Raw genomic sequence first — 144,179 nt, forward strand, 5'->3', positions numbered from 1 at the left:
AGATTGCATGGTTGGTATAGATGGAAACCATCAGAAGGAGGAAGGTAACTAGTGAACTAAAACAATTTTCCATAGCATTAAATGGTTGCTCAACTAAATTAAACTTCAATATACTTCAATGAGGGTCCTATGACGTGTTAATAGGCACAAAATGGTTAGAAAAATATGGAATTGTAATAAATTGTTTAGAGAAAATAATTAGTTTTGTAAATCAAGAAGGACAGTCACAATAAATGAAAGGCATAGAAAGACCAATTTTAGTGAGACAAGTTTCAACATTATAGCTAAAAAGGGGTGCTAGGAAAGATTTTTAAGTACTTGTTTTTCAAATTGAATAAAATATCTAGGAAACAAGAAGTAAAAAATTAGAAGAATTTCCAATTATTAGAGAATTTAAATATGTATTTCCAGAAGAGATCCTAGGTCTACCTCCCGGTAGAGACATAGATTTATCCATTTACTTAGTGCAAGGAGCCACCCCAGTGTGTATAGAACCCTACCAAATGAGTGATCCTGAAGTCCTAGAATTGAAAATGCAGGTAAAATATTTACCCAATAAAGGATATATTGGACCTCATGTTTCACCATGGGGGGCTCTAATTCTACTTGTAAAAAATAAGTATGGTACATTTAGAATGTGTATATACTATCGATAATTAAAAAAATAGACCATTAAAAATAAATACCCATTGCCTCGTATTGATGACATGTTCAATTACGTAAGAGGGACAACCATATTATAAAAAATTGATCTAAGGACTCGGTATCACCAGTTGAGAATAAAGGATGAAGACATTCATAAGAGAACATTTTGAACCAAATATGCTCACTACAAATTTGTAGTGTTACCATTTGGCCTTACCAATGCACAAACAACATTTATTTGTTTGATGAACAATGCTCTTAGTAAGTACCTTGATAAATTCGTGTTGGTGTTTATAAATGACATTTTGGTGTATTCCAAAAATGAAAAAGAGGATAAGGAACACTTCATAATGGTGCTACAAGCTTTAAGAGAACATCATTTATCTGCTAAGTTTAGTAAGTGTAAATTTTACAAGCACAAAATATAATATTTGGGCCATGCTATTTCAAAGGAGTCAATATTTGTTGACCCTAAAAACGTTAGGGACATTTTGAACTAACCCATACATAAGTATGCGTTAGATTTCTAGTCATTCATGGGGATTACAAGATATTATAGAAGATTCATTAAAGGTTTCTCAAAACTTGCCTATCTTATTAGCTTATTACAAAAGAAAGGAATGAAATTTGAGTGGACAAGCAAGTGTCGAGAGAGTTTTGACAAACTAAATCATTTTTTAAGAGTGGCCATTATTCTGAGAATTACAAGTACTAAAAAGGAATTTGTGGTAAGCACAAATGCTTGTTTGGAGGGTTTAGGAGGAGTTTTGATGCAAGAGTTTTGTAGTGGCTTGTGAATTGAGAAAACTAAAACCACATAAAAAGAACTATGCAATGTTTAATATAGAGTTATTTGCGGTAATACATGCTGTAAAAATTTGGAGACACTACTTGTTAGGTAAAAAGTTCACAATTGTGATCCATCACATTAGTTTAAAATATTTTTTTAGCCAATCAGATCTTAATTCTAGACAAGCTAGGTGTCTAAATTTTCTCAGTGAATTTGAATTTGATATAAAACATATTAAAGGTAAATAGAGAAGACTAGTAGATGCTTTAAGTAGACATGCAAATGTTGTCATGCAAATTTATGTTAGTAGTATCACTACAAATTTTACTGTGAATATGAGAAATCAAATACAGGAAGATCACAATTATCTGCAAATTCTACAGAAATTGAAACATGGTGAAGTTTCAGGTTATATTGGAAATTTAGAAAATTTGTTAATCTACAGAAGTGGACCTTATGGTCCCAAAGAAATTTCTCTAGAACAGATGATATTAGATGAATATCATAAGGAACCATATGTTGGAAACCTCAAATATCAAAATATGATAACAACATTAAGAAGGGAGTTTTCTTAGTTGGGCATGAAAAATGAAGTAGCAAAACATTTGTCTAAATGTTTAAAATGTCTGCAAGTGAAGGTAGAACACCAACACCCTTTTGGACCATCAAACCCACTACCCATTCCTGAACAAAAATGGGAAGTGATCACAATACACATTACTATAGGTCTGCAAAAATAAGATGATAACGTTACTCCATCATGGTGGTTGTGGATGCTTTAAGTAAGGAAACACACTTTATATCTATGAAGCCTACATATGGAACCCAAATTGGAAACATTTTTACGAAGGATATCTTTCAATTTCATGGAATACAAAAAATGGTGGTATTTGACAGAGATGCTAAATTCACATCTAAATTTTGGAAGGATTTTTTTGGAGGGATAGGGACTCAACTTAAATTTAGCACCATTTATGACCCCAAAACTGATGGAAAAATGTAGAGAACTAATCATATTCTAGAGGACATATTAATTATGCATGTCATAGACAGACCTGCCAAATGGGAATATTTCCTACACTTGCAGAATTTTCCTACAACACAACTATCAACCCTCAATAAAGATGAGTAATTTTTAATATTTTTATGGTATAAAATGTTTTACACCTCTTAGATGGAGTCAACTAGAAGATAGGGTAATTTTAGGATCATGTGCATTATAAGAAATTGAGTAGATGGTTTGAAGAATTAGATAAAATATGAAAATTGCACGGGATAAACATAAAACATATGTTGATAAAAAGAGAATAAGGAATTTAAGGTTGGAGAACATGAATATATAAGAGATAAACCAAGGAAAATCACGATGAGGATGGGAACCTATGCCAAACTAGCACCACGGTTTTGTGTACCATTTCAAATTTTAGATAGGGTTGGACCAATAGCATATCCGCTGCCATTGCCTAGCCATATAAAAGTACACAATGTTTTTCATATATCTTTGATAAAAAAATATTTCCACGTTAATTCTCGTATAATTGATTGGAAATTGATATAGATGAAACCATACTAATATTTCCAGGCAAAACCACTTCACATAGTAGATCAGAGAGAGATCTAGCTCCAGAATGGAGCCATCACTCAGCCTAAAGTGCATTGGAAGCACTTTACACCTGAGGAGGCCACCTGGGAGATGGAGAGAACAATTCCAGGAGCCTTTTCCAGCACTATTCTAGAAAGAAGGGAATTGTACATTGAACACCAAGGACAATGTTGAAACAAAAGAGAGGAAGATGTAATACGCCTTTTTTATCCTATTTTTAGATAAGATTATTTTTAAACCAAATGACTAGGAAAGCAATGATCAAAGTTATTATTATGCAATTAGTATATCTTTTGTTAATAAATTAAATGTTTCAAATTACTTGTGAAAGAAGCGCTAGAGTTAGAATATTCTTGCTAGCTTGGAAAGAGTTAACAGTGGTTAAGTTTAGGATAATATTCCCCTAAGAATCTCCTAAATATCCCTACGAGGAAATAGACATGATTTAATATGATGGGAGAGAGAGATCTATTAAATCCCTTAGATGGACAAATATATTAATATTGGGTGAAATAGAGAAACGTAGGAGAGAAAGGAAGGCTTTAAGGAAAAAGGAAAAGTACCCTTTTTTTTTTAAATACTAGGAAAGTGCGTTGGTAGACCAAGAAAGAGGTACACTACTAAAAATATGCTAGGGGAAAGAAAAAACTTATAAGTAAATAGATATGGAATAAATACGGGTTGTTGATTCTAGTCGGAAGCATATCTTAGCTCAAGGGAAAAATTGTGGATTTAATTCATGGTCGAGAGCATCGTGCTCAATTCCCAAGTAATTTTTTCCAAGCAGTAATTCTCGTTAGGATTCATATATTTTTATTTTGAATACATGGTAATTTTAATATCGGATGTTTGTGTTGAATTTTGGACGATAAAGGATTGTTTTGTTAAACTCTAAGATACTGCATTAGCCATAAAATGGGCTAATTAGTATTTTTTAGGAAACTGAAATTCTTCTACATGAGTTGTGTATTAATATTTAAGGATCATATTTTTGATATGTAAATATATGCACATACATTCTAAAGTATTAGAAATCCGTGAGAATACTTTAGGAAGAATATGCATATTAAAGGATGTAACTTAGATATACTTCGATGAAAGTTTAACTATTTTCTTTACGACAAGGTGAAGTACCCATATTAATATTGAAACTTATCCTTAATATATACTTGTATATAACAAACCCATATTTTTTTCACTTTATGTTTACATTGAAAATATTTTTATACTTTCACAAAAAGGGGAGGGGTTAATATAAAGTCTAGGAAATATGTATAGTATAAAGGTTCTTAAGAGAGATATCTAGCTAGGAAAATAATTTTTATAGGGGACGATGAGGGATTTCAACTTTGGTCAAAAATCATACTATGCTTGTACACTATAAGTCCTCAGAAGGGAAAATAAATTTGAAAATTCCATAACTGGAATGCACTCAATTTGTGACAAACATTGGAGGAAATTAAAGAGATTCAAACTATTGAAAGGAATTTCTATCAAATTAACAATCATATGGCTATGTCTTTGCATGCATAAAACTGTAATCTACTAACTAAAATTATGTTGAAAAGGAGTAATATATCATGTTGATATCTATATGTGGGATTAGAATAGTAATCTCAACGAAAATCAAACAAGAAAAATATGCACGATACCCAACAACAAACTCTTAATAATGTTGAAGGAAAGCCAATAGATCATACCCATTCCATTCCATCAAGAAACTCGTAAGAGATTATGCGAATTGCATATTAGAGATTATGAGTTAAATATTATTAAGCTACTAAATCCATTATTAGATCCTAGAAGTTATAAATAAAGGGTCCCTTTAAGTGATGGTTATAATATAAAACAATAATCGTTCAAGATGCAACGATAAATACACATTAAACACAAGTATGAAAACCTTTCTATAGTGTATGTTTCTATAAGCATTGGAATAATTTGGTTTGGAACAAAATCCTCTAGTAAATAATGTTACACATTGCCTCAGGAATTGCACAGACTAGAGGCCAAGCTATCCTAGTTTTCGCCTAGAAGTGGTAATCAACCACATAAATGTAAACAAAAAATGATGAAGGGAAAACGAGTGGCCACACTATCAATAAACCAATTAAGAGGGTAATTCTTTTTCCAATTGTAGCTTAGAACGAAAATAATCCTTGGCTAAACCATTTGCAATCATACATAAGAGGGATAGATAGTGTTACATGAAATAGTCAAATAGGGAACAAACAGTAGGGAAAAACCCTCTAGTTTAATTATGACCCCATACAGGAAATTAAATAATAAAAAAGTTAACCATTCCAACAACATAAACTATTTTAGAAAATAAAATAAAACATTGTAATCTAAGTGCTAAAAAAATTTCCCTTGAGGGTTTCCAACTCAGGAAATATATTTATGACACATCACCCCATAACGGGCTCTAGTGCTATGTCCCAAAATTTATACATAATTGAGATTATCTTTGAATAATGATATGAAAGAATATCAGAGGTCACCTAATTAGGGTACATGCCAACAGGGCAATGGATTCCGTTAATCCATTTTTCTTAGGAGAAACGCTAAGGTAAATTCCCTACACTGAATAACTAGGAACATAAATTGGAATTCCATCAATCACTACACCATAATTGAATAGTAAGTAAAGCCCATGAGGAGTATGTTGAAGACCGGCCTGTAAGCATAATGGATAGGGAATAGAAGTGGAAGAATGCCTTGATTTTATGAATCCAATCTGTCATAGAAATAATATACCTGTAGCCAATGATTCGAACATGGTATTGAGTCCAAGAAATTTTTGGGTATAATAACACAGCATAACTTAAAAACCTTTACAAAACAATGATCTTATAGATGTAGTTTTGAAGAGTCTTTGCGTTCTGTTCATGCAGATTTCATATGACACCATTAGTGTGGAGAGAATGGACCAACTTATAGTGCCATAAAGATAATGGTAAGCTATAGGAAAATAAAAGAAAAATATGTGGTAAATGAATATACTCCACAAGGGTTGAACACCCATGAGACAAACTCATAAGTTGTTGATCAAACTTGTTAGGGCCTCATAACCCTTTGGGAAAAAAATTAATGAAACCCTTAAATAAATTAACTGAATCTCCATTAAACTAAGGATCAACTACAAAAACAAGTCTACCAAACCCTGCATTGTGAAAAAATGGCACCCTAATCCCATGAAACCAATGTAATAGGAGCGTCGAGTACACAGTTAATGAGGTAACTAGCATAACCTAAATTTCTAGCAAGGAACTTCATAATAAGGGAAAACCTATTTGACATGTAGGAAAATGTTGAGTTAGAAATGCTCAAAGGAATTAGAAATATGAATAACTTGGGGATGCACTAGGCCTGACAACACCCTAATACAATATAAGAAGGATGTTAAACTAAACAAATGAAGACATAATATTTTGAGCTATTACCAAGAGACAAAGCAACAACAAATCAATTTAAACTCTTACCAAGCATGTTGTTGGGGATTAACCCTAAATCAAGGACGAGATATACCTACCACCAAAACCTTGATGGAATCAAAGCTTCTGGTATACTAGAAATTTTCATGTCAGTGTTCCATAGGAATGACACCACCCCAAATTAGTGAAAACCCAAATGACAAAGAAAGAAACTCAAATTGTAGGATTAGGGTTGGAGGAAGGCATATCCACCCTTGGATTTTTGAAACACAATCTCCACCATCTAGTCTGCCAGAGTACTAACTATGACATGGAAATCATTTATACTATGACGATGTGGCTACCTTTGGTTTGATCACAAAACTGAATGACCTCACCATTTAACCCTTAAGTTCCATATATGTTCCATGGCAGAGGGAGTCAGGTAATAAAAATTCAATCACATGCATATTTTACCAAAGGTTGGGAAATACCACCTTCTAGAACATTCAGTACTTATGCACTAATGCATAACATCGTATAGATATAAACCAAAAAATTTATAATTTCATTTATGCACTTCAAGATTAATATAGGTCATGGATTTTGGGTTGACTTCCTTAGTCTCAGTGTTGTTGGAGTCGAAGTAGGGAAATATTTAAATAAGAGAACACTTTTAAAAAAATGCACAACCATAAGGTTTTGAATACACAAACCATGAGCATTTTAAAGGGAAAAACCATACGAGAGAAGATTTAAATTAGAAAATAAAAATAAAAAGTTGTCAAATCCACGTTTGTGACAACAAAGGTGAAAGCATTTGGACCCAATAATAATAAGTCCACATTTATTCGCACTATTGTATTTGATATGCATGTTTTCTATTACTTCTTTAATGTTTATTCAATTTTTGTTTTAATTCTTATCACTTAGTATAAATAATTGGTATTAGTATTATTGTTAATTTCATTTCATTTTATGTTAATTGATGTTCTATGCAAAGCTATCATTGCAGGGCTGAACATATTCCAATCAGAATTGTATATTGGACCTGAGGTTACACTCGTACATTTATTGATAACTACTTATTATTAAATCACAATCTGTTCTTCTATAAATTCTTATTTTGGTATAAGAACTACTTCGTTAATACAATAACAAATGTAATATCGAATCCATTTGTTAATAATTGAATTTAAGTATATTCATGCAATGTTTTAAAAACTACGTATTGGAATCATATTTGTTGCATATATGTCTGAATTCCTGAAAATTATATGAATTTTTTCAATAATTGGTTAGAACATATTAACCTAATTGCAATCTTTCCTCCTTTTATATCTTAGTGTTGGGAAGAACAAGGAATATTCCTTTTCTTAATCAAGATAGAATAGATTTCATTTTCTACTTGGATGGTAGATTAGAATTGCATCCACATTTAAGAAGGTATTGTGGAAGTCTTCTTTCATAGGAAAAAAATTCCATGTGGCTTAGTTGAGCCCTCATTTCACCTAGCAAAAAAGACGACCTCTTGCAAGCAAGGTATGAGAACCCAAGTGTTTTCCCTTTTCTTGCTGATGAGAACAAGGAATACACAGAAGGAAAGTGTTTTTCCTTTTCTTGCTGATGAGAAACATGTCGGTATCTGAAAATAAGACTAAAAGAGCACGCGGCTGATATAAAAAATGAGAGATCCCGTACATCAGCCCTTGCAGAACACTCATCCAAAACCAAACATCATGTGTGTTTGGAGGACGCTAAGATAATTGCAAGAGAGGATAATTATCATAAAAGAAAAATCAGAGAGGCCATTGAAATTATGAAATTTCCTCACAACCTCAACAGGGACAATGGGAGTCAAATCAGTGGAAATTGACTTCCCCTAATCAGACAAATAAACCCCTCCAGGCCTTTGGAAACATAATAGCAAGGGTTTTCATATTAATATTAATAGAATTAATAAATAAATAAATAAATAAATAAATTATAATTAAAAATTAAAATTAAAATAAAAATTAAAAATTAAAACAAAAATAAAAATTTTAATTAAATTTAATTAGATTAATTGAATAGAAATTGATTAATTTAATTTTATTTAATTCAATTTAATTTTAATTTAATTAATTATATTAATTAAATTAATTTTAATTAATTCTTAATAAAAATATAAAAATAAAATTACTCAAATAATTAATAATAAACAAAATTAACATTTCATTAATAAATAAAATAAAGATTATAAATAAATTAATTAATTAATTAAATAAATAAAAATATAGCAATAGAGAGAATTATAAATTAATTACTTGATTAATTCTAATTAAATTTAATTAGATTAATTAAATCAAAATTAATTAATTTAATTATTTAATTATATCAATTAAAAATAAAAATTAACTAAAATAATTAATAATAACCAAAGATTAACATTTGATTAATAAATAAATAAATAAAATAAAGGATAAAAATTAATTAATTGGTTAATTAGAAAATTGGGACTAAATAGGATTAACAATGAAAAATGGTAAATAACAATAAATAAAATAAAATAGAATTATAGAATTAATTAAATAAAATTTAAATTAATTAATTAAATAAAATCAATAGAAAGAACTATAATTTAAAATTATTTATGAATTAAGTATATCAATTAAAATATATTTTTAGGTTCTAGGTAAAACAATGGGAATAATTAAAACTAAATAAATAATTAATTAAAATTAAATTTTTTATAAAACTATTATAAAAATAAAATAATAATAAATAAAAATAAATTAAAAAATCATATATATAAATGTCGGCTTCTTTATAAGAATTAGGGTTCTAGGTTTATTTATACCCAGGTCGAAAGACTCTTCTCTCAATTAGCTTTCATTCATATTCTATCTAATTGTCTTGATGATGGACCCACTTTGGGGTTTGAAACGTCAACAGAATGAACACGAAACTGTGGATAATCCGGATCATGCCACTGCAAGCAATACCATATTTTAGCAAGAAAATGGTAGTGTTAGACTTACATTCCTATATATAGAATACTTTAGATCAGATTAACATTTTAATAGCTCATCATAACCATCTCAAATAGGTAAGGACCTAATTGAGGCCCTCACCACATGATCTCTCCAATATTGATTATAGTCAATTTTTGCCATCAACAAGTAGACAAATGATATTCATAAATTTAGGGGACATAAGCATTGGAAGCAATATGTCTATCAATCCAATTGCAAATTTGTGAATGCCTTATGACATTGCTAAAGATGAAGTAGATTTCATAGGAAAATTTACTATTCCAATTGGTTCTCAACATTATCTAATTGTTAGAAATCCTATAGTTTTTTATGCAAAAATGATTGCAATTCACAAAATATTCCAAGTGGAGATAGATAAATTCTTAATTTTTGAAATGTGCCATATTTTATAGAATCATATATCGAATTCCATGAGGTCTTGGAGAGATGGTGATTGAGTGTGATGTTAAGACACTCCTAGATCTTAAGTAACTAGTTCAATTTGTTGGATAATTGGAAGTATCTGGATGGCTAGTGGTTGTGATAGTGTTGGAATTGATATCAACCAGGATCATCATGGTGATTGGGAGTCCAAGAGGAATTCCATGGTATTTGTAGGCTTCTGGTAGAGAATCATGATAGTAGTAAGCTAATTGAAAAGGCATAAAATGATGACTTCTATGGTGATTGGTAGTCGAGGCTGAGGAGGAATCCTATGATAGCAATAGACTTCATGTAGAGAATCATCACAGTAGCAGGCTTACTGGAGAAGCCATAAAATGATGACTATGATGGTTGAGATTTCAGGATTCCAGGCCCAAGAAGAAGAGTCAAGGAGAAAATAAGGGTTAAGAGATTGCAGCCAGTTTATAGGTAATAGGTAGGACATGGGCTCAAATCCTACATAGGACTCTCTCCATTGGAAAGTTCTCTTAAAGAGGCTCTCAAACAGTTTGTAGAAGTCTAAAAATGGACTCCTTGATCAATGTTTATGGTATACTAAAGTTTAGGTACTTGAAGTCCTAAGCAGGTTGAAATATCAGAGGTCAACACATCGGAGCATTCTATATCAGAGGTCATAACACATCGCGATCCGATATTGGAACTCTAGAGCATAGGGCCATTGTAGCATTGGAATACCATAGATCATAGAATATTGGGACCTCGGAGCATGTCATATTAGGATATCAGAGGTTGGAGGCCATCAAAATATAGGAGTTCATCGACATATTAGATTTCCAAGCACACCAGAATATCTAAACTTCTTAACATTCATATTTTGAGAAGTTATGCTATTCATTGTTGCTGATATTGTTAAAGGATGGAGGGATGCTGACAAGAATTGAAAAAGGACCTTGTTGAAAAACCAAGGCTAATTGGGACTCTTTATCACTCCTCCTGTAGGACACATGGCAGCATGTCATTGGCTTCAAGAAGTTAAAGTGGAAACTGACATCAACATGACATGACACTATGGTGGACACATTGCTTCTTGTTGTGGAAATTTTAGTGTCCCAATGGGGCAAATCAGAGTGACATGTATGACATCTCAGGAATCACCACGTGTAGAAGTGGATTCAACATATCAAAGGTCAGTATATTGGTGGATGAAGACACTGTAACTCCTGTGCAAATGGCGTTTAAAAATTTGTGATAAAAGGGGGCTCTAATATTACCTTAAACATGGTCATATGGAGCTCAAACAAAACAAGGGCCAAATAGATGGAGCTAAGATGAAATTGGAACTTTTCAAAAGTTACGTTACAAAGGGGCTCTGATATAATGCTAATATGATGGTCATGGGCCTAGTCCTAGGAGAAGGAAAATGCTCGAGGAGCTAAGCACCAAGGGGGCTAAGGATATCGGGGTTGTGCAATATCGTAACATTTAGTTTGTTTAAGTTATGATATGATGAGGCTCTTATGAAATAGTATAGTGATTTTAATGGATGAATGATTCGACAGCTAAATATTAAATGCATATCAATGGAGTTAGTTTATGGAGTTAGCTAGATCTACAGAAGGATATGAGAGACGAAATTCAGGATAACGGTTAACACAAAAGAACTGAATAAATGGAGAAAGCTTTTGGTTGCTTCGAATGCATGACTGCTAGATTTAAATGACGAATAGGGTGGCCATTCCTGAGTGTTTTCAAGCTTTGTGTAGTAATAAATGAGCATGTGAGTCATGGTAGAGTGTGTAATCAGCCTAAGATTAAATTATTAGTATGGAGGATTACATAGTGAATCAATAAAGAACTCGAAATCCCATTTCTGTGTTTAATGCTATGAAAAAGTTCAACCAGCAGATGCAACAACAACAGGAGGAACCATACTATGGTATACTTAGAAAGTATGGACATAGGAAGGAGACACCACATTCTGTAGAGTGCATTAGATGATCAAATCCATCGATTTCCAAAAAGAAAAATGGGGAGAAGATGATATTGTTGAAGTGCATAGAAGTGAGAGCTGAGTGAGAGTGTAGAGGACTAACCAACAAGAGTAGAGAGAATGTTGTGAGACATGCAGTGAGTGAAGATTGATTGTTGTGAGAAGAACAACGAGACTAGAGAGAGTGTTGTGAGACAAGTAGCGAGTGCAGATTTATTATTGTGAGAAGAACATCGAGAGCAGAGAGAGTTTTTTGAGACAAGTAGCAAGTGCAAAATCATTGTTATGAGAAGAACAACGAGAGAAAATCTTGTGTGAGAGAAGGTAGAGTGTTGACGATATGTTTCTTTGAGAAACATTCATAAAGAAGTTGTATGTAATAAATGGAGTTTGTGGAACAACAGTGGACCATGGGTAAAAGTTATTTATGCAACTAACCTGATTGCTATTTTACTCATAATTATATATGCCTTTGTTTTCAGTTTCAAAAATGTATGAATAATATAATAGTTTAAAGAGTAGGTTAGTGCCTACATTTAGAAGAGGTTGGTGCCTCTTAGAAAGTTGGTGCTTGCTAACCTAAGGGGATCGGTGCCTCCTGTGAGTGGATTCTGAAAAACAAACTGATGTAATTAAGTAGGTGTTTAAATCACATCATAAACAAACAACAAATTCGTGGTTTTTTCCGCTGGGTTTGGACGTAAAAACAACGATGTCAAAATGTGTATGTTGCTCATGTGATTGGTTGTATGAACATATGAATGCTTGAACTTATTTTTTACTTTATTTATGAATAAATTCTCTCATAAGTAATAAAAATAAAAAGGACTAAAAGCATAATCAGGAAAAATATTAAAGAATCTCACTATTGTTCATTTACCCCCACCACTCTCAGTAATTCCTTATTCCAACAATTGGTACAAGAGCATCATTCCTTTAGTAATAGTCTAACCACTCAAAGGTAGATATATAAGGAATTATGTCTAGGTAAGAGAGTGAAGAGGCTTATTCAAGTGAAATTCCAGTCCTTGATGGGATAAGATATGCCTTTTGGAAACTAAGGATGGAAGCATATCTTATGTCCCTAGGAGTAGATGCTTAGAATTCAATGCTAGTAGACTACAATGTCCTTGATATTCCTCCCACTGATGCAGATGGTGAAATATTATATGGAAATGATGCTAAAGCAAATAATTCCATTCTCTTTGGTCTTAGCCATTCATAACTTGTAAATTTTATGCACTATAAGTCTAATAATGAAGTGTGGATAAAGATTAATCAACATCATGAAGGAGGTGACAATGTCAAGCAGGAGAAACTTCAAACCTTTAGAATGAGATTTGGGAGCTTGAGAATGAGTGAAGATGAAATCATAGCAGAATAATTCCTCAGAGTCGATGACATAGCCAATATGATTTGAGGGCTTGGTGAAGAGATCAAATAATAGATGATTCTTCAAAAAACCTTAAGGTATCTCTAAATGAGATTTAATGCCAAAGTCTTATCTATTGAAGAAATGACGACTTTAAATGATCTTAAGATGGACCAACTACATGGTAATCTCATGACCTAGGCGATGAGAGTAGGAATAGAGAAGTCTAAACCTAAGGACGAAGCATTCAAAATATCCAAAGGGGCCAAGGAACACAAACATCAGTAATATTTCTCTAGTTGTGAATATGATCAAGAGTTGGCTCAATCCAGGAAACTGAACTGTGGCTCAGGAAAATATAAAGGGAAGTTGCCCTTTAAATTTTTTGTCTGTGAAAGAGTTAGACATTTTTCATCTAAATTCCCTTAGAAAGAAAAGGATGAAAAGGAATATGATAAGAAACTTGGAAACAAGTCCCAAAAACATCAAAAGAAAGAGTTCTATAAGAGAACTAGGTTCTACTCCAAAGAGGATAGGTCAGCACCAGAATCAGACAATGGAAACTCTTCCGAGGACGATTTAGATAAGTATTTACTTATGGATTTTGGATCAGACTCCAAGAAACAAATTATTATGGACTCTTAAGAGGAAGAATAAGAAGAAGGAATAGTGGACGTTGAAGGGGAACTCATCAATATTCTTGTTGAGTTAAAGAAAGTAAGGAAAAATAATAAGCAACTGAAGGAACAGTTACAGTGTGTTAAGGAATGTATGTGTAACTCTAATAATGAGGAGATTTCCTATAAAAATGAAAATATTGAAGAAGCTATGAAGAGCAAAGATAGTTTAGTACTTCTACTACAATAAAAATAAGTAACATGTGAGAAACTAGAAGAAGAGAACAAGAATTTAAAACAAGAGCTACTCAACTTAAGGAAGAAAACAATCTCAAAGACATGAAAAGTTGATATTATGTCTTTAAAAGTTAAACAAGAAGAACCTAAACAAAAGGAAGACATTCTTCAAGACTTGATCCATGAATGGGAATAGCCAAAGGCCCTCAATAATCAAAACAGGTCTGGGATACTCAAAAACAAAAGAATCTTCTATCGATAAGATAAAATTTAGGTCCGCAAGATTCAAAGAACTATACAAATATGAAATAAAGCATCATTAAGAATCAATGTAGACAAAAGAGAAGGAGGGAAAAGAGGAGATCACCAATGGATAACAAATCAATCAGCTAGACAAGAAAGCTACCTTAATGCACAATCTCATAAGACTTCCAACAATAGGCATGCCTATTCATTTTCTGGTCATTGTTATAAGTGTCATATGTTTGGAAATAAATTTTTTGATTGTAGAAGGATCAAAGTTGAAAGAGATGAAAATCCTATATATAATATGTATCATAATTTTAGATCTCAAAAATCTTCTCTCAAAGAACGAAACTTTTTCTCTCCCTTGTTAAGCAAAATAGAATGCTTCAAATGTAGTAATTTTGGGCACAAAGCAAGTCAGTGTAGAAGCATGTTTATATACCTATCTAAGTCCAAAAATGCTAGACAATCAAATATCCAAAATGATAAGGGGAGCTAGAATTGAAATACTAAAAAGAGCATGCAGTGTGGACTGGCTCTATCAGCCCATAATCAAGGGAACAAATTGTATATGGATAGTGGTTGTTCCAAGCATATGAATGGAGATAAAAGAAAATTTGTGTCGCTAAAAGAAAAGGATAGAAGAAATAATTTCACTTTTGGAAACAATGCTCCAGTAAGGATCAAGGGTAAAGGTGCAGCCAATCTTGATCAAAACAAAAAAGCACAAAATGTGCTTTATGTGGAAGGTCTCAAGAACAATCTTCATTGTGTCAGCTAAATGTGTGATAATGGTTATGACGTGACCTTTCAATCCAAAGAATGTGAGATCCACACCATGAAGAATGGAAAGTTAGGGTACGGAAGAAATCAGAACCCACAATAATGTATATGTGTCTGGTGATTCTATGATTAACTGTTATTTAAGAAAAATGAATGAATCATGGTTGTCGCACAGGACGATTTGGAATATGAATTTTGATAGCTTGATAAAAGTTAGCAAGATTGGAGATGTCAGAGGATTACCAAGACTTTCAAGGCCTAATAACTCAATCCGCAAGTCATGTCAATTTGGAAAGTAGACTAGGACTCATTTCAAGTCAAAAGAGTTGTCCTCATCTAGACCACTGGATCTCATCCACAAAGATATTGTAGCCTGATTAAAGAAAAAAGCCCAAAATTAGAAAGGTATTTCATGCTATTCATCGATTATTTTACCAGGGCCACTTGGATTGTGCTCTTAAAAGAAAAGTCAAAAGAATTTAAGAATTTTAAAAATTTTATAGCCCAAGTAGAAAATGAGAAATACATAAAGATAAAATTATTAAGATCAAATAGGTGAGGAGAGTACACTTCAAGAGATTTTTAAGAACTCTCTGAAGATAACATCATCAGGAGGCAGTACTTAGTGGTTAGAACTCCACATCAAAATAGAGTAGTAGAGAGAAATAATAGAACAATCCAAGAAATGGCTAGAGAAATGTTGGATGAAGTAGATGTGCCTCACATCTTCTGGGGAGAAGCAACACAAGCAATAGTTTATCTATCAAACAGATCTCATCTCAGACCTAATAGTAATAAAATTCCTTGTGAGTTGTCGAAAGCAAGACCTGCATTTGTTAAACACCTCAAGGTGTTTCGGAGAAAGTTCTTCATCAAAAGGAATGATACGAGTCCTTGAAACTTTAACTCTCGTGCTAATGAGGGTATATTGGTTGGGTACTCTACTCGAAGTAAAGGACAAAAAGTATTGAGGATTTCATTGAAGTGATAGTAGATGAAATAACTTTACAACCTGAGTCCTCTAAAGAAAATATGAACTTAGATGATGAAGGAAATCCCAATATGAGGTCTGTAGATCTAGAAGAAACATATTTAGATAGTGAAGGTGGGGAAGTAGGCACAGGTCCAAGGCCAAACACCAGGGAAAATTTTAAGAACCACCCTAAATTTATATTTATAATAAATGGGCAAATCCCCATGATACATAGGAAAAATGGGAGGCGATTTTATCAGTAATATAATATGTATATATATATATATATATATATATATATATATATATATATATATATTATATATATATATATATATATATATATATATATATATATATATATATATATATATATATATATATATATATTTTGGTGAATCTCTCAACATATTATATTATCTTATAAATTCATGGGAAATCTTTCACTGAATTATAAAATCTTGTAAGATCTTTGAAAATCTTTCACTGAATAATAAAATATTGTGAAGTCTTGGCGAATGTTTTGTTAAAGTATGAAACCATATATGATAATAATAAAACATATTCATTAAATTGTAATATACTAACATACATTTTTGGGAAAAAGAAACATAATTTTCACTTCCTACAAACAATGTTGCAAGTTTTAGTTGCCAGGTTTGTCATGGTAGGAGAGATTAATGTTTTCTCTACCACTTTTGTCAAGCTACCACTTTTGCCAAGTTATCAAATTTCTTTCTTATTCCATAGACTCCAACTGCGAGATAAAGAAAAACCACATCAAGTTTGTTTACCCCAACATGCCCACAAGTAGCAAGCCCTAACCATATAATATAATGAAGTAGTAGGTACCCCAAAGGCCTGAAGGGGATCTAATGGAAAGAAGTGACCGTTGTCAGAAGCCTTTCAATCAATATATAAATATATAAGTGTAGATTTATTATTATTTTAATTTGAAATCTTCAATTAAATAATAAAATTTAATTACGTCTCTCTCAATCTAAATTTCATATTAGCATAATTCACTACCTTCATACCATTTTTAACAGCGTTGTAACATGTGGATTAATTTCCTTTTTGGTGCACAATATCTGCCTTTTAGGACAATATGGTGAAGTGACCCAACCCCTACAGATCATTACGACAAACTAAGAATAGCAGAGAAGATGAAAGGCTTTATCTCTCTTTCGCTATGGTGATCTGGAAAGAGTTAAGATTTCATTCTTTTGAATTTTTTTTTTGTTAAATCAGAAAAACCAATATTAATGGGGATATCGGTATTTTTTACTAAATTTTGTTAAGTGACTAAATGTAGCTTTAACCATTCACCTTAAGATTTTTTTTACAATGTAATTTCCTAAGTCTATTTAATATCTTCATTAGCATAAAAACACAACGAATATCCATCTTAACTCCACATCTACCACTCTTAGAGGGATGAAATCTATTTATCCCTCCCAGCTCTTGGTAGACCCAGAATTAAGATGGATCTAAGCTGATAGAATTTCCCCTTTAAACAATCTATGCTCACATGAATACCATGGTATTACCATGGGTCAATACCATGGGTTATCATAAACTTGGAGCTTAAAAACTACTATTAGTAATTTATAAAAATTAATAAAATTAATAATTGATTTTATTTTCTTATTTTTATTTTAGCCAAGTTAAAATGTTTAAGTGACAACAAATTACAAGATCCATTTTAACTCTTGATCTACCAAGCCCCGAGAGGAATCAAATATTTTTTCACTCTATGTTGGTTTGCATATCACAATATTTGATCTATAGTAAAGATGGATCTATGCTAGTTTAATTCCCCCCTTTAAATAGGTTGCATTCCATGTGAATACCATGGGTCAATACCATGTGCCATATTTATTTTTATTAATACTAATATTAGGGTTATAATTTTTTTTGCATGGTATTAATAGTAATTTGGTCCATGGTATTTGGCCCATAGGCTTCACCTAAATATAACACATTTTTTGAGTGTTCGTAAATATAAGGTGGCTTATGGAGTAAATATAAAAAATGTTTTATTTATTTACCATACCTCTCATTTATTTATATTTTTATTAATTTACCATACCTTTTTTGTAAATATGGTATTTGGCCCATGGGATTTAATTAAATAAAACCTCTTTTTTGAGCCTTCTTAAATAGAAAGAGGGTTATGGATTAAATATAGAAAGAGGTTTTATTTATTTACCATACCTCCACTTTATTTATATTTTTATTTGTTTACACCGCTTGCGTGTTCATAAATATAAGGTGACAAATGTAGTAATATAAAAAATGTTTTATTTATTTACCACATCTCTCGTTTATTTATATTTTTATTAATTTACCATACCTCTTTTATAAATATGGTATTTGGCCCATAGGATTCACTTAAATGAAACCTCGTTTTTGAGCCTTCTTAAATAGAAAGAGGGTTATGGACTAAATATAAAAGACGGTTTTATTTATTTACCATACCTCTAGTTCATTTATATTTTTATTTATTTACGATACCTTTGGAGTAAGTATAAAAAGAGCTTTTATTTATTTACCATACCTCCACTATATTTATATTTTTATTTATAACTATCATAAATACATTTTCTTGAAAATGAGGGCGAATGGAAGATTGTAACTCCTAATTTCAAAGGCTAAATCTAATTTTTTTACCCTCTCCCTTAAAATAAGGTGGGCTAACCTCCATACCTAATTTTTTTATAAAATAAATTTGAGGCGATTTGTAACAATGTACTATGATACAAAATATTCGCCCAATAAAAATATAAAACCCCTTAATTTAGCCCAAGGGCGAAAATTTGCCCCTAAAATTTTCCATGCCAAAGACACATTCTAGGTATGTATAGAAATAACATTCGAAGAGTCAGATACTTGGAGATCAAACACATGGTGCTCAAACCAGGAGTAATCTTTTTCGCAATACAAGTTGTGCAAGTCTAGCTCTATTGTCACAGATTGAACCCAAGAATCTCAGCCAAGTAAGTGAGGACAAGTTATGGGTGAATGTTATGAATGAAGAACTTGAGAGATTGAAAAGAATGAAACTTGGGAGCTTGTTCCAAGGCCTAAAGAGAAAAATTTTATTAGAACCAATTGACTTTTAAGAATTAAGCTTAATTTCTAGGGTCATGTAATGAGGAACAAAGCTCGATTTTTTTGCAAAAGGTATGCCCAAATATAAAAGGAAGATTTCGATGAAACGTTTGCACTAGTAGGGAGAATGGAAGTTATTAGAATCTTTCTTTCTCTTGCATACCATAAAAACATGAAGGTATATCATATGGATGTAAAGTTTTCATTTATCAATGCATATATGGAAGAAGAATTTTATGTTGAGCAGCAACAAGGATTTATATTCACTACAGATGAAGGGTTTGTATGCAAATTGAAAAAGGTCCTATATGGGCTAAAACACACTCCCAAATATTGGTACAAAAGGATGGATAAATACCTTCAGCAATAAGGCTTTAAGAAATGTATAGTCGATAACAATTTATACATAAAGTCTGAAGGCTACCATCTACTATTTGTAGTAGTGTATGTGGATGGTATAATATTTGGCAGTGACATGGAACAATTGGGGCATCAATTCGCAAAAAGAATGCAAATAGATTTTGAAATGTCCATGATCGGAGACTTTTACTTCTTTCTAGTTTTTCAAATCTCTCAGTCTCCACAAGGAGTGTTTATATCCCAATCCAAATATCTCGAGGAAAATCTAAAGAATTTTTGGCTGGAAGATTGCAAGTCAGTGAGCACACCTATAGCTACACGCTATAAATTGTGCAAAGAAGATGAGACACCACTGGAAAATCAGGTTGAATAAGATCCATGATAGGAAGCTTGTAGTATCTTACAACTTGAAGGCCAGACATCATGAAGTTGTGGTTCTTGTGGCCATATTTAAGGCCTCCCCCCATGAAATTCATTTTGTTGTTGTCAAAATGATTTTCACATGTATTCAAGGAATAACAGAATATGGATTGTGGTATGCTAAGAGAAAATAATATAAGTTGAAGGCCTACACTGATGTTGATTGGACTGGTAGTCTTAGTGATAATAAAATCCCCTCTAATGCAGCTTTCTTCTTGGGGAAATACTTGGTGTCATGGGTCAGCAAGAAATAAGCCTCTATTTCTTTATCGATTACTAAAGAAGAGTATATTATTTTTGCTACCTGTTTCACACAAATTTTATGGATGAAATTACTTTAAAATATATTTAGGTGGAGTAGAATGATCCTATTCCAATTATTTGTGATAACAAAAGTGCCATCAAGATCTCCAAAAATCTAGCCATGTATTTAAAGACAAAGCATATTCCTATAAAATTCCATTTCTTAAGGGAGCAAGTTGCAGGAAATGTGGTCAGAATTGAATACATGGCAACTAAAGATCAAGATGCAAATATCTTTACAATTCACTGGCAACATAACCCTTTGAACATCTTATGAAAAAGATAGGAGATGTGAATCCTCCTTCCAAAAGACTTAATTTTGGTAGGTGTTGGCAACTACTCAGCATGTGGGATCAATGGAACAGTAGGTTGCAATAGTTTAGGGGGATTATTCAAGAAGTATTCATTTCCATTGATTCCAAAGGGGAAAAATATTACTGTGGGATCATAGAATACCATGCCTAGCCTAAGGGGGAGCTTAATCGAAGAAGACCATGCCTAGCTTTAGGGGGAGCTTATGGTTTTTCCATGAATGCCAAAGGAGGAGATTGTTGGATAATTGGAAGTATTTGGATGGTTAGTGGATTTGATAGTGTTGGCATTGATGTCAACTGAGATTAACATGGTGAATAGGATTCCAGGAGGAGACCCATGGTAGCTACAAGTTTCTGGTAGATAATCCTCATAATAACGGGATTATTGAAAATCCATAAAATGATGACTACTACGGTGATTGGTAGTTGAGATTGAGGAGGAATCCTACGGTCATTGTAGCATTCATGTAGAGAATCACCACAGTATCAGTCTTACTGGAGAAGCTATGAAACGATGACTATGATGTTTGGGAGTTCAAGATTCCAAGCCCAAGAAAAAGAGTTAAGGAGAAAATAATCGAAGAGTTTGTATCCATTTTATAGGTAGAATATGGGCTCAAAGCCTACCTTTGACCCTCTCGATTGGAAATTTCTCTGAAATAGTTTTCCAATGGTGTGTGGAAGTCAAAAATGAGCTCCTGGATCAAAATTGATGGTCCGAAGTTCAGGGACTTGAAGTCTTGAGAGGGTTGAAATATAAGAGGTTGTCACATTGAAGCATGCTATATCAAAGGTCAAAAAAGAGGAAGGATGAATATAGGAGGTCATAGCACATCGACATCAAATACCAGAACCCTAGAGAATAGGGCCATGGGAGAATCAGAATATCAGAGATCAGAGAATATTTGGCCATCAGCATATCGGAGGTCATCGGAATATCAAAGGTCAGAGCATATTCGAATATGTGAACTTATTAAAATCTACATTTTGAGAAGTTACAATATTTAGTGATGTTGATATTGTTAAAGAGTCGAGGGATGTTAAGTAGAAATAACAAATGAGCTTGTTGAAAAACCAAATCTAATTAGGACTCTTTCTCTCTCCTTTGGTAGGATGGATGCTATCATGTCATTAGATTCGATAAGTTGAAATGGAATGTGAAGTCAGCATGACATGAAAATATGGTGGACACATGGCGTCCTACCTTGGCACTTTTGGTGGCCCAATGGGGTAAATCAGAGAGACACATGTCACCTCTCAGGAGTCGCCATGTGTAGAAGTGATGTAAACATACTAGAGTTTAGTATATCATAGGATGAGGACAACGTAACTCCTTTGCAAATGGAATTTGAAAAGTTATGATAAATGGGGGCTCTGATATTACCTGGCACATGGTTGTATGGACCTCAAAGGAACCAAGGGTTAGAAAGAGGGAGCGAAGATGAAATTAGAACTTTAAGAAGTTATGATACAAAGGGGCTAAAATATAAAGCTAAGTCGAAGGTCATGGGCCCAGTCCTATGAGAAGGAAAATGCTTTGGGAGCTAAGCATTAAAGGGACTACGGATTTCAGGATTATGCAATATTGTAACATTTAGTTTGTTTATGTTATGAGATGATGTGGTTTCAATGAAATAGTATAGTGATTTTAATGGATGAATGAGTTTCCAACTGAATATTAAATGCAGATTGATGGAGTTAGCTAGATCTATAGAAGGTGCTAAGACATGGAAACAAGGACAATAGTTAACAGAGAATACTTGAAGAAATGGAGAAACCATTCAACCACTTTGCATGCACGACTTGTAGATTTAAATGAGGAACATAGTGGCCATTCCTAATTGTTGTCAAGCCTTGTGGAGCAATAAATAAGCATGGGAGTCATGGTAGAGTGTCCAAGCCACCCGAGATTAAATTCTAAGTATTGAGGATTACACAGTGAATTAGTGAAGATCCCATAAGCCCATTCCTGTGTTTAATGCTATGAAACATTTCAATCAGCAGATGCAACAACAATATGAGGAACCATACTGAGGTACACTCAGGAATTATGGACACATGCAGGAGAGACAACATTGTGGAGAGTGCATTAGACGATTAAAACCATCAATTTCGAATTGGAAAAGTGAGGAGAAGAGCATATTTTTGAAGTGCATAGGAGTGACCGTTGAGTGAAAGTAGAGAGGATTGAGAAACAAGAGTAGAGATAATGGTGTGAGACAAGCCGTGAGTGTAGAGTGGTTGAAATTAGAAGAACATTGAGAAAAAAGAGTGTCGTGAGACAAGCAATGAGTGTAGAGTGATTGTTGTGAGAAGAATAGTGAGAGCAAAGAGAATGAGATTAGAAAAGAAGCGAGTGCAAAGTGATTTATGTGACAAGTATAGCGAGAGAAAGGCTTATGCGAGAGAAGGTAGAGTGCTAAGGATATGTTGTTGTGAGAAGTAGTCATAGAGAAGTTATATGTAACCAAGCGAGTTTGTGGAAGAGAAGTGGACTGTGGGTAAATTTTTTTTATGCAACCAATGTGCTTGGTATTTTATTCATAATTGTATATGCCTATGTTTTCACTTTGAAAATTTTACAAGATATTAGAACAATGGAAAGAGAAGTTTGGTGCCTATATTCAAAAGAGGTTGGTGCATCTTGGCAAGTCGGTGCTTGCTAACCTAAGGGGATTGGTGCCTCCTATGAGTGGGCGCTCATAAAAAAACTGATGTAATTATCCAGCTTCTTAAATTACATCATAAAAAAACAAAAAAATGGTGGGGTTTTTCCCCTACGTTTCCACATGAAAACACCAATGTCAAAACCTGTATATTTCTCATGTGATTGGTTATATGAACATATGAATGCTTAATATTTTTATTTACTTTATTTATGAATAAATTCTCTCGTAATTGACAGGAAATAAAAAGGACTGAAGGTATATTCAGGAAAAAGGTTAAAGAATCTCACTATTAATTATTTACCCTCTCTCCCTTTATTAATTCCTTATTCCATCAAAATTCCCCTCCTTATTTGGGAATTATTCTTGGACATGACCATGATGTAGCCTCACTGTTGTAGTAATTACAACAACAACAAAAAAAAACATATCCTAAAATCTAACTTTTTAGAAGGAATGAAGGACCTAGCTGTAAAAGGTCTAGGATGAAAAATGTTTCAATAGTTTCGGTTGACTGTATAACATGGATCTTGGTGAGAAAAATCATGTTCCAAGAACAACTACCCAGGTTGAATAAAGGTTAATATAATTTGTAAATCCTATTTTCCAATCCTCACGTGCTTGTGGTGGGAAACATGAATATAGTGAAAAAACAATTAGCATTCCACAAGATATTTCTATAACTACATGAAATATTTCATGATGTGTTAAATATGCTATCTTCCTAATTGTAAGGACATATGGTTCCCAATAAAAATATTATGAATTTTTTTTCAAATGATAATTGGTGGTAGAAATATTGCATTTCAAAATAGAAATGGATAAATATTATCCAAATATTCAAATTGACATGGAATTAATTACTACTCTTCATCAAAGACAAACAAATGTGTTAATTAGGCTTAAATTTGTTTCTTATAATAGACAAGAACAAGGTAACAGTGTTGATATTATCCAAAGGCTGACCAAATACCATTTACACTCTCATTCTACATATTGTGTGGCTTTACTATCCCATGAATGGAGAGATGTGGAAGACTTTACAACATTGAAAACTTTAATTATTTACCTATTCCTGAAATTTATAAGCCTAATATCGGTTCCTATCCAATAAATGAATATAATATGGAAATGGTCACGCATTAAGTTTCCCATATTGTGTTAGGTCCTTATAGTAGTAGTGTAGCCCCATATTGTTATTTTTGTGCCCAAAAAATACCCACTAATATTACTTTTGAGCCCTTTATTAGTGTCATGTAGGCCCTAATTATACCCTTTAGACTCCTTTATATACCAAGGAGGTCTTATCATTTGAATCATCAAATAATTATTTATTTATTTGATGCAAAAGGAGGTTTCCCCTTTTAAGAGGTTTATTTCTAAGTCATTGATCTATCCTTTATTATGTTTTATCGTATGGTTATATAGCATTTGGTATCAAAGCTTTGAATCATAGGGTTTCGCTACTTGAAACAGGTCATAGTCGAATCTTCAATATAACCTTATTTTTTGCAAAGATTCAGTAGTTGAAATTTAGATCACATGGACGTGAAATATCAATTAGCATCCTATAAAAATTTTAGACCTTGGCTTACTATATTTTTAGAGATATGTTCCAAGTAATCTACGGTTTTTTCATGCTCCAGAATTTAGTCTAAAGCAGGTTTTTTGGGGGAAATCATGATATCATTCTCTTCAAGAATTGGATTTGAATTTCATAAAGAATGACATAATTTCCATGGATTATTTTTTTTTAAATAATTTTCATTGCCAAAGGTTCAAACAATGACATGTGGAATATCATACAACTTCACTCGACTGAATGAGTCAATAATCAGGTCATCATGAGAGATTTGGCATATTAAATTCGTCTTGAAGAATCCAATCTTGGTCTAAATGGTGTTATTAGAAGGAAGAAACAAATGTATAGCTTAGGGCACAATATCAAATCATGGGAGGAAAAAAATTGTAAAAAGACAATAGTTACAATTTTAGCCCATCAATAAGCTCAAATCGAGCTTTTAAAAGGTGTGTACTTTTAAATTTGCATACTATTTCTTTAAAACATCCATTTCAAGTGATTCAAAGGGCATAGTAAATAATATATATCATTGTAGGGTTTTTGAATGCCTCCCAAAAAAAAAAGACCGCTACACCAATTATGCCCTTAGAAACATCTACTAAGACAAATGAAGTAGAGGAAGAAATGCAACATGATATACCAAAATTACAAGAAGAAGTGCAACAATTTTCACAATCATCAGGAGAAACCAAAAATGAATGGGAAGCTAAGAGGCATGGTCTATAAGAAAAAATCAAAGGTTATAAAGGGGGCATGGAAGCTTTAAAAGTAACCATGGAAGGTTAGAAGGAAAATTTAACAAAGTTGCTACAATAAAGGCTTCCAAGTTGTGACAAGGTAGTCCTTGAAACTGATGATGAGAATAAATATGAAAGTGAATCACGATTTTAGAGACTCTAATTTTTGGCTGAAGACCAACTGTATTCTAAATATTTATATGAGGAATTTTTATTGCTATCAATCCCAGAACATGGATACAACAGATGGGGCAGTTCTTTGACCTACATGATGTGCAACACACACAAAAGGTACGCATTGCATCTTGATATTCAGAACTGTTATAGATATTTTTGTGCCTTACAGCATTGAGCATGAAATGTCCATAATCCAAGGGATCCAAAGTCCCTAAAAGAGTTGTTCCTGCCCCTAAAGGAACAAGGTCAACCAATGACAGCTTCTCCCAGAAGTTCTCCACCAAAAACAACTCAAAAACAGTCAATTCAGGATCAATTAGAGGCTCCACTAGCTGCCTGCGTTGAAATGCAGAGGCTACACTGGCTAGGTGCACTGCAACGCAGGTGGAAGCACTACCAGGGTGCGCTGAGTGAGAAATGACAAATGGAAAGCTCATTCAACGAGGTGGAAAGACCCTGGAAGCTTCCAGAATCTTCTCCAATGACACTTGCCTCAATGAATTCGACTAGTGATGAGTAAGAGGCTCTCAACCTCCAAGTGGAAGCAAGAACTGACAGAGAGAAGCCACAAGTCAAAATATAAGCTGACTCATCCTCTCTGCTTACATCTATATATGGATCTCTCACCCAGAGGTTCAAGAAGGCTGGAATTTTGTACTTTGCAGAGAATTGTTGTTGGTTTGAGATTGAGATTAGTACATTGGGTGATTTATGCTTTGTTGGAGGAGAGGAAGGGATTCCTTTGCTGGGAGGTAGATGCTGGATCGGAACTCACTTGGTTGTATCTCCTCTTGGACTTTCTTATTTTGTCAATAAACTATTTGAGTTTCTCCTACATGCTGTGTACCAATGATGTTTTGTTATGCTTACATGTTTAGTTCAATCTGATCCTGAGCTTTTTATGAATGTATATTTGTATCTTCGTGTAGTTTCTCTCTCTTGTGATCTTGCAGGAATTCGGTGAAGCTGGGCCGGTGAGGGAGCTGGGAGTTGGGAGCTACTGAAGAGAGCAGCAATTGGATCAACAAACTAGCGAAAGACACAGGTTAGTTAGATCCCTTCTCCTCATTTACATTTCATAAAGAAAAATACTCAAATAAGTTTCCTTGTTTGTTGCTAAGGCACTATCACACCTTAGAGTGGGATAGGGGCATTCTGAATTAGATACTTTTCCCAACAACAAATTGGCGACTCCACTGGGGAACGTATCTTGTTAGTCTATTTGTGTTTCTATTGTTGTTCTTCTCATAAACTAAGGAGTACCGAATCGAAATGCATTTTCCATTTTCAAATGCAAAGTAGAGATCTGCCACTCTAGTCCACTCACTGGGCCTATTTTTATGATATGAACAGTTGATCCACAAGTGCTCTAACAGCCCTTTGTGATAGATCTTAGTCCTCCTTTAAATCATCCTCCTAATTGTACCTAATTGATAGCTCTTATCCGGCCAAAAACTGTAGATTAAACTGCAAACCGTGACCCAGAACCCAGAGACAATTCTCGTTTCTGCTTCAGCGCAGACTCTGTGAAGAGGTTCTGCATTTCAACGCAGGTCCCGTGAAGGATACCCGCGCTGAAGTTCAGTTTCTTTGTGCTGAGGGTGCGCTGATCAGCCCTTGCCTTGTGCAGCTGTGGTTCCCTGCTTCCTTTTGCTCAGTTTTATCTCTATTTTTGCAGCCTGTTATCAGTCAGTGTACCTATCTGAAACCCCTTTTCTTTGCCTCAATTCCGCCTCAGTTGTATAAAGAAACTGTATTTGTTCTTTGTGTATTTGTTACATCATTTGCAATTTCCCATTACAAAAGTAAACTAGTCATACTGTCGCCCTTAGATCTAGACCTGTCGTAAGTGTCATTTTGATCTTAGGACTGAGTTTGTTTGCTGTTCACAGTTGATTATGCTTTTACTTTTGTCTTTTGGTTTGAATTTATGCATTTCTAGTGTCGAAACAAGTGTTTACTTCAAAATCATAAAGTGTCGTAATCGTCTTTTTGTTTTCAAAAAGAAACTTGTTTATGTTTTCACTTGAAATCAAATTCAAATTTGTACAACAACTTTCTTTTTAGGCATCAATATTAAGAAAGCGAAAACAAATACATGCATTTGTTCATTTGCATATTGATAGTTTGTATGGTTTGATTTAGGGAAAAGTGCATTACAGTGTGCTCTATGCTCTTTGAGAAAAGTTTGTGTCTTCCTTTTCCCCTTGTAGCTAGGATTTTCATTGTTGAAAAGATATAAAAGCTTGCTTATCATTTTTAGACTGCATTTAGGAATTGTATCATACATCTTGTGTTGATCCAAAAATGCAAACTTCTATGAAAGATCAACCTTAAATAAATTGAATGAACTTAACAACGCTTTGTAACTTAACGCACAACATAGAGGTCTAGGCTAGAGACGTGTTCCGGCGTCGTAAAACCTGGTGACTGTCGATCTCGCTGATGGTTGGGTGATTCCTCCTGAGAGACGATAGTGCTAGTATGGATTGTGCTCCCACGTACCGTCGAGTATATATTAGGAGACCCCTATAGGAATAAAACCTTTATCCATAGGAAGCCGTGTCGGCCGCCCTACTGATCGCAATGCACTGAACACAGCATTCGGGAAGATTGACCGCCCGTACCTTAAAAAGTATTCTGCGGTTTTGCGAAAAGTTTGGCACACCCTCTACCTAGAACTCCATAGCAGTTCCTTTTGGCCTTTTTCAGACTCTATAACGGAAAAAGTCCATCCGAGCATTTGTCACTTCGGGCTCGTTAAAACATCGAAGGAGACTAGAGTCATCTTTAGCTTTTTCTCGACTCTTTAAAATTGAAAAAGCAAGTTGTGTCTAAGCATCGTTAAAATTTATTTGAAACGGAATAATCACCCTCCTTCCTGCGTTGATCTTTAGGTTGAGAAAATGGAGCCTACCAACCAAGGAATTCCCCTTGGTGGAAATCCTAGTCCCTTCTCCTCTTGGGGAGATGTTGGTGCGCCCCATATGGCCACATTGTCGCTTCCAGGATTGACAATTGGCTTGCCGGTCTGGCTCTTCTCAACCAATGTCGTTCAGAACACCACTATTCCTGAACAGTCGAATCAATAGTTAGACCAGTCCAGAGTTACCCACTAGCCTTCTCCTTCGTCTCCTCCTTCCTCTTCGCTTGACGGGACTGGTAAAACAAAAAACCAAGTTCCTAAGGAGAAGAAGGAAAAGAAGAAGAAAGAGAAGAAGAAGAAGGAGCCAAAAGCGACTGGGGGCAAACGGGTGGCATCTAACGAAAATCCACACACAGCACTGACTAGGCCTAAATAGCCATGTGTCATATGCAAGGGAGACCACTTTCACCGAGATTGTCCCTGCATCCCTCGGATACTAAGGGACTGGTCTCCCCGTTTGCACAATCCGGTGGCATCAACCTCTGATAGCCATGTTGAATGCATACCGTCAACTAGCGAAAGTGAAGTCCTTGGACAAAAAGGGAGAGCTAGATCCCCCTGTAGACTGTGCGAAGGCAATCATGCCATCCACTGTTGTCCCTTCTTAGACGAAGCGAAAACAGTTTTGGATGATCGTCTGGTTTCACCGTTACGACTTCCTCCTGGATATAAAAAACTCTTGTCGAGTCCTTCGTTAGTTGAAAATCCAGCTGGCCCGCTCAAGTGGTCAGCTGAAGTGCTGGTCATTGAAGATGAACCAGCTGAATCCATACCCGACGAAAGTCAAAAGGTCGAGGCGGCAGTTGACCCGGTCTTGCCTTCAGAGGATTTATCTTCGAATGATACAGTCACCGAAGAGGATAAAGATGACACCATCCAAATTCTCTTCATCAACACAGACTCCGATGAACACGAGGGAAATCCCCCCATTCCTTTATCGCAGGAAGGAAGTTCGTCAGAGCGATACCCAGCCGTCTACTCGGTCCCACCACCAAGCAACCTAGTTGTCTCCTTCGATTGGAACCAACTAGGCAGACCCCGTTTGCCAGCAAGCATACCATTCAGAATTATCGTCCAAATATACAGAATGGTCATGGCTGGCACCATCATTGATGAGGGGGCATCTGTGAGTATCCTTTCCTCTATTGCTTGGAAAGCACTTGGTTCGCCAGCGCTTTTGCTTGAAATGAGAAATCTGACATGCTTTGATAAAGGAACCAGTCGACCTTTAGGGATCCTCCCCAATGTGCCTATCACATTGAAAGGGAAGACCATTCAGATGAACGTGATGGTCGTTCAATGACCCTTGGATTATAACCTACTCCTTGGACGAGACTATATATATTGCATGGGAGCCAACGTCTCCTCACTCTTTAGAGTAATGTGTTTTTCGCACGAAGGAAGAGTGGTCAAGCTCGTGGACCAGCTTTCATTTCCCGGATCACGCATCGCAAATAGTCATATAGCTTCCCTAAATGGTCTCTTCATGCAAGAAATGTCTCAACCCACGGTTCGTCCTCCCGATGAGCGCGAGTGATTCGGAAGGATATGACTGGAACCCAGGGGGCATGCGTCCTGGTCTGCTTCGGCAGGAAAACTTTGGGTATAGGGTAGGTTTCCGCGGGAGAATATGACTAGTCTGTACCCCGTCTGTCTTGGAAGAGGGGTTATTCTAGAATAAGATTCTCTTGTCAAACTTATGTGTTTGGCACTCATTGTCACTCACCTTTGTCTATGTCGGTAGAAATCGCCGAAGAAATGTTTTGTTTGCTGCGCAAATGAGACAATCTTTGGTAACCTGAAAGAGGTAGGCCTTTCCTGGTAGAACAAATGTTTTATCTGCAAATTGAGAGGTAACCTTGAAATCATACTTTATACCTTGGGGCATGCAAACCTTTTGGAGTGCAAGCAAAGAGCGATTATTTATCTGTTTTTTGGGTTAGTCGTTTCCTAACTTGCATAAAGAAAGGATTCCGGAGCAAAGCTTTGTAAGGCGCAAGCTCCATAAAAATGGCATCTTACATGAGACATTCTTATCATATGACTGGATAATCGAGCAGTTTTAGCACATAGTTCATGCTCGTTAAAAAATAAACATAAGACCGAGCAGTGTTTTTCCGCGTTTAAGCTCGTTAAAAAATGAACTACCCTCCAGTAAATAACCACCGTGAATGTAACATTATCAGCCATTAAAGCCTTGGTCGTGTTTGCACCGTCACCTCCACTTTTCTATTGGCCGATCGTTCACCTCCATATTGATTGTTTACCCATTTTGAGGAACAACTGCGAAGAGTGATTTCACTAGCCATCCTTATGACACTGCCGTGATTGGAAAATTCCAACCCTTCCCTGGAATCAACTACTACCTGTTTTATCACTTGTTCCTCAAAAGATGAGTCTTCTTTAAGCTCTTTTCATCTGACTCGTAAAATATGAAAAGATTGCCGAGTTTTGGCCTCCCAGCTCGTTAAAGCAACAAAAAGATCGAGTGCTTGTTTTGTTCGGCTCGTTAAAACTATCAAGAATCCATCCCTTCTGTATTGTTTTATATTTTTTCGGACTTAAGGGATTAGATGACGAAAAAGGACTTTTGGAGTTGACTTTACGTACCTTTTCAGACTCTCTAAAAATGAAAAGGACCGAGTTATCTTTGTCGTTATACTGGTTAAAAACATTAAATAGCGACAAACTTGTCTTTAGACGAGAACGAGTTTCACTATCGCTAGGCTCGTTAAAACATAGCGATGGGTTTGCCCGAAGGGCAAATTATAGAACAAGCATATGTTATCCTCCTCAAGCTTGACAAAAATAAAGAGGTACTGGTCAGCAATGACTGGGGAAAAATTGGGAAGAAACTCAAAGAACCTTTATTGGTAGCAAGTCGCTCTTGAACATGACACTTCCACTCCGTGCCTGAGTCGGGTTGGGTTGTTTCATTCACCGGTCACATCGCCATGGTCTCGCCATACCATCCATCTTTGGGGTAAATGCTACAAATCCATCACATAAGTGTCGCCGATATGTTCAAGAGAAGTCATCCAGAGAGGTCAACCGTGTCCCATCCACTACCATACATTATCCTTCATTCTTTCATGACCACCACCCTAAACCATATATCATCAGATCGTTTTCACCTCCATCAAAATCATTTGCTCCGTTCCGTGTCACTAATGTGGGATACATCAAGGCCCTCCTTTGACGGATCGCTTCTTGTCGACATCAGCTCATTATCCAAGAAGTTGATCTAGGAACAACCCCTTCAGTACTTTGAAACTTGCATGCCTCAATGGGAAGTTTCTCACTTCCGGCGACAGGTATACATCAATGACCTTCGACCGAAATATTTTTCGTGGTGTTCGATGCCAAGTCCTTTATTCACACCACGTGAATTGTACTACAGGTCATTATCATTATCGGTGATTCCTCTCGTGCTTGTTGACGGTTTACATCATTGACTGGTAATCAAGCGATGTCTTTCCATGTTCGACTTCAGAACATTTCTCACATGGATCGACTTGTACTTAGAGTGAAGATCGGATGAGATTGAAGACCCCAGATCTAGTTTCATCCATCCAGGCTGTGATATATATTCAAGAAAAATAAATACATTGACATGTACAGCATTGCAGCAGATAATCATCCTACCAAAAGGATGATGATTTCATCAAAATCATCAGTCTACCATCAGACGATTGTCTGTCCTATGTACATCAAAATGAATTTATAAAGCTGAGCATGGGAATGCCCACCTCAGCTAGATCATGAAAACAGTATGAAAAATAATTTATTGTATTGTATCTTATTACAGGTCTCCTCCCAGCATTGGAAGAACTTCGGATCCTCCTAATAAAGCATTTCACCCGATAAACAGCCTCATACTTTAGGGGGCAACTGTTATAGACATTTTTGTGCCTTACAGAATTAAGCATGAAATGTCCATAATCCAAGGGATCCAAAGTCCCTAAAAGAGTTGTTCCTGCCCCTAAAGGAACAAGGTCAACCAATGATAGCTTCTCCCAGAATTTCTCCACCAAAAACAACTCAAAAACAGTCAATTCAGGATCAATTCAGAGGCTCCACTAGCTGCCTGCGTTGAAATGCAGAGGCTACACTGGCTAGGTGCACTGCAACGTAGGTGGAAGCACTACCAGGGTGCGCTGAGCGGGAAATGACAAATGGCAAGCTCATTCAATGAGGTGGAAAGACCCTAGACGCTTCTAGAATCTTCTCCAATGACACTTGCCTCAATGAATTTGACTAGTGATGAGTAAGAGGCTCTCAACCTCCAAGTGGAAGCAAGAACTAACAAAGAGAAGCCACAAGTCAAAACATAAGCCGACTCATCCTCTCTGCTTACATCTATATATGGATCTCTCACCCAGAGGTTCAAGAAGGCTGGAATTTTGTACTTTGTAGAGAATTGCTATTGGTTTGAGATTGAGATTAGTACATTGGGTGATTTATGCTTTGTTGGAGGAGAGGAAGGGATTCCTTTGCTGGGAGGTAGATGCTGGATCGGAACTCACTTGGTTGTATCTCCTCTTGGACTTTCTTATTATGTCAATAAACTATTTGAGTTTCTCCTACATGTTGTGTACCAATGATGTTTTGTTATGCTTACATGTTTAGTTCAATCTGATCCTGAGATTTTTATGAATGTATATCTGTATCTTCATGTAGTTTCTCTCTCTTGTGATCTTGCAGGAATTCGGTGAAGCTGGGCCGGTGAGGGAGATGGGAGCTGGGAGCTACTGAAGAGAGGAGCAATTGGATCAACAAACTAGCGAAAGACACAGGTTAGTTAGATCCCTTCTCCTCATTTACATTTCCTAAAGAAGAATACTCAAATAAGTTTCCTTGTTTGTTGCTAAGGCACTATCACACCTTAGAGTGGGATAGGGGCATTCTGAATTAGATACTTTTCCCAACAACAAGAACCCAATCAATTTGTGTGGTATCAATGGCTTTTATTTTTAAATCACTTGTCACTTGGACAATTTTTATAAAGGAATTTTTAGCACGTTACGAGGATACAAAGAGCAATACCTTGTTTAGTCAATTCATAAATATCAAACAAAAGGGTTCAATTCTGGAGCACTTTAAGGACTTCCAAAGAGTGAATATCAATATAAATAATATTCTAGAGGATCATATGACTGATGTATTCCTATGGAATTTAAAAGATAACATCCAATATGAGGTTCACCTTTGCGGACCTAAGTCATTGGAAAATGCATTCAGGGTGGAAATAAAAGTTGAAACAAAAAATATGGCAACAATTAGGTATACCACTCACAATAGTGAAGAGGGAATTTTTGTTGCTCCTAGCCTCCCACAACCTACAAGGTTCAAAACAGAACAATTGAAGGAAAAAATAGAAAAAGGGCTTTGGTATACTTGTGATATAAAGAACACTAAACGTCATAAGTGTGCTGTGAAGAAAATATTTTACATATATTATGAAGAGGAGTAATAAAAGAAATAACAAATACTAAAAGAAGAAGATATACACCAGGAACTAACCCTAAGGGTTGAAGAAAATTAAATGATTATAACCATATATTTTAATACATTGGTGGTAACTACCACTCCTCAAACTCTGAAGACAAAATGATATATCAATAATAAAAAGTTAATAGTGTTGATTGATTCTGATGGTACCCATAATTCTGTTCATTGTAAGATAGACAAGGATTTGAATTTATTTCTATATCTAGCACCAGAGTGCCAAGTGATGGTTTGAAATGGAGGAATGATAAATTGCTTAGGGAACTACCATAATATCTATTTAGCCATGGGGGAATACTTTTTGAATAGTCCAATGGTTTCCATTCCAATGTGTGGTGCTGATGTTGTGTTAGGAGTCCAATCGTTACTATTCTTAGGGATGATATCTTTCAATTTTCAAGAACATTTCTTGAAATTTTCTAGCAAGGAAATAGAAATGAATTAATAGGTATCACAGGGAAACTTGGGAAGATAATCAAATCTAATGGCATGAAAAAACTATTTAAGAAGGAATAATGATGGGTAATTGCACAATTATGCTCACTACATGTTCAAACATCTGAGTCATACATTTCTCTAGATCTCCAAATAGTCCTCGACAATCATTCAATATTATTTGAGACTCCTAAAGTTATCCCACCTATTCGAAACCGTGATCATCCTATTCAATTGATTCAGGAAGTGTTCCTCCAAACAGCAGACCTTATAGATACCAATATGCCCAGAAAAGTCAAATTGAACATATGGTTTCAGAATTGCTAGAGGAAAGTATAATTTGTCCTATCTAAAGTTCTTTCTATTATCTAGTAGTATTAGTGCACAAGAAGGATGGATAATGGCATATGTGTTAGGATTATAGAGAGCTCAATAAGATTGTTTATAAAGATAAATTTCCCATTCTTGTCATTGATGAGTTGTTGGATCAACTACATGCAGAAATTTACTTCACCAAGTTGGATCGTTTCTCATGATATCATCAAATTATAATCAAGATAGAAGACATTTTGAAAACAATGTTTAGAAATTATGAACGTAATTATAATTTTTTGTTCATCGCTTTTTTGCTTACTATTGCACCTTCTAGATTTCAAGGTTTCATGAATTCCATTTCCAAACCCTTCCTTACAAAATTTGTGTTCATATTTTTTTATGATATAATAATATACAAAAAGTCTTGGAAAGATCAAGTTCTACATGTTAACATGGTTCTAAAAATATCGGGGGAGAAACAATTGTATGTAAAACCATCTAAGTGTTTATTTAGAGTTCAAGAATTGGAATATTTGGGTTATATTTTATGTCAGGATGATGTTAAAGTATTATACACTAACAAAATTAAAGCCATAAAGGAATGGAAAATCCCCACAACCTTAAGACATATTTTAGCATTTCATGAGTTGATAGGATATTATCACAAGTTTGTTAAAAATTATTGGAAACTAACACCACCACTAATGATCTAGGTCTGGGGGTGACAAAGGAACCTTCCAAGGCCTTTTACTTTTGTGATGTGTTAAATTCCATTTTTAAAAGAACATAAATGAATACATCTACATGTTGTAAAGAAGAGGAATATGACATTCATCAACACATGAAAACATAAGAAATTTATAACAGAGTTCGTCGAGGAGGGACTACATCTCCCAGCCCCGGTGTCAAGATGGTGTAGCCCACTGCACTAAGTTCCGTCAATAGTGATGATGTACATAAGAGGTGACATCACTATCATACAAGGAAAATGCCCTCACACAAGAGTGGCTCCAAGAGATGTTCTGCTGCAGGAACTCTCTATCAAAAATGACTCCTATCAGTATGACATAAACTCATGCATGATGATAATGAGCATCCCACCAACATGGCATAAAAGGGATCTCAATGAAAACATACATGGCAACAACATGAGTATCCCATCAACATGAAGACAAAGGGATCTCAAATAAAACATGACGAATCATGACAAAAAGTACATCCCACAAATGATTCTACATCACATCAAACAACAATCATGAAAAAAAGTAAGAGACAAGATCCCACATCAAAAATCAAACAGGGATCTGTGCAGCAAAATGCATAGAAAAAAGAAGTACCTGAACATAATGAATATACCTCACATCCAGGGTCCATCTGAAGAAAAGAATGTCAAGCTGTTGAAGCTGTTTGTACCATTGATCTCGCGACGTCGAATCTCAGGAATGACTGCTCGCACATGAATTCTGATACCTGCATTCCACTTAGAAAAGTGGACAAAAAATGGAATGCACAAATGAGAATCTAAACACACCATTATATTTTTGGCATCAAATAGTGCAAAATCAACTATCAAATTTTTGAATTATGAGAAAATGAAAATCTAGGGCTTAAGGAATCTTCTAGATTCCACCTAGATTCCTCAAAGATCCCCTCCTCCGTGTCCTCTTCAAATCTACTTCTCAGATCAAGAAACTGACTATGCCATCAGGTTTTTGCTATTGAGAGGTGTAAGATTGACATAAAGTTTTTCCAACTTCGACACTACAAAAATTTCACCCTCTTGGAAATTTTGCTCAATCATGGTTCCACCTGCAAATAAATTAATTAAAAAAATTCTTCCTTGATTTCCGTGCACGCTCCAGGTTCCTCCATGCTTGGGCACATTTATGAAATGAAGGTTTTATATAATTTTACTAGTGGATTAAACAAGGAATAGGTCGTTGGCCTAATGGTAAAAAACAAGAATGAAAAGCATGGGGTCGGGGGATCAAATCCCATCCATGCAAAACCCTACGTGTTAACCATAACTCTCCTTTTTAAATAGAGGTGCAATTACGTTTCATTACATGGTATTTCAAGTCCATATTAAATGCCACGTTAATTGTTGGTACGTTTGTGGTTTGGTGTATGGTGGTTGTACATGGGGCCGCCCAGTGGGGATCGGCCCACATGGGCTGGGCGGGTTCAATCCCCACCAGCCTCACACTAACAAATGACATATTAAACGTTGTTGTGTTGGGGCATGGTCCAGGTCCACCGGAGGTGGCCCGCCCACCCCATTAATGATTTTGGCATAACATATATGGTGAAGTGTGGGGTTGTGGGGGTGATGGCCCACCACCTCCTATATATTTTTTATTTTTTATTTTTTTTAATAGTAATAAGGCCTTTTCGAAAATTCTAAAAGTTGACCTAAGGAGTCAAATTAAACAAGCGATAAATTCACTTGGAATCTGGCCAGATTTGGCCAGATTCCATCCGACAAAAAACTTCCATATTGTGTCTCCTTTAAGCCTGCCCAGTGAGCAAAAGTCAACCAAAACTTTGACTGGCTCGTTCTTCCTCATCCGGACTCGGATTGATGAACCGTTCACACCACCATGATCACAATGACGAGATCTTTAACATGGGCTTGGTTCGAGCATAATCCAAACACTTTTATTTTTGACCCTTCCTAAGTCCTCCTAGACTTCTGCATGTGTCTAGAGCTGTCTGGATTAATCCTCCCCACTGAAGAGCTTTTGGTCCTCCAAAAGGATGAAAAATAACCTGCTACTTCTTTGTACCTTCTTTGCATCACAAGCATCGCAAAAGGCCTCGCTTCCTTCTCCTTCAGCTTTGTTCTTCGGAGCCTTAACTGATGAACTGACGTCTGCAACCTTTGCAACCTATAGTACATTGCTTTGCAAATTACATGCTTGAATTTCATGACCATCTAATGATCCAAGCATCCCATACTTGCCACGAGTTTATAACACATACTTGGTGGTCAAGTTTTCATCAAGATGGACACAATACCCCAGCTACAAAATCAAGGCCATCATATCATTGTTGCTTCAAAAAGTGATGGTAAACGCATCATCACTGCAACACATGATTTACAAATATAAGGCCAAACACTATTTTTGGTTTTGACAAGTGATGGAAACACAACATCACTTTCATAGTTTACCAGACATCATTATTGCTGAACAAGTGATGGAAAACACATCATCACTTTTACATTTTGAAATGCAACAAATGATTTACAAAAGCACGACCATGAGATGCTAACATATGTAGAAACCATTTTTCACTTATCAAGGTGAATGGGTTGCCTCCTTGTGGTGCATTCGATGTTCGAACAACTCCTTCGCCTAGTTCATGCACCGACACTTTGCCTTTATGGTGTTGCTCTGGACAGAGCCTCCAACATGTGGCTCTTTGATGGCCATTTCTATCGCAATGACTGCAATGCATCTTCTTCCTCTAGATCTACTTAACATGTTTCTTTGACTGTTGTTTAGAGGGTCTTTCAGGCCTCTTCCTTTTGTGTGCTTCCATTCTTTTCCAACACTTAGAAAATGTATGGTTATGTAATCCACAAAAGGTACATGTTTTTTGATTCCATGTTTTATGCTCATAATTAAAAACATGATTATAATTGCAATGAACATTCGAATGTCGAGATTGCTTATACCTTTCCTTGTCGCCTCTGGTGTAAGTATGGCGATGAGAGCTTGCCTCGGCTCTTTCCCTGCAATGGGTACTGCCATGGGATGATGTGGATGTTTTCCCATCATTCTCTTTCCTCAATGATTTCAACCATGTCTCGGAAGAATCTAACACCTTCGTGCATTCTCCCTCGGTGTATCTCGAGCCTGCAAATTGAGGTCTATGCACAACCTCCAATGGTTGAGTTATGCCTTGGTTATTAACACCAAGTTCTTTTTCCTCCTTGTGCCTCATCCTGGTAAAGAGCCTCATGTTTTTCCCTGTAATTGGGATCTCCAAACCTCCAAAAGAAATCATACTATGTGAAGACAAAACTTAAAGGAAACCAACACCCTTTACCTCCTCTGTCAATTTGGAAAGAACTGATGAGGGCTTCTCATCATCTGTTGTTGGTGGTTCGCTAGCTATCTCGGTGCATTCCCCAACCTCTTTTCTCACATACCTTGGTCCTGCTTGACGACATAATTCTTCTACTTTGATGGGGTTGACCATGCCTTAGCCATTAATGCCCAAGACTTTTCCATCATACCCTATTTCTTCAACAGTTTGTAACCAATTCCTATGGTATGATTTTCAAAAACAGTGAAATCATCATCAAGAAACATACATGAATTCAGAGAACTACTTTTTACCTCACATGGGTCACGTTGCAGCTTTTCCAAGGCCTTGTCCTTAGCTTGTAGCTATTGTAGCAAACTATGTTTTTCCTCCTTCTCTTAATGTAGAAGCAACTTCAATTCAGAATTCTCTGTTTGAAGATTTTGGTTGTTGCGCTTTAGTTCTTCCAGGCCTCTTCCATGGCTTGCAATTGAGGCTGCAATCACTCCTTTTCCTCTGTCTCTTTTTGTAGAGTCTCATACATTATTTCCACTCTTTTGGAAATTTTGAGCATGGTCTCGTACCTCGCTTCTTCATCCTCTGTCGCTGCATGTTCCATTGTTCACGCTTGCAATTCACATCCACGCAAAGACCTCTCTGATACCACTTGATCCAGGTATGGGTGTGACAAACAACCCTTCCAAGACCTTTTACATCCATGATGTGTTAAATTGAATTTTTAAAACAACATAAATGAATACATCTGCATGTTGTAAAGAAGAGGAACATGACATTCATCAACACATGAAAACATAAGCTATTGATAATGGAGTTTGTCGAAGAGGGACTATGTCTCTGGGCCGCGGAGTCAAGATGGTGTAGGGCACTACATTAAGTGCTGTCAATAATGATGATGTACATAAGAGGTGACGTCGTTATCATACAAGGAAAATTCCCTCACACACGAGTGGCTCCAAGAGATGTTCTGCTACAGGAACTCTTAGTCAAAAAGGACTCCTATCAGTATGACATAAACTCGTGCATGACGATACTGATCATCGCACCAACATGGCATAAAATGGATCTCAATGCAAACGTACATGGCGACAACATGAGTATCCCATAAACATTACGACAAAGTGATCTCAAATAAAACATGATGAGTCATGACAACGATTACATCCCACAAATGATTCAAGATCACATCATACAAGAATCGTGAAAACAAGTAAGAGACAAGATCCCACATCAAACATCAAACAGGGATTTATGCAGCATAATGCGTAGCAAATAGAAGTACCTAAACGCACTGCATATACCTCACATCTAGTGGCCATCTGAAGAAAAGGATGTCAAGTTGTTGAAGTTTTTCATACCATCAATTTCGCGGCGTCGAATCTCAGGAATTATTACTCGCACATGAATGCTGACACTTGCATTCCACTTAGAAAAGTGGCCAAAAAATATAATGAGAAAATGGAGAATCTAAACACACCATCAGATTTGTGGTGTTGAATAGTGCAAAATCAACTGAAAATTTTTTGAATTCTGAGAAAATGAAAATCTGGAGCTCAAGAAATATTTTAGATTCCCCTAGATTCCTCAGAGATTCCCTCATTTGGGTCCTCTACAAATCTACTGCTCAGATTAGGAAGTTGACTGCGCCATCAAGTTCATGTCACTGAGAGGTGTAAGATGGACATAAAGTTTGTCCAATTTGTACACTGCAAAGATTTCACCCTCTTGGAAATTTTGCTCAATCATGGTTCCACCTCCAAATAAATTTATTAAAAAAATTCTGCCTCGATTTTGTGCATGCTCCTGGTTCCTCCATGCCTTAGCGCACTGATGAAATGAAGGTTTTATATAATTTTACTGGCAAATTAAACAAGGAAATGGTCCGTGGCCTAATGGTAAAAAATAGGAATGAAAAGCATGGGGTCGGGGGATCAAGTCCTACCCATGCCAAACCTGGTGCGTTAACCATAACTCTCATTTTTAAATAGAGGCATGGTTATGTTTTGTTACATTGTGTGTGGAGTCCGTATTAAATGGTGCGTTAATTGTTGGTATGTTTGAGGTTTGGTGTATGGTGGTTGTACATGGGGCCGCCCGGTGGGGGACAACCCATGTGGCCTAGGCGGGTTCAATCCCTGACGACGTCACACTAACGAATGACATATTAAACATTGGTGTGTTGGGGTGTGCATCGGGTCCACCAGAGGTGGCCAGCCCACCCCATTAATGATTTTGAAATAACGTATGTGGTGAGGTGTGGGGTGGTGAGGGTCGTGGCCCACCACCTCCTATATATATATATTTTTTATTTTTTTTAATAGTAATAATGCCCTTTCGAAAATTCCAAAATTTGATCGAGGGAGTCAAATTAAACAAGCAACAAATTTCACTAGAATCTGGCCAGAGTTGGCAAAATTCCGTCTAGTGGAAAACTTCCAAATTGTGTCTCCATTAAGCCTGTCGAGTTAGAAAAAGTCAACCAAAGCTTTGACTAGCTTGCTCTTCCTCATCCAAACTCGGATTGACAAACCGTTCACACAACCACCATCAGGATGATGAGATCTTTAACATGAACTTGGTTCGAGCATAATCCAAACACTTTGACTTTTGACCCTTTCTGAGTGCTCCTAGACTTCTGCGTGTGTCTGGAGCCACCTGGATCAACTAACAACATTACTGGAATTTTTTTGGACTCCAGAAGAGGCTAAGACCTTTGAACATCTTAAAGAGACAATGTGTTGAACTTTGCTCTTATCCACACCAGACTTTAGAAAAACCATTATTGGGGAATGTGATGCATCATTAAATGGAATTGGTGTTGTTTTAATGCAATAAGGATGGCTCATTTCTTTTGAAAGTTGTCCAATCAAGGAAAAGCATTTACACAAACCTATTTATGAGATAGAAATGTTGGAAATACTAGATGCTATGAACAAGTGACACCATTACCTAATGGGAAGACAATTTAAGGTAAAAATGTATCATGATGTTCTTAAATACTTCTTGCAACAAAGATTATATTCATAAGAGAAGTTAAAATGGGTCACAAAGATGTTTGGTTATGACTTTGAAATCATCTACCAAAAAGGGAAGAAAAATGTTGTTGTTAATCCATTCTCAAAAAGGGATGAGGATGTGAAAGCATTTCTTTGTATCATTTCTATTATCTAAACCGATTGGTTAGATGAAGAAAGGTATGAATGGAATAATTAAGAAGAGATGTGGACACTAATTCAAACATTTCAGAAAAATCCCAATGCATCTCATACATTTATTTGAAAAATGATTCACTGTGGCACAATGATCGCTTATACCTATGTATGTAATCCCAACTGAAACAAAAAGTTCTTTTGGAATTACACACGTCTACTATAGGTGGGAACTCAAGGTTTTTAAAAACTTACCACAAGGTAAAGAAGGAATTTATTGGGTTGGCCTTATATCTAATATCCAAAATTTTGTTGCAGAATGTTTGGTTTTCCAACAAAAAAAAGTAGACACAATTAAGACCTGGGGTATTTTACAACTATTAGCCATTCCATGTTAATGTAGGGAGGAGGTATCAATGGATTTTATCACAGGTTTACTAAAGTCTAATAGAAAAGGTGTCATCATGGCGGTAGTTGATAGACTTACCAAGTATGCACACTTTTGTGCAATATCTCGTCTCTTCAAAATCATTACAATCACTACTGCATTTGTGGAGACTGTTCAAAATGTACATGGAAACTCAAAGGTTATTGTAAGTGATAGAGATCCCATTCTCACTAGAATTTTTTGGAAAAAATTATTTTATTGTCTTATTACTCAACTAGATCATACCTCATCTGATCAGCCTTAATTTGATGGGAAAACTGACATAATGAAAAAATCTTTCGAAATATATCTTTGTTTCTTGTATCTGATTAAAAAAACCAATGGGTCAAATGGTTAGCTCTAGAAAATTGGTGGTATAACACTTCCTTCCATACCATAGTAAAAATACCCCATCTATGGTGCTTTATGGATATCATTCATCTTCCATGACATCATCTTTAAGAAATAACTCTAGGGTTCAACTAGTGGAAGATCACATCAAACATCAACAAAAAGTTCTCGAACTCTTAAAGGACAACCTCACTCTAGCGTAGAATCAAATAAAGCAACTGGAAGATCAATATCACCGTGAAGGAAGTTTTGATGTGGGTGATTGGGTACTTTTATGGTTGTAACCATCAAAACAAATGTCCATAAATCAGGCTAAGAAGGATAATAAATTATCACCCAACTAATATAGCCCTTGCAAGGTGTTCCAAAATATTGGTACTATGGCATAAAAATTAGAGTTTCCTACATATTCGGCAGTGCACCTAGTTCTCCATGTTTCATGTTTAAAGAAAGTTATAGGTAGCAAGCTCCCACTTCAAACTATATTGCCAAAATTTGATGATGAAGGAAAAATCATACTGGAGCTTGAAGAAATCATGGAAACAAGAATCCGATAGCTATGGAATCGATCAATTTTAGAGTATCTAATTAAGTGGAATAACTTACCTGATGAATATTCCACATGGAAGGATGAGTATTTCATATAGAATCATCCAAATCTACTCAAAAATTTAGTACAACACTTTTTTGAAGGAGCAGAGAATTTTAGGTCCTTATAACATTAGTGTAGCGCCATATTGTTATTGTTGTTCCCGATAGAAACCCACTATTATTATTGTTGAGCCCCCACATTATTGTTTTTATGTAGCCCCTAGTTGTATTTTGACCATTTAGACTCATGTATATGCCAACAAGGTCTTTTAATTTGAACCATCCAATAATTATTCATTTATGTCATGTAAAACAAGGTTTCCCCTCAAAAAGGCTTATGTTCAAGTCGTTGATCTATCTTTTGTTTTGTTTAGTGATCTGATTACATAACATATTGCTACCCACTAGTAATTTTCATTGGCTACAACATGTATTTGTAACATTCAACTCCATGAATATCAATTGCATCTTCTTGAATACTTTTATTGAAGATTTGGAAGCCACCCTCACAATTGATACTTATTATTAAGAATCATATTATCACAATTAGCCACAAATATGCTATAGTATTTATAAATAATAATATACATGATAACCCACCTACAATAATTTAACACTTACGTCAACAACTCTTTGGTTCATAATAATTTTGGTGAGGCGTTTATGCATATTGGTTCTTCCCTTCGAGCTACAAGGGCTTATTTGATAAGGTATCTTACTCGATTTACTGGCATGATTACTCAACTGGGTTGTCCAACATTTTTTCTTATTCTAAGTGTAGCTAACACAAAGTGGATAGACATACATAGCCTTATGTTGTGTGATTCACATTCTCATCCTTTAAATGAAAATTAGTTAAAATTTGAGAATTTTATATAATATCCCTACATTGTTTCCATGTTTATGAACCATAGATTCAATATCTTGTAGGAGGAATTCATCCAAAAACATATTAATGATAAAGAACGTTAGTACATATTTGTGATGTTGTGTTTATTTTATAGACGTTTGGTTTTATTTCATCTCGTTCTATTTGTGCCATGTATGTTAGCTATACCATTTTTTCCTTTGGAATGGGTGAAAATATAGAGTTTTAAAAACATCCATATTTTCATATGATTATAAGCTACTTCTAACATGGAAATATTAGATTGGTTAAACCCTTTAGAACTTCATGTCACAAAGACGTTCTTTAATTGATATCTAATATCATGGAGTCCATGTGACAATAATTACTACAACATAATGCTTCCTCAAAGCATAAATGATAATTGCTACAAACTGAATAGTGAACAAATTGTTTCTTCCAGTCCTGAAAAGGATTATGAAAAATATAGTTGAGTTGATTTTAAAGACACACAAAGTGTAGTGTATATTGTTGTTAGCACATAGTGGAGGCTATTCTCAAATAGAGTTCCAAAATGAATAAATATTGTCTATATATTATCAAGAGTGAAACAAATATGGGCCAACCTGAAATCACTATAGGCTAAATTCACATAAGGTTTATATTCTTAGAATGTGGAATTTTAATGTTGATTATTAGACTATGGTTTCTTGGCATGGAATCTTGAAATGGAATGATTAGAATGCCTCCAATGTAGAAAATAGGTTAGACAGTTATCAAGATATGTTGACTATAATTTCAAGTTATATTGGCTCTAAGGACCTTTCTCTATCTTCATATACAATGTTCCTCACAAAAATAGTTGTTGACAATGAAATTATAGCACAAGAAACATTTTGTATGTCACTAAAGATACCTTTTATTGTTTCTAGTCATAAAAAATATCCCTTCAATGTTGGATGAAAGCTTTTAAAGAAGTTATTAAAGAAAATTGAACAATTTTCATCTCACAATAGTTTTTTTTGACCTATATAATAAGAGACCTTATGTTATTAAACATCTTTCTATCATAGTGACAACAATATCTTGGACCTTTGATAACCAATGTAGGAAAGATCCATAGAAGCATAGAGATGCCCATGCCATTGTTTGAGCTAAACATTATTTTTATTATATTTCTAGTGAGGCATTAAATGAATATGTAACTTAATGGGACTTAACTGCTTCTGTGCAAACCGCTTCATAGCATTACGTAAGGTACTATGGGTTTAGTTGAAATAGTGATTGAAATTGGAGAAATTTCTTATATAGACCATGGCATATTGAACAAGCAACTTCGTCATCCGATAATATTGAAGAATATGATGATTCTCATGAAATATAAAATGATGTGAAAGAATATTTTAAAGAATTGAATATTTTCTCTCACCTAATTCTTCCAAATAACATCAATTTTTTCTACCTTCACATCCTTCTTCGAAGGGACTTTGATATATTCTTTAATTGTGAGAAAACAATAGCTTTGAATGATGTTGTAGAATGGTCTACTTAATTTTAAAGAAATTTCCATTGATGTGGTGATATTTCTTACCTTTCTCATAGCACATTTACATCTCTATCTTCATTGGAATAAACACAACAACATTCTTTTGAGATCCTTTCACAACATTAAGTTTAGTAAGTTGAGTATGGGGATACAATCTCCCACTACAAAGGAAATCATTAAAAAAAATATTTTCAAAAACTCTTAAGTTATAAGAAATGGAGAAGCTACTAACAATGGTTACGATATTCTAATTCCACACTTTACATCATATGGAAATGAGTTTATTCAAATTATCTATTTATTTATTCCCAACAAATAATTTGGTCTCTAGTGGAATAAGTAAATGATGAAATTATTAAATTATCCAATTGTATGATGTGCTTCTGGGCATATAGCATTGATAGAAATTATTTGTTGTTGACAATCATCAACTACAACATGATGTCTTGTTATTCCTTGACAAATGTTATGTTCTCATGTAAGTTGTGGGTTGAAGTTGTCTTGCTTAATTGTACACTTTGTAACCTTAAGAATATATTCTGTATTCCTAATTCTAAGGTTCATATACTTCTAATGTTCATACTTGTACCTTTTCATAAGTACACTGGTGTTTGAGTTGACACAAGTAATACAAAAATTATGCCAATATCACCAATGATAAGAATAAATAATAAATGAATTTCATTGAACATTGGATGGCCCCTACTATCCAAAAATTAAATTAGCAGACTTTGGAATGGGAAAAAACTAATATTTGGAATAAATAACAACAGGGGTAATTATTCACATCCATCTAGAAAATCAAATCAATTGAATTTCTACACATTTCATCACCATTTTATTTTCCTGATTATGGCAAGATGGAAAACAATGTAGATGTTCTAATCAGTAACAACGGACTGTACTGATTAAAGTCCCTATCACTATAAAAAATATATGTTAATATTTTCAACCCTAAATGGAATCCAAAGTTTCGTTAAATTTTATTGTCGTTTTAATTTTCTAGTGTTGTAATAGTGATTTCATAACTTGTATAACTTCTTCATATCCATATTACTTTTTGACAAAATAATAATCATTAGGGGAATTTTGTGATAAAAATGTGTCTAAAAAAGTACTAACAAAATTTACTTTAAAAGAGCCGACATGATTGAAAATGATGACACCATACCTAAGGGAAAAAATTTCTAAGGGAAAATAAGAAAACTATTTTTTTTAAATTCTATTTTCAACTTATCTCATTATACATTTACTCAAATGTCAAGTGAAGAAACTTTTTGGATACATAATTGAATTCCACATCCAATGAGTACCCACTCATCATACTTTTGAGTAAACCCACATCACGAAAAATTAAAAATACATCAAAAAAATGTTTTAAATCTTGTTGTGTTGAATATAATTTTCTGATGTATTTTCAGTTTTTTCGATATGGGTCTATTAAGAAGTGTGCAGAGTGGGTACTTGTTGGATGTGAAATTTAATTCTACATCCAGTGGGTGTCTTCACAAGTGTAACACCCTCCTCCCACACTTACCCAAGCTAACTAGCCCACCTTGAAAATATGAGACGAAGAGTTACATATGATGTGATTCAACTCCCCAAGTGCAGTTAAGGAGGTGGAATCAACAAACCAAAACCAAATCGACCTTCCCTTAGAGCTATTGCCCCCCGAGGGGCTAACCAACCACTCTAGCTGCCCAACCCCTAGGTTAACTTGATTTTTAACTGAATTGACCCCCAGTCGCTCCCATGACAAACCCTCCATGTAACGGTAACCCTCTACTCACTCCTAAAACAAGGCCTTCATGCGACTACTAACTTTTTCACTCAGTCCTATGCCATCAACTATGAGATTTAAGCAACTTTTTCAGGCTAGTCTTTAGACCACTATCTAAAACTTCTTAAAACTTGCACAAATGATAAAACACATAGGGATAAAGCCATTCACACAAACTTAGACAAGAACTTGACCTAACCAAGCCTATCCATGACAAAAATTTCATCAAAGATATCACGAACATGTAGTCTATAAGTCATAATTACATATGTGATCATAGAGGTCTCATAAATCTCCACGAATCATCAATAAGGTCTGATGCCCTCTAACAATAGTTTCATTATCATCTATTAGGTCATTCATTCATTAACATTTCATTTGATAACCAAAACATGATGAGATCCATAAATCAATTTTTTCATAAACCTTTCTTATAACCAGCGTATAACTAGATAAATATCAATGGTAGAACAAGCATTAAAGAAACAAATTAACAAGTACATTTACACATAATACACAAGAGGAAAAGATCTTGTATTAACATATGAAAATCCAACCAAGTCTGTGACTTCCATGTACCACTTGACCATAAATTAAGTTGAACCAAATATTTCTTTCAACCAATCACCCCCATGCCATATTACAAGCATGAATATGGGACTAACAACAAAATTTTACCATGCTTCTCAGGCTTTATCACATATCCCAATTGAACTAGTCATGTATTTCGAAGACCATAGAAAGTACCTATACAACTAGGCTTTACTGTATATTTTGCCCTATAGCAGTCAAGGATTCCTAGGCCCAAAAAAGAAACACACACTACTAGTATTTAACTCAATCCCACCATTACTTATATCGGGATCACTAGGCCCTAAACAATCATCGATCCCTACAGATCTCTCCACCTAAACTGTGAGGAATTTTCCCATCTATACCCGCAGGCTTTAGCACATATCCCACCTTTATCGGTCCAGGGATTTCTAGGCCTTTGGTAATTTTCTTGAGACCACCTCACCCATTTTCAAAACCAGCCAAAAATCCATCTCAACCAAATGAGATAACGCCATCACACCATGGTTATTGAGAAATGGCAACACAAGGCTAAAACCCGTTGTCACACTTGGAAAAACCCATGCTAGTGACAAAAATAAAACTAGATACACACACGCATATACCATGCATGCCAAAAATAGAAAGAAAAATATACATGAAACTCGATACCTACAAGTAATCATACTATAGCTACTTCATCCAAATCCTTCATTTTTTATCTTTTCTTTCCTTTCTGCACTACTAGAGTGCTCCAAGAATGCTATATGTGTCCAAGAGAGAGAGAGAGAGAGAGAGAGAGATTATACAGAGAGCTACAAGATAAAACTAACAAAAGCTTGTGAACTAATCCTCAAAATCCTTTTTATAAACATGAGACTTCTATTTTCTTCAATTTCCATTATTTTTCCTTCGTTTTCCACCTCACATGCAACCTACGACCTTTCATCTTCCTTCTCTCCTAATTTCCATTATTTTGATAAATAAAATTCCAATTAATGCCTCTTTCCTTTTCAAAGCCTTTGTCATTTCCTTTTCGAATTTCCCCCTTAGCCAGAATAAATCAAACGATCAACTGCTAGGATGTATTTCCCAAAATTTAGCTTGCAATACATCTCTCGTGACTTTGGTCTTATTTTTCCTTTATTAACTTTATTACATGGATTTTTAACCTAGGGTTGTTAGAGACCCTCCCATTTAGGGGAATGCCATCCTCAATATTCAATTCCATCTACAACTAGAAAATCCATTGAAAACTAAAACATAATCTCATGGAGCTTTAGAACTTATCTCGATGCAATATTTATAATGATCAACCCAATGAAAAGAAATGCCAACGTGAAAAACATAAAAACATGACACACATAAAGCTTATTGGATCTATATAACAAAGCTCATTCTGGTATTTACAATGACAACCATACACAAATATGTACATATACCAAAACTCATTTTCCTTCACCAATAAGTAATGAAGGATACATAGCATGCATCTGATCAACAATCTCCCATGTAGCTTCATTAGGCCCAAATTTCTTCCTCTGCAACTTCACCTACTGAATTGCTCGGTTCCTAAGCGGGAGCATATTTTTATATAAAATGCACTGAGGTTCTCGATGGAATTCTCCTTCTCTATCCACCCACAATATAGACCAATCAATAAGATAACCAAAATCCTCTACATATCTTTTAAGCAATGAAACATGGAAAACATAATGTAATTTCATTGTCAGAAGCAATGCAAGTTTGTAGGCCATTGGTCGAATCCTATCAACATTCTCGAAAGGCATGCAATAATGAGGTGCCAGATTCGCACATGACCCAATCCTCAAGGAGATGTTCTTAGGCTTGATGCACAGGTACACATGTTCCCCAACATGAAACTCCTTAAATGCCCTGTGTTGATTTTCATAACTCTTCTATCTATCATGTGGTCCCATTAGATTCTTTTTTATAACAAACATTTCCTATTCCATGTCTACCAACATGTCTAACCCTATCAATAACTTGTTCACTGGATCACTCCAACTAATAGGAGCATTACAACTCCACCAATATAGTTCCTCAAACAGACTCATCCTCAATGACTCTTGATACACATTATTATAAGAAAACTCAACTAATGGAAGATACTCTTCCCACTTTTGTTGTTGATGTATGGTGTACATCCTCAACATATCCTCTAGTATTCTATTGAACCTCTTTGTCTGTCCATATATCTGTGGATAATAAGTTGTGTTGAAGGCCAATTACGTACCCAATCCTTCAAATAACTATTTCCAAAACCTGGAAGTGAACTTGGTATATTTATCTGATACAATGCTCTTCATAACACCATGCAATCCCATTATATATCTGATGAACCTTTGTGCTACATCACTAGCTGAATATGTAGACATCACCAAAATGAAGTATGCTACCTTTTTTAACTTGTCCACCACAACCATGATGGAATCATTCTCTCTAGATGTCCTCAACAAACCTGTGATGAAATCCATATAAATGACCTCCCATTTCCACTATGGAATTGAAATCAGTTCTATTAAACCACCCAAATGCTTACACTCTGCTTTTTCTTGTTGAAAATCTAAACATCTAATTACAAACTCTTCCACTTCCTTCTTCATATTCAATCAATATTATAACACCTTCACCACTCTCATTTTCTTATGATATCTTATATGTCCTGAATATGACTTCACATAAAATTCCCTCAATATAAGCTTCTTGAGCTCAATGTTGTCTCGAAAATAGATCCTATTCCTAAATTTGATCAAACCATCTATCTTGAGATGATAATCCAGATCCTGATCTCCTATACCCTGTTTTTGTAGCTTCTACCTAATATCCCTATACATTTCATCATGTTGTCCTACTTGTAAGATCTGATCCTTTAATTTTTTCGCATAAGAACTCATATATGTTATATGATTATCCTGCAATATTATTCTAAGAACATTTGCAACCATGTTTTCTTTCGCTTTGATGTACCTAATCTCGAAGTCAGACTCATTGATTGTGCCTAACCATTTATATTTGTTGGCATTCCTATTTGGTTGGTCAAATAGGTATCTCAAGTTACTATGATCACTCATGAAGATGAACCACCTACCAAGAAGATAGTGTCTCCACATCTTCAAAGAATGGATGATTGTGGCCAAATAAAGGTCATGTCTTAGATAGTTCTACTTGTGCTCATTCAGTTTCCTTGATTCATAACATACCACCTCCCCCTCCTGCATGAGGACTCCACCAAGTCCTATTTTACAAGCATTTGTGCACACCATGAACTCTTTATCTAGATCTGTAATCCTTAGAACTGGACTATTTGTCAACAATTGTTTCAACTGCTCAAAACTTGTTGCACTTTCCTCTTTCCATTCAAATTTCTTCTGTTTTCACTTGTAATGATTTGATAGGATATGAAATTCATGAGAAGTTCCTAATGAACCTCCTATAGTAGCTTGCTAAACCCATAAATTGCCTAACCTCATCCCCATTCCTAGGAGTTTCGCATTCCATGATAACTCTTATTTTTTTCGGATCCACTATTATGCCTTCCTTGGAAACAACATGCCCTAAGTAACGTACATCTCTCTGAAAGAAATTACATTTTCTAATCTTGGTATACAACTGATGCTCTCTTAGAAATATCAATACTACTACTAAGTGTTCGACATGCTCTTCCTCATTCTTAGAATATATCAATATATCGTCAATGAAAACAATAACAAACTTTTACAGATAAGGATGCAACACGCTATTCATCAAGCAAATACAAGTAGATGGAGAATTAGTTAAACCCAATGGATCTACAACAAACTCATAATGCCCATACTTGGTTGAGAAAGAATTCTTGTAGATATCCTCTTCTTTGATGTGTACCTTATTGTATCTTGATCTAGGATCAATCTTCAGGAACACTCCTTCTCCCTTCAAATGGTCAAACAAATCATCAATCCATGGCAACAAATACCCATTTTTTATGGTTACCTTTTTCAACTTCCTGTAATCAATGCATAAACTAAGTGTACCATCCTTTTTCTTTACAAACAATACTAGTTCACCCCAAGGGGATACACTTGGCCTAATGTATTCCTTTTCAAGAATTTCCTTCATATGCAACTTCAATTCCCCAATCTCTATATTTCTCATCCTATAAGGTGCCTTTTATGTTGGTGCTACCCTTGGTACGAACTCAATAGAAAATCCCACTTCCTTGTGAGGTAGAAAATTTGAAATCTTTGCAGGAAATGCATCCTCAAACTATTGTAAAATAGAGAACTGCTGCAATACCTCTGCATCCTCAACATCCTTATCTTTATCCTTAGAGATATGAACTATAAACAACACAGACCCTTTCCTACCACTGTGTTTTGCCTGCATAGTTGTAACTATTCTGACTGATATAGCCTTCTTCTTACCCTTCAATATTATTTGTTCTCCATTTTCATCCAAGTACTCAATAGCCTGGTCATAAAATTCTACTTTGGTCCTATTAAGGTACAACCAATCCATACCCAAAAGCATAATATATGATCCCAAGGAAAGTACATTTAGATGTGTTGATGTAGTCATACCATTAAAATAAAATGAAACAACTCTTACACGGTGACAAACTCTCTTCTTCACACTTGTATCCAGCTACCCTAACCAAGACTTAGTATGTACTTCTTTAGTCAAAACACACTTATCCACCAGGTCAGGGTGACCATAATTATAATTAGATCCAGGGTTAATCAAAATAGAAATAACTTGATCAAAATGCTTACGATCCATCTCGATAATAGATTTCTAATGGTTCACCTACCTATTGTCCAATGCTGCATAGATATGAGGAATTCTTTTCCCAACATCCCTAACTATCTGTGCCTCCTGAGAACTATAGATCTGTGGCTTACCACCTTGATTCTATAGACAATATTTTTTAAGATGCTCCTCACCACATGTCCCACATTGCAATTGTCTCCTACCATCACCTCTATTCTATTGTTCGCCATGTTGAGGTCCGTTCAACTTCTTGTAAGGTGAAACATTCTCTTTCTTACCTACATCCTACGGTCTTTTCCTTTTCAACTGTCATTTACCTTTTTCATTATCTTTCCCTTTCCAACCTTGCTGAGATTTTGTCTTGTGCTTTGATTTCTCATAACATTATTTCAAATTTCTAATGAATGCTTCAAGTGATCGAGGATCATCACAGTCAATATTATCTCTAAACTCTAATGGAAATCCTAACAAATCTATGAACCTTGGCTTTATCATCCTTAATATAGAGTACATACCTCAATAATTCCAAGAACTTAGTCATATACTCCTCATATGTCATCGATCCCATCTTTATCTCATAAAATTCCTTCGCTTTACTATCATAATAACTTTCTAACAAGTACTTCTTCCTCAAAAGTCTCTTGAATTCATGCCAACTCAATTCATCTTTCCTGATGTCTCTAACCCACTTCACATCTTCCCACCAAATGTGTGATTTCCCTTTGAGGCTGAAGATATCTATTATGGCCTTCATATTCACTATGTAATCATGTAGCTCAAAGAACATCTTAATCCTGAGTAACCATGCCTTTGAATCTTCCGGCTTCTTCAAATCTCCATCAAATGTAGGTTTCTTGGATTTATTAAACTCATATTGTAAACATCCCCTGTCACCCCTCCTCGAAGGATGATAGCGGTTATGACAATGGTACCTGTCGGAACCCAAAATAGAATAGAACCTGTGTCCATCACCTCTCCTATTAAGTGCATCCAAGAACTCCCATCTCTAATTGTGTCATCCATATATGACCTATTCCCACTATCAGATCTATTTCCATATGCTCCATTAGTTTTGTCCTCTTGTGCATGACTAGTCCTAAGCAATTCCTGTCTCCACAAATATGACAAACTCTAAAGGATAACTGCATTAACCTCTACTGGTTTCTCTCATTCATGAATGATTTTCTCATTATCTACTTTGCAACTCATTATTTTTTCCTTCAAACTTGTCAAAGTGTCTGCTATGTTGGGGGAGTGCCCATCACCATGTTGCTCAGCTAACCTATAGGGAGAATCTTGTGACTGTAATCTACCATCTTGCTAGTCATCTTTGATCTTCTTCTTTTTTCTTGCAAGCATAACATGTCAACTAAACCAACATTTAAACATGATCAACATACCTCATATAGCTCATGGGAGGATATCTTGAATGTAAGATAAAAAAAATTAGCATGATACAAGTACATATATTTATAATGAAATAAACATACCACACATACCAACATAATGTATGAGAACACCAATTGCATACAATGACCCCATACATGACAATCATAACCATAACACTACATGTGTAACAAACACATAGACACTAAAATGCATAACAAACACATATACAGCTGACATGTATGCATAACAAACACATCCCATCATAAACCTTCAGAAGACAACATAACTTCAACAATATTCACCACCATGCATAGATAACAACATATATACACCCTACATGCATGCATGACAAACACAGTCCACCCATCCAGTCCAAGGTGATGAGGGTCATCATTACGTAACTATATGGACCTTAATACACCTCTAAGATTACTAAAATAAACTCTCCTCATAATTCCTTACATGATTTAATTAAATGTTTCTTAATGAGATGAGTAAAAGTAAGATGTTATGTCTATTGGGCTAATGTGCATTGATTATGGGTTTTTGGGAACAAATCATGACAATTTTAGCTAATATTGGTGCAAGAACTTGAATGAGACAAGAAGGAGAGATTATAGGAGATGGATCTTCCTCATTAAATCTTCACTCATTCAAATATCCCTCAAATAAAATCACACTAGCTTGGAGTTGTAAGCAACCGAGTCATGGAGATCATGGGCAGCCGAGCCAGTGGCAGTCAGGAACTAGTTCATCTTGAGTTTGGGAGCCAAGCCTCCTTAGATTTAAGGAAGTTGTTGGAGACTCCAGTTGTATAAATACGGAGGCCTAGAGCCTTATTAGGATTCATATTTCTTATGTAAGAGCACTAAGTATTTTCGAGTAAAAGGATTGTGGAAAAACATTGTTATGTAATTTTCATTATTATAATGAGAATGACCATTTTCTTGATCCAGTACTGAGTTGACTCAGAGGGCTGAAGCTCTTGGGTTAGGGCCCAAACATAGCAGTAGAGGTTACTCTTATTGTACCTATATTCTTAGGTTATTTCATAGATTAATTGTTGAATTGATTTTGGCATTATTCCATTGCAAGTAGTAGTGAATTTGATTAGTTTGCTTCCACTTGTGCATAGCTTTAGCAGTAGCTTTAGAGACATAAAGGAATATGAAAAAGGCTGATAGAAGGTGGATTTGGCATCATTCCTCCCTTCAGGGACCATGGTTTGAGGGAAAACTCCTATTTAGTCCCAAAAAGACAGAATTTTGATTTCTTATGGAATTTATGGCTTTCCAACTAATTAGACCAGCACCTTTTCAGTTTTCAAGAATAGGTTTCAGTTGTTCTTTTTGATATCTCCAGCTTTTTTTCAGATCTCATGGTGTTTCATAATATTTTGTAAGTATTTCCATGCATGAAGTAGGCAACTAAATAATGGAATTATGTTTTCTTATGTTGATTGGAAATCTTTCTTGTTTGACATGATCCATGGGTAAATGTGAGTGATGTATGTATTGTAGGAGTTTCAATAGTGTAGGAAGATCTCATGTTAGCAGCCCCAGCCTAACCTCATTCATCCATGATCACCAACAACCACTAAGTCCATCAACCAATTCATCATTTCCTAAGAACAACTTTCAAAGTTTGTTGAGAAAATCCAACCATCTTACAATCTTTGGTTTGAGCTCTGAGGGAGTCCTAGCCATGCCCTTGCCTTATTTTTTCCATAATTCACCTTCCCTAAGCCTTATACCACCTTACAAACCCCTCCTTGTGCTTTAGGCCAGATCCTATAGGAATACAAGGGATCCTGTAGGAGCACTAGGACATCCTATAGGAATATAGGGGATCCTATAGGATCATTAGGACATCCTATAGGAGCATTAGGGCATCATTTAGGATGACCTGTAGTGGCCTCGTTTGAGGCTGATTTGAAGAAAATACATCTAGAAAGTTAGTAGAAGACCCATGTTTGACTCCTAAGTTATCTGACCCTTCACAACCATCTCTAACCCACCTGCCATACCACCAAGAAGATTTAGCATTGACATTTTCACAAAAAAAAGGACAAAAGAGAAACAAGAGTTATTGTGTTCCTTCATATGCACAACAGTAAAGTGTTGATTATCTCATATCGCATGCCTAGGATAGTAAGGATTACACACATGTTAGCTTAGAATTCTTCTGAAGAAAGATATCTTCACAAATAGTTCAATGAGTGGTGTGTTTAAATAATTTATTTTAGTATTCCATTATTGCAGTAGACAATGTTTCAATTCTCTCAATTAGGGTAACATTCCCCTTTCTTCATTTATAATAAAACTTCTTCTAAATCAATAGAAGGATAGTTTGAGAAACCCTAGTGGTCTATCGCCAGCACAGCAATGACCAAGAGTGGATCCATTGCATATGCTTGTGTATACTTCACTGTCATGCCCAAGTTTGTACGAACCTTGGGATGATAAAGTAAGGTTGGTAGCCCTAGCAATTGCAACATTCCTGCTCCAATACTGGTGCTCATCACTTTTTGGTGTCGTTGGTTGGGAGGTGTCTGAGTAGATGTGATCTCTTCTTTATTTCTTCCATTTATCATCTCTTTCATTCCGCTACTGGCTTCATTTCTACAAAAGTAGTCATAAGATTGGTTTTCTTTCCTTTCCATTCTGCAAGTAAGATTTCGTTTAGTAGTTAGTTCCATTCAGTTTTTTATTTCAATTCACCAATTAGTCTTAAATATCGAAAAAAAAAACAAAACAAAAACACTTCTTTCATGCCTCGTAGGAATAGGGACAACTTAGGAAAATTCCTGCCAAATACCCCAACCACTTCAAATAGCCAACCTTCCCTCTTCTTCGGTGGTTGTGAATTGGAGGACCATTAAGTGAGCGACCATAAATTTTTGAAGAGCGTATAGTTGGAGAAGAAGAAGGAGAATCCATTCTAACTAACATAATGGCTAAAAATAGAAATGATAGAGGAGATAAAGAAAGAATTGAGGGTGCTTTTCCCATGACGGAAACCAATGGGGATGCCAAGATGAAAAACATAAGCCCCTCTGCTCTTCCTAACTTCCATGACCTAACCTTGAAAGATTCAGATACTTTCTTGTTTGAGTTTGCTTTCATATGCAAAACTTATGATTACACCACTGATGATCAGAAGTTGAAATTATTCCCATCCACTCTAAGGGATGAAGCTTTGCACTGGTTCATGGGTTTACCTGGGGATAACATCGCCACCTGGGCTCAGATGCATCAAGCCTTCAATAGAAAGTATCGGGACTACTGTACTTCCAAAGACAGTAAAGAGGAAATTTTCAGAATGACCTTAGGGCATGATGAGTCCTTAGAAGATTATGAAGAAAGATTCCAACTTAGCTAAAAAATGGTCAAGTGCACACTTGATCCTGAGTCACTAAAGCTAGTCCTAGTTAGGGGGGTCAAGCAAGATCTTCTAGATACCCAAAACCTGTTGACGAGAGGGGACATCTACCAGCTACCCTATGAAGCTATTAGGATTGTCTTAAAGAACCATTGTAGGGAATCTAGAAAAATGGGTAGGGATAGTCAACCAATGGCCAACTCATCCTCTTCCAACACATCCATAAAAAGTGAAATTGGAAATTTGCTGGAACATTTCAAGAGAAAAATGCTATAAACCCTTGTTGCACAGATGGACATTATGCATATCAAGAGAAAGTAGGAGGAAGTCAAGAGAGCATTACCCATCTTCTACCCCAGGTGCACAAGGAGGCACCCTACAAATGAATGTCCATTAAACCTTATAGAAATATTGTTGGTTTGTGAAGAAAATCACTCCACATACAAGTGCCCTGCTCTACCTGGACTAAAAGTTGTGTATCATGGAACTGAAGGGGTGATAGAACAACGCTGCTACATAAATCAAAGGACGCCTCATGGGCCTCGAACGTACCAACAAGGCATGCAAGGGTCATCCTATGCACATGAGAACCCTAACCAAAACACGTCCATTCCCTCTTGGGGCCCCCCTTCTCATCCCTCCTGGTCTACACCTTCTCCTTGTTATTTTGCACCCTAATACAATTCCCAGCCAACCAACCATCCATTTCAGCCTTATACTCCTCCACAGCCTCAGTGGAATGCACCACCCTAAGGGTGGATGCCACCATACCACAATGCTCCAGCTTTCTTGCCTTCACGTCCTACTCAACCACAACTTTTACACCCTCTTCCACCTAAACAACCTCATATGTCTGCCAGCCAAATCTGAACCAAAACAACATAAAGGCCCAACAAGTATACAGTGGAGAGACATCCTACCCTCATTATGTTGTGAAAATTCAGGAAATCAACATCAGTTCTAGGAGAGTACTCCCAGACATCCAACATCCATCTCCACCAAGGGAGAGTGAGGTGGAAGGAGAGGAAAGTATACCTAGAGTGAATCCTCCACCCTTTCCTGAAAGATTAACTCATCCAGTCTAACTTACCCCAGAAGAGAATGAACTTCTCGGTGAATTTAAAAATCTGTGTGTCAAAATTACACTTCTCCAAGTCATTAAGGATGTACCTATTTACAAAAAACTAATTAAATTTAAGTGTTTCAAACATCCTGGGAGAAGAAAAAGAGACACCCCTACCATTAATGTCATTGGACAACTTTCCGACTTAATACTGGGGCAACTAATTTGTCCAAAGTATTTAGTCCCTGGAAGCCGTGTAGTAGATGTGCACATCAATGACACCATTTTCGCACACACCTTGATTGATCTTGGGTCTACCATTAATGTAATGACTAAGGACACCATGCTCAAGCTAAATCTCCAGGGTTCATTAAGAAAGACCACAACAGTCTTACATATTGCATATCATTCCACAGTGGCCCCTGAGGGGATTGTTGATGATGTGATGGTCTCCATTTACTCCTGGGAGTACCCAGTTGACTTGCTAGTTCTCCAGACTAAGGCCAAGCTTAATGGTTATCCTCTCATACTTGGGAGGCCTTGGTTAGCCACTATCGATGCCTACATCAACTACAGGGCTGGAAACATGACTATCAAAAATGGGCATCTATCCAAGCAATTGATATTTTACCCTCCGGCTTAGCCATATTTAGAACACTAGTTACCTTTATGGCTGGAAGAGCAAGAAGAAGATGAATTTTACTTAGCCCAAATCTATTCCCTAGAAACTGCCATGGGAGGACGACATCCTGTTGAAGATTATTTGATTGAACACATCCTCCAAAATCCAACTCTAACACCTTGTCCTTGGAGGAAGTTGTAAAGGAAGCCAAGAGAAACCATCATATTAATCTATTATTAGCTGATTCAAACCCTACTCGTGTCAAGACAATAAAATTTTGCCTTAAAAGAACTTTGAAAATCAACCCCTCTCTTTCTATACACCAAGACAAAGAGTTGTGCAACATGCTATGGGAACATTTGGATGCCTCTACTTGTAGTTACAAATAAATGAAGGGAGTGCACCCCTTAGTGTGTACTCAGCACATCTATATCAAAGAGGGTTGTAAACTAGTCTGAAAACCCCAAAGGAGAATGAATCGAGCTCTCAATGATATAGTGAAATAATAATTAAAAAAGATGTTGGATGCAAGATTCATTTACCCTATCTCGGACAGTGAGTGGGTTTCTATTTTTTTGTTGGTTCGAAAGAAAGATGGGAAGTGGAGGATTTATGTTGATTATAGAGAATTAAACAAAGCAACAAATTATGAACATTTCCCTCTACCTTATATTGATCAAGTGTTAGATGGCCTGGCAGGGAAAAAGTTATTCTCTTTCTTAGATGGGTTCAACGGATAGAATCAAATCTAGATGAGCCCAGAGGACCAAGATGAAACCACCTTCACCTTTCCATGGGGTACTTTCAGTTATAGGGTCCTTCTTTTTGGCCTATGCAATTCCTCTGCCACTTTCCAGAGGGTAGTCCTAAGTATATTTTCTCAGCTAGTCCATGATGCAGTGAAAATTTAGATGGATGACTTTACACCGTATGGGCATGACTTCCAGGAGGCTCTCTCCAACTTGGGTAAGGTGCTAAAAAAATGCATCAAAATGTACCAAAAAATGTGATTTTTTTATGACTGCAGGGACTATTGTAGATCACTCAATATCCGAGAAAGGACTACAGGTAGACCCAAATAAGATAGCCATAATCCAAAAGGTCCCATCTCCACAAAAAAAGAGAGATGTCAAAAGCTTTCTAGGTTTAGTTGGATATTATAGGATATTGATAAAAGACTTTAGCAAGTTAGCTTCTCCCTTATTTAGGTTATTGGCCAAGAACTCAGAATTGTATGGTCAGAAAATTATCAAGAAGACTTGGACACCGTAAAGGACAAGTTGACTATTGCACCTATTCTCTGAGGCCCAAATTGGGCTCGTCCTTTCCATATACATGCCGATGCCTCTCAAAAAGCCATAGGAGCAGCTCTAGGCCAGCCAGATGAAAAGCTACCTTGTGCCATTTACTTCATCAATAAGAATATGTCAAAAGCCAAGGTAAGCTACACAGTGACTAACAAAGAGCTCCTTGTTTTTGTGCATTCATTGAATAAATTTATCCATTACGTTACTGGTGACCAAAAATTTGTACATACTAACCAGGCTGCAACTAAATACTTGATGAATAAACCATAGGTAAATTCCTGAATTATTAGATGGTTACTTTTATTGCAATAGTTTGATTTAACTATTATTGATAAGCCTGACAAGGAGAATGTTGTTGCATATTTTTTATCTAGATTGAATTTTCCTACAGGGGAGGAAGGAATGGTTGATGATAAGTTACCAGATGAACACTTATTCGCCATTTCAGTTCTCTCTCCATGGTTTTCTGACATAGAAAATTACTTGGTGTCTGCAGAGTTTCCACCAAATTTGTCCTCCAAGGAAAAGAGAAACATTGTAAGGAAGAGTTCCCCATTCACTTGGATTGGGGGAAACCTCTTAAAACTATGCTCGGATCAAATTATGAGAAGATGTGTCAGGGAGGAGGAAGTCTTTGACATCCTTCTGACCTGTCATGATGGGCCTTGTGGAGGTCACTTTGTAGCCAAAAGAACAACATTCAAGGTACTACAAGCTGGTTATTACTGGCCCAATTTTTACCAAGATCTTAGGAGGTATACTAGTCAGTGTGATCAATGCCAAAGGATGGGTAAACCTACCCCAAGGGATGAAATGCTTTTCAAGCCTTAAGTGACTTTCGAGCTCTTTGATAAGTAGGGCATGTATTTCATTCAACCCATTGGCCCTCTTGATGAGCGCCAATATTGCAGCAAGGATGATGCAACTCGTGGGCTACCATCTTTACTTTATCAACCCAGGTTTCGTACAAACTTGGAGGTGACAGTGTTGTATAGACAAGTAAAAGTGATGGTTATGCTTGTTTTCACTATTTAGCTGGCAAGAGAGCACTAGGAATTCAAGCCAGATTTATATGGAGTTAGAAGAAGCTCGGCTCTTTGATGGCAGAAAGGTAAATCTACTCTAAGAGAGAGCTACTCTACTGCAATAATGGAGAAGGTCAACATGTAATGATAAATCACACCATTTCCTAATTAAACGCTAAGAAATTATGCTTGGAAAAAATGCTAAATCAACATGAACCAAATTCTACTATCTAAGTTATAGAAGTAAGAAGCATCAAACAACACTAATGTGCAGTCAAAGAGACTGAACTAAATCTATTTTTACCTTTCTTGTCTTTTTATGCAAAATCAAGTATGAAAACTAATTGCTTTTGTTGATGTGGCAGGTGAATTAAGGATGTTTGAGGATGGATGGAAAGGTTATGAGATGGTTGGATGGTGTGGAAGACCCTTGGGAGGCTTTTGGTGACTTCCTAGAGGATTTCCATCAATTTTCAATCAAAACAGGCCATTTCAGCAAAACCTACCAGATGTACTAGAAACCTACACGATCCCCTGTAAACCTACATGATATAGCCGAGAGAAAAATGTGAGTTGTTGGAGGTGATGGAAGGCCTAGGAAAGGTGTGTGATGGGTGGAATTGAGTGGGAGAAGGTCTAGGATCACTCAGAAGTCAACATCAAAGATAGTAGATGGCTGGATTCGCTCAACGTGCTTGGCAGAATTTCTATGAAAAATGTTGAAAACTAGTGAAGGTGATGGTGAAAACAAGGGATGGCTAAGGTGGATGAAGTGGAAGTTGGCTACTGGCTATGAAGTCATAGACTCCTCCTAAAGCACCTGCTCTGCAAAACATGTATATCTTCGAAAAAGGTATGCAAGCAAGAAACATTTTCATAAACTAGAAAAGAAAAAATAATAAATTAATTGCCTACACTATGCATTAGGAAAGTTGCTGAAAGGAATGAAAGAATGGATGAGATATACTGTAGAAATGAAGATGAAAAAAATGACAATGGAATCCTACCTTGAAAAACTGACCAAATACTAATTTAAAAACTGCAAACTCCAAAGCTCATAAAAGAACTAGAAATCCTTGTTTTTGGGAGTGCTTAAGGGTCCCTTCCTTAAGTCATGATCCCAGAGGGAAGAAGTGAGGCCTAGAAACCTACTAACAACCTTATGTTGATCCTCTTATCCCTACTAACCTACTACTAAAGTAATGAACAAATGGAAGAAAAATAAGAAACAACCAATCTAATCTACACTACTTGTAATGGAAATGCATCTAAAAAGAAAATTAACAATGAAGCTACGAAACTACACTAAACATGCATATACAAGAAAGAGGAGCCTTGACTGCTGGGGTTGGGCCCAAACCAAGAGCTTCACCCCTCTAAGTTAACTCAGTGCTGGCTCAAGACAAAACTCATTCTTATTACCAAAACATCAAATTACATCATTAGAACTTTCACAAGTCTATAAGTCGAAAATAGCTTAGATTTTTACAATAAGAATCTGAATCCTAATGAGGCTCTAGGCCTCTCTACTTATACAACTAAAGTCCCCAATGACTTCCTTAAAATCTATAGGCTTGGCTCCCAAACTCGACATAAACTAGCTCTTTATCTCTCACTTGCTCGGCTACCTTCTAATCATCATGGCTTGGCTGCTTGCACTCAAAGCTGGTGTGATGGATGGAGGAATATTTGAATGGGGGATAAGTGAATGAGGAGTATTTTTCTCCCACAATCTCTCTCCCTTGTCCCATTTGAATTTTAACCTTATTATTTGCAAAAATTCCTTGATTTTCTCCTTCAATCCTGCATTCAATGCATATTAGTCCACTAGGCATAATATCCAACTCTAGCTCATCTCATAAACAAAAACATGTAGTAAGTTGTGAGAGAAGTTGGCGACTAAGCTATGAGGTGAATTAAGGCCCATATAATTACCCAATGATGAGGCTCATCATCACCCCACTACTGAATGTGTTGCTCATCCTTTGAGAAACTTAATCAATATCCATATCCTTCATAGCTCTAGTGGCCTCCCTAACATACCATGCCTCTATTGTGGTCTCCTCTTCTCGTTCATCGAAGTCTGCTTTCCTTTCTACCTCCTCCCACTGCCTCTTTTTTTATTCTTCCTTCCTTCCTTCTAGCATTCCTAAGAGTAGTGGTGGACTGAGTTTCAGGCCAATCCAATTGACTTTCAGCCTTTGCATAGGTTCCTTGTACATGGGTGTCATATTTAGTGCCTCTCTCAATCTTTGTGGGGAGTGGTACTCTCTTATCTTTAAGTTGTATGGAAATGTGTTACGTCTCCTTAGGCAAGCATGTACACTATCATCCCCTAATAGCTTGAACATGTTCTCGAAATTTGAAATTACTTTCTCTTGGGAATAACGATATCTAGGTGCAAGTTGACAATCATTTGAAATCAAATGTTGGGTACTGATGAGGGCCATGGGATTTTATTGTTCAGCTCTGATCATAAAAGGTTCAGTTTGTTCTCTTTCTAATATCTTCTTCATCTCTACGGCCCTTATCTCCTCATGGTTCATCCATGATGCCAAAGCCATCAATTGTAAATCTCTTAGCTTAGGATTAGGGTCCCATACATTCATGTCTATTAGGGCCATGTTGTACAAATAAAACCTAGCCATCTTCGCCCTATATTCTAGTGTGCTATGATCATAAAAGTTAATGAACTGCCTGTAGCCCTAAAATGGCATGGTGCTTCTTTGTGCTAGGGTCTTGATTTGGAACTGCAACCACTATTCCTTAAGGTATAGGGCATAGGATTTAGTTGGCATCCTACACTAGTTTGCTTCCATAGAGATACTAGCCATAGCTGTCAATTGATTTTCTCTTTCCAACAATTGTCCTCTCAACCATGCATTTTCTGTCTCTAGTTGATTTTTCATTATGGCATCTTTGTGTCTCAATCCATTTAGCTCTCTGCCCATCTCCTTGAGTTTTTCCTCCATGTGCCCAATTTCTTCCACCCCCTTTGGTTTGGTGATCTGCATCCATTGGTGAGTTCTAGACCTCTCCTTCTCAAGCTCGAAGAACAATAGGATAGAAAATTTCTGAGGTATGACCCTACCTCCTTCAATAAACCTACAGTACGATTCTAGGTTAGGTTGTGGGTTGAGCTCTTTTGTCTCTAGGTCCTCTTCTTTAGTTTCTTGCTACTCCCCTACCTCACTTTCCAATATTTGTGCCTCCTGTAGGTTCATAAAAGTATCTTGTAGGACTACTTCTGCCTCCTATAGGTTCTATTGTGTATCCTGTAGGATTTCCTTTCCCTTGGAGGAGGTTGATCTAGTCATAGGCCTTCCCACATAGGTGATAGGAGACTTAGGGGAAGGCATTTTCTCCTTTTTATTAGGGGATTCTTCAATCACAATAGGAATTTTGGTCAGTGTTTTAGGTTTCCCATGTCTTATTCTTGTGCTTTTCCTTGTCTTGAAATATAAGGGGGTCTGCTTTTGTATTTTTCCTTTTTGCTTAACGGGGATGCTAAGAGTAGTGAAGATAGCCACAGACTCTCTCTCAATGGGTTCTAGAGACACCCTAGGTGACTCCTCCTTGTTTTTTGTCCCCTCTTTTCCATTTTCCTTCTTCACCTATGTCCTTCCTTTCTTATTCCTCTTGTAGATCTTCAACATCTTTATCAGTTTTGTCCTTAACATCCTCCTCTATTTCCTCATCATTCTCTTTCTCCTCTTCTTCTCCATTTTCCTCATTTTCTTCTATTTCATCTCCTTCTTCATCCACCTTACCTTCATCTCCTTCTGTTGCTTCCTCTTCCTAATTTACTTCTTCTTCCTCTGCTTCAGTCTCTTCCTCTTCCTCTTCATTGGTAGTAGGACTAACATCATATGTGAGAGCTTTGATGTCATCCTCTACCAACATGTCTCTGAAAACTGACCATGTTATAGGAATTTTGAGGTTTTGTACTGCATATTCTATAACGATCCTAATTAACCCATGGTGAGCTAACTGTTGGGAATTTCTGTCCTGCACTTTGATGTTGAGTCTATTAGTGATTGAAACAAGAAGTATGGTATGATAAGACTTTGGTGAAGGGGTGTTTCTTCTCCAAATCTCAATTCCTCAAGAAGCCTAAAATGATAGCCATAGACCACACTATACCTACGCTTACATGAAATTTATTTGATCAATTGGTAGATTACCTCATTCTAGGGATATGGCAGACTTACCCCCCTTACTCCATTTTTGTCCTCAGTGGGTTCCTCACCTTCTAAAAGGATTTCCTTTTAGTAACCTGGCTATCTCCTTTTTCTTCTTTCCTCCATGGTATTCCTAGCGGAAGTGTGGTGACTCTGCTAATGAGCACAAGGGTGAATTCTATGGAGAGGCCTCTTACCACAACAATGGCATGGATTCTGGTGAGTGGAATGAGGGAGAAAGCAAAATCTTGGGCCACCTCATCATCATACCCTTTGAATTTTTCAAAAAACCCCATCTAATTATGTCTTGTGAATATTTCAAGCACTTGGGGGTGTTGTTGGATTCTCACAGTGTTAATGGGGTCCCTCCTATTGAACCCTCCTGTCATCTTGGTTGGTGAAGTTTGAGGAGATGAGAGGGTTGAGAAAATTTTCAAATGCAAAATGAAAACTGAAATGACTGTGTGTGTATTTCCTTTACAGGACAGCTAAATTCAATCAAACTTAGAGTATTTCTGGTTCAATTACTTGTAAATAGGGATGTAATTACAGAGCCTACCTATTCATAGTGTTTTCAGTGGGAAAATCTCATGTTTTCCCCTCTAAAAGTCCTCTCAGCCAATCTTGTAGACAATATCTTTGTATCCAGTAGGAATTCCTGTGCAATCCTGTAGGAATTCTTATGTAGCAAAACAAAGGAGTTTTTCTTTTGGTAGGTTGCCTGGGTATGAGAGCGACCTGTGAGAGTGAGGTTCGAGGAAGTGAATGCACGAATGCATGGGAATGATGATTATTTCCTCTTATGGTCATTCAGTGTTAGGTGGTGTGCTGGCAGCAAAGGTACATCTCAATTTTGGGACCATTGGTCCCCACTACCACCTCATCACTCCCCACTCCTCGTAATCAGCTCCCACCTTATGCATCCATAGGTTTAACTGCTTTTGTCCTTCTCCTTCGCTATTTTTGAGTGGACCACTGCCACGTGTGAGAGAACATCATGTTTTGTCTTTGTTGACTAGGTGAAGATGGCCAGGTTAACTAGCCACCTTTTTGCTTATAAACCAACTTACTCGTAACTTTTAATTTTTTTTAACTACATGATGCATATGAGAGAGTGAGTGGGATACTTACTTGTGGTGCCAATACTTTGCTGCAGTTGTTGAAGACTGGAGGTGCTTGCTGTGTGTATGGTTCCATGCTATTCTTCTTCGCTTCTTGTTGGTTTCTGATGATTCCTTTGTTTGTGCAAGTCCCTGTTGTTGAATATGGTGGTGGTGTTGCTGCTTTGGAACTCCTTCTACTCTTGGATCATCATGATGGAGGCTTCCTGATGTTATGATTTGTATTATGTGGGATAGGCTGCTACAGGATTTCCTGCAGGATGTCCTATAGCTGCTTCTCCCCCAGAACTCTTAATCATACACTTTTCTGAGATGGTGACATGGATGGAGAGAAAGACTAGGAGTGTGGAGAACAAGGAATATTTAGGTGATGTTCTCCATTCCTCCCTATTTCCCTTATTTTTGAAGACTGATTTTTTTTTTTTGAAACTAAATTTGTTTTTAAGGGTGAGTGCAGGGGTGATGGTGGTGGACAAGATATGTTGATGGAATGATTAACAGAGTATATTATATTAGAATAGCAAGTCATTTATTTTCCTTAGGACAACCTCCTGTAGGATTTCTCGATCACTGTAATTCCTACAGGATCATCCTGTAGGTTTTCAAGGGATCCTGTAGAAAACACAGTCCCATTGTAAACTGAAGTAAAGGAGTGGAAAAACAATGACAGAAATGGTGGAGGAATGAATGGAAATCAGTATTAAAATAAAAATCTGAGTGACATGGATCTCTTTATGATCCTCCTCTACTCATTGACCGTCCTTCTTGATGACCTGAAAATGCAAATTTCTTGATTTTTTTTCTGAAAACCACTAGGCTGCCTCTAAGAGGTTTTCACCCTAGTTGTTCACCTAGGGTGCTTCAAGAGAGGTTTTCACCTAGGGATCTTTCTTTATCTTTTATTATTATTATTATGACACCACTAGGCTTCCCCAAGAGGTTTTCAACCCAATGGTGGGACTCAAGCACCTCATGGAGGTTTTCACCTGAGTCCTTATTTTTCTTTTTTCTTTTCTCAGTGATTTGATGAGGGAGGAGCTGAAACTTGCTCCACTATTATCACTATTTTATTGATATCATCAATAAACTCTTGTTTTGATAAAGGTATCTTGTAAATTTTCAATCAATTTCCATTAACAAGTAAAGCGATGGCCTCTTCATCTATGGTTCTGATCTGCACTAAACAATTATCATGGCATGTTTTTACAACATAAGGTCCTAGCCATCTTGTCCTTAACTTGTCTTTGAAGTCTTTATACCTGGAATCATATAACAATGCCCAATTGCGTTCCTAAAATTGCTTATCCTTGATGTTTTTATCATGCCAAATCTTCCGCTGAATTTGAACTACCTGTTTATGTAGGAGGGCCTCCATTCTGAATTCATCCAAACCATTCAACTGGAACAATCTCTCTTTTTTTGCACTGATGAGATCTAAATGTAGTTGGACTACCATCCTTAATGTGTTATACTCAAACTCAATGGACAGCAAGGTTGTTTTCCCATAGACCAGCTCATAGGGTGTGAATCCAGTGGTGGGCTTCCATGTGGTATTATAGGCCCAGATGGCCTCAACTAGTCTATCTTCCAAATCCTTCCTATTTCTGCTTAACACTTTTGTCAAAATTCCCTCTAGCGATCTGTTGGTCACCTCCACTTGCCCATTATCTAGGGGATGATAGGGAGTGTAGGTTTGATTCTTGATATTATGCTAGCTGAGCAAGTCTTCAATCATGTTGGAGGTAAACTAGCTACTTAGGTCTATGACCAGCTCTCTAGGTTACCCAAATTTGTAGAATACATTCTCCCTTAGGAACTCAACCACCTTCTCGTCTGTTGTTGCCTTAATTGCCTTGGTTTCAGCTCACTTAGTCAAATAGTCAGTGCACACAATGATGTATTATTTTTTCTTGGAAGGAGGGTCAATAGGCCCAATGAATTCCATGCCCCACTTGTCAAATGGCTCGAAAGTCACTTGAGGCTGTAGAGGCATATCATATGTTGGAGTAGGCCTTCTCATCCTTTGGCACCGATCACACTCACTAGTATATCTTTTCACATCCTAATGAAGAGTTAGCCAATAACAGACTACTTGTAACACTTTGAATGATGTCCTCTTTGTTGCAAAGTGACCTCCACAAGGCCCATCATGACAAGTGAAAAGGATGTCAAAGACTTCCTCCTCCTTGACACACCTTCTCAAGATTTGATATGGGCCAAGTTTTAAGAGATTGACCGCAATCCAGGTGAAGGGGGTGCTCTTCCTTACTATCTTGCTCATTTCTTTGGAGGACAAGTTTGATGAGAACTGTGCTGATACCAAATAGTTTGCTATATTAGCAAAACATGGAGAGAGAACAGAAATAGAAAATAAGTGCTCATTCGATAACTGGTCATCAACCATTCCTTTGTCACTTGCACGAAAATTTACTCTAGACAAAGAGACTGCAACAACATTTTCCTTACCAAGCTTATCAACAATGGTTAGGTCAAACTGTTGTAATAAAAGTAACCATCTTATAATCCGAGCATTCACATCTGGTTTGTTTATTAAATATTTGATTGCAGCATGATCAATATGCACAAATGTTTGATAAAATATAATATAATGCCTGAATTTTTTCAATGAATGCACAACAGCCAGGAGTTCCTTTTTGGTCACTCTGTAATTTAGTTCAGCCTTCGACAGATTCTTACTTATAAAATAGTTAGAATAAGGGAATTTTTCATCTATCTGACCTAGGGCTGCTACTATGGCTTTGTGTGAGGCATCAACATGAATATGAAAGGGGAGGTCCAAATATGGGCCTTGGAGAATTTGTGCAGAGGTTAACTTGTCCTTTACAATGTCTGAGGCCTCTTGACAACTTTTTGACTAGACAAACTCAATGTCCTTGGCCAAAAAACCAAATAAAGCAGAGGCCAACTTGTTGAAGTCCTTTATGAACATTCAATAGTATTGAGCTAACCCTAGGAAAATTCGGACATCCCTCTGCTTTTTAGGAGATGGGACCCTTTGAATGATATTTATTTTGTTTGGTTCCACCTGTAGTCCTTGTTGAGATATTGAATGACCTAGCATGATCCCTACAGTCATCCAGAATTCACATTTTTCGGGACTAAGAGACAGGTTCATTTCAATGCACTTGTGTATTACTTTACCTAGGTTAGATAGATCTTCTTGAAAATCATAGCCATAAGGTGTAAAATCATCCATACAAATTTCCACTGCATCATGGACTAATTCGGCGAAAATACTCAGGACTGCTCTCTGGAAAGTGGCAGGAGCATTGCATAGGCCAAAAGGAAGGACCCTATAGGAAAGAGTACCCAAAGGACAAGTGAAGATAGTTTCATCCTTGTCTTCTGGGCTGATCTAGATTTGGTTGTACCCATTGAATCCATTCAGGAAAGAGAAAAACATTTTCCCTGCCAAGCCATCTACCACTTGGTCGATGAAGGGTAGAGAAAAATGGTCCTTCTTTGTGGCTTTGTTCAACTCCCTCTATTCGAAACAAATTCTCCACTTACCATTTTTATTTGGAAATAACACCAAAGGAGAGGCCCACTCACTGTCAGCTATAGGGTAAATGAATCCTATATCTAGCAGTTTTTACAATTCTTCTTTGACTATATCTTTAAGAGCTAGATTCATCTTCCTTTGGGGTTTTCAAACCGGTTTGCAACCTTCTTTGATGTATATGTGGTAAGTACACACTGAGGGGTGTACTCCTTTCATTTCTTTGTAACTCCAAGTGAAGGCTTCTAGATTTTCCTATAGCATGTTGTGTAACTTCTCTTCTTGGAGAGCAGAAAGAGATGGATTGATTTTCAAGGTTCTCTCTAGGAAAAATTCTATGGTTTTGACAGAATGGGTTGGAAACAGCGAAGCATAAGTCAATTGGATAATTTTTCTGAGTTTCCCTTATTGCATCTTCTAAGGGAAATGAAATGGAATTTGGACTTCGGAGTAGGTGTTCAATCAAATCATCCTCATCCCTATGTCCTCCTCCCATAATTGTTTCTAAAGTATAAAGTTGGGTGGAATAAACTTCATGTTCTTTCTCCTCCTCCTACAATAAAGGTAAATCATGCTCTAGAGAAGGTTGAGTAGGAAGGTATAGGACTATTTTCTTGGACATATGCCCATTCTTGATGGTCATATTCCAAGCTCTACAGCGAATGTAAGCATTGACACTGGCCAACCATGGTCTCCCAAGGATGACAGGGTAACCAGTAAGCTTAGCCTTAGGGTGGAGAACTAGGAAATATGTGGGGTACTCTGAAGAGTCAATGGAGATCATCACATCCTCCAAAATCCCCTTAGGGGTTACTGTGGAGCAGTCCGCAAGTTGCAGAACTATTGTGGTCTTCCTCAATAACCTTGGAGGTTGAGATTGAGCATGGTGTCCTTGGTCATCACATTAATGACAATCCCAAGATCAATAAAAGTGTGCGGGACAATGGTTGCATTGATGTGCACATCTACTACAGGGCTTCTAGGGTCCAAATATTTTGGATAGACCCGCCCCAGCATTAAGTCGAACAGTTATCCAACGACATTAATGGTAGGGGCATCCCTTCTTCGCCTCCCTAGATGCTTGAAGCACTTCTCCTTAATCAACTTATTGTAAATAGGAACATATTTTATCTCTTGGAGAAGTAGAATACTTACACATAGATTTTTCAATTATCCCAGAAGTTCAGTCTCTTCTGGGGTAGGTTGGAGTGGTTGGGCTAATCTCTTAGTAAAGGGTGGATTCACTTTAAGGTTGCTTTCCTCTCTTTCTTCCTCAACCTCCCTAGGTGGAGGTGGAGGTTGGTTATTTGGGATAATTCTCCCAGATCTTAGGTTAATCTCCTAGATTTCCACAAAATATGCTTGATAGAATGTCTCTCCACTATATACTTGTTGAGCCTGCCTATTATTCGGGTTCAAATTTGGCTGGGTAGGTATCTAGGGTTTCTTGGGTGGAGCAGAGTGTAGCAGTTGTGGTTGGGAAGGTGGTGGAGGCAATAGAGTTGGAGCATTGTTGTATTGTGGTTTCCACCCCTTGGGCAGTGCATTCCATTGAGGTTGTGGCGGAGCATAAGGTTGAAATGACTGGATGGTTGGCTAGGATTGATACTAAGATGCAAAGGACCAAGGAGTGGGTGTAGACCAGGAAGGATGATTAGGGGGTCCCCAAGAAGGCATGGTTGTTGTTTGTTTGGCATTGTAATATGCATGGAGTGACCATTGCATGCCCTACTGGTATGGTCTAGGCCCATGAAGTCTCCTTTGGTTTATGTAGCAGATCTTCTCAGTGACCCCTTCAGCTCCTTTATATACAACGTTGAGTCCAGGCAAAGAAGGGCACTTGTCTAAGGAGTGGCTTTCTTCACAGACTGAGCAAATTTCATTAGAATTCATTCCTAGGATGCCTCCTGGTGCATATAGGACAAAAAATGGACAACGCTCTCTCTACCTCCTCCTGCTTCCTCTTAATTTGCATGGTGTGCATTTGCAAGGCAAGGGTTTGCAACATCTCACTTTTGAAATCTTCCAGTATGTTTCGAATTTCACCCTTGATGGATGAGTTGGGAGATGATGTATTGACCATAGGTTGACTACCCCTACCCTTTTTCCTAGCTCTCATAGAATGGTTTCTCAAGACAATGTTGATATCCTCATAGGGTAATTGGTAGATATCGCCTCTTGCTAACAAATGTAGGGTATCCAAAAGATCTTCCCTTACTCCCCTAAGCAGGACCAACTTTAGTGACTCAAGGTCAAATGTGCACCTGGCCCTTTTGTAACTAAGTTGGAATCTTTCTTCGTAATCCTCTAGGGATTCATCATTGCCTGTGGTCATCCTGAAAATTTCCTCTTTAGTATCCTTTGAATGAAAGTAGTCCCGATATTTGTTGTTAAAGGGTTGTCGCATCTAAGCCCAAGTTGTGATGCTATCTCTAGGTAAATGCATGAACCAGCACAATGTTGCATCCTTGAGGGTAGATGGAAATAGTTTTAACTTCTATTCATCATCTGTATAGTCATAGGTTCGGCATATAACAAGAAACTCAAATAGGAAAGTGTCAGGGTCCTCTATGGTCAGGCCACGGAAATGAGGTAGGGCAGAGGGGCTTATATTTGTCATCGTAGTTTCCCCATTGGTTTCCCTGATGGGGAAGGTACACTCAAATCTCTCTCCATTCCCTCTGGCATTTGTATTTTTAGCCATTGGTTTAGTAGGAATGGGTTCCTCTTCTTATTCTTCCCCTGTAGGTTCTTCAAATATGTCAGGTTTCTCACCTAAGGGTTCCTGCAGTTCATAGTCACCGAAGAAGAGGGAAGGTTGGTTGTTTGATGTAGTGGGGTTGTTTGGCAAAAATTTCCCTAAGCTGTCCCTATTCCTACGAGGCATGAAAGGAAATGTTTTTGGTTTGGCTTTGTATTTTTTCAAACTTGGAAAGTACTTTGCAGAATTGAAATTGTTGATTGAATGAAAATTACTAACGGAATGAAAAAGCTACTTGCTGAATTGAAATTTTTCTTGAAAAATGGAAAGGAAAGCATAAAATGAAAAATGGAAGAAAGGAAACAACTAGATTACTTTTGCATAAATAAATTAATGGCAAAATATTGAAGACAAGAAATAGAAGAAAAGAAAGCAGTAATCAGATTTTACACAGACACCTCCCCAGCACGGCGCTAAAAAGTGACGAGGGCAAGTATTGCAGCAAGGATGTTGCAACTCTTGAGCTTCCAACTTTAATTTGTCAACCCGGGGTTCATACAAACTTGGAGGTGACAGTGTTGTATACACAAGTAAAAGTCATGGTTATGCCTATTGTCACTATTCAGGTGGCGAGAGACCACTGGGGTTTTAGGCCATACTTCTAAGGAGTTAGAAGAAGCTTCATTCTTTGATGGAAGAATGGTAAATCTACTCTAAGAGAGAGCTATTCTACTGCAATAATGGAGAAGGTCGACATGTAATTCTAAATCACACCATTTCCTAATTAACTGCTAAGAAACTATGCTTGGCAAAAATGCTAAATCAACATGGACCAAATGCTACTATATAATTTATAGAAGTAAGAAGCATCAAACATGACAAATGTGTAATAAAAGAGACTGAACTAAATCTCTTTTTACCCTTTTTTTTTTCTTTTTATGCAAAATCAAGTATGCAAACTAATTTCTTTTGTTGATGTGGCAAGTGAATTAAGGATGTTTGAGGATGACTAGAAGGATTATGAGATTGTTGGATGGTGTGGAAGACCCTTGGCAGGCTTCTGGTGGCTTCCTAGAGTTTTTCCATCAATTCGGCCTCAAAATAGGCCATTTTAGGAAAACCTTCAAGATGTAGTAGAATCCTACAGGATCCCCTGTAAAGCTACAAGATATAGCCGAGACAAAAATGTGAGGTGTTGGAGGTGATGGAAGTCCTAGGAAAGGTGTGTGATGGGTGGAATTGAGTGGGAGAAGTTCTAGGATCACTTAAAAGTCAACATCAAAGATAGTATATGGTTGGATTCTCTCAATGTGCTTGGAAGAATTTCTATGAAAAATGATGAAAACTAGTGAAGGTGATGGTGAAAAAAAGGGATGGCTAAGGTGGATGGAGTTCAAGGTTGCTATTGGATATGAATTCTTAGTCTCCTCCTAAAGCACCTTCTTTGCATAAAAAATGTATATCTTCCAAAAATCTATGCAAACAAGAAACATTTTCATAAACTAGAAAAGAAGAATTAATGAATTAACTGCCTACACTATGCATTAGGAAATTTGCTGAAAGGAATGAAAGCATGGCTGATATCTACTGCATAAATGAAGATGAAAAATATGACAATGGAATCCTACCTTTCAAAACTAACCAAATATTAATTTAAAGGCAACAAACTCCAAAGCTCATAAAAGAACTAGAAATCTATGTTTCTCGGGATGCTTAAGGGTCCCTTCCTTAATTCATATTCCCATAGGGAGGTAGTGAGTTCGAGACACCTGCTGAAAACCTTATCGTGATCCTTTTATTCCTGCTAACCTGCTACTGAGATAAGGAACAAATGGAAGCAAACTAATAAACAACCAATCTAATCTACACTACTTGTAATGGAAATGCATCTAAAAAGAAAATTAACAATGAAGCTATGAAACTACACTAAACATACATATACAAGAAAGAGGAGCCTTAGCTGTTGGGGTTGGGACATAACCAAAGAGCTTCAAACCCCTAAGTTAACTCAGTGTTGGCTCAAAACAAAACTCATTCTTATTACCAAAACATCAAATTATATCAATAGAACTTTCACAAGTCTACAACTGGAAAATAGATTATAGTTTTAAAATAAATATTTGAATCCTAATGAGGCTCTAGGACTCTCTACATATACAAATGAAGTCTCGAATGACTTCCTTAAAATCATGGAGGCTCGACTTCCGAACTTGAGATAAACTAGCTCTTTCTCTCTCAGTTGCTCGGCTGCCTTCTAATCCTCATCGCTTGGCTGCTTGCACTTCAAGCTGGTGTGATGGATGGAGGAATATTCGAATGGGGGATAAGTCAATGAGGAGGATTTTTCTCCTACAATGCCTCTCCCTTGTCACATTCATGTTTTAACCTTAGTATTTACAAAAATCCCTTGATTTTCTACTTTGATCCTGCATTCAATGCATATTAGTCCACTAGGGATAATATCCAACTCTAACTCATCTCATAAACAAAATATTATAAAAAACATGTAATAAGTTGTGAGAAAAGCTGGTTTGACTAAGATAGGACGTAAGTTAAGGCCCATATAATTACCCAATGATGAGGCTCATCACCTCCATCCGAGCAAAACTAATACATCATTGTGTGCACTACCTATTTAGCCAAGTGGGCTAAAGCCAAGGCCATCAAAGCAAAAACAAAAGAAAAAGTGGCTGAATTATTAAGGGAAACTATATTTTATAAGTTTGGGTAACCTAGAGAATTGGTCACTAATCAAGGCAGTCAATTTACATCTCACATGATTGAGAATTTGCTAAGCCAGCATAAGAAGAAGCACAGAACCTTCACTCCTTACCACCCACAAGCTAATGGGCAAGTGCAAGTAAACAACAGATCGTTGGAAGGCATTCTGACCAAGGTGAATAGTAGCAGCAGAAAGGATTTGGAATATATATTAGTCGAGGCCACTTGGGCATACAATACAACTTGGAATACCACCACTGGATTCATTCCTCATGAGCTGGTCTATAGGAAGAAAGCCCTGTTGTCCATTGAGTTTGAATACAACACGTTAACAATGGAAAAACAATTGGATCTAGATCTCACCAGGGCACAACAAGAAATATTGTTTTAGATGAATGGGATAGATGAATCTAGGATGCAAACCGTCCTGCACATAGAGGTGACTCAAGTTCAAAGGAAAATTTGGGATGACAAGAATATATAGGACAAGCAGTTTCAAGGCGGTGATTGGGCTTTGTTGTATGATTCCAGGTACAAGGATTTTAAAGGAAAGTTAAGGACTAGATGGTTAGGGCCTTATGTCATAGAAAAGTGTCATGATAATGGTTCAGTACAGATAAGAACCATTGATGCATAGGTTATCCCTTTACTCATCAATGGGTAGAGATTAAAGGTATATAAGAACCCCTTTTCGAAACAAAAATTCATCAATGGCATTAGAAAGACAATGATGGTGGTGGAGCAAGTCTCATATTCCACCTCATAAAGTTCCTAAAAATAAAAAAAATGAGACTGGTGAAAACCTCCATGAGGCACCTAAGCCCCACTGTTGGGCTCAAAACCTCTTGAGGCAACGCAATGGTGTTGAAAAAAAAGAAGGAAGAAAAAATAACAAGTAAAAAGTAAATAAAAATTATATATATAAAGATCTCTGGGTGAAAACCTCTTTTGAGGCACCCACGATAGGAAACTAGGATGAAAACCTCCTTGGAGGCAGACTAGTTGTTTTGTTAAAAAGGAGAAAAAATGAAAAATAGAAAAAGAAAGGTAAAAAAATTTTGGAAATGTTGTTTGCAAGTCAGAAAAAGGATAATAAGCTTAGCTTGAGAGGAACATAAGGGCCTGCAAAATCCATATTTCAGTCCCTCCATCTCATATTCTTCATTATTTCATCCATTTTTCCATTCATGAACTCCTCGAGCTTAGTTTGCACAGGCTCTATGTTTTCTACAGGATTCCCTGTAATCCTACAAGACTCCCTATAAATCTATAGGAATTTCCTGTAGGAATTACAATGGCCTTGAAATCCCATGAAAAGTTATCTTAGAGAAAGGGGATTACAAGCCTGTTTCTGAAAAAATAAACATTCACTCGACCACATTATCTCCATGCCTTCCATCACCATATTACCCTTGCATCCATCCAATAAGTCAATTTAGAAAAATAAAATATATATACAGTTTTCAAAAAGGAAAAAATAGAAATAGAAAAGGAAGAGAAGGAGGATAGAGGGACAATACTTGATGACCACAACTCTCACCTGCCATTCACTACAACCCTTCTCTACTCATGTCAATGACCCTCATCCACCAGAAGTGAGAAAAAGTATGAAAGTTTAGGGGAGAGGCAGCTACAGGACATCCTGTAGGTTTCCTGTAGGAAATCCTGTAGCAGCCTATCCCACAAAGGAAAATTCTCAGGGTTGCATCCATCTTTAGCACAAAGATTCCAAGGTTGAGGAAGCTCCTCCAGAGCTCAGCAACAGGAGCAAGATCACCACATCACTCTCCAATATCCTCACATCAAAAGAAACAAGCATTAAAAGAGTTCAATAAAAAGAAGGATATGGAGCAAATACAAAACACAAGAAATCATTCTTCAGCATGCATCATCATCAAAGCATCTTACCCATAGGTATGTCATCTTACTCATGCTATCTCGTTAGTATGATATGATCAAAACTGTAGGCTTATGTAAGCATTGGTTTTATAAGCAAAGGTGGATAGTTAACTTGACCACCTTCGGCCAGTCAAAGAGGAGAAAATAGTTAGATCACTCCACACGTGGCAACAGTCAAATCAAAAGAAAAAGGAGATAAGGACAAAAATTAATAAGTTACGGAGCAATGAAGTGGGAGATGATTATGAGGTAAGGTGGGATGATTGACTAATAGTGTGACCAACGGTCCAAAAGGAGGCGCTCATACTTATATAGCCAACACACCATCCCACATGATGATTCATATAAGGAAATAAAACATTGATTCCCATCCAAAGATATGATTAGAAACCTCGAGAATTCATTGAAAAGAGGTTTATCTCAGCCTTCCTTAAGTAGCACCTATAAGAGATAGTTAATATTTTGTAGCGGAAGAGACCTATAGGATCCTACAGGAAAAACTACAGGAGCCTACAAGAAAACCTACAGGATACAGAGCAGTCAATATATAGTATTATCGGTGGGCACCAAAAGGAGGATAAATCAAAGGTTTCGTCAACAGAATGAAACAATTAAGGTAGGAGTTATATCTTCCATGTTTTCCTGTTAAAAAGAATAAAATCATCATTTGATTAAGGAAATTATAGTCTAGGAGAATTTTATTGTAGAGTTAACACTCCATCTTCTCTCACCCACCAGAATTCATGATTTATATTCATCCAAGCCTCCACAATTACCAGGGAAAAATGATAGGAGGTTTTAACAAGAGAGAACCCACAAACACAGTAAGGATCCACCAACATCCTCCTCTAGTAGAAATTTTCACAAGGCACCAATGGATGGACTTCTTTGAGGGGATGAGAGGATACAATGATGAGGTGGCCATATGCTTTGCTCTCTCCCTCATACCCCTCACTAGGACCCATGCCACTTCTTTGGTGAAAGGCTTATCAGTAGAAATCACCCCTAAAGTTATAAGCATAATCACTACACTCCCTTTAGGGTTACCTTGGAGAAAAGAAGATAAGGGTAACATCACCCTTGCAAAGGAGAAATTTGTTTTGGAAGGGGTGGAGCCAATGGAAGACAAAAGTGGGGTTAGAAGAGGAAGCATTCCATACCCTTGGAATGAATTTAATTACCACCTCATTAAATACATATCATGTGAAGGGAGATATAGTGTGGTGTATGGATACCACTTCAGACTCCTCCAAGAACTAAGATTTTGAGTAGACACACCTCCTCAAAATAGATTAAGTAAACCCTATTTTCTTCTTCAATCAATGATAGACATGAGCATCAAAGTGCAGGATGGAAACCATCAACAACTAGCCCATCATGGGTTGATAAAACTCATCCTAGAAGATTCTCTATAGAACCTAAGACTCCATATTACATAGACAACCTTCGGAGACATGAAGGAAGGAGGGGCAATTCAAACTCTTGAATATGACAAAAGCCCCACTGCTAGTGAGACGGAAGAAGATAGAGAAGAAGAAAATGAAGAGGAAACAGAAGAAGAAAATGAAGAAGAAACAAAAGAGGGAAAAGAGGAAAAAAGGAGGAGGAGAATGAAGAAGAGACAACATAAGAAACAAAAGAAGAGATAGATGAGCAGAGTGAGGAACTAGAGGAAGAAGACAAAAGGAAAGATAAGAATGAGAAGGAGAATGGAAAAGAGGAAATAGAACAAAAGGAAGAACATAGGCCTACATTTCAAGGAAAATAAGGGTAAGAATCCTCGAGGCTCTCTCCAGAACCCACTGAGAAAGAGGCAGTAGCTGCTCTTACTACCTTAATTACACTTATCAAGTCAAAAGGGAAGAGGCAGAGGAAAACTCCATTGTACTTCAGAAAATGGAGGAGCACAAGAATTAGGTAGGGAAGACCTCAAACACCCCCAAAAATGCCTATTGTCATTGAAGAGTCACCAAAGGGCAAGGAAAAGGTAGCTCCTCTAGAGAAAAATCAAGAAGAAAGATCATTATGACAAACCTCTCCCAAATGTCCCATCACTTATGTTAGGAGGCCTGTCACAAGGTTAGCATCATCGTAGGGAAAAGGTCTCATATAGGAGACATAGGCAGACCTACAGGAAGAAGAGGCTATCCTACAGGAAACCCTAGCAAACCTACATGATTTATAGAAAAGAGACCAAGAAGGTATCACAACACAAGGAATAAAGGAAGAAGACCAAGAACTGATGGAACCTAGTCCACAACCCAACCTCAGATCTTACTATAGATTCATTGAAGGAGGTAGGGTAATCGCAAAATTTTTTTCCATTCCCTTATTCTTTGAGCATAGAGAGAGGGCAAGGACTCATAGGTGGATGCAAATTTCCAAGTCAGAAGGAGTGTAGGATGGAGGCCACATGGAGGAAAAATTGAAAGAGATGGGCAGAGAACTGAGCAGCATAAGGGACAGAGAGGCAATGATGAAATCTCAATTAGAAGGAGTGAATGCATGGCTAAGAAGACAACTACAAGGAAGGGAAAGCCAGTTGGAAACTATGGCCAGTTTATCCTTGGAGGGAATCTAGTGCAGGATGCCATCAAAGTCTTATGCCTTGTATCTCAAGTAATAATGGCTAGAATTACAAATCAAGGCTTTAGCTCAGAGAGGTGTTATTCCCTTCCAGTACTATAGACAATTCATTGATCTCTGTGATCAAAGCACCTTTGAATATAGAGAAAAAATGTCTGAGTTTTACCTACACAACTTGGCCTTGACAGATTTGAATGTGTGGGACCTAAATTCAAAACTAGGAGACTTACAATTGATGGCCTTAACATCATGTATGAATCATGAGGAGGCAAGAGCTACATAGATGAAAAAGGTAATGACAAGAGAAGAGACATAACGCCTCGTGATCAGAGCTAAATAATCTAATCCAATGGTTGTCATCAGCACCCACAATATCATTGCAAATGATCCTAAGCTTGCACCTAGCTACCTTGCTGCATAAGAACAAGATGTCACACACTTTGAAGACATTTTCATATTGCTAGGAGATGGCAAAATGTAAGCTTGACAAAGGAGATGGAATACCTTGGGTGACAGCCTAAGAATAAGATAACACCATTCTCCTTAGAGAATGAGAAAGGCACTAAATAGAACACCCATGGACAAGCATGCTCTAAAAAGACTGGAAGTCAATTGGATTGGCTTGAGACTTGGTCCACCAATGCTTTTAAGAATGTTGGAAGGGAGGAGAGAAGAATAAGAAAGAAAGCAGTGGGAAGAAATAGAGAGGAAGGCTGGATTTTATTCACATGAACAGGAAACTACAGTAGAAGCATGGGATGTCATGGAGGCCACCAGAGAAATAAAGGACATGGATATAGATTAAGTTGCTCAGACGATGAGCAACACTTTCAGTTGAGGGGGTGATGATGATCCTCATCATTGGGTAACTATGTGGACCTTAATACACCTCTAAGCTTACTACAATCAATTCTCCTCATAATTCCTTACATGTTTTAATTATATTTTGCTTAATGAGATGAGTAAAGTAAAATGCTATGTCTATTGAGCTAATGTACATTGATCACAAGTTTTTTCGAGAAAATCATGGAACTTTTGGATAGTTAAGGTGCAAGAACTCGAATGGGACAAGAAGGAGATATTATAGGAGATGGATCTTCCTCATTAAATCCTCACTCATTCAAATATCCCTCAAATCAAACCACACTAGCTCGGAGTTGCAAGCAGTTGAATCCTGGAGATTATGGGCAACCGAACCAATGGCAGTTAAGAACCAATTCATCTTGCGTTTCGGAGCCAAGACTCCCTGGATTTAAGGAAGTTGTTGGTTACTCCATTTGTATAAATAAGGAAGCCTAGAGACTCATTAGGATTCAGATTTTTAATGTAAGAGCACTAAGTATTTTCGAGTAAAAGTATTGTAGAAAAACACTGTAATGTAATTTTTGTTATGATAATTAGAATGAACATTTCCTTGATCCAGCACTGAGTTGACTCAGAGGGCTGAAGCTATTGGGTTAGGGCCTAACCCTAGAGGTAGAGGTTTCTCTTATTGTACTTGTATACTTAGGTTATTTCATAGATTAATTGTTGAATTGATTTTGGCATTATTCCCTTGCAAGTACTAGTGAATTTGATTAGTTTTCTTCCATTTGTGCATAGTTTTAGTAGTATCTTTAGAGGGATAAAGGAATACCAAAAAGGCTCATAGCATGTGGATTTGGCCTCATTCCTCCCTTTAGGGACCACGGTTTGAGGAAAAAAACTCCTATTCAGCCCCAAAAAGACAAAATTCTGATTTCTTATGGAATTTAGGTTTTTCTGCTAATTAGACCAACACCTTTTCAATTTTCAAGGATAGGCTTCAATTGTTCTTTCTAGTATCTTCACCTTTTTATTATATCTTATGGTGTTGCACAATATTCTTCAATTATTTCCATGCATGAACTAAGAAACTGAATAATGGAATTATGTTTTCTTATGTTGATTGGAAATCATGCTTGTTTGACATGATTCATGGAAAAATGCCAATGATGTATGTATTACAGGAGTTTCAATAGTGTATGAAGATCTCATGTCAGAAGCCCTAGCCTAACCTCATTCATCCATGATCACCAACAACCAGTAATTCCATCAACTGATTTATGATTTCCTAAGAACAACTTTCTAGGTTTATTCAGCAAATCCAACCATCTCACAAACTTTGGTTTGAGCTCTGAGGAATTCCTAGCCACACCCTTGCCTTATTTCTTCCATAATTCTCCTTCCCTAATCCTTATACCACCTTCCAAACCCCTCCTTCTACTTTCAGTCAAATCTTGTAGGAATACAGGAGATCCTATAAGAGCATTAAGACATCTTGTAGGACAACCTGTAGTGGCTTGTTTTGAGGCCGATTTGAGGAAAATGCATCTAGAAAGCTAGTAGAAGAATCCTCTTTGCCTCCTAAGCTATCTGACCCTTCACAACCATCTCTAACCCACCTGCCATACCACTAAGAAGATTTATAATTCACATTTTGATGAAAAAAAGGACAAAAAGGAAAAAAGAACTATTGTGTTAATTCATATGCACAACAATAAAGTGTTGATTATCTCATATTGCATGCCTAGGATAGTTAGGATTACACACATGTTAGTTTATAATTATTTTGAAGCAATATCTCTTCACAAATATTTAGATGAGTGGTGTGTTTAAAGCATTTATTTCAGTCTTTCATTACTGCAGTAGACAATGTTTCAATTCTCTCAATTAGGGTAAAATTCCCCTTTCTTCATTGGTAATCAAACTTCCTGTAAATCAATAGAAGGTTGGTTTAAGAAACCCTGATGGTCTATCGCCAACTGAGTAGTGACAAAGAGTGGACCCATTGAATATTCTTGTGTATACAACACTGTCACCTCCAAGTCTGTACAAACCCTGGGTTGATAAAGTGATGTTGGTAGCCCCAAGAGTTGTAGTAGTCTTGCTGCAATACTGGTGCTAGTCACAAGGGTTGAACCATTCTATATTACTACCGTGCGACACCCTCCTCCCACATATACCCAAGGTAACTAGTCCATGAGGGAAAATATGATGAAGAGTTACATAATATGTGATTCAACTCCCCAAGTTTAATTAAGGAAGTCGAATCGAAAAACCAAAACAAAACTCACCTTCGTCAAGAGCTACAAGGCGTCCAAGGGCTAACCAACCACTCCAAGTGCCCAACCCCTGAGTTCACTTTCTTCTTAACTGAAATAACCACTAGTCGGTCCCATAACACACCCCCCATGTGATTGTAACCCTCCATTCACTCTGACAACAAGACCTCCATAAAATTGCAAACTTTTTCACTCATTCCTACACTAGCAATTGTGAGTTTTATGCCACTTTTTCAGGATAGTCTCTAGACCACTGCTCAGAACTTCATGAATCTCTTAAGAATGAAAAGTGACCCAGGAACAAAGCCTTTGACATAAAAATTAGAAAATAACTTGACCTAACCACGCGTCTCCATGATATAAATTTCATCAAACACATCATGAACGCGTAGTCTGTAAGTCATAATTACATATTTGATCATGGGGACCTCATACTTATTTGGGAATCATAAATAGGGTTTGACGCCCTCTCATAATCACTGCATTATAATATAATATGTCATTCGTTCATTAACATTTCATTTACTATCTGAAACATGATGAGAGCCATAACTAAAGTATGTCATAAACCATGCTTATAACTAGCATATGACTAGATAAATATCAATGATAGAATAACCATTAAAGCCACATAATAACAAGTACATTTACAAATAATACACAAGAGGAAAAGATCTTTGATTAACATATGCAAATCCATCCAAGTAACGAACTTCCAGTGCCATGTACCACCCAACCATAGATTGGGCTGAACCAAATATTCCTTTTAGCCAATCACCCCCGTGTCATATTGCAAGCTTGAATGTGAGACTCACAACCAAAAAAGACCATGCTTCTGAGGTTGTACCACATATCCCATCATAATTGGTCAAAGAGTTCTAGGCCTAGAGAAAGAACCTATGCAACCAAGATTTATCATATATCCCACTATATATCGGTCAAAGTTTCCTAGGCCCAAATAGGAAACATACATTTTTAGGCTTTACCACAATCCCATTATTACCAGTATAGGGATATCTACGTCTTAAACAAGCATGGATGCCTCTAAATATCTCCACCTAAACTGTGATGAATTTTCTTGTCTCCACCCTTAGGAGTTACCACATATCCTACCATTATCATGCAAGGGATTTATAGGCCTTCGGTAATTTTCCTGAGACGACCTCACTCAGCTTTGAAAAAATATGGAAATCTAGCTCAACCAAATAAGAGAACCCGATCACACTATGTCTTCTAGAAATTCCAAGGCAAGGCCGAAAACCATTATCACGCCTAGAAAAACCCATGCAAATGACAACAAGAGAACTAGATACACACATCTATATACCATGCATGTCAAAACTAGCAAGGAAATCATACATGCAACTTAGTATCTATAAGTAGTCCTCCTATAACAGCATGATCCAAGTCCTACTTTCTTGATATTCTCTTTCCTTTCCGAAATATTAGATTGCTCCAAGATTTCTCCAAGTGTTTAAGAGTGAAAGAGAGAAAGAGAGAGAGAATAAAGGGAGAGCTCCAAGATAAGACTCACAAAAAGTTGTGAACTGATCATCATAATCCTTTTTATCAATGAGGATTCTATTTTCTTCAATTTCTATTATTTTTCCTTCATTTTCATCCTCACATGCATCCTATGACCTTTCACCTTCTTTTTCTTCTATTTTCCATTATTATCATAAATAAAATTTCAATTAATGTCTCCTTCCTTTTAAAATCATTTTTCATTTTTTTTGGCAATTTCCTCCTTAGCTATAACAAACAAAATGAACACCCGCTATGATGTTTTTCCCAACATTCACCTTGGAATGTGTCCCATGACCTTGGTATTATTTTGCCTTTATTAACTTTATTAGATACATTTTTAAGTTTGGGTTATTACAACGACATTTGAGTAAACCTATAAGGAAATAAGCCAAAAAATACAATAGAAAAGTAGTTTACTTTCTTTTTCTTTAAAAACTCATCGCTGTTACTTTATTATTTTAACTATTATTTTATTATTTTGCCTTGAAAATCCCATTTTATACGTGAAAATTCCCTATTATACATCATTTATCATTATGATAAATTTGTCTATTTTAATGAGTGCATTGTACCTTTATTAACAAATAACCACTAGCATTTAAAATTGCATTGTACCTCTATTAACAAGTAGCCACTAGCATTTAAAATCACATTAAATAGTACACACAATATGCCATTATTACATGTAAGACGTATTTTGTGATATAACTAGGTCTAGATGTGTCTAAAATGCGAACAATCAATCTTCTTCATGTAGTTTTTACACACTTCAGATTTTCAATTCAAAAAAGTTGAAAATTTTCATTTTTTGATAATGCATTTAGTTGCTACATAATTTATAAGGTAGGAATGATCAATATTTATTCACGCAGATGGCTTTTTCCTTCTAATATTGATATTTAAAAAAAAATTAAATGATTTCTTTTCTTTGTAAGTATTTTTATTTAACATATAGTTATCAATAATGGAGATATTTCAAATTTTACGTTTGGTTATTTATGAAATCGCTGCGCAAAAAGAATTGCCTACTTAGAAAAAACCAAAAAACTTTAACACATCTATTTGAAGAGACATTCTGGTTTTTATTTAAGATGAAGTCAATTATCTACATTTTCACTAGAGGAAAGTAGGTAGAAAACTCATGTTGGAATGGTTTTAAATAAAAGGGGTCATGAATTTAAAATTTATGTAAATGTTGTTGTATGTGTCATTAATTTGGTCGCATTTTAGAAAAGGTCACGTCATGTCTTCCATATGAGATTATTGCAATTGTTTGTTTTTAGAAAATTAGATTTTATGTAGTTAAAATAAAAAACATTGAGATGAAAAATTCAACTTTGTTACGATATAATTATAATCGTGTTATAGTTCAATCGTGAATGCAATTGATATTACTACGGTTGTGTTACAATTTTGATTCCTATTGTTATGTTACAATTTCATTATGAATGCAATACATGTTACTATGGTTATGTTACAATTTTTATTACTAAGGTTATGCTATAATTTATTATGAATTCAATTCATATTACTATGGTTGTGTTTTTATTAATTTCCATGATTATTAAAAATATTTTAGGAATGTTTCTTCTATTTTAGTTACATCATTATATTATTTTTTTATTTTAGATTGATATTTAGATTATTATTATTATTATTTATTTGTTTTTATTAAGTTGTGTTTTTTAATTTAATTCTAGTTGTGTTGCACTTTTTTTTTTTTTTTAGATTTCAATTATGAATTATTTTCCTGTATACAATCTATGTTAAAGAAAATCTCAACAAGAAAATCAATTTATAAGGTAAATTATGGGAATTCAAGGAACTAATGAGAGTTCCTTTGACAATTTGTCAAGAGTAGGTTGGTATTTCCAAAGACTTCCCCTCATGCTTGATATTTAATCCAACAAGATTTTTCCTCTACAAACCTTCAATTAAACATAAGTCGCATATAGATCTAGCAAATAAGCAAGCATAGAAAAACTCTAGAAATTTATTAGAAGATAGCTAGAGATTTCTACACCTAGAACATATTCCTAAATCAATTACCAATGCAAGATAGTTTTACATCAACAAATCTACAAGAGCATATATAAATAACATAAGTCGAAACATGAACAAAGTAAATTATAACAATAGTAAGTCAATCATCCTACTCAAATGGAACAATACTCTTGAATGAACCCCAAAGTCTTTTATTGCAATTGAGAAGAAGTGTACATAAGAAAAGAACTTCCCCAAGAAGAATAGTTTGTAAAAATTGATCAAAATGAGAGCCTGTTACATAGATATATTGTAGAAAATTCAAATGTAACAACCAAGTGAAAAGGGGCCATGGAGAACATCCAAAGAAAGAAATCGAATTACAAGTGTGGATGAGGCATGCCATGTTTATAACCTTCACCAAATTTAATTCCATGTGTGGCATCAAAATCTCCTCAAACAAAATCAAATCCTCCTAAGTGGTCATACAAGCAAATCCAAATGTGAATTAATGAAGGAGATAACCATGTCAAACTCCATGCTCAAATCATGTGATTCTGGAAATTAGATTTTACGTAATTAAAACATGAATTACATTCGTTGAAATTAAAACATGAATCGGTTGTAATTAAAACATGAATTACATGAATCAACATTGGTTTGCTTTATGCCTTTAGGACGTTAACTATAGATTGTATCCATTTCCTACAATGAGAAATGTTAGGGAGTGGAAGGGAAAAAAAGGAACTATTATTTGATGTCTTTTTTATACCCATTAATTTAATATTATTAACATTAAAGGTAATGAAGAAAAGTACTAAAACATTTTTATTACCATGTTTTATAAAATAATTTTTCAATTTCATATAATATGTAAATGTGGAGTTGAGTGGGGTCGGGAGAGCGGAGACTTCTCAGGTTTCGATCGTAAGATCTCTTACCATCATGCATCCTCTTTTCGTCAAGGGTTTGGATGGCAGAACCAAACGCATGCGGGCTTATGCATCTCATCTCGTGGCTTCAGATCAGAGGGACAGGCTTTCTGATCGGATCAAAATACCCTCGCAGTTTTTGAGGCTCGCCTCGGACATTCGCCAGACCGACGACGACGGCCCTCAGGTTGATGGCAGCGACAACCGGTACCCACAGTTTCATCTCTGTCTCCATTTGAGAGGGGGAAAAGGGGGTTTCAGCCCTATTCAGAGGAGCGCCGCCACCAAGGCTGGCCAGAAGAAGACCAGAAATGCTGATGCCCGCGCCGATAGGAGAGGAAGGAGGCTCGGCCTCGTGAACGCTAAGAAAGGAGCTGTAGTTTTTCACACAGATCCGGGAAATGTAACCAAAGAAGGGGGCCTGAATGCAACAGATCTGCCCGCTCTCACAACAGTTTGGACCAAATCCTGTAGATCTGAGAAGGATCACACTGACGTGGAAACGGAAATCAAAGAAGGGGGCCTGCTTGTAGCAGATCTACCCCCTCCCACAATAGATCGGGCCAAATATCGCAGATCCGGGATGGATCTATCTGATATGTCCAGTTCCAGGCAGAAGATAGGTGGAAATCCACCAGATCCAGAAACCAAATCCGTAAAACGGGACCTGGATAAGGTAGATTCAGCGGATCTGAAGCAAATCTTTATTCGAACAACAGAAGGCAGACATGTATGTGTGCAGATCTGGAAATGGACGAGTGTATTGGATCTAAAAAAAGAGATCCAGGACAAACTGAGAATTCCAGTTGCATTACAAAATCTATTATTTTCAGGGCTCTGTTTACAGGATCAACACATACTCCAGCACTACAGGGTTGCAAAGGACTCAACCATTATTCTCAATCTGAGATTGCGAGGTGGATCCAAGGCAGCTTCATCAAAATCTACAGGTACCTACCGTGATGCAGCCAAAGGGAAAGAACCTCTAAAGGGGAAAGAACCTACAGCTGTTAATGAAACCCCAGGGCAGTATATCGTGGATCAAATGCCGGAAAGCCCCTCTATCTCCTTGGACATACCAGAGGTAAATTACATTTTATCAGATCTACAAAAACATGCAGTTATTTGTAGATTCAACGGTTTTTGGCCTAGAACCGATGCATTATACCAATGGATCCATACAGCTTGGACAAAAATCTGCCAAATTCACCTATGTTCTAAGGGTTTCTTCATAGTAATTTTCCATTCCGAATAAGAAAAGGAAAAAATTCTCAACCGAGGGCCATGGTTCTGGGGCAGTGCTGGACTTTTTGTTACTCCATGGTTCCCGAATTTTGACGCCAACACTATGGTGGTATCAAGGATGCCAGTATGGGTTAGGCTCCATAACCTCCCATTACATTTCTGGCATTCCAAGGCCTTAATAGCTATTGGAAATACTCTCGGGAAAATGTTAAAGATTGATGTAGAGAGACATATAAAGGGAATTTTTACCTTTGCCAGAATATGCGTCGAGGTAGATCTCAGCCAAGGATTACCTGAAAGTATAACTCTGAACTTTAATAATTCACAGTGGAAACAAATTCTGGACTATGAGAATACAACCTTCAGATGCAGGGGATGTCAACAAACAAGTCATTTGTACAATGCATGTAAAAATCTCAACAAGAGCAAGACCCAACAAAGGAAGCCTAAAGGATGGCAGAATATAGACGATGTTGTAAAGAAGAGAGATACTGAAAAGAAAGAACACAATACAGCTGAGGAGAAAGCCCGGGATAATAAGGAAAAAGAGATTACTGAAGAAAAGGAGGAAGATCCTCAGCAGGAAATAAGCGGAAATAAACGTAGTCACAGTCTTGAAGGATCAGATTCAGATAAAGAACAACAAATGAATCCAGAGGAAAACCAGCTAACTATTATTGATTCCATGCACAACACAGATGGTTGGCGAAAAGTGGAGAAAAAGAAGGGTCGAAAGACTTAGGTTAGCTGGTCTTTGTTTATCTGGAAAGCTTTTTTCTTTTATGTTTGTAGTCAAAAAGGTTGAAAATTGATACTATTTACAAGAAGTATCAGAAATGCTTACAGCATATGTAATGTAACTTTTTATTTTTCTTAATAAAAAGTTCACTTTTTTCTTCGGAAAAAAATATGTAAATGTGCATAACATATTGAACCTTTATTACTCTTTGAATGTCTTTTTGTTTCATTTAATTCAAATTAACTTCTTGAATTATTAATTTGTAATAAAATATATTGATATTTTACTCTTTAATGTCCCTATGTCCCTTTATCTGTCAATACTATCATATTATCATTTTCATTCATGTTGAGGAATTTCCTATCCCTCCATGAATGTCACAATGTTACATCACTAAGGAGAAACATAACACTTCCTTATAAGCTAGCCAATATGAATATCAAAATGCATCATCATGAACTAAGGACATCCTACTCAGACATTAGCCTTAAGGAATGTCACTTGAACATAACCAAATGCAATATTGTGACAAACATATCCTAAGGTCACATTTGAAAAACAAAATCACAAACATAACATTATGATGCAATCAACATAATGCAACATCAAAATGTGATGAACATATATTGATGTCATATTCAAAGACAATGCTTCACCAACATAGTGTTATGATACAATCTAACATATGCTAATCTCACATATTGATGAAAATTTCCCACCATCATAATGGGATGAACATACCTTGATGTTGCAATGTGATGTACATATCTAAATATCACAATGTGATGAACATAGCCTAATATTGTAATAAGATGAACATAGCTTGACATCATAGTTTGAAAAACATAATCCAATGTCATATTCCTACAAACATTACTCACGAAAACAATTCAATAAGCATATCCCTTGTCATAATGTGATACACAAATCCACACATCCTAAAGTGTTGAACACACCTATACATCATAATGTGATAACTATAACCTAATGTTGTACTATGTTCAACAAAAAATTGTTGTCATAATGTGGTGACCATAACTCATAATTGAAATGTGACAAACATAATTTTATGTCACAAAATGTCAAAAAAAATCCAACATAATAATATATTGAACATAACCCAGTGTTAAAAGGTGACAAAAGTTAATTAGAAGTCACAATTAAACATAATCGTTAACCATTATTGCATTATGATGCAACCATGGTAAAGAATTATCAACCATGGTATGTTCACATGGTATATCAAGGTAAATCATATTCAACTATAAGATTTTATGGATAACCATAGTCAAACACGATCAAATATAATTTACATGATCAAACATGGTAAAAAAATATGAAGCACAGTCAACATTATCGAATGTGATCAAGTATATTTATTTATGCTCATTATTCGTCAAAAATAATCAACCATGGTCGTACATAGTCAACTATGGTTAGCCATGGTTAACATGGTCTTACATATTTTGCCACAGTCTACCTCGATCAAGCATAATAAATCATGATCAACCATAGGAAACTTTGGGCAGCCATGGTCACCCATGGTCAATCATGGTTGATCATGGTTAACATGGAAAGGATGGCTAATCATGGTCTATCATAGTCAACTGTACATAAATGTGAAGAACCATGGTCAACCATGGTCATCCATAGTGGACAATAGTCATCCATACTAAGTGCTCATCAACCATAGTCAACCATGGTGAAATGTGTGATACATTGTCATACATATTATACATGGTAAATCTTAATCAACATGGTTAAATGTGGTCCCACATATTAAAAAATGGTTTGGGTTGGTGTTTGGTCAATTCAATGTCCTTGAATTGTCAATCATAAATTGTCAACCAGGGTGCATAGACTAATGAAGTAGAGGTGCACAATATGTTCTTAGAAGTTATTCATTAGGTCATTATGTATTTGTTAAGATATAAACTTAATATGGAGGTGGTGTTTGTCAATTATATTAGTGTCAAAATTCTTAGGGATGTTGATTAAGTTTCCTAGGAATTAATCTCTATCCAATTAGTTTGTAGATGATGTGAGAGTGGTTCTACTTGTATTAGATTGTTTTGGGATTTTTGATCTTGAATCTTTACGCTGGAAATTCTAATTCTCTAAGTGAAAGAAGAAACTTATTCTATCAGCTATGAAGAAATACTATCTGAACTCAATTGTTTAGGAGGGAACTTCTCACTATTTTACTTATTCAATTTTCTCTCAAACAAAATAACCCAAGCAACATCTATATGGTGAATTGAACACACTTAGATTATGCAAGATAATAAGAAAAGGAAAGCACCATGATGTACCAGGTATAAAGAAAATTAAATAATAGACTAAAATAGGTATACAGAAAATTAAAGTTCTTATGCAAATAAAAATTTGCTGGTGAGATCATTATGCTCCATTGTCATACAAAACAGAGCAATTGAAGAATTAAAGGAAATCATATTGTAATTTATTAAAACCTACCACTATTTGTAGGGGCCCTCCAAATAGTAGTTCAAATCTTCCAATCAACACAACACTTGTACAAAAAAACCAATTCTATTCACACGGAATTCACAAACTATTCACAATTATATCATTCAGTGAGCACACAAATCATAGTGTGGCCATACGTTTTATAGCAGGTCTCTTGGCATAACTGTCTAAATAATTCAAGCCTAATATCTCTATCCTATCTAAACTTATATCACTAAACCGCCATTTCTCTATTCCGGAAGCAAAAAAATAAGGTTTCAATTGATCTTGGGTTTTGTTCTTCATTAATCCGGCAGTTGACTTGGAGCTTGACCGTGATCTCCTATGCTTCTCTTAGCAAACAGTTTCGAGGGAATAGGAAGGGATCCATGAGGGAGCCATCCTCTATGCATCCGCACCTTTCGTTGCTAACCTGGAAATCTACAACCTTGCGAAAAATGGAGACAACTACAAAAACCTGGATTAGCTACGGAAATAGACTGATTCGGTAGCCAATTGAAACTTTAACAAAACAAGAGGGTATAATGTTAAAAATTAAAAAGAAGACATATAATTACATACCTTCATCAAAACATGGTAGATATGGCTTTATTTAGATGGTAAATATATAGGGAAAGGAGAGGATAATTAGGAAAAAAAAGATGTCATGGTAGGAAAATCTTCAGACTCTACATTCCCTGGAACTGGAGATGTTGTATGTCCTCATACATTTCTTCCTTGTCATTCGCTTGTGCCTCTTGTTTATCATATCCATGTTTCATTTCTTTCTTCTTTTGGGCATAGATCGACATTCTAGGATTCCTCATTTGAATCTTTTACTTTAAACTGATAATTTCTCTCTGCATAATTCTGTTTTCTTTCTTCAGCTTCTTGTTTTTCTTATACCACAAGATTAGATTAAGGATCAAATTGTCACTCTTTGCAATCTGTATCTCACTCTGTGTCTTCAATGCTCGATTTTCATTTTATAGAGACCGATTTAGCATTTCTAATTCAAAGATCTCCTGCTTCAAGATGTTTTAGGATGATTGTTCATTTACCTGGTTGGTTCCTTCTCGAGGGCTCTAAATTGTTTCCTTTGTTGTTGTCTCCTTCCTTTCCACTGACTCTATATAGTCATACGTTTTTTATTGAGTAGGGTCAATACCCAGACTATGCATTGGGCTTATGGTTCTTGGTGATGAACTTGGTGACCTTGTTGGTGAATTTCCAGGGTTTTCAATTGGCTCATCCCCTATTGGCTCATCCTCTGTTGGCTTGTTCTCCATTGGCTCAATCTTTGCTGCAATATTCTCTGTTGGCTGACCTTCAGTTGGCTCCTTTTCATTTGGCTCATTTTACTAAAGATTAATATATTCTATAGTTTTTGAGGTTTTTTGTGGAATCATGCTCAACCTCATGCTCCTCCTCAACCATGGGGCTTGTATTTTCTGCACTTTCCTCTTTTTATTCTCTGAATTTTCTTCTAGAGGAGAGGTCTTAGTTTGTGAGAATTCTTCTTTACCCGGGTTGGCTTTCTTTCTTCTTGGATTTCCCCTCTTCATTCTCTGCAAAATATTTACTATAGGCAGCTCTTCTTCTGTTACTTCTATTTGAGTTTGAGGTGCCCATTCCTTTATCATTAATATGGTTCTCCTCCTCCCTCTAAGGGCCCTGCTACTACTTGCTTTTTTGGGGGATTTTTCTTCAAAGTGGTTCATTACTAGGAAACTCTCCCAGTTATTCCCTATACTTCAGGGATGAAATTCGACCAATATTTTTACCAGGCCATGATGATACATGTTGTTTTCTATGCATTGAATATTCTTCTTAACATTTGTATACATTTTCTTGAGGTTATTTAGGAGGAAATAAGGTAGATTCATCTGATGATTCTCAAGGAAGTGCATCATCATTCTAACATGATAAAAATACATTTTCCCAAACCGACCCTCACAAGTGATAAACTTCTGAATTACAAGTAATAAGTTTCTCCATTTGTTTTTAAGAGCAGTGTTTGGAATACCTTTTTTGTAGACCGTAGTGTCCATGTTCAAATTTTTTAGGAAGACCTTCCAGTCCTCGCTGTCAATCCCTATTTTTTTAAACCATTTTTCTCCATTTCTTGGCAGCTCTGTAGCCTCGGCGATCATAAACTCTGTTACTATGAGCTTTATGTTCCTAATTTCTGCCTCAATTTCATCGAATGAGCAAACAAATTTCTTGGTTACTTCCTTTGGAAGCTATTAAATTTTTCAATGAACTATAACCATTATCTTCTTTGCAGCAGCTCCCTAGTTTGTCGGTACCTCTCGAGGAATTACTTTCCTGCTGGCTCAATTCTAACAATTATCCCCATGCCAAAGGATGCTTTGCCTCAAAGATTCGCTACCTTGACAGGAAAATGGGACTGGTAGGGTTTGCTAGCTAGCGGAAAGATGGAGTGACTGCGAAAGTTCATAGGAGTGTAAGAATAGGGAAGAATGGATGGGTTATCATAAGGATTATGGGAATGAATCCAACCATTAGGTGCATCCAAACTTATGATTTGGTAATTAATTTGACAGATTTGGCATAAGGTCGTGACATGACTTTTAAAGTGTTGGCATATGATATTTTGTTAGGCGGCCATTACCCTAAAGTTATAATGATTGCAGTTTAGTACTATATCTTCTTAGTCATACATGCTATATAACATTCCCTATTGTTAAATTAAAGCAGGACGTACCTTTAGTTTTCTTTTGTTAACCTTATTTTTTGTCCTTTGATCTCTTGCAAGTGCCTTGCTATCAATTGTCCTTTAATCCAAATCACCAAGTATCTTTGTAGACTTCAAAATTATTAGGTTCCAGAAACTTGTTTTAGTTGCAGAAACTTGTCCAAGCCGCGGAAAGTTGTTCAAGCTACGAAAAGTTGTTGATTTTGCAACTTAAGAGAAAGAGGGCTTTAGTACATGAACTTTATTGTTTTTCTTTTCTTTTGAAAAGAAAATATGAAGTGCCAACAAATTGGTTTTCCCTTTAAATTTTCTGTATAAACATGCCAAAAACATGTTGGTTTTCATGTTTATACAAAATTTTATCTGATTTTATTCTTCATATTATATATATATATATATATATATATATATATATATATATGTATGTATAATAAATAACTTATATGTATATATATGCATATATATATATATATATATCTATATCTATATATATACATATAAGTTATTTATTATACATATATATATATATATATATATATATATATATATATATATATGTATGTATGTATGTATGTATAATAAATAACTTATATGTATATATATGCATCTATATATATATATATATATATATATATATATATATATATATATATATATATATATATATATAGATGCGTATATATACATATAAGTTATTTATTATACATACAGATATATATATATATATATATATATATATATATATATATATATATATATATATATATATATATATATATATATATATATATATATATATATATATATTCTCTTTTTTTTTATTGAAGAACAAATTGAATGAAATTTTCTAAGGTGGAAAAGAAGAAGAATTCTTCTTGACCATCTTTAGTTCGAAATTGTCTTGAAACATTTTAACAAATTCCTCTTTTGTTAATGGTTTTTGCTAAAGCTTGAGTCGATTTCCATTTGCTAATAGAGGAGTTTTCTCTTTGTTAACAGTCTTCATTCTAACTGCACCATTGTCAAAGACATTCTCAACCTTAGAAGGTCCAAGCCAATGCGTTTGGAATTTCTCTTCAAATATTTTTAATTTTGAAACAAAGAGCAATGCCCAATCTCCCAGAATTAACTTCCTTTCTTTAATGTACTTATCATGCCATCTTGACCTCTGTTATTGCACTAAGATAGTCCTCTGAAAGGCCTCTTGTCTAATTTCATCGAGCTCATTTAATTCTGTCATCCTTTGCTTCTAGGCTTCTGACAAGTCAAGATCTAACTGAACTATTATCTTATAGGTCTAGACCTAGAACTCTATTGGAAGTAAAACTTGCTTCCCATAAACAAGTTCATAGGGAGTATGCCTTGTAGTATTCCTCCGTGTAGTCCTATAGGCCCATAAGGCTTCTGGAATCTTTTTTACCCAGTCTTTCCTATGCAGATGTACAGTCTTTGTAAGGATAGCCTTGATCACCTTATTTTTGGACTCAACTTGTCCATTGGCTTGTGGATGGTATGGAGTTGACTTCTGATGTTTTATCCTGTATTGGTCCACAAGCTTTCGTAGTAAATTGGATGTGAATTGTGTCCCGTGTGAATTGTGAACACCAAAATGAGTAAAAACATCCTCAAAAAGAAATGAAACTATAGTATTTTCAGTAGAAAAGGAAGTGCTTTAGCTTCTACCCATTTAGTGACATAATCAATACATACCAGAATATACTTCTTTTGCTTTAAACGTGGGCTGATTGGTCCAACAAAATCCAGCGCCCATTTTTCAAATGGTTCGATAAGTACCTGTGGTTGTAGCAGCATTTCATTTGAAATAGTAGATTTTCCCATTCTCTAACAATTCTCACATGTTTTAACATATTCCTTGGTGTCCCTGAAAATGGAAGGCTAATAATATTTTAAAAGAGGGATTTTTTAAGTAGTTCTCTTTTCAGAAAAATTTCCTCCACATGGCTCATCGTGACAAGCTTTTATTATCTCTAGTATTTCGTCCTCCCAAACACATCTTCTGATGATGAGGTTTAGTCTTGTCTTGTATAATTCCTCATTTATCCATGAATAGGACATGCTATTGTGGACTATTTTTCTTTTTTCTATAGGGCATAAATGAAATGGAATTTTTCATGTGGCCAAATACTTCGCAATATCTACATACCTAGGTGATTTAGTAGATACTACGAAAAGGTATTCATTAGGAAATTTATCTTCCACGGGTTGATCATTGTTTTCATTTTGTATTCTAGCTAGAAAATCATCAATTGTGTTCTATTTCCCAGGCCTACCTAGAATGGTTATCTCGAATTCTTGTAAAAGTAGGATCCATCTAGTTATTATTCCATTAGTGATTGGTTTATTCATTAGGTATCGAATTGTAGAATGGTCTGTGTGGACAAAAGTTTCATAACCAGTTATATAATGTCTAAAAATTTTATTAATGGCATGGATTATAGCTAAGAACTCTTTTTCAGTTATAGTATAATTTAACTTCGTAGGAGTTAAATTTTTACTAGTATAATAAATAGCATAAGGGGTCAGATCTTTTTGTCCTAAAATAGCTCTAAAGGCTGAATCTAAAGCACCTGTTGAGATCTAGAAAGGCAATTTCGAGTTAGGTCCTTTTAATATGGGTGCTTCATAAATTCTCCTTTTCAAGGTTTCAAAGCCAACTTGACATTCAGAATCCCAACTGAATTCACAGTCTTTAGTGAGTAATTTAAAGAGCCGGGATGCAGTTTTTGTGAAGTTATCTATAAATCTTCTATAATATCCAGTAAAAGTGAGAAAACTCCTGGCATCCTTTTAACAACTTGGCACTGATAACTTAGAAATGACTTCCACCTTAGATGAGTCTACCTTAATTCCATCTCCAGAAATATGGTGACCTAAAACAATTCCCTCGTTAAACATCATGAAAAAAATTTCATGACTTAATGAGAGATTTTTTTCTTAACACCTTCTTAAGTCTTTTTCCAAATCTTCTAGTGCTTCATTGAAAGAATCCCCATAGACTGTGAAATTGTCCATGTACACTTCCACACAATCATGGATAATGTTAGAGAAAATGTCGAGGGTTTCCCTTTGGAATGTTGATGCAGCATTACATAACCCAAAGGGAAGTACCCGGTAAGCATCAGTTCCCCATGGACAAGTGAATGTGGTTTCATATTGATCTTTAGGAGCTACCTGAATTAGGTTATATCCACTGAACCCATCCAAGAAGGAAAAATATTTTTTCCCTGCTAAAGTATCTATGACCGGGTTTATGAAAGGTAATGCAAAGTTCTCTTTTGATGCTTCTTTGTTTAATTACCTGTAATCGATGCATACACTCCATGTTCCATTATTTTTAGGGATGATTACTAGGGGTGAATCCCACTGACTGTCAGATATTGGATAGATGAAATTTACATTTAATAATTTTTACAATTCTTCCTTAACAATTTATTTTAGATTTATGTTCATTCTTTGTTGAGGTTGTCCAACTGGTCTTGAATTTTGTTCAATGTAGATATTATGTATGCAAGTTTTAGGATCAATCCCTATCATGTTAGTTTATTCCCATGCAAAAGCAGAATAATGTTTCTGTAAAATTTCTATCAATTGTTTCTTTTGGATGTCTTCCAAGTTTTCATTGACATTGAAGATTTTTCCTAGAAATATTTTTATCGAGGAATTCCCAAATTTTTCCATGGAAAAGAATGATACTGGTTTATATGAGAGATATTCATTTCTACTATGCTCATAATGTGAGCAAGGTTCATTATTTCCTAGTAAATTTAAAAGATGGTCTTCCTCTTTCGCTTGTTTAGTGACCAAAATAGGTTGTATATCTTCTCCAACTTCTATCCATTCTTCATTTTCTGTATCTATTGTTGTTCTTGCAAGGGGGTATCATGTAAATTTATTTGTAGAATTTCCATCTAAGATAAACATATCCCCTCATCTACAACTGATAAAAGCGTCAGCTGTAGCCAACCAAGGCCTTCCTAGAATTAACGTATGTCCTCCTAGATTGTTGTTGGGTGTTAAGACCATGAAATCAACAGGATATTCCCAAGAATCTAAAGATACACAAACATCTTCTAACACACCATATGGTTTAATAACAGATCTATCTACTAATTGCAATAAGGTTGGTGTGTATTGAAGGTTATGAAGCCTAAGTGTGTCCATAACTTATTTTCTCATTATGTTTATGACTACTTCTAGATCAATTAGTGTGTTTGGTATTTCAGTTCCATTAATGTGAATTTTTACAATGGGGCTTCCTGGGTCTAAATATTTTTGAATTTTCATTTTCCCATCATAATGTCTATAATTTTTCCGACTAACTGAATAATTTATATATCTTTTCTTCTTCTCCTTTATCGTTGTGTACTTAATTCCTTAATTATTTTTGCAAAAAATTGGTATTTATTTTATGGATTGTAATAAAGGAATCTTAGTACAAACATTTCTCAATTCATCCATCATATCGTAATCAGGCAATATAATTTGTTTCTCTACTACTTCATCAATTTTCAACCTTTCTGGGAAAGGTGGTTTAACTAATATCGAGGGTTGTTCTATGATAGGAGAATCTATTGGAATTTCTTCTGTTTGTTTATTTTCTTTTTGATGGAGAAAAGTCTCCCCTTCTTCTAATTGATTTTTATGTTTTTGAAGATTAGATTTTCTTTTTTGAACGACAACAGGAGGGTTTTTTGGTAATACTCTTCCAGACCTTAATTGGACATTGTTTAGGTCTATTGGGGTTATTACTTAAGTTTGAGGATTCTAGCCCTCCATGTTGTACACTGGTTGCTGTGGAATCTTATTATTAGGATTTCGAAGTGGTTGAGGTGGTAGTCGATTTGATTTTTGTGGAAATGGTAGGGAAAGTTGCGGGGTTTGATTCTAAACTGGTACTTGTGGAAATTGATTAGCTTGAGGAATTTGATTAGACGGGGGTAATAATTGTGGTGGAATGTAATATGGTGAGTATTGTTGATATTGAGCATAGGGTCCATAAGGATTTTTCCATCCTTGATTCCAAGGTTATGACTGTGGTAGAGCCCAAGGCTCTCAGGCTGAATCCTAATTACTTTGTGAATACTGGGCAAATTGTTGTGGTCTAAATCCTTGTGATTGATTTGGCTGGGGGTTTGGCCCTGGTCTTTTGGATATAAAGTGGAGAGGGTCTATCGGTTCTGAAATTCCTTCATCATTGAATATAACCTTAAGACCTAGTAAGGATGGACATTCCTTTATATCATGATTATCTGCACATATGACATAGGCTTCTATGGCTTTTGAGTCTAAGGAACACTCTCTTAAAGCATGTTTCTTCTAACATTTGGGATAGAATATGCATAATGCAACATTTTTAGAATTTTTCTTGTTTTGTATTTTAAGGGTGTCTATTTGTTCACTTAGGCTCCCTAAAATATCTGTTTTGAAGGTGTCAAGCAAATTTCATATTTCTTCCCTACTAATTGTCCCAACTACAGACTTGTTTACTCTCGAGAAGGGAGCATCTCTAGGACTCTTTCCAACTCGTGCTTTACCCCTTGAAATATGTACACATAAATCATAAATATCTGCAAATGGTAGTTGGGAAATATGTCCTTTTCCAGTTAGGTTAAGGAGAACTATCCATTCATCTTTAACGACTCCGAGTAAAAGATATTTTAAGGTTTCTTCATCCAAAGTATCCATTTATTCTCTTTTAACATTATAAACAAACCTTTCTACCAAGTCTTCAAGATTTTCATCTTCTTTTTGTTTCATTTTGAATACTTCATCTTTAAGGTTACTAGGCATCCAATAATCTCTCTATTTGCCTAAGAAAGCCTCTTTCATTTGTCCCCATGTTTTTATAGAATGCACTGCTAGACTCATGAACCATTTTAATGCTAATTCTTTTAATGTGGGAGGGAACAATTTAACTTTTGAGGATTATGCAGATAGTCATATGATCTGCATAATACTTCAAATTCAAAGAGAAATGTTTCTAGATCTTCGTTTCTTTTCCCGTGGAAAGTAAGAAGAATTGAGGGTGATATATTTTTCATTACGAAGGTTGTATCTTCATCAATAATAGTGAATACTAAACGATCTTGATTTCCTCTACCTCTACCCCCTCCTCTACCTCTACCTCTTCCTCTTCCTTTACCTCCAACCCTATCTCCTTCGTCATGGACATTTTGTACTCCTCCTTCCCCTTCTTCAGCCGTGGTATATTCTTTAGAGCTAATATAATGTTCTTCTAATCTTTCTGATTCCTCTATCAATGGTTGTTTAGAATAAGTTTCCAATTTCTCTTCTTCACTAGGAACTTCTAATTCTTCTCCCAAAATTTGTTCACCAATGGGGGATAGCAAGATTACTCTTGTAGTTAGGGATGTATGATTTTCTTCAATTATAGCTTCAGTAGAAGAAATACGTGAAGTTATGGATTGAATTTCTGATCTTGAGACTTCAAGAAGTCTTTGTCAACCTCTAAATGGAATTTGGGTTTGAGTAGGTGGTGTGGAATCTCGAAATCATGGTGAGGTGAGTGGTTCTGTGGGAATTAAACTTCTTCCTCATCTTAAAAATCTACCCCTATAGTCTCTATCCCTATGCATGTCATGTTTTAAATTAATGATGTTTTCTTTTTACTTCTAATTGTACTTCCCAGGCAGTGGCACCAAAATGTTTGGTCAATTCGATGTCCTTGAATTTTCAATCATAAATTGTCAGCTAGGGTGCATAGACTAATGAAGTACAAGTGCACAATATGTGCTTAGAAGTTATTCATTAGGTCGTTATGTATTTGTTAACATCTAAAATTAAGATGGAGGTGGTGTTTGTCAATTATATTAGTGTCGTAATTCATAGGGATGTTGATTAAGCTTCCTAGGAATTAATCTCTATCCAATTAGTTTGTAGATAATTTGACAGTGGTTCTACTTGTATTATATTGTTTTGGGATTTTTGATCTTGAATATTTATGTTGCGGCTTCTAATTCTCTAAGTGAAAAAATAAACTTATTCTATCAGCTTTGAATAAATATTGTTTGAACTCAATTGTTTAGGAGAGCACTTCTCACTCTTTTACTTATTCAATTTTCGCTCAAACAAAATAACCCAAGCAACATCTATATGGTGAGTTGAACACACTTTGATTATGCTAGATAATAAGCAAAGGAAAGGACCATGTTGTACCAAGTATAAAGAAATTTAAATAACATACTAAACTAGGGATAAAGCAAATTAAATTCCTTATGCAAATAACAATTCGCTGGCGAGATTATTATGTTGCATTGTCACACGAAATAGATCAATCGAAAAATTAAAGGAAAGCATATTGTAATTAATTAAAACTTGCCACAGTTTGTAGGGACCCTACACATAGCAGTTCAAAGCTTGCAATCAACACAACACTTGCACAGAAAAACCAATTCTATTCACACAAAATTCACAAATTGTTCACAATTATATCATTCAATGCGGCCCTAAGTTTTATAGTAGGTCCCTTGGCATAACTGTATGAATAATTCAAGCCTAATATCTCTGTCCTATCTAAACTTATATCACTAAAGCATCGTTTTGTTATTCCAAAAGAAAAATGATAAGGTTTCAATCGATCTCAGGTTTTGTTCTTCATTAATCTGACAGTTGACTTGGAGTTTGACCGTGATCTCCTGGGCTTCTCTTAGCAAACAGTTTCGGGGGGATAGGAAGGGATCCATGAGGGAGCCATCCTCTATCCATCCACACATTTCACTACTGACCTAGAACTTTGGAACCTTGCGAACAATGGAGATAGTTACAGAAACCTGGATTAGCTGTGGAAACAGACTGATTCGGTAGCCAATTGAAACTTTAACTAAACAATAGGGTATAAAGTTAAATATGAACAAGAAGACATATTATTTCATACCTTCTTCAAAACCTGGTAGATATGGCTTTACTTAGATGGTAAATATATAGTGAAAGGAGAGGATCATTACTCAACAAGGTGTTGGTCACTTTAATTGTTTATTAATAAAACAGTCGAGTGCCACATAAATTATCAACCTGGGAAAGTCTGATTATTCCAAAAGTGACTACATACTGTATGTACTCAATCTTAATGGTATTAAAAGCTGTAGTATAAACAGTCTACTATCTATTAAATCCCTACTATGTGTTACAACAGTTATAGTAGTTACAGCCTATTGCAGAAAATGAAGTAAGAACAAATAACGTAAAGGAAACAAATCTGCAAAAGGAAGTGATGGCTGTCCTGCAACAAAGGATCAGGACCCTATCCTCAGAGTAAGGACTTTCAGCACCTGCCTCTGTTGTCCAGTTCACCAATACACTCTGTAAATCCTAATCACCAGTGAGGCACTCATATGCAACATCAATGAGTTAAGAAGGAAAGAAGAGTTTCAGCAAAAGTAAATATCATTAGAAGCAGTACTTGTGATATAAACAGAAATCACACACACACCACACAACAGAGAGAAATTGGGTGAATCTTGTGATGAAGGTTGGCCTTGTCCTTCTCACAAGATTCCCCAGAACGCAGGAATTAAGATAAAATACTCAGAACATAATTGTATTCATCTGCCAATAAACCATATTACAACAAGAGATTCAGTCTCATCTCTTCACTACAGTTTTCGTGTTACAGCTTGTTCCCCTCCTTTCCATACCTCTCTATAATGTAGATGTCTCCTCTTTATAGAGGAGACATCTATTACAAAATATTTTCATACATTCTGATTCAACCCTTTTGTACCAAAAATAGGAAAGTCAGTTCTTGATAACAAAATATTGTTACAGTCATGTGGATCATGATCATTATGACCAATATAGTAATCGGTCAGACTCCTTTGCTGATGCAGATTTATTACACAAATCTCAACTGTTCCTCAAAGTGCGGGTGTTGTTCATGCTGTTTCGGCTTCGAGGTTCATGTTGTTCTTGTTGTTTCAGCTTCACGGTTTTCGTTGTTTCCGCTGTTTCAGCAACTGCAAAATGTGATCCTGCTAGTTAGGTAGTTTTAGCAATTTGTCAGCACTTTAATCAACTTCAGGGAACAATTATAAAGATAGCATGATTACATGTTGAATAATTAAAGATATAGCAATGAGGAAAGTTACTCTATACCTTTTGGAGTGATTAAGCCAAAACACTAGCAAAGGATTTCAACTAAGGGTTGAAGAGTGTAACATAATGGAAAAATACACAGTCAAAAATAGACAATATGGGAACCTAACATCCCCCCAACTGAAAATGTTGCATGTCCGCATGCAACGTCTACTCTGAATCGGAATCAAAATACTGGGCTGAACAGTGTAGATTGCTTATGTAGTAAGTGTAGAAGGTGTTGTCAACCATGTCTCTGAACCCTTGGACATTCTGGATTCTTTTCCATGCTGCCAATTCTTCCTTTTTAGTCAATGTAAATTGAGCCTTGTATTGTTCTCCAGGAATCCATAAGAGAGGGAAATGAAAATGGTAACCAATCCACCATTCAGCACATTGTCTCATACATTTTACATAATCCGGTATCCGTAAGATTGCTGCCTGAAGGTTGAGGGGAATGTAGGGATGATATTCCCGTCTTTCTTTGGGACAGTGTTCCCAGAATAATTCATTTGCTTTTATGGCCAGAGGTCCTTTAGTTTTGACATAATGTTGGTAGTCTTCCAAGACTGTTGCTTGCAGATTCCTAATGTGATCGGTCATCCCTGGTTCTCGTAGATTCTGTTGATGTTCCATAAGGAAGATGGCTGCATTCTGTGGTTCCGGACGAATCCAGAGAAGACAGTTCTCCTCATTGTGTTTTGCAGACATGAAAGCATTCTGCCAAGTAAGCTGGTTGGCCAAAAAGGAAATAAAAGCTCTTATTTGAATATCACCACAAATAGGAAGTAAATTAATTTTTCTATCTTCAGGCATAGCCTCATTGTGAAGATAGAGTTCACACAGCAAATTCTGGTCATTGTTTGGTGCTTTTGCAAAAGTTTCAATGAATTGTTGTGGTGTAGAGACCTGGTGTGGTCTTCCATCCTTAATTGCTTTTAATTGGAGGAATGCTAAGTGTTCTCTAAAGAATACAGAATAATTAAAAGAAGGCTTTCTTGTAGCCAGTAAGCGCTGGACCAAATCGAAGATAGGGGACAATCTGGCTTTTAATTGCTTATTTTCCTTGTGATGTGCACAAGACTGTTCCATTGCTTCCCAATTCCTATAGGCATAGTTAAGCCATAATGACTTTTGTTGTTGAGATGCCTTTCCTTGGGAGAGCTCGTATTCTCCTTTCCATGTGTTGCTTAATTCTTGAAAACTGGAAGTCTGTGCATGAGCATTGCTAACACAGGGAGGTTCAATTTGTATACGCACAGTTGTAAAAGATTTTGATTCTGGTTTCTGCTCATCAATAACTTGGGTAGGCCAGGGTGGTTCTGCTTCTTCTTCTGAAATTATTGAAGACCCTGCTGGTTCTTGTGTAACAGCAGGGTATTCCTTTTTGAATATAATAGGGCTGGCTCCAGTCAATGGGACTGCAATTATCTTATATCCTACTTGAGTATAGATATCCCCACATTCACTGCACATGTATTCACTGTATTGCTCTTTCTCTACACTCTTTCCAGCTTGAGATGCTACCTGAGCTAACATGTATAGATTGATTTCTTTTTTATAGGCTTCCCTAACCATTGCTAACTTTTTTTGATAGGCCTTAATTTCTGATTTTAAGAACTCATTTTCTTCTTGTAGGGAGGCTAGAGTAATCGGGGCTTCTATAGTTAAAGATTCCAAAGGAGAAGAGAATATATGTTCAACATTAACTTCATCATATGCATCCCCAACATGTGGTTCTTGTGTTTCACCTATTGGGTCAGTTTATGTATCAGTTTCACCTAGGGCATCTTCTTCTTGCTCCCCAACAGGTGGTTCTTGTGTGGCACCTATTGGGTCAGTGGTTGGTTCTTGTGTTTCAGCCACATGCAGGTCGTCTTCGTTTTGCTCCCCAACAGGTGGTTCTTGTGTGGCACCTATTGGGTCAGTGGTTGGTTCTTGTGTAACAGCCACATGCAGGTCGTCTTCTTTTTGCTCCCCAACAGGTGGTTCTTGTGTGGCACCTATTGGGTCAATGGCTGGTTCTTGTGTAACAACCACATGCAGGTCGTCTTCTTTTTGCTCCCCAACAGGTGGTTCTTGTGTGGCACCTATTGGGTCAGTGGCTGGTTCTTGTGTAATAGCCAGATGCCCTATATCATCTTGGATGTCTAGTTTGAATTTGTCGACAGCTGGTTCTTGTGGAGCAGCTGCCTCTGTTGAGAAAACTGATGTCACAAAATCATGAACACTCTGTATTTCGGCATCTAAGGGTGAAGGAGGTGAAGGTTTAGGGCTATGCAGAATACGGGGATTTAAAATGATAGGAGGGACATTTGGAATAACGGCCTCGGTTGCTGCAAACAACCTTGTTCATTGCCGAGGTAGGGAACCAGGAGAGACAGTAGTTTTCCTCTTGCGAGGACTTTTACTCAGGGTAAGGGAATCATCAGAAATAGTAGCTGCCTTAACTGAGGCCCTGGTTCTTCTTTTTAGCGGGGTTGTAGTTTTCTGTTGCTTTTTCCTCTTAAGGAAAGTGATGAGGGTATCCTCGTCTAAATCATCGGTAGGGATATGAACTATGGGGGTGGACGGTTCGGCTTCATCATGGGGTGAGGACTGTTGCAGATTTTCAGTGCTTAATTGGGGTGTTCCTGCTGCTGGTTGCTGAGTTTCAGCATCTTGCTGGGAATTTTCTTCATTTTGCTGAGGATTTTCCTTAGCTTGCTGGGGAGGGTTAATGAGGGGAGGTGGATTATGCAGGGCGAAGCCTCTATTTATCAGGATTTGGACCAAACGATGGTGTGTGAGGCAGAGGAGTTGGCGCCTTGCGTTCACAGTGTTTTAGACATCCAAGTAGATAATAGGGCACATTTACTACATGACCATGCCGCAAATGATTTAATAAAACAAAGTCATGCTGGTAGACTACCTCATAACGGCCCTCGCAAGTGAAGTAATGCTTGACGAATTCTCCAACCTTTGGCCAAGGAAGTGGTAGTGATCGAAGTGCAACACCCCTGCCTTTGGCTTCCACCTGCTCCCCAGGTAACAGGAAATCTTGCTGTGCATTGAGGATAAGATTCTTCCTACTGAACCAGCAAATACCGTTGGCTGGAAGCCCCGAAACTTGCACTACGTCTTCTTCTGTTACTGGGATTCTCACCCCTTGGACAATAGAGTACCCCTCCCTCAAATTGCATGGAAATTCCAGAACCTGCAGCAAATCAAATTCCGGAAGTCTTCTGAAATAGTCCACCCATCCTGCTTGTAGGAAGATTTGGTATGCGTCTGGGTAAAGTTCCAGTAATGCCGTTGAGCCTAGTTCATGTCTAACAGCATCTCCTCCCATGGTTACTGTTTTAGGCAGAATACAAAGTGCAGAGCCGAGTTGCCGAGGTCGAAACAGAGCAGAACGTTGCAAAATGAAATTATGACGTGGTAAGGTATAAACAAGGTGGATTAGACACAACCGCGAGGAATAGGGATGGCGGTGATCGGCGTGTTATGTAATGATTACAATATTTCAATAATCCCCCTTGAACTGCGACTGAATGATATGGTTGGCAGTACGACGCTTTTAGCGGTCATGTCAACTATCTCCTCATTAACTACAATTTAATATTCACACATAACATGCATACCTTTACAATTACCTTTGGTTGTTGCGCCGAAAAGTGTTATCTTGTCCTTAATAGGTCAATGATCATTATCGAAAAGGGTTTGTAAGGTGTGAGGGTTTTTATACACGAGGTTTTTATTATTCCCGAGAGGCAGTAGTGAAGAGATATTATTGACAGGATAAATGGCTGATTCCTTTGAATGAAAAATGATATGTTTCTATTGAAATAACAATTCATTCTCGGGAGTAAAAATGGGGATATTTAGGAAAATAGAAAAGATTGGTATTTAAGCAGTGGGATTTGGTGTTTCGACACTAGGAAATGGTGTATCGGCAACGGGAAATGGTGTATTGGCAACGGGAAATGGTGTTTCAGCAATGGAAAATGGTGTATCGGCAACGGGAAATGGTGTTTCAGCAACGGGAAATGGTGTATCAGCAATGGGAAATGGTGTATCGGCAACGGGAAATGGTTTTTCAGCAACGGGAAATGGTGTATCGGCAACGGTAAATGGTGGAGGGAGTGAATTATGATCTGAAATGACATGGCAATGCTTTTCCAATCTGCATATTAATTCTTCCTATATTAGAATTTTTCTTTTCAACCACCATCCAAAGCTAAGATCTGCAAGATAATTAATTATAACATGGCAACCCTTGACAGGGATTATTAGTTAGGAAATCTAATCTAAAAATAAATACATAAGCAGGAAATTAAGTGCATTAAGGAATAGTTGATTCCCCCAAAAAGGCATAGTGTATGTCTGTCATGCAAGTAGCTTTGAAATCCTCTTTAGAAACAGGCCGTTGATACAAATGGAGTTGATACCCATTCACTAATAATCGTGTTCTACTATCATCAATTGTTAGGAGTCTGACTGTTCCATTTGGAAAAACAGCATCTACTTCATAAGGTCCTAGCCACCTTGTTCTTAATTTACCTTGAAAATTTTCAAAACGGGAGTCATACAGTAAGGCCCAATTACCTTTTTGGAACTGCTTGTGCTTAATAGTTCTGTCATGCCACCTAGTTCTTTGCTGTTGTATCATGGTTGTTTGATGGATGGCATCCAACCTCTTTTCATCCAATTCCTGAAGTTGCTGCAACCTAGTTGTCTGTGCATTAGTCAAATCAAGGTTAGCAGCTAAAGCAGTCCTTAAGGTTTTGATTTCAAATTCCACAGGAAAAACAACACTTTTACCATAAACTAATTCATAAGGTGAAAAACTCGTAGTGTTCCTCCAAGTAGTTCTGCCAGCCCATAATGCTTCAAGAAACCTTTGAAACCAGTCCCTTCTATTCTCCTTGACTTTCTTTGTTAAAATGGCTTCTATGGCTTTATTTGTACTTTCCACTTGCCCATTTTCCAGGGGGTGATAAGGTGTAGTCATTTTATGCTTAATGTGATATTTCTGGAGTGTATCTTTGAAACCATGAGAATTAAAAGGAGGTCCTCCATCTGTAACTAGCTCTTTAGGCAAACCAAACCTAACAAAGATTTCTTCAAATAGAAAAGTTAACACTGATTCTTCATTAGCTTTGGTGAGTTCCTTAGCTTCTACCCACTTATTCATATAATCTGTGCAAACCAGTATATAAACTCTTTGATTGGATGGAGGATTGATGGGACCTATAAAATCTAGTGCCCACCTTTCAAAAGGTTCAAGTATTACCTGGGGATTAAGTGGCATTTCATCCCTGTGATTAAGCTAGCCCATTCTCTGACAGCTATCGCAAGCCCTAACATATTTCTTTGCATCCTTGAAAAGTGAGGGCCAATAGTAACCCATTCTGAGAACTTTGTGTGATGTTCTTTTGTCCGCAAAATTCCCTCCACAAGGGCCATCGTGGCAAGCCTTCAATATATCATAAACTTCATCTTCTCTGATGCATCTTCGAATTTCCTGATCGAGTCCTGTGTGAAAGAGACACCCACTTATCCAGCTGTACCTAGCACTTTGCTGAACGATCTTTCTTTTCTCTCTGTGCGATAGGTGTGATGGTAGTTTCCCTGCAACTAAGTAATTGGCAATGTTTGGATACCAAGGTGAGAGAGAAGATACTGCAAATAAATATTCATCAGGAAAAGAATCATCCACTGGAATATTTTCATCAGTTTTTAACCGAGAAAGAAAATCAGCAACTACATTTTCTTTACCTGGTTGATCTACAACTGTGATATCAAATTCTTGTAATAATAATAACCATCTGGTAACTCAAGCATTTGTAACTAATTTGTTCATTAAATATTTAATGGCTGAGTGATCAGTATGCACAAAAGTAGTGTAACCGGTAATACAATGTTGAAACTTATTAATAGCATAAATAACTGCTAAGAATTCTTTCTCCGTGATTGTATAATTAAGTTCAGCAGGGGTCATATTTTTACTAATAAAATAGATAGCATGGGGAAGATTGTTTTCTTCTTGACCCAAGACAGCTCCAATTGCAGTATCTGAAGCATCAGAGGATATATGAAAGGGGAGTGCCCAGTCAGGTCCTCTTAAAATGGGAGCTGTAGACAATTGATGTTTAAGTTCATTAAATGCTTTTTGACAACCATCAGTCCACTTAAATTCAGCATTTTTCATAAGTAACACAAACAAAGGAGAAGCTATTTTAGAAAAATCCTTGATAAATCTTCTATAATATCTAGCATGTCCTAAAAAACTTCTTACATCAGTTTGTGTTTTAGGGATAGGCAGAGTCTGAATTACTTGTACTTTAGCTGGATCAACTTGAATTCCTAGGAATGAGATGAAGTGTCCCAAAACAATACCTTGATTCATCATCATATGGCATTTTTCAGTACTTAAAGCAAGATGCGCTTCTATACATCGTTTAAGTACTTTTTCAAGGTTTTGTAAAGCATCTTCAAAAGTCACACCATAAGGAGTAAAGTCATCCATAAATATTTCTAAGGAATCATTAAGCATATCAGAAAAAATTCCTATCACCGCTCTTTGAAATGTTACTGGGGCATTACATAGTCCAAATGGAAGAACTTTATAGGCAAACGTCCCCCATGGACTAGTAAAAGTGGTCTTGTCCTGATCTTGGGGTGCAATCTTGATCTGATTATATCCAATAAATCCATCCAAAAAGGAAAAGAATCTCTTACCTACCAAATTATATAGTACCTGATCAATAAATGGTAGGGGAAAATGATCTTTCTGAGTAGCCTTATTTAGAGCTCTGTAATCCACACACACTCTCCATTTTCCATTTTTCTTAGGTACTATTACTAATGGTGAAACCCATTCACTATCAGATATAGGATATATAAATCCTGCATTCAACAGTTTTTGAAGTTCATCCTTCACAATTTCCCTTAAATTGGGATTCATTCGTCGTTGGGGTTGACAGACTGGGCGGGATCCTTTTTTAATATAAATATGATGAGTACATAATTAAGGAGAAATTCCCTTCATATCTGTGTAATCCCGTGCGAATTCTTGTTTATTCTTGTGGAGTAACTTTATTAACTGTTGTGTTTCAGCATCTATTAGGTTAGTGTTTATATTTAATGTTTTTCCAGGCTCGATTTCGACTGTTATACTTTTGGAGGAGGTGTCAGCTGATGTCTGAGATAAGTCTTCAGTTCTAATATTTTGCTTTGATTGAGATTCCAAGATTGTAGTCAAGTGATCGTGTATTTCAGAGTTAACCGAAGAAGGTTCAGAAATAAAACTACTAATTATTTCATCTTCGATTGAATCTTTAAAAGTTAGGGCTTGTCCGACAGTCAAGATGGGTTGAGTCTCATCATCCTCATAATCTAACCACATAGAGTTATCATTATTAATCATAGGTGTAGCATGAGGGTACAGAGTAAGCAGTTTGGTTTCACATCCATTAGAAATTGTCATTGAACCTGACCTACAGCTGATGAAGGCATCTGCTCTAGCCAGCCAAGGTCTCCCTAAAATCAACGAATGACCCCCCAACTTTGTTTTGGTCTGTAACACCACAAAATGAGCTGGGTAGTTCCAAGATTCGACTAAAATTATCAGGTCTTCAATGACTCCTTCAGGTTTGATTGTGGAGCGGTCAGCTAGCTCTAGAATGGTTGGGGCTTCCCTAATTACATCCTTTAACTGTAATAACTGTGCAGTTTCAAGTGTCATGATGTTTATTGCAGCACCCAGATCTACTAGAACTCTAGAAACAAAATTTTTTCCCACATGTACTGTGACCGTACAATGACTAGGGTCACCATATTTCACAGGAGGGTTTTTTTCTGACATTAGAGCAGCTAAATCACCCATCACATGAACTATGAGGGGGTCCTGAGCTTTTCTTCTAGGTTTCTTAATACAAATATCTCTAACAGTTCTAGCATAAATCGGTACATCTCTTAGTGCTTGTAAGAGTGGAATTTTAACATATAAATTCCGTAGTTCTCCTAACATATTAAAAGTAGGTGGCTCAAGTGTTTTGGTAAGAGCCAAACGTTCAGGGAATGGTGGCTCTGATGCTTCAACAATCTTTTTAGAGGATGTTTCAATTGTTTCAACATTGTTATTAGAGGATGATCCAACTGTTTCAGCATTAGATGACTTTTCTTTTCTGATTTCTTCTTTATCAGAATCGGAAGTAATGTCATCAATAATGGTTTCAACTATTCTTCCAGAACGTAAATGAATGCCATTACATTGCATAGGGGAAACCAATTGGTTTTGAACATCAATTACCTGCAGAGCTTTATTATTATTCGGGTTGGGGTTAGGTTGTACAGGTAGCTGGGGTCTCATTGTCTGATTATTTGGTGGAGCATTTGGTGGAGCATTTGATGGTAAGGAGAGAGATTGCTGATACTGAGGTAATTGGTTTGGAAATGGGACCTGTGGAGCTGTCCAATTTGGGTTCTATTGATTAAAATAGGGTTGTTGTAGAGCCCAGGGATTCCACATTGTAGGATCAAAAAAGGAGGATTCGCTTGCTGCATGGGTGGGAAATTCATTTGATTAAAGTGTGGGTATTGCATTTGATTGAAGGGTGGGTAATTTGTTTGAAAAGGAGGATGATTATTCCAACGATTAAACGACATGTTAGAATTCGTACCTTGTCCTCATGGTTGCCATTTCCTTCTTTGTGTGAGGATATACACTGCTTCAGCTTCTTCTTCAGTTGGTTGCAGTGCTGCTTTTATTCCTGGCAAAGAAGGGCATTGTTGAGTCTCATGGTCCTTTTCACAAATAGTGCAGATTGGTACCTTGTCCAGGGGGCATTCCCTTAGTGGGTGTTTTTCCCTGCATTTAGAGCAGAAAATAGCCAGAGCAGCTTCTGTTTCTGCCTGCTTCTTTTTAACTTGCAAGGTATCAATTTGTGAAGCAAAAGAGCTTAACATTTCAGTTTTAAATTCTTCAAGTAAGTTACCTATTTCAGCCCATGTTGCTCCTCCACTTGCTGATTTCTGGACTCGAGTATGTACTGTCTTTGCTCTTTGGTCTGCTTGTTGCTCCTCTCGAACATCTTTTACAGAGATTGACAATCTCATTATAGGATTACTTAGATATGTATCCTTTTCCAAGCATATTCAACATATCTAGACAATCATCTCGTACCCCTTTTAGCAATATTGACTTGAGAATATCCTTACTCATATCAGGATGATCAGATCGCTGTTAGTTATACTGTAGCCTTTCCACGAAGTCCTTCATACTTTCTTCCTCCTTCTGAGTCATCTTGAATAATTCCTCCTTTATTTCTCTTGTTCGACAATAATCTTGGTATTTAGCCAAAAATTTCTCCTTCATCTAGTCCCATGTTGTAATCACATGAGCTCCCAAGCTCATGAACCATCTTAATGCGTTCCCTTTTAATGTAGCTAGAAACAACTTCAATTTCTGAGAAGCATTAACATAGTCATAGCTTCTACACAATTTATCAAATTCAAAAAGAAATTCATCAGGATCTTCTGTGGATAACCCATGGAAATTGGGTAATGCTGAAAGTGGGATATTCTTCATAGGAGTTGCTCCTCTGGGAAGATATCCAATAGGGAAGTCCAGGGTGGAGACATAATTTTCTCCCCTTCCCTCTATTCTGCAACCTCCACCAAAAAGTCCTTCATTGTTATCCTCCATCGATTGTTTTCCTGATGCCCTTGCCTGGTCTTCGGAGTTTTCTGTTGGAATTTCAATGTCCTGCACTGGTTCCTCCACCTTAATTTCCTCTATTGGTTCTTCTACTGGTCGTTTGTCTTCTTCCACCGGTTCCTCAGTATATTCTGATGGTTCTATAACCTTCTCTGGTCCCACTACTTCCTCTGTCTGATAGTCTGTCTGGGAAGAGTGTTGGGTCTGTGGCCTTCGAGAGCTTAACCTCTGAGATGTCTCAGCTTTTGAAATAATATCATCAATAAAAGTTTTTCTTCCTCCTCCTTTGCCTTTGCCGCCTGAATGGTTAACCTTCTTGCGTCCTCTCATGCATCCTGCATTTCTAAAGAAAAATTGTTAATACCCTTAAAATCTTCTGCCATCTTCCCCGGCAACGGTGCCAAAATGTTGGTCACTTTAATTGTTTATTAATAAAACAGTCGAGTGCCACATAAATTATCAACCTGGGAAAGTCTGATTATTCCAAAGGTGACTACGTACTGTATGTACTCAATCTTAATGGTATTAAAAGCTATAGTATAAACAGTCTACTATCTATTAAATCCCTACTCTGTGTTACAGCAGTTACAGTAGTTACAGCCTATTGCAGAAAATGAAGTAAGAACAAATAACGTAAAGGAAACAAATCTACAAAAGGAAGTGATGGCTGTCCTGCAATAAAGGATCAGGACCCTATCCTCAGAGTAAGGACTGTCAGCACCTACCTCTGTTGTCGAGTAAACCAATACACTCTGTAAATCCTAATCACCGGTGAGGCACTCATATGAAACATCAATCAATTAAAAAGGAAAACAGAGTTTCAGCAAAAGTAAATATCATTAGAAGTAGTACTCGTGATATAAATAGAAATCACACACACACCACACAACAGAAAGAAAATGGGTGAAGCTTGTAATGAAGGTGGGCCCTGTCCTTCTCACAAGATTCCCCAGAACGCAGGAATTAAGATAAAATACTCAGAACAGAATTGTATTCATCTACCAATAAACCATATTACAACAAGAGATTTAGTCTCATCTCTTCACTACAGTTTCTGTGTTACAGCTTGTTTCCCTCCTTTTTGTCCCTCTCTCTAATGTAGATGTCTCCTCTTTATAGAGGAGACATCTATTACAGAAGATTTTCATATATTCTGATTCAACCCTTTTGTACCAAAAATAGGAAAGTCAGTTCTTGATAACAAAATATTGTTACAGTCATGTGGATCATGATCATTGCGACCAATATAGTAATCGGTCAGACTCCTTTGCCGATGCAGATTTGTTACGCAAATCGCAACTGTTCCTCAAAGCGCGCGTGATGTTCATGCTGTTTCAGCTTCGAGGTTCATGCTGTTCTTTCTATTTCAGCTTCATGGTTTGCACTGTTTCCGCTGTTTCAGCAACCGTAAAATGTGATCCTGCCAGTTAGCCAGTTTCAACAATTGGTCAACACTTTAATCAACTTCAAGGAACAATTATAAAGATAGCATGATTACGTGTTGAATAATTAAACATATAGCAATGAGGAAAGTTCCTCTGTACCTTTTGGAGTGATTAAGCCAAAACACTAGCAAAGGCTTTCAACTAAGGGTTGAAGAGGGTAATATAATGGAAAAATATACAGTCAAAAATAGGCAATATGGGAACCTAACACAAGGATGTCATGGTGGGACAATCTTTGGACTCTATAGTTAATCAAGCATAATCAAGATAATTATTTATATCCAATTATGGTCAATCACAACCACCCATGATTAACGCAATCTTTCATAGTCTACCATGGTTAACCCTAATCAACCATACATAGCGATATTTAACCACGGTTAACCATGAATAACCTTAGGAAGTCATAGGAAACATTGCTTACATATAGACATTCATGAGTAGTCATCTACAAATATAGTTAACCATGGTCAAACATGATCATACATAGCCTACATGGATGAGCATAGTGAAACATGGACAACAATATTCAAACATGGTAACCATTGGTACACTAGAATCAATCATTGTTAAACATACTCATCTATGCTCTGTGATTGGAAACCTTACGCAAACATAGTTATCCATGGTCAAGTGTACGACTATTGTAACACCCCTCCCTTGTGTACTAAATTATTGTAAACCTAGCTAAGTTAAAGCTAGGTGTGATATCCTCCCTTGTGTGTTAAATGTTTTTAAACCTAAGCTAAGGAAAGCTATGTTTGATACCCTGCTTTGTGGGTTAAACTATTCTAAACCTAAGGTGAGGAAAGTTAGGTGATATGTAATATGAAAAGAAAATGTGTTATTAAATAATTAATAAAATAAATCAGTAGGAGGGTGGAGCAGCAAGAGAGAGGATATGCTTGACAATCCCATGAGGAATGGGATAGAGATGAATCTTTCATGGAAAGGCTTCAAGATGTGATTCGAGATAAGCTTGGATGGATTGGATATCCATTGAATGGATGGGCGATAAAGATCCATCGGACATAAAAGCTTTGCGGGAGATAAAGGAAAGTTTTTATGTGGAAAAGTGTCGTGGGAGATAAAGACGAGGTTTTCTAGAAAAGACCTAGGTAAATGGAAATATTCATCAAGCGGGATGCTACTAATGGTAACTAAATCATGAAAGAGGGTATTAAATACCCAGTGCATCGATCAATTGAAGAGAGTTGATCCTTGGCAAGATCTTCGGCTGGGGGGGGAATCATAGGTGATTCATGGCTAGGTGGTGGTGCTCCTCCCTCCAAGTGAGGTTTAGTTGGTGTCATTTGCATGGAATGTTTGTATGTTGTCTCTACTCTCTCTCTCTCTCTCTCTCTCTCTCTCTTTGTTAGTGTCCCAATTTTCTTATGAAGAGTTTTCTTAGTTATGAGAATATTTGAATGAATGACATGTGCTTAGATATTAATAGATTTAATGGTTTTTCCCTCTATTCGGATGAGATTTACTTGCATGGTGTGTGTTTCATGTTTAATCCATACTTGATAGGATGTTTAATCATACAACTTAGTTATATGGATTGATTAATTACCTCTCTTATGGAAATGATGGATGGAATAATTCTTGTGACTCACGTGTGATTGCATATGCATGTCAAGGCGATTATGATCATATTTACATTTGATAAGGAGGGACAGTATGTTTGGTATTATGCAAAGGTTCATGCATGTGGAACAGTTATGTGGGAATGTCTACCATAGAATTATCGATGATTCACCACTATCTATGTCATGCATAATGAAGATTGGTAATCTTGCATGTTGCATAAAGCACTGATGGTGCCATGTCGCATACGGGTATTAGGATTTTAATAATTTTTCCTATCCTAATTGGTTATTGAAAAACTCAACATTTATTTCAATTATGCTGGGATAGGGATATCAAAGAGTTCTAATAACTGTATGCTATAATTTAACCCTTTGTCCTAGTTTTGTCTTAATGACTAAGGGATGAACTAAAGAGTACTCTAATTACTGTATCTGTAATGATTGATTTAATACACTTTTGATGGCCACTAAAACAAAACTATAAATGAAGAAATATTTAATTTAATGGAGCTTCAGAGTGAAATTCCTGAGTAGGCTAAGGAGGTTCATTACAAATGGTATCAGAGCATAGGTTCAAACACTGAGGCCTATGGACTTATCCACCTCTGTAAATTTTCGCTAAAAAAATAACCCAAAATTATAAAGGGAGAAGTTAAATATTGAAACATAGAACATGATTTCTTGTCATACAAGAAAGTTAGATTCATTAAGGATGAATTCAAATATTAACCGGGTTATTGAAGAGTCAATAATATATAAAGATTTATATAACATATTATTTCAATGAGGTTTTTATACAATCCTTGTAAATTGATTAATCCTGTTCAGATAAAAAAATAAATGAATTGGGTTTAGTGCATTATGTTTATTAGGAAATGAGGAAGCTGACATTTGTATCCACTCCATATAAAATAATATGATCACATAAAACTTCTTGAAATGTTCCTTATATAAACTAATAATTAAAAAAAAAACATTGGGGTTATATGCAGTCCAAAGGATATGTGGTTTCAATATTAAAAAAAAAGGTATGTTTTTATGAAAACTAATTTGCTCCTTGTATTTTGGCTGCAACTCCGTGAAGAAAACTCTGAGGAAGCAAGAAATTCATCTCTCTTTCTGAATTTGTCTGTGGCTAGATGAAATCAGAAGCATCCAACATTTCCTATGGTTCTCAAATTGAAGAAGTTATGCAGGACATTCGTTAGGGTTATTGACTTAATTTTTCTTTGGCCTTCTGTTAGTTAACTTTTGCAAGTATAATTTCTTGATTCTTTGGAAGTAAATTGTATTGTGCCAAAATTTACATTGTCTTACTTTTGCAACTTCTACAACAAAAGGAGTAATATTTTCTCTGCGATCTTGTGTGCAATATATGAGTCAATTTGACCTGTGGCTTAAGGAGTTCTGAAGCTTTAGTTGGGCCGTGGGTAGTCACTAAAATCATATGTGCAAATCTAGGGCTTATCATTGTCGACCCTCTTAGGTCTCAGAATGTGACAAACAATTTAAAAGATGCAAGGGTGTAAGGGTTTAAACACCTTCTAAGATTACAATGAAGTGAAAAATTATTTGTGTGATCTTGTCCTGTGGTAGTTTGTTATATGCAATTAACTACACGTACACATGCGATTATAAAGCATTAGTGAATCACATGTTTCATCCAGCATGAATCTAAATTGGCTGGTGGTGTATTCCTATAGGACAATGCTATCAGTATGGTGGGGCTCCAACAGATGTCGAGGCACTAGGCATGACCACCATGAAAGAGATAGTAAAATCAAACAAACCCAGGACGTGAAGGGTTTGAAACCAACTAAAAACATGTTTCCAAATAGGCAATATATATATATATATATATATATATATATATATATATATATATTAATATAATGATAATGTTCCATGTGCCTATCCGATAGATAGATTAGGATAGTAACTATCCTTATCACTGCCTTTTATCTAGATTAATTTAGTCATAAATCATTATCTTTCCTTCCAAAAGAAATTTACAATTAGAAGGTATGTCGGTTGGGATGTTTTAGGACATGTTTTATGGTTAAAACAACATGCGTGCAAATTAAAGGTCGAAGTGAATCATGACTGCAGTTTCCACTTTTAAAAGGCGACCTGCATGTGAGTTAGAATGAAGTTAAATGATGCTACAAAAACTTTAGTCAGGATTCTGATGACGATCAATAGTTTGATTTAAGAAATTTTTAAAAGCAGAAGGATAAGGTTATTCGACGCAAAGGAGAAACGTCGAATATAATTCTTATGCCATTATTTTAGTGGTGAAAGCAGTTAATGAAAAATTAATTAATTTGATATATTCTTTCTATAATACCGATATGTAGATAAGATTCACCTGCGGGGATATTTAGTTTTATTTTTGGAAAAAATATGGAAAAGCAGTAGGTTTCCCATCACGGCAGTAGTGGAATAACAAAAAGGCTACTAAAGCAGCACGACTCCACAACCTTTAAGTCATTTGTCTTAGCTTTTAGAAACATCACCGCACAGGAAAGGATTTTGGAATGCAACTCCCTATGTGCCAATCCGACTGTGTCCTTCTACCTCACAAAACACTCAATTAAAGAAGACATATATCCTTTGCCTCTGGAAAGGAAATTCAGAGGGATAAGGGTTATCATAACTTTCTGATGTCCACGTAATTTTGTTAACTTCTCTATACAGGAGAGGCAACAAAGAGAATTGGGATCGTTAGATCCAGTTAAATTCTTCTAGGTAGAGTGCAGAAGCACTCGTGCTACTTTGATGTTGAACAACCTTCATTTTGGTGGTCTTGGCTTTAGGAAGGATTATTGTTTTCCATGGGTGGTGCTATCTTGAGCAAATATCTATTGCAAATACTGATACCTGATGGTGGTGATGTTGGATTTGAATTCACTTGGCTTCAATGACTGTTGGTATCACACATTGAGGTGAGTCCTGAGAAGGGCTTGCTACTCGAAGAATCTGAGGAAGATGGCGGTGATATAAAAAAAAACGTTAGAGCTATGTTTTGATGCTCTTATCTGTATTGAGTTGCTGGTTATTTATGTTGCGAGCTAACAATCGAATTATCTTTTGTGGATAACCACCCTTCTTAGTTGCAAAATTGTACGTTATTATTAATGGATTGCATGTAGATGGTTGTCTATCTTTGAGAATGATCATGCTGATTAGGTGCAAAGTGTACATTACTTTATATTAATAGCTGATGCCTACTGATAGTTACTTGTCCTGTGGATGATTACGTTTATCAATTTCAGAATTATACATTAATTAATCATTGATGCATGCTGAGGATTACCTATCTCATGGATGATACTTCTAATTCATTATACAGGGTTCCATATTAGGTTATATGAGGTTTCATGTTATGTTATAGTTGCTGCATGTTTAATATAACTATCTTCTGTAAACGATGATATTATTTTTATCGCAGAGCTTGTTTAATATGTGGGTAGCATACGAATCTAGAAGGGTGTGCTTCTGTACTGGTGAAGTAAAGGTTTGTGCATGGAAAGGCCCATGAAATAAGGTATACGAGCATGCTGACTCGTATGGTTATACCCCTAGGGGTCATGGGTATCCCAAAACTAAATAGTTTAACCATATACCCGTCATTGTCCAAAATGATAAGTTTTATATCTTAAGATAGGGGAATAATCTATTTTTTCAAGCATGTAGATGATCCTCATGGAGGTTACAACCCTCAGTTGGGGACTTCTACCAGCAAACAAAAAACAAAACAGAGTGCAAATTATATGCAGGGACTCGTTTTTATTTCAAGTAGTGAGAAAAGAACGTAGAAACTAAAGCACTGATGGGTATTAAGACTCCATCATGCAAATTTTAGACATACTAAGTATATGTGCATATAGACTAAAAGATAAGAAAACCTCGAGTTTGGAATGCAGCGTTTACCCGGATATTTAAACAAATGAATAACATTATAATATAGTCGTAGGGCCATAGACTCATTGTTGCTTCTTTCATGGTTGACAGTTTTATATATTTTTCTTTGCTAAGTTGTTTTCCTGAAGAACATCATTTGCGTTGGCATACATTTAATAAATATGGTCAACGAATTACTGATTCGAAAATTATACGAGTCCCTGAGACGCACAGTCACAGTGTTACAATCTAACTGAGTTTAAAGGAAACATGGAATTTCTAGCTATCACCCGATTGTCCCACGCCTTGGCACTGGTTGCATGGATTAGCTTGCAGGGACTGTCTAACATAATGAAAAAACAAGTACAATGTTTCCTCAAACAAAAAGTAACTGCGCAAATTTGGATGCAAAGAAGGGTTTGTGTCTTTTATAAAAAAGGCAAAAAAAAATCATATCTCCAGTGCAAAAGTCAACATTAAAAGACAAAAAGGGTATACTTCTATTGAATGATTTTGATAGTAAGTTATTTTTTTATTCCATCAGTAACATTTCAAACTGGGTATAAAGCTTGAGAGATGAACAAAATCGTATATATCACTGTGTTATTGGTCAGTGAAAACAATTAAATGAGAGGAAATTATGTTAAACTAACTTTAAAAAATAATAAAATCATAAACAATTCTTGGTACATGAGAAGAACATGAAGATTAGATATGGAAATTCATAACAATACATATTATTTTAAACCGCATTGAGAACCAATAGTCAAAGTAAGCATGTATGTATATTGCATCAAATAGAAATGTCATTGGTAAGTGGCATATTAGGTAACTGTTATTTCTTGGGGCATAGAGCTATCCCACTCATGACATCATCTACATGGACGATGATGTATAAGCAAAAATAAATATATTTTGAATGTATATCAAGGGGTGAGACCTCTTTTAAATCGAAATTTGATCATCATTATGTTTAGTATGGAACATAGTATGCTTCTAATGGATAACTAGATAAATATTTATGCATTAAATCCTTATGTATAATGATTTCCATAAATGAGAAAAGCCAATTCTAGTTTATCTTAGTAGGATGATTTTTCATGTAAATCTCCAAATTAGTCATATTTGAGCATGTGGAGATTATGGTTTCGGAAGTGAAGGTAAAATACATATATGCATGATAGAAACTAGATGTACATAAGGAAAACTTGGGAAAAATTGGTATTATGAATGATGAAGAGAAATTAGAAAGTTTTTTCTTAAAACCTCTAACACAAACCATAACATGTACCGATTGAGGAACTGTGTGGAAAACTATATTAGGTAAGAGATTTAAATAATGATTTGTGAATAAAAAAAAAATATCACCTAATACTTGAAAGAAGGATTATATAATGGAGGAATTCCATGGTCGTATCGGGGCTTAATTGTTGTATATATATACCTATGCCTTGTCATGGATAGTTTTAGATGTTGTTACCATAGTTTGGTTAAGTAGTCAATAAGGTGAACATGTTGGAGAGGAACATGCTTAATATCCATTAATGTTAATGAGTTATATGAATTTACCATACAAGCTCATGTGTGTGCAGTACTATAGAATTGTAAGAATATTGTATCTATCAAATGGTTAATGATAGGATGACGAGAACATGTTATAGTACAAGACTATATAACCTACACAAATTGTGATTCAAATTAATCTTTTTATTAACACATCTAAAATACAATGTGATTGTTATTCGATTGGAAGAAAGTATGGTTAAGGGGAAATTTAACTTAAACAGATTTCCAAGACATATACATCTTTTAAGGGATATGCATAATAGAACCTATAAGTATCCTTCAGTACAACCCATAGTAATTGATGAAGTAGTACCAATGATATATACCATTGGGTCAATTAAATGATATCCAACAATTTATTTGAAATAGATTGATATCATATAAATAAAAAAATGCATTATTTGTATCAAGCAATTTTGAGAAGTTCTCTTATTGGATTGCATTGATAAGATGTCTAGACAACATAAGGAAATGTTGCATAATTTAAAAGAGAATTCATATAGTAGATAACTCATCTTTTGGTAAAAGGTGATTTAATGTTAAGGATGAGCTAACATGCAAATACCCTAAGATCATAAACACTTACAACTACAATGAGTGTAGGATTGAAAGTAGTAAAAAATTTCATTGCCAATAGGTTGTTGAGGCATAAAAAGGGCAAAAGTAAAACATACGAGGTGAATTAATGATCTAATGAATATTAAACTTCAACAACTATGAGTTAATATTCCACTTTAGAACATTAAGTAGAAGGTACGATTAAGATGAAAATATTCATGAATACAATAGCATGCGACTGATATTGTAAACACATGACATCTGGAATTGATTTACACATGACATTAAACTTTCTTAATTACGTAGACGAACCATCATAAATGAATGTTGGTGTGATACTAACATGGTGGAAAATTATGTCGATAAATTTTATGTCATGTAGGTCATACCATGAGGATGGTGTTATAGGTTGTACCACAATTGGACTATGTACCATAGTACATATGGGACCGTATGACTACATATGCTACAAGGTTGAAAAATGAAATGTGTATTAGTGTGTATAACATACCTTGTGTGCAAGTATGCATTAGTCATTGGATGGATGTCTAGCCAAATAAACAAACCTGGACAGTACCCAGAAGAAGGAAAGTAAGTTTGGTATAAGTAACTATGGTTAATTTTAGTTTGGAATACACACAATTACAATGAATATATGTATATGAATATATATTGTGATGTGAAATAATTTGTTATGACCTTGTAGGAATATTAATGTGGAAAATATGCTAACTGATGTATTGTATGCAGAGACTGTAATAAGCACTTATTATACAAGAACACAAAGGCTTGAAAGAATGCAAGCAGAGAACATGCATTCTTTGGATAAAATAATTTATAATAAGTAGGTGCTTTAATAATATCAAGTAACATATCATGATATTTATCATAGTTAAATTTTTGCATCTATAAATTCTCACAATTTTTTGAAAAAAATGTTACGTGTAGCTATGAAAGGAGAGCACTCCTTGAGACCGATGTAGCTATGGAAGGAGAGGCACTGGGAGCACTCCTTGTGACCAATGTACATCATAAAAATTGCATCAGATGGTAGAGCCATGAGAGTTATTGATTTAGAAACCAACTACCTATGAAGGATGACATGATGCAGTAATACACCGAGGACGATGTAAAATTTAAGGGGGGAGTATGTAACAACCCTCCCTTGTGTACTAAATGATTGTAAACCTAAGCTAAGTTAAAGGTAGGTGTGATATCCTCCCTTCTGTGTTAAATGTTTGTAAACCTAAGCTGAGGAAAGCTAGGTTTGATACCCTCCTTTGTGGGTTAAACTATTCTAAACCTAAGCTAAGGAAAGCTAGGTGATATGTAATATGAAAAGAAAATGTGTTATTAAATAATTAATAAAATAAATCACTTGGAGGGTGGAGCACCAAGAGAGAGGAGATGCTTGCCAAATCCCATGAGGAATGGGAGAGAGATGAATCTTTCATGATAAAGCATCTATGTGTGGTTCTCGATAAGCTTGGATGGATTGGATAGCCATCAAATGGATGGGAGATAAAGATCCATCGGACATAAAAGCATTTTGGGAGATAAAGGCAAGTTTTTATGTGGAAAAGGACTGTGGGAGATAAAGACAAGATTTTCCAGAAAATACCTAGGCAAATGGAAAAAGCCATAAAGCGGGACGTCGCTAATGATAACTAAATCATGAAAGAGGGTATTAAATATCCAATGCATTGATAAATTAAGGATAGTTGATCCTTGGCAAGATTTTCGGCTTGGGGGGAATCATAGGTGATTCATGGCTGGGTGGTGGTGCTCCTCCCTCCAAATTAGATTTATTTGGTGTCATTTGCATGGAATATTTGTATGTTGACTCTATTCTCTCTCTCTCTCTCTTACTGTCCCAATTTTCTTCTGGAGAGTTTTCTTAGTTCTCAGAATATTTGAATGAATGGCATGTGCTTAGATATTAATAGATTTAATGGTGTTTCCCTCTATTCAGATGAGATTTATTGGCATGGTATGTGTTTCATGTTTAATCCTTACTTGATAGGATGTTAAATCATACAAGTCAGTTATATGGATTGCTTAATTACCTCCCTTATGGAAATGATGGATGGGATAATGCTTGTGAATCACATGTGATCGCATATGCATGTCAAGGTGATTATGATCATATTTACAATTGATAAAGAGGGATAGTATGTTTGGTATTATGCAAAGGTTCATGTATGTGGAACAGTTATGCAGGAATGTATCCCATAGAATTGTTGATGATCCACCACTATTTATGTCATGCATAATGAAGCTTGGTACTCTTGCATGTTGCATAAAGAACTGATAGTGCCATGTCGCATACGGGTATTTGGATTTTAATCATTGTTCCTAGCCTAATTAGTTATAGCAAAACTTAAGATTTATTTAAATTATGTTGGGATAGGGATATCAAAGACTTCTAATAATTGTATGCTATAATTTAACCCTTTGTCCTAGTTGCGTCTTAATGACTAAGGGATGAACTAAAGATTACTGTAATCACTGTATCTGTAATGATTGATTTAATACACTTGTGATTCCCACTAAAAATCAACTGTAAATGAATAAATCTTTAATTTAATGGAGCCTAAGGGTGAAATTCCCAGGTAGGCTAAGGAGGTTCGTTACAATTAAATCTATTTTAAAAATTGTCTAGCATTTCTAACCATCATGAACTATATCCTTTAAGGGACATTCAAAGGTGACCATAATCAAATAGGGTCAAACATAAAAAGAAGTTTATACAATCTCTACATGATTAAAATTGTTCAAGCATATGAAACATGGTGAAATATCATCAAGTTTAGTAAAACATGGTCACTCATGGTAAACCATAATCAACGATGGTCACACATAGTGAACATTGTTTGTGATAGTTCAGCATGGTCTATCCCAATCAACCATACTCAATCATGGTCAACCATGGTCAACCATAGGAAACTTAAGGAGCCTTATCGAATCATTTTCAATCATGGGGAAGATGGCCACCATTTTTAAATGTTATTAACTATGGTTAAACATAGTCTATTATATTATATCATGGGAAATCATATAAAACCATAGTCAACAATAGTCAAATGTGTTGAAACATGGTCATACATACTTTACATCATGAGACATGGTAAATATGGTCAACAATAGCCAACACCGTTATGAATTTTCAACCATAATAACCCATGGTTATTCGTTTGTCCCCCATAACAAATCCAAAGCAATCATAACTTGACCTTTCTCAACAATAGTCAATTAGAGTTGACCACGGTCACTTATGGCCAACTAAATTCAACCATGGTTAGCCATTCTATAAATGGTCAAAAGGGTCAACATAGTCAATTGTTATCAATTGTGGTGAGGCATCATTTACAATGGTCAACCACATGCAATTATAGTTAAACATAGCGAACTATAATCTCTCATAGTTAGTTATACTCAACCATGGCCAATTAATGTCAATATAACTAGTGATGCTCAATCATAATCAATTGTACTATATCTTAGTCAGCTACAATTAAATGTGGATAATTATGGTTGACCATATACAAACATAGTCAGCTATAGTTAACTATATGTCAAGCATCATCAACTTTAATCAACAATCACAAGTTACCGTGCATGAACATAAAATATCAACTAATAATAACCACATTAAAATAAAAATAATTGATATATTTCAATTAATGACAGTTTCCACCTTTTAAAAACTAATTACCCCAATCTACCTATATCGCTCACATTTTACTTTCATATAGTTATTTTATATATTCACATATTCCATCAAAATTTATGAAAAATATGATAAGAGTAATGAGGGTTTCGTCTTGTACTTTTTTTTTTCCAACTAACAAAGGTTTAAGTTGTGGCTAACCCCAATTTTAAATGAAAGACTTTACCTTAGGTTTTGTGATAATGATTGTGCTAGTTTCAATTCAACTAGAATACCTTTTACACGGTTCTATAAATTTGAAAAATATAATAAAGAATAAATCCAATTCAAACCAAGTGACATGCATGTCATAAATTTTGTAATTTAAAGGTGTCAATTTTTTGTAAACCTATTTATTTATCTATTCACTCACATTGATAAGAACTCCAGCATGACTCCTCTCTCTACCAAAAGTGAATTTCGAAATATCAAAGTGAAAGGCATGATTTCTGTTGCTTAAAGTCAAATGCTCTAATTATGAACGTAGTGTCCTTTCGATGGAAAAAATGAAGGGGGTTATGGAACCATCATGAAACATGATATTTGGTCAGTCCGTAGGTCTGCTTTGAAAAAGATTGGAACAACATTATTTATAGTTAAATTTTATTTATTTTTGTTTTGAATTTTTTTATTAAAATTTATTAATAATTTTTTTTAGTAAAATTAAAGATTATTTTTAACATCTACCAAGATGTGGATCAGTGAGCGCTTTGTTTAAATTATATAAATTATATAATTGAAATTTACGATGCCAACCGATTCCTAACCTAAGGTTATATATATATGTGTGGCGGGGAGGGAAGAAATTTATATTGCGTCATTATGTGTACTATCGTATCATAAATGAGACGTAGATTAATTGCTATACTAGTTGATGCCCAGTGACTACCAGAGATTCTGTCTATGGCGTATAGCGGAACGATTACACTGTTTTTATTACTCCAAATTTATATTAGCTTATCCTAGTAAAGTTGCATAATTTCCTCTCAAAGATTCTTTGTTTTTAGCTTTAGCTGATAATGGACAGATCTGACAGTTTTATTGATCGCATGTCATCGTTTGTCCGGACATTTCCTGTGCGTGGCTCACCTACTAGGGTTTTCAATGCCTTGGTCTCGTTTTCAATCATGAAGAATGTGATGTTTGGACCAGTTGCCCAGCAGATTACCTATGGATTTCCAATTAGTGAAGAATGTGATATTTAAACCACTTTCCCAGCTAACCATGTTTTCAATGCTGTAGTCTCGTTTTCAATTATCGAAGAATGCGATGTTTGGAGCAGTTGCCCACCAGATTATCTATGTATTTTCAATTAGTGAAGAATGTGATATCTAAACAACCTTACCAGATAACCCGGTGGGCAAAGGCAAGGACCTCACTAGATTGTCTCGCTGGTTGAGATAGGGAGGCCATAAGTCAAAGCTATATTTAATTCTCTGGGTTCGATCGTCGACAGTACATGAGCACGTCATTCGCGATTTAAGAAGAGCAGAAACAGCGCCTGTGGATTCATGCATCTACCCTATTAAACTATAAAATAAACCCTCTACTCTTCCAAAAACATAATTCATGCCTATGGATTTTACAGTGTTACAGCAGCCATAATAATCGATAAGAGCTCTGCAGAAAAGACCAATTAGTTTACTGTAGTTGCAAAATCTTGAGCGCCATGAATTCTGGACATGCCGATCCAGCTGTCAATTCTTTTATTAATGTCGATATAGGGTGGAGCCGTCAATTTTACGATGGCCAAACGAAACTACCCGCCTCCGGCCAATCAAGCAGCATGACGGAATTGAAGTCGAGTATTATCAACGTCGGCCAGAGCAGTCGCATGATCGCCGCGCCAGCCATCAACCCCGGCGCCAAGGGTTTTTATGATTTGGCGGCGGCCACGAAATCAGAACGAGAAATGGGCCCGGTCGCGGTTTCGCTTATTACAGGCAATGTATCCGGAGCACGAAATATGCCCTCAGGGCACAAATTTTCCTCGGCGTTCCCCGGAAGACAGTGGGCGGTGGCTGCACCAAGCCGTTTGTCTTGCAAGGGTTGTGCAGTTAAAGTGAAGAACAAGCGAGAGAAGCGGTTCCAGTGCATCCCCACGCAGGTGGTGAAGACGGACACCTCCAATTTCATGGCCATGGTACAACACTTCACTGGAATCCCCCACACCACCACTACTACCGGTGAATCCACTTTAGCTCCATCTGCCTTCTCCTATTCCCCACGGTCTACTACCTCAGCCATTTCTACATCGTTGAGTAAACCCTTCCCTCATCCAGCCCTTTGCAAAAACTCAAACTCCACCGGTTCAAAATCTACTACAACGATGGCCACGACCACTTGTGCTTCGACTGCTACCTTCGTACTTCCTAACCTGACAATCTCCGACCCAGCAGCCCTTCATAAGCGCCCCAGCCAGGATAACTGGCTTTGATCATATTTCAACGATTACGCTGCTCATTAGTACGAACATATCACGCTTCTCGTTGATTTTTTATGTTATAAAATTTTATCATTATATAGTTGTCGAATCTTGTATGTTTTTTATTTTAAAGAGTTTAACATTTCTTATTGCTTTGGTAATATGAAAAAACTAAGACGTGTAATCAGGAATATAATTATTAAAATAATTGCAGTACTGAATTGATTTAATGTATGGCTGGATTTTACCAGAGTTGTTTATTCATCAATATGGGTAACCTTATTTATTGACAGTGACGACTTATTATAAATTAATTATATTATTATTATAAGATTTGAATTTAAATAGATTTTAAAAATTATTAAGCCATGTCTACGGTAAACTTAGAGCTCTGTGAGCAATTAATAAACAGGGAGAGTCTTTTTCTCTAGTTCACAAACATGAATGGTAGAGTGATAGTTGACGGAGACATCATCGATCATTGTGTTTCAGTTAAACAAAACTCACGATTGCACTTGGGCAATGTGGGAAATACAATATATTTGAGAGTTGTGTGGAGAGCTTTGTGTGTGAGTGTGCTGAGCTTTGTATGAGTGTGCTCTATTGAGAAGAGGCCAAGTGTGCCTTGGCTGCAGAGAGAGGCTGAGAATGCCTAGAGTGAAGAGAGAGGGTCAAGTATGTGTGTATTGCTGAGAAGAGGCATAGAGTGCATGTGTTAAAAAAGATGGTCGAGAATAGAAAGGTCTGTGAGAGACTATGTGTCACTGAAGAATGTGCAAAAGACTGAGTGTTACAAGGGCAAAGTATGAGTGTATATTGTTGAGTATGAATGAAGTTTTTTTTGAGTATAATTGAGGGCCAAAGGACGAGGAGAACAGGGAGTTGGAATCAGGCAAAGTGGCTACAACTAAAATGAACAATAAGTTTTCTTTTGAGTGTGGGTTTGAGCCTACATATAGGGAGTTGGTGCTTCCATATGAGTGAGTGTTGGAGAGAGTGTTGGAGAATACTTATGGGTTGGTTCCTCCTGCAATTTGGTGCTTGCATAAATGAAAGGAGTTGCAAGTTGGTGCTTGCAAAAATCCATGAAGTTGGTGTTTTAGATGGTGCTTTTCGTAAGATTATCAGTTGTTTGTAGAAGAAGGGAGTTGGTGCTTCCTGCTAGTGGGTGCTTAGTTGGTGCTTCATGTGATTGGTGGCTCATAAAAATTTTGATGTAATAGAGTAGGAGCTTATTATTACATCAAATAACAAACAATATTTTGTGGTTTTCCTCTTAGAAGGCTTGCCACATTAAACCTATGTTTCTAAAGTGTATTCTTCTCATAGTGTTTGTGTTCACACGATGATTTATGTTGTTGCACATGATAAATTGTTGATTGCTCACATGAACGATTATCAAGTTTTAATGTTAAATATAAATTAGCAAGAAGTTAGAAATTTATCCTTCATATTGATTCATCCCCCTCTCAATATTAACATTGTTTCCAACATTCTATGGCACTTCCTCAAGGCATGCTTCTATTCTCCTGAATGGTACTCAACCATGGTGTCAAAACCCTTATAGGATTATTTTGATGCATAGGTTTTCTAATAGGAGAGAAAAGAAAATGTGTTTTCCAAGTTCTCAACTTTTCTTGATTTCTTACAATTTTGTGGACAATTATGTATATTTTTAGAAGCTTGTTTGTTTAATGTATAAGGACATTCAACATTGGTATTAGCATGCTCAAGGTGTTTTTTTATAAGAAAAGTAGTTTTATGTTTTTTTCGGCTTCCCTTCCACTATGGGTACAATACTCTCGTGTAAATTAGTTAAAATTGGTCACTGGCCTCAAATACAAGGCACAATTGTTATTAGGGAAAACATTTTTGAGGAATGATACTTACAACTTCTTCTTTTTTATCACATCTATATTTGTAATCTTATATTAAAAATATCTCTCTCTCTTTGTGTTAATGCTTAATTTTGATAAATGGTATGTATTCTTCGTTTTCATTCAAATATACATATTTCTCCTCTCAAATTCTTTCTATCTATAAAGATAGTAAAGTTGTATTTGTATTTTTTTAGAAGTTATAATATTTCTCACCTCCATCCACTACTACAATGATTCTCAATCTTTGCATTATTTATGGGCATTTGTAGATCAGTATATGTAAAACATATGTAATTACTATTTTTTTTCCTTATTAATTCTTTAGGCTAGAGGACTTGGCAGAGCTTATCATCAGATCTGTCAAATCTTTCTATGTCCTAAATTACCTATAATCCAGGATTCTTGTCACCTATGTAGGTTAAAAGGACCTTGTCTACCAATATCCTAGGGTAACTAACTTGGGCTAATTTATTTAACATTTTACACTCTATATGTTTATAAATTTACTTATAAATATGCATGTTTGTTACACACATAATTTCCTTATTGTTGTACTACCTTAACCATTTATAATGAAACCCAGCATCTAGGATGATAGGGTTAGTGAGGGTCATTCTCTATTTGTGACACATTCAATATAACGCTTACCTGCAGTAACATATCTTTTCAAAAACTGTTGGTATAGAATTTCCCTTTCCCACCTTTAACACCTTCCGACAGGTACCAAATTTTTTCCTATAGCTTGCAATTTTTTCCTGCCATGTTACAATTTAAATATACATACACCAATACTCAATCATAAAAACCTATAGGTTACACAAACACAATATTATAGATAAATATTCAAACACAAAGCCAAATTTCTTAAACTGCTTCCTCAATAGAATTTGTCTTTCTTTTTTTCTCTTTCCAAGCTTTTCTAAACATATCTATTCAAGAGTAACTTCAAAATAAATATCACTTATCTATGTGTCAAGGGCTCTTACTATCCTCCCAACCGTGAGCTAGCTTTTATAGCTAGCTACCCTCAGGCTCTACTCCTCTCTATCAGAGAATAATCAAGGAACTTTTAAGAGTATTTTCTCCTAAACCCTTAAAGGAGTGTCCTTCTCTATTTGCCGTGTTCAAATGAGTATTTCTCTCCCACTATTTATTCTTAGGAAACCGTAGCCTTTCTCTCATGGATTGTTCTAACATAGAGTTGACTTCATGACATTTATCTCGAGTCATGCTTTTCTTCTTGTGGTCTTTCTTTACCAAATTTTGTTGAATAATGGTAAAAGGAGAAATTTTTCCTTGTTTTGTTTTAGATAACTAATTCCTACTATTTCCCTAATAGTTAGGAGTTAAGTTCCACATGATAGCCATTAACACATTACTAATAATGTTAAGGGACAAAAATAATTTATTTTCCATTAATAAAAGTTACTATTTACATCAATTAGTCATTAGTCTTTTCAGATTTTCCAACAATAATTACATAAAAATGTCATAAATGATTATCTATGGGTGTTACAATGTCAGATTCAAACATAACCATTCATCGACATAATTTTGTTATGTGATCCAAGAGAAGATAATCTCACATTTTCATGAACATTTCACACTGTTATAATGTGATGAACATACTATGATGTCGTGATGTGACATACATAACTGAACATCGAAATGTGGTGAATATTTCCTAATTTTGTAATGAGATGAGCATAGATTGAGATCATGGTATGAAAAACATAATATAATTTCATGATGTTACAACCACTACCCCTAGGTTTAATGCGACAAGAGTATTGTATTGTCTTAACGAGATGTGCATAACCTCAAGTCCTAATGCGATGAATGATCTCTTATATTGTAATTTGACAACTATAACCTCATGTTGTATTGTGGTGAACAAAATATGTTGTCATAATGTGATGACAATAACTCAACCTTGCAATGAGAAAAACATAATTTTATGTTACAATGTGTCAAAAAAAATCCAATACCACAATGTGTAGAATATAACCAATTATTTAAAGGTGAAAAAAATAGCTAAAACTCGCAATCGAACATAACCCTTCATCAACATAAAATTATGATACGACCATGGCAAACTATTGTCAACCATTGTGAAACATGGTCAAGCATAATCAACCATGGTAAAATGTAGCTAACCATGGCTATCCATCGCCAATCATAATCAATCAAGATCACACATGGTCAACCATGGTGATACTTTATCAACCTAGGTCAATAATAATCACCCATGGTCAACATGGTCATCCATAGTCCATTATGGTCTACCAAGGTCTACCATAGTCACCATGGTTAACCATAAGAAATCATCGGAAATAATTATCATCCATGGTCTACATGGGAAACATGGTAACAATTATAAAACATAGTAAACCTTAGTCAACCATAGTGAACTATAATCTTTTAAGGGTAACCATAGTCAACCATGATCAAATGTCATCTACATGGTCAAACATCATCAAAGATTATTAACCATAGTCAAAATCATCAAATGTGGTCAACCATATTTGTACATTGTCATTATCCATCAACCATAATCAACCACGTTGAACGATATGCACCATTAGGTAGTCATATTCACCAATGGTCATCCACGGTTGATCATCTTTAAGATGGGTAAGATGACTAACCATAACCTATCGTACTCAACTATATTTAAATGTGGAAAACCATGGTTAACCTCTATCATCCATAGTGGACCATAGTCAACCATGCTCAGTTCTCATCAACCACCACCAACCATTATTAACATGGTGAACTAAAGGAGAATGTGCACAACCATAGTTAACCATGGTCAAATGTGCCTGAAGTTGTCCTACATAATGTACATGGTTATTCATAATCAACATGGTTAAATGTGCTCAAACATAGTAAAAATTGGTTTACCATGGTCAAGCATACTCAACATGGTTAGATAGAACCAATGATTGTCAACCATGTTCATCTAGAGTCAAGATGATCATTCACCATCGCTTACCCTAATCAACCATAGTCAACCATAATTAAGTATGATTAACCTTTGGTATTCATAAGAAAAGCGATCAATTATAGCCTTTCATGAGTAACCATATGGAATTGTAGTAAATTGTGGTCAAGCACGGTCATACATAGCCTACATAGATGAACGTGGTTAAACATGGTCACCATTTGGGAAATTTAATCAGTCATGATCAAGTATAGTAAGGTATGGACTACCACATAAAAACTTATACAACCATAACCAACCATGGTCAATAAGTATAAGATGGTGTGTTTTGTTAAAATTTGTCAACCACTACAAACTTTGGTGAATTATAGCCTTGAGGGGACAAACATAGTTAACTATACCCAACCATTGTCAGACATCATTAAAGATGGTTATACATGCTCCACATGACTAAAATTTTCAACCATATGAAACATGGTGAAATTTTATCAACTATAGCCAAACATGGTCAACCCTAGTAAATAATAATCAACTATTACCACACATGGTTAACATGCTCTTCCATAGACGAGCTTGGTATATCCTAATCAAGCATACTCAATCATACTCAATCATGATCAACCATAGGAAACTTTAAGAAACAATATTGAACCATTTTCAACCATGGTCAATGATCTTCAACATTTGGAAAATGGTCACCATTGTCAAATGTTATCAACCATGGTTAACCATAATATTTTCTAGTCTTTCATGGGCAATGATAGGAAACCATTTTCAACCATAGTCAAACATGGTGAAACATTGTCACACATACTTTTCATGGTATAACATGATAAATTTGCCAACCATATCCATGCCATTGTTAAGCATTGTCACTCATATTAACCCAATTCGATTCATTTGTCTCCCATAAGAAACGAAAGCCAATAATAACTTGACTTTTTTCAACAATAGTTAAAGTGAATTAATATAGTCACTTATGGACAGTAAAATTCAATGATGGTCAACAAAATATGACCATGGTTAACCATTCCCTGAATGGTCAAATGGGCAAACATAGTCAATTGGTATCAACCATGGTGAGGCATCGTTAATAATGGTCAACATGTGCAACTATAGTCATACGTTAATTACCTATACCAAGTGATGGTAATTTGGAAACAACATGGCCAATGATGCACAACCATGATAAACCATAATCTATCTTAGTTAGGTATAATTAAATATACACAATTTTAGTTGACCATATTCAAACATGATCATCCATAATTAATTTTAATCAACAATACTATTCCTTTACATACATATCAAATATCAACTAATAATAACCACATTAAAATAAAAATAAATAACATACTTCCATTGGTGTCATTTTCCAACATTTAAAACCTAATTTTCCCAATCTACATATATTAATCACCTTTTACTTCAATATAATTATTCTTAATTTCTATTTTATATATTAATATATTTCATCTAAAATTATGAAAAATATTACAAGAGTGTGATTTAATATTGTATTTTTTTTTTTGCCTACTACTCTAATCTCATGTTGGTAGCAACCCAAATATTTAATAAAAGTGTCCACTTAACAATTTCTGCGAGGCACTAAAATTGTGTGGGATTGATTCAGCTTAGAGGTCGATTTAAACAATTTTATCCTACACAAATTATTCACCATAAATTTAAATCACATTATAAAATATAATCCTATGAAAAGCAAGTACTTTACACTTCTGAATTTTATAATTTACATCCTTCAATTTTTTTGTAAACACATTTATTTATGGATCCACATTCATAACGCAACTCCTCCTTCCTCTCGAAAAAATGAATTTCGAAATATCAAAGTCAAAGGCATAATTTATGTTGCTCAATGTCAAATGCGCTAGTTACGCACTTACTCTCCATTCGATGGAAAATTTGAGGAGTTACGAAACCATCATTTCATGCCGATAATAATAGACATGAAACATCACATTTTTGTGAGTCAGGTACAATGTAGAAATGATATTATTATTAAGTTAACTTTATTTATTTATTTTTATTTCAGCTGCAATGTGGAAATGATATTATTTTAAGTTAGGTTCATTTATTTATTTTTATTTTTAATTAAAAAATGAAATATTATTTTAGCTCATAAAATTAGGTAGTCACTAAAATATTTATGCCTCATTTAATTTATTAATTTATTAAGCATAAAATAATAATAATAAAAAATCATATATTAAATTGTGTATATTAGACAGATTATTTTATATTTTATATATATATTAATTTTAAAATAAACTAAAATCTTTAAAATTAGGAAATAAACAACAATATCAATTTTAGATTTTTTCTTTTATTATATAAAATGTATTTATAATAAAAATAGTTTCAAATTTTTTTTTTAATTTTTTTCAAAAATTTCAATAATACAAATCTCATATTTATATTTTATAATTTTAAGAATATCAATTTTAGATTTTTTTTTATTATATAAAATGTATTTATAATAAAAAATAGTTTCATTTTTTTTTAAATTTTTTCAAAAATTTCAATAATAAAAATCTCACATTTATATTTTATAATTTTAAAAGATTCAATTTTAAAGATTCGTAAAGTAAGAGTTAACTCAGTTGGTTGTGTACTTGTTGCTGAGTAAGCTTCCAATAAGAAAGTTAGGAGATCAAATTTTCTGGACACCCTTAGGGTTTGACCCCTTAAAATGGTTTATGTAACCACAAACGTTCCCTTCTGATTGATCTGCCTAAATTTTCACTTGCATACAAAAGCCACACTAACCACCATAAACTTCGAGTCAATCAGCTTAGATTTTCACTTGGATATAAAGGGCAGTCTAACCACCATTAAAAAGAAATTATAAAAAATTCCTGTTTACACCCAGAAATAATTCTAAAAAATTCCTATTTACGCCCAAAAATGTAAATTTATAATATGACATGTCCCATAAGTTGAAATATGTAACGTAAATTTATAATACAGACATATCCCATAACTTGAAATATGTACTGTTGGATCATAAATGAGTCATATCCTGCGGCATAAATCCTAGCGTGCTCTAATGAATTACCACACTGGTTGATGCTCGTGAGTGGCAGAGATTCTTTTCTTTGGCGCATAGCGGAAAGATTCGATGACTTTTTCATTAATCCAAATTTTTATTACCTTATCATATTAAACTGTTACTTCGCTCGTCAATGCATACCGACCCCTGAAAGATTCTGTCTTTAGCTTATAAACACTTTTATTAATCGTATGTCATCATTTCTCCGGACATTTCTGGTGCGTATATCACCTACTAGGGTTTTCGATGCCGTAGTCTCGTTTTCAATCGGTGAAAAATGTGATGTTTGAACCAGTTGCCCACCAGATTACCTATGCGGTTTCAACTAGAGAAAAATGTGATATTTCAATTACTATCCCAGCTAACCCGGTGGGCACATGCAAGGATTTCACTATATTGTCTCGCTGGTTTAGATGGCGATACCAGAAGTCAAAAGTATACTTAACTCTCTGGGTTCGATCGAAAGTACAGGAGCACGTCATTAGCGATTTAAGAAGAGCAGAAACAGTGCGTGTGCATTCATGCATCTACCCTACTATACAATACAATGAACACTACCTCTTCCAAAATCACCTTTCGTGCCCATGAATTTTACAGTCTTACAGAAGCCATAATATTCGATAAGAGCTGTGCAGAAAATACTAATTTGATTAGCGCGGTTGCAAAATCTTAAGTGCCATGAATTCTGGATTTGCCGATCAAGCTATCGATTCTGTTATTAATGTCGATATAGGGCGGAGGCATCAATTTTACGATGGCCAGACGAAAGGCCAGGAGCCCGGCCGATCGAGCAGCATCAATGAATTGGAGTCAAGTATTATAAACAACGCCAGCCAGAGCAGTCGCATGATCGCAGCGCCAGCTATCAATCCGGCACCAAGGGTTTTTATGATTTGGCGGCTGTCGCGAAATCAGAACCCGAAATAAGCCGGGTCGCGGTTCCGCTTATTAACAGCAATGTATCCGCAGAACGAACTACTCACGCCTTGCACAAATTTTCGTCGACGTTACGCAGAGGACAGTTGGCGGCGGCGGCACCAAGCCGTTTGTCTTGCAGAGGTGGTGCAGTAATTAAAGTGAAGAACAAGCGAAAGAAGCAGTTCCAGTGCGTCCCCACTCAGGTGGTGAAGACGGACACCTCCAATTTCAAGGCCATGGTACAACATTTCACTGGAATATTGATGAATCCACTCTAGCCCCATCTGACTTGTCACGCCACCAATCCTTTTTTCCTTAAATTGGTGGGGTGTGGCACCCTAAGTAACCAACCTATTTCATTGTTAGATTTACTTTACTAACTACCCCTTCAACATTCATTATAAACATGAAATACATTATTAATGTGCAGAATCCATTAATAATAACATAGAACAACAATAAGAACACCAGCAATATGCAAGAGAGTGTCTTTTATTATATATATGAGAAGATAATATAATGACCGGGAGCTTGGGCTCGACCGGCATTCATAACCGAGGTTGGGTGCCCGCCCGTGCAAGAGCGCATGGCGGTCACACCACAAATCTCACCCAAATATACAATACAAGTCTTATGCCAAACGGGCAGGCGCGCATGTGCACACCCGCGCCCTTCACAACCGAAACCCGTGCATACAACTCGGTAGGCGGGCGCCTTACTACGCCCTCCACCCGCGCCTCGACCACCCCTTCACCGTTTACACTTGTGCCTTTGCCCAGCAGGCAGGCGCATCACCCATGCGCCTTGCTGCGGTTACCTTGTGCGCACTTCTCCTTATGCGATGAAGACTTGCGAAGTTGCCTGCCAAAATGAGTTCTCCAACCAAATGTTTATATGCTCCAAAGATGTGTGGCGACCTCGACCGACCCACCAACGCCATCGTTTATCTATGAGCCAACGCCCTCAACCGATGTGCGACACCCATATGTCAAGTCGGTTCGCCCATCGCTCACCCACGCCCAGCTCGCCATATAAACGATGGTTTCATGCCTTAGTTTTACTTTTCTAAGTGAGGAGCGCGCGCGCCCGGCTACACAACCGCAAGGCGTTAGATCCTCCCCCATTGGAAATCATTGTCGCCCTCGACAATCCCGACTGCCTCAGAAGTTTCCTGTCATACTTCGCAATCTTTTCCTTCCATCTCCAAAGTGAGTCCTCTGATTCCCAGCTTTCTTCCTCCGGTGCATTCTTCCATCTGACAAGAAATTCCCGCTTCATGTGGAAACCAATCCCTGTAGTTCTGAAGCTCAAAATCTTATCCAACTCCAGTCCTGGCTTGTCCACAATCCCAGCTGGTCCTCTCGGCGGTTCAGCTCTCTCTGGATGGTCTGAATCAAGTCTGCATCTCTTCAACTGACTTACGTGAAAAACTAGATGTTTCATGTGCATATGGTGCGGAAGCTCCAGCTCATAACCAACTTCCCCCACTTTCTTCTTCACTCGGAATGGTCCCTCATACTTCCGTGTCAGTTTGCTCGTAGTCCACTTGGCTAGCTGAAACTGTTCCCCAGTAATCCTGAGAATGTTGGCATTATGGCACAGGTTTGGAGCTATGGCACAAGTGTTTTCCTTGATGGCAACTCTCTTTGGTAACAAATCTCAGTTCATGCTTTCAGAATGAAGGAAAATACATATACGCAGGTTAATCTAGACAAAGACGCGTATACACGCGGGTTAGACGTTTCAAAGGTGTGTATGCGTATACACGCACTTTCATGCAAAGAAAAGCATGTATATGTTGGAGAACCTACTTTTGTTCCGTGGTAGTTTGTCCTCGGTATTTGAACCTATGGTTTTGGACCATGGTATCTCGTCAGAAGTGTTGACCCCAGGTATTGGGTCCTTGGTATTGTTTATTATGGTTTTGGACCGTGGTATTGTGGAAAGCCTAAAACTATAAAAGATGAAGGAGATCAAGTGGCAAAGGATGATCTGAATTATTATTCAATATCTGATAAAGTGCGAGATCTGAAATATTGGTGATTAGCGTTGTGGAGCAGATCTGGATCTGAATGAAGGAGGAACCTTAGCGCAAAGAAGGATAAGTTCTATTGATGGGTCACAATCTCTTGGCTTGAATGATAATATCTTTGCATGATTTTGATCTGTTATATATGGCGCATGCGTGATCTATAAATCTGATAATCTGGGTTAATTAGTTCCTGAATATTTGAAAGAATGAATTATCTTTTGTAGATCTGTACGCAGGTTCTGTTCAGCGAAGGCACGTATATACGTTGGTTCAGTTAAGGAAAACAACGTATACGTAGGTTGTTCCATACGCAGAAGCGTATGCACGCACATTTCAGGCTATTAAAGTAGCGTATATATTTTGAGTTGTGATCTTGCTACTTCTGATTATCGCTATATTGTTCTGGGTTCAGATTTGGTGTGTAGTTACTGTTACTGTGATCTGGGTACAGTGGTCAGAGAAGTGTTTATTTTGATTTAGTTTTGATTGGTGAGAAGGTGATTGGTTAATGCAGAAATTCTTGATGTTTGATTGATCTTATTTGTGGATCCAATCTGAAAATTTATGAAACGTGGTCCCTGGAAGAAAGAGAAGGTTGTAGCCTTCTGTAGGCCAGCACCTACGTACTAATATCTTGACTAGTGCAAGAGCTAAAGGGGTTGTAGCTCCCTTCCAGGAGAAGCTGGAGAACGAGAGAGGGTTCTAGCTCTCTGCAGGTTGCAGCCTGCATATTGGTAAAGGACTGCACCAGTACATTGTAAAAGGAAGTTTCTAATTAAAAGAAGATTGAGACGAATTGCACCAGATAAAGTAATTTATAAGTTTGCATTGTATACGCAGTTTTATCTCGACATAGTTGTGTATATACGTGGTTTTAATTAACTGAAGTAGCATATATCATCTGAATTTGGAAAAGGGAATATTTGGCTTGATAATACTGATTCACCCCCCCTCTCAGTATTATTTCCAATAATTGGTATCAGAGTCGGTCCTTCAGAAGAAGCTTGATCGCTTAAAGGAAGATCGTTCATCATGAGCAACTACGAGAGGGAAGCATCAATCAGGCCACCAATTTTTGATGGGACAAACTTCATGTATTGGAAGGTAAGAGTTACTGCCTATCTTCAATCTCTTGGTACAGAAGTCTGGGATATCATAGAAACAGGATATACTTTTCCATCAGCAACTCCTACAGATCCGGCTGAGAAGAAGAAATATGAAACAAATGCAAGGGTCGTCAATACTCTATTAGGATGCCTATCTCAATCAGAATTTGTCAAGGTTATGCAGTTTAAATCCGCAAAAGAAATATGGGACAAGATTGTACTAAGCTATGAAAGAGATGATCAGGTAAAATGAGCAAAACTTCAAACCCTCAGAATTCAGTATGAAAATCTCAGAATTTACAATGATGAAAGTGTGGCTAACTATTTTCTTCGTGTAGATGAGATTGTTAATTGTATGAAAAACTTGGGTGAAGAAATAAAAGAGGCTGTTGTGGTTGAAAAATTTCTAAGATCTTTGTCACCTAGGTTTGAAACTTAAGTTTCTGCAACAGAAGAAAAAGAGAATCTACAAAACCTTAAAATGTCACAGCTGCATGGAATTCTAACTGCTTATGAAATGAGAAAAGGAGGTCCATCGGATAGGAGAGAAGCTGCCTTCAAGGCTTCCGGCAAAGAAGATTACTATGAGTCAGGGCACGCGTCAGAAGAAGAAGAAGAATCAAATTTTGTCAAAAATCTTCAACGGGGTGCTGGATGATTCCGAGGTAAGTTACCTTTCAAATGCTTTGCTTGTGGAAGAGTTGGTCACTATGCTTCCAAATGTCCTCATAAGGATAAGATTGACAAGGGGAAGGAACCTATTAGATGGAACAAGAAACAGAATGCAAATAAGAAAAGCTATTACACTCATGAAGATAGTGATGGACTTTCAAATAGTGACGAAGATGAACGAGGTAATGATTATAAACTTTTAATGGCTTTTGAAGATGATGATTACATGGATGCTATAGATGAAGAAGGTTTTTATGAAGAGATTTCTAATCTCAAAATTTTCTTAGAAGAGAAAAATGTGATTATTGATTCTCTACAATGTCAACTCGCTGAAAGGGAAAAACATCTTGAAAAATTGGAATGTGAAATTGTTGGTCTTAGAAAAGAGATTGAGAAAACAAAAGCTCTTAATCTTAAATTTGTTAAAGGATCTAAAACTCTGGATGAGATTATCAATGTGTAGCATTCTCCACTAATCAAGACAAGTCTGGGATATAATGGAGAAGCATCTCAAGCATCCACATCCAAAAGTTATCTTGATGCAGCAAGGAGGAGCGAGTAAAGGCCTAATAGAAATCATTAGGTAAATCAGGGACAGTTTACCTCAAGAATGAACAAAGACTATCAAGAAAATCGGGGGCAAACTACCTTAAGGACAAACAGAAGCTACAACCAGCCACAGGTAAAATCTTCCCAATTTTCCTCAAGAATGGATGTTGGTTGAAACTACAATCGGTTGGATGATAGATTTTATAATCGCAGAAGTCTCTTCAATGGGCAATGTTTCTCTTGCCATAACTTTGGTCACAAAGCAGCTCAATGTGTTGCCTATAAGACAATCATGACTAGAGAAGCTAAAAAAAAAAGAAGTATGTCTGGAATCACGAAGAGGACCTATAACAATTTTTTCACCCTTGAAAGTGAAATTGAATTTTCTATTTGTAATAACTTCGGTCATGAAGAGTTTGAATGTAGGAGCAAGTTTCGGAAGACAACTCAGAAGGAACAAACCCTGAATTCCAGAACATGTAAAATGAAGGAACCACAACCAGAAAGATGTGGGATAGCTTTTTATGTAGAAGGACAGGAAAATCTATGGTACATCGACAGTGGATATTCGAAGCATATGACAGGTGATAAAGAAAAACTTGAACCATATAGTGTTTTAGAAAAGGGAAAGAAAGTCTCTTTTGGAAATGATACCCCTGCAGTCATAAAAGGAAAAGGCACTGCTCATTTGAAAGAAAGGGTCAAAGCTAGAAACGTTTTGTATGTTGATGGCTTGAAGCATAATCTACTGAGTGTCAGTCAGATGTGCGATCAAGGAACCGAGGTAATATTTCGATCAAATGGATGTAGTGTTCGTGATCTTGATACAGGAAAAACAATGATCAAAGGTAGAAGAACTCCAAATAACTTATACATATTTGAAGAAGGACAACAACAATGCTAGTTGAGCAAGGATGATGAACACTGGTTATGGCACCTGAGGTTGTGGCATCTAAGTTTTTCACAAATAAGGAAAGCATGCAAATATCAAGCAGTTCGTGGTCTCCCAGATATCAAAATTCCAGGCAACACCATATGCAAATCATGTCAGTTTGGTAAGCAAACCAGAACCAACTTCCCTGAGAAGGAAGGCTCAGCCAGCAGGCCTCTTGAACTAGTCCATACAGATGTATGTGGTCCATTTAGGAGAAGGTACCCTCGAGGAGAAGAATACTTTATATTATTCATTGACGACTTCTCCAGGATGGTTTGGTTAGGACATATGAAACACAACGACGAAGCATTCAAAAAATTCAAATCTTTCAAAGCCTTGGCTGAAAATGAATCAGATCACAAAATTAAGTGTCTCAGGACTGACAGAGGTGGGGAGTTTACCTCAAATGAATTTTTCGATTTCTGTGAAGAACATGCAATAAGAAGGGAATTCTCTACAGCTAGGACTCCTCAGCAAAACTGAGTTGTGGAAAGGATGAATAGAACAGTTCAACAAATGGCTCGTGCTATGCTTGATGAGTCTGGAACTCCCGCAACCTTCTCGGGTGAAGCTGCATTTGTTGTGGTTGTTATTCTCAACAAAACAAATGTCCGAGTGAACAGCACTCAAAACTCCTCATGAGCTCTGGTATGGTGAGACTCCTTCCGTAAAGCATTTCAAAACTTTTGGAAGTAAATGGTATATTAAGAATAATGATGAACACCTTGGCAAACTTGAACCTAGAGCAGATGAAGGCATTCTCCTTGGTTACTCTCCCCACAGCAAAGCATATAAGTGTTACAATAAAAGACTTGGAAGAATTGTTGAGAGTATTGATGTAGTG

Source organism: Pinus tabuliformis, chromosome 8 (genome assembly GCF_031772625.1).
Source record: "Pinus tabuliformis cultivar Carrire ecotype Pingquan chromosome 8, CPIR1, whole genome shotgun sequence".
NCBI lineage: Eukaryota > Viridiplantae > Streptophyta > Pinopsida > Pinales > Pinaceae > Pinus > Pinus tabuliformis.